The sequence below is a fragment of the Bos mutus genome, chromosome 7 (assembly GCF_027580195.1).
Source record: "Bos mutus isolate GX-2022 chromosome 7, NWIPB_WYAK_1.1, whole genome shotgun sequence".
In the NCBI taxonomy this organism is placed as follows: domain Eukaryota; kingdom Metazoa; phylum Chordata; class Mammalia; order Artiodactyla; family Bovidae; genus Bos; species Bos mutus.
Genome location: NC_091623.1, coordinates 105496665 through 105640843, shown reverse-complemented (window position 1 = coordinate 105640843; position 144179 = coordinate 105496665). Strand labels below are relative to the sequence as shown.

At 46.7% G+C, this 144179-nt stretch overlaps 1 pseudogene; it reads right to left on the bottom strand.

Annotated features, from left to right (window-relative positions):
• Positions 1–96571: 96571 nt before the first annotated feature.
• On the bottom strand, positions 96572–97477 carry LOC102270950 (ferritin light chain pseudogene; annotated as a pseudogene).
• Positions 97478–144179: the final 46702 nt, after the last annotated feature.

Below are 144179 nucleotides of genomic sequence, written 5' to 3'. Positions count from 1 at the left end.
CAGGGACTATAGCCCGCCAGGCTCCTCTGTCCATGGGGATTCTCCAGGCAAGAATACTGGAGTGGGTTGCCATACCCTCCTCCAGGGGATCTTCCCAACCCAGGGATCGAACCCAGGTCTCCCGCATTGTATAGCTCTTATTATTATCATCCGAGTCACAGGGCTTCCCTGGGGTCAGAGCCAGGAATAAGAGGGCCCCATGCCAGCTGACTGTCTCTGCCCCAAGCTGGGGACAATGCTGGTTCTGCGAGTTTGTTTTCCTGGTTCAGTGAAAAAGACATGGTGCTTCAGAGTTGGGCCAAAGCTGGCTCCATGTGATGCTATCATATTTATGCCATTTTGTCTTTGCAATAAAACAGCCTGACTTTTTCCACCAGTAGAACCTGATTTTCGGGAGCACACACTGCTTTGCGGCCATAGCAGGTAGTCAGAGGGATAAGGCGGAGCCATGAGTAGGACTATCCCATGTCCGGGCTGGGACTCCGGCTACAAACAAGACACAGGTGGTAACACCTGCAGAGGCCTTCCACTTCCAGAGTCATGCCTGACTCTGCCACTCAGGAAACTCTCTTCGCCTCTTAACTCTGTGTTCCTTTGCTGCATCATCTTTCCTGTTCTCCAATCCCTACAGTGTTTCTGATATTTACAGGGCCCTACACCCAATCCTCTTGGGAGGCTGCAGAGCCAGTGGTCAAGGGTGAGGGTTCTGATGCCTCATTGCCTGAACCTGCGTGATCTTGAGCAAGGCACTTCACTCTCTGTGCCTTAGCTTCCTCATTTTGAAAACTGGGATCCATGTGGACTCACTCCCCTGGTGGTCCAGTGATTACAACTCCACATTTCCAACACAGGGAGCTTGGGTTTGATCCTTGGTTGGGGAACTAAGATCCTACATGCTGCACAGTGCAGCCAATAAATAAAATGAGGATCCTAGAGAGGCCCCGTCTGGAAAGATGAAATGAGATAGAGCATATAAAGGATGCAATGGTGTGGGCGGTCACTGACCTAGAGCCAGACATCCTGGAATGTGAAGTCAAGTGGGCCTTAGAAAGCATCACTACGAACAAAGCTAGTGGAGGTGATGGAATTCCAGTTGAGCTCTTTCAAATCCTGAAACATGGTGTTGTGAAAGTGTTGCACTCAATATGCCAGCAAATTTGGAAAACTCAGCAGTGGCCACAGGACTGGAAAAGGTCAGTTTTCATTCCAATCCCAAGGAAAGGCAATGCCAAATAATGCTCAAACTACCGCACAATTGCACTCATCTCCCACGCTAGTAAAGTAATGCTCAAAATTCTCCAAGCCAGGCTTCAGCAGTACGTGAACCGTGAACTTCCTGATGTTCAAGCTGGTTTTAGAAAAGGCAGAGGAACCAGAGATCAAATTGCCAACATCCGCTGGATCATGGAAAAAGCAAGAGAGTTCCAGAAAAACATCTATTTCTGCTTTATTGACTATGCCAAAGCCTTTGACTGTGTGGATCACAATAAACTGTGGAAAATTCTGAAAGAGATGGGAATACCAGACCACCTGACCTGCCTCTTGAGAAACCTATATGCAGGTCAGGAAGCAACAGTTAGAACTGGACATGGAACAACAGACTGGTTCCAAATAGGAAAAGGAGTACGTCAAGGCTGTATATTGTCACCCTGCTTATTTAACTTACATGCAGAGTACATCATGAGAAACACTGGGCTTGAAGAAGCACAAGCTGGAATCAAGATTGCCGGGAGAAATATCAATAACCTGAGATATGCAGATGACACTGCCCTTATGGCAGAAAGTGAAGAGGAACTAAAAAGTCTCTTGATGAAAGTGAAAGTGGAGAGTGAAAAAGTTGGCTTAAAGCTCAACATTCAGAAAACGAAGATCATGGCATCAGGTCCCATCACTTCATGGGAAATAGATGGGGAAACTGTGGAAACAGTGTCAGACTTTATTTTGGGGGCTCCAAAATCACTGCAGATGGTGACTGCAGCCATGAAATTAAAAGACGCTTACTCCTTGGAAGAAAAGTTATGACCAACCTAGATAGCATATTCAAAAGCAGAGACATTACTTTGCCAACAAAGGTTTGTCTAGTCAAGGCTATGGTTTTTCCTGTGGTCATGTATGGATGTGAGAGTTGGACTGTGAAGAAGGCTGAGCACCGAAGAATTGATGCTTTTGAACTGTGGTGTTGGAGAAGACTCTTGAGAGTCCCTTGGACTGCAAGGAGATGCAACCAGTCCAATGTGAAGGAGATCAGCCCTGGGTGTTCTTTGGAAGGAATGATGCTAAAGCTGAAACTCCAGTACTTTGGCCATTTCATGGGAAGAGTTGACTTATTGGAAAAGACTCTGATGCTGGGAGGGATTGGGGGCAGGAGGAGAAGGGGACGACAGAGGATGAGATGGCTGGATGGCATCACTGACTTGATGGACGTGAGTCTGAGTGAATTCTGGGGGTTGGTGATGGACAGGGAGGCCTGGCGGGCTGTGATTCATGGGGTCTCGAAGAGTCGGACACGACTGAGCAACTGAACTGAACTGAACTGAGGCATGTAGTAAGCCCTTAAATAAATAACAGCTCCCATTACTGTTGTTATTCTTCATTAACCATGAAATACAAATGCACTCTTACTCATTACCAGGCACTTAATCTGCCCAGGATTCTCTTCTCATTTGATCCCTTCAGCAGCTCTACAGGAAGGTACTATTGTTAGTCTCAGCAGGGAAGAGGAAGTTCAGGTTCAATGATGTTAAGTGACTGACCCAAGGCGACTGAACTAATATGAACCAGAACCAAAGTGTTGTTACTGCAAAACCTGTCTACACTGAGCTTCTCCACCCAAAGCAGATTTCACCCTAGGAAGGAAGGGCTCCTTTCTAGCTAGGGGACCCCTGAAAAACTGAGAGGGCTGGAGAAGAAGGCAGTGAGGGGCTGGACAAAAGGAGGGGTTTGGCTCGAAATGGGTGAAGTTTCCCTTTTCAGCGTTTGATGAAGTCATCTAACAGAGTGGGGCTGTGGTCTCATGACCTCCAAGTGGTGTTGCCGAGTTTTTCCTTGGGTGTAAAGTTTATTTTTATTACAAGCCAGCGTGTATACTGTTCCAGTGCTTTTTGTTTGAATTGGATTGTAGGGAAGTACAGAAGGGTGTTAACTCACAGGAGGGAGGGGAGCACCATTTTAGAGCTGGTGCCAGAGAAAGGTGGTGTGTTTACCAGGAGCTATGAGATTGAGGCCAGGTGAGTATATAAGCGAGGACGGCCTTGTGGAAGGGTTAGTTCTTCCAACGCACGTGCCAAAGGGGACAGAGAAGGCCACGCGATAACCATTTTGTTTTCTTTTAAAGATATTCAAGGCATTGTTTTTCCTTATACTGTGATGGTGTATTTATTGCCATGTAGCAAATTACCCCAAAGCTTAGTGTCTTAAAACAAATATTATCTCACCATTCCTGCGGTTTAGGAACGCAGGAATGATTTAGCTGTGGAGGCTCTGGCTTTGGAGGCCTTCGTGAAGTTGCAGTCTAGATGTCAGCCAGGTCTTAAGTCATCTTGACTGGAACTGGGGGACCTGCTTCCAAGATGGCACACTCACATGGCAGTTGGCGGGCGGTTTCAGCTCTTCATCATGTGGACTTCTCCAGAGGGCTGCTTGAGTGTCCTCACACCATGAAGCAAGGGAGAGCAAGGTGGGAGCCACATTGTCCTTTATACCTAGCTCCAGAAGTTACTCGTCATTGTTTCCTGAATAACCTGTTGCTGACGCAAGTCAGCCCTGCTCGGTGTGGGAGGGCACCATACAAGGACATGAATACCAGGAGGTGAGGATCATGGGGCCATCTTGGAGGCAGCTATGATAGTGGTCATCACTGCCCATTTGTTTTTTAATTGCAGTATAATTGCTTTACAATGTTGTGTTAGTTTCTGCTGTACAATAAAATGAATCAGCCACATGTATGTATATAAATATATATCCCCTTCCTCTAGAACCTCCTTCCCACCCACCCCTACCGTACCCCTCTAGGTCATCACAGAGCACTGAGCTGAGCTCCCTGTGCTATATGGCAGCATCCCACTAGCTATCTGTTTTACACATAGTAGTGTATATAGCCTATTTGTTTACTACTGTATGGGAGACTCTGGATTTCAAATCAAATCCAGTATTCAAACTGGGCTGTGAATACCAAAAAGCTGACAGTGCTCATCCAATGGCTTCACTGTATCTGGACCTGCCTGTGAGGTCCTCTTGGGGCATGGCTCCTCCAGCGTCCCAGGATGACTCCTTCAGAAGTAAAGCAGTATGATCCCGTGACACTGAAAATGTGTTATTTGCTCCAGGTGCCAGCAGGGTGCAGTGGTTAAGAAGTATGAACCCTGTAACCAGGCAGAACTGGATTTAAATCCTGACTCCCTTATTGATGATCTGGAAACTGGGCAGCTGGCTTAACTTCTGAGCCTCAGTGCCTTTATGTATAAAGGGGATTAAGACCAACTTCATAGGATCATTAGGGAGATGAAATTCTGGATGGCAGAGAGATGATAATAGGAGTCAGGTACTCTGCCAATGTTGACCCATAGGTTTATTATTAATAGTGATAATAATAAAGTGATAATACAAGTAATAATAGCTCACATTTATTGAGCACCTATTATTGTCAGTCTCTGAAGCTCAGAGCAGTTAAGAACCTTGCCTAAGACACACAGCTAGGAGAGCTGAGACTCAAACCCAAGTCTGTCTGTTTCCAACCAAACCACTGGAGAGCTTACTCTTTTCACCTGATAGTCTATAACGACGGACTCTACATGGTTTTACCTCTTTCCCTTTTCCACTCTTTTTGGCTGCTTAGTAGTATATATGCTTGCATGTATGTGGTCGCTTCAGTTATGGCTGATTCCTTGTGACCCTATGGTCTACAGGCCACCGGGCTCACCTGTCCATGCGATTCTCCAGGCAAGAATACTGGAGTGGGTTGCCATGCCCTCCTCCAGGGGATCTTCCCAACCCAGGGATCAGACCCATGTCTCCCGCGCTTCCTTTTTGGCTGCTTGGTAATACCTGGAGAAGGTGATGGCACCGCACTCCAGTGTTCTTGCCTGGAGGGCCCCATGGGCGGAGGAGCCTGGTAGGCTGCGGTCCATGGGGTCGCTGGGAGTTGGACACAACTGAATGACTTCACTTTCACTTTTCACTTTGATGCATTGGAGAAGGTCATGGCAACCCACTCCAGTGTTCTTGCCTGGAGAATCCCAGGGACGGGGGAGCCTGGTGGCCTGCCGTCTATGGGGTCACACAGAGTCGGACACAACTGAAGCGACTTAGCAGCAGCAGCAGCAGTAATACCTGGACAGTGTGTAATCAGTTACACACTGTGTTTCCCCTGTTGTTGGATACTTAGTTTCTAATTCTTTGCTATGAGCAGCTTTGCTGTCCAGGCTTTTGCCGAGCTCACCATATGCCAGGGCCCGCACCAGGTACTTGACGCATGTACTGTGTTCAACCCTCCACCAGCCCAAGGACATCAGCTAGGAAATGAAACTTTAAGGCTATCGCCTAACACATAGTACTTTTTATAAGGATTGGGAATCCCTTGCTTTCTCAGTGCTGAAGTTCCTTATTCCAATAGGGCCCCCAGGGTGTACCTGTCTTTCCTCTGTAGCACATTCCTGGGAAACCAGAGGGCTGGAGTCTGCAAACCCAGGTTTATTCGAAGAACAGGCTCACAGCACCCTGTACTCCTCAGAGACAGCTCTGTAACAGCCAGGATAGGCCAGATTATGCTGCAGTGACAAACAAGCCCACAAGAGTGCCTTAAAACATCCATCGTGGGTTGTGGCCAGCTCTATTTTGTGTTGTCCCCACTCCAGGCCCCAAGTCTATAGAGAAACCACCAACCTGAATTCTGCCACTAGCCCTTCCAGGAAGCAAGAGAGAAGGTAGTCACTTGCATACTGGCTCTTGAAGCTTTCACCTGGAAGGGTCTGCTTATTTCCTCTCATTTTTTTTTTTTTTTAACAAAGCAAGCATATGTACTTGCATATGTAACTCTGCAAAGGTGTACATCCTACTGTGTGCCCTGAGAAGGCAAAACGAGACTATCTGGTGAACAGCACAGACGACCACCAGGGGCCTTTCTTCTCCTGACCATTTAGAGTCAGACCATCAGAACCACGTTTTGGAACAACTGAGTCCACATCAGAAGTGCGCAAGGATGTCTTAGCCTTCTGTCCTGGAAGAAAGACCCTTACCTCTCAACCCCTCCTACTCACACCCTGAAGCTGAGTTGGCCCTGAATCTCTGGGGCTCTAGGAGAGAAGGAGAGAAGAGAAGGGTGGGTCTAGGGAGATGGACTGGGGTGACCATGGGTGGAGCTCTGTATTCTGAACTCTGTATTCTGTATCTGCTGTGGTGTGACCGTGTCTGTGCTTTTGGGCAGTAGAAAGGGCATTTGACTCCTGTGTGACCTTGGAAAGTCATGTGGGAACAACCGAAACACACCTCAAAGCAGAAGGGCTATACCAGCCAGGATACTAAGTACCAAGGAGAAATGATAAAGAGAGTTTATATTTATACAGACATACCTTGAAAACATGATGTTGAGTGGGAAACACAGCAAGTGGCAGAAGGATATGTGCAGTGTGATACCATTTACGTGACTTAGAAACGTATGCACTGAACGACACTACACATATTGTTCTCTGATGCAGGTGCTACAGATGACGGTGGTTGTGGGGGTCTGGAGTTTGGGAGACTCAGGGGAGGGGCTGAGACAGAGAATGAAGCGGACCAGTGGGGCTTCAACTCTATTTGTAATTTAAAATAAACATACAGGATAAACTGCTATGATAAACTTTTAATAGCTGTCGATTCTGAGTAGGAAGACTTGGATGCTTGTGATATTATTGTTTATATTTTATGTTCTTTTATATTTTATGTTTATATTTATGTTCTTAGGATGGAAAGGGGGAAAGCTTGCTGGTCTCCTAGGTCTTAGTTTCCTCCTCTCTAAAATAAGGTCATTGGACTTCCCTAGTCGTCCAGTGGTTGGAAAACCACCAGCCAGTGCAGGAGACACAGGTTCAATCCTAAGCCCCTGCGCCACAGCTACTGAGCCCGTGCGCCTACAGCCACGCTCCACAATGAAGCCGCCACAATGAGAAGCCCGCTCACTGCAACCAGAGAGTAGCCCCTGCTCACCACAAGTAGAGAGTGCTGAAACAGACACCAGCATAGCTGGGGGAAAAGGTCGTTGATCTAGAACAGCGAGGGTGGTCATCACAGACTAGTGAAACCTCAGGAAAGAAAACTGGAGACAGGGATGTTCATTTTTTTAAAAAAGAATATATTTTATTTATTTTATTTGGTTACATTGGGTCTTAGTTTCAGCATGTGGGATCTAGTTTCCTGACCAGGGATAAAACCTGGGCCCCCTCCATTGGGAGCACAGAATCTTAGCCACTGGACCACCCGGGAAATCCCCCAGGGATGTTCATTTTTAATTTTGCCCACAACAGGTTTTAAGAAAACCAAAGTATCTATTATGATATGAGAGCTGAATATAATTTTATTCTTGTTTTCCAATAACTTATTAAGTAAAAGAAATACATACTCATTGTAAAACATTTGGAAAAGTTATTGTGAATAGATTAAGTTCCCCTATTCTTACCACCCAGAGGGATAATTGCTATTTTATATATATGTGTGTATGTGTGTGTGTTTATACTGTGTGTGGTGCTTCTAATTTATATACGACTTTTGTTCCTTTTTTCTTATTGTAAAATTAGTACATTAATGGAGATTTTTTAAAAAGATAAATAGAGGAAAATGGCCGCTGCTGCTGCTAAGTCACTTCAGTCATGTCCGACTCTGTGCAACCCCATAGATGGCAGCCCACCAGGCTCCCCCATCCCTAGGATTCTCCAGGCAAGAACACTGGAGTGGGTTGCCATTTCCTTCTCCAATGCATGAAAGTGAAAAGTTAAAGTGAAGTCGCTCAGTCGTGTCCAACTCTTAGCGACCCCATGGACTGAAGCCTACCAGGCTCCTCTGTCCATGGATTTTCCAGGCAAGAGTACTGGAGTGGGGTGCCATTGCCTTCTCCGGAAGAAAATGGAGATAATAACAAATTGAGCTTTTCACCCATAATTTATTTTTCTCATTTCACCTTGAATCAGTGAAAACTTCCCAGACGGCATTTGGGAATAAGTAGAAGGAATAAAAAAAGATGTCCTTTTCATTATAGGGGACTGGAATGCAAAAGTAGGAAGTCAAGAAACACCTGGAGTAACAGGCAAATTTGGCCTTGGAATATGGAATTAAGCAGGGCAAAGGCTAATAGAGTTTTGCCAAGAGAACGCACTGGTCATAGCAAACACCCTCTTCCAACAACACAAGAGAAGACTCTACACATGGACATCACCAGATGGTCAACACCAAAATCAGACTGATTATATTCTTTGCAGCCAAAGATGGAGAAGCTCTATACAGTCAGCAAAAACAAGACTGGAAGCTGACTGTGGCTCAGATCATGAGCTCCTTATTGCCAAATTCAGACTTAAATTGAAGAAAGTAGGGAAAACCACTAGACCATTCAGTTATGATCTAAATCAAATCCCTTATGATTATACAGTGGAAGTGAGACATAGATTTAAAGGACTAGATCTGATAGACTGCCTGATGAACTATGGACAGAGGTTCGTGACATTGTACAGGAGACAGGAATCAAGACCATCCCCATGGAAAAGAAATGTAAAAAAGCAAAATGGCTGTCTGGGGAGGACTTACAAATAGCTGTGAAAAGAAGAGAAGCGAAAAGCAAAAGAGAAAAGGAAAGATATAAGCATCTGAATGCAGAGTTCCAAAGAATAGCAAGGAGAGAAAAGAAAGCCTTCCTCAGTGATCAATGCAAAGAAATAGAGGAAAACAACAGAATGGGAAAGACTAGAGATCTCTTCAAGAAAATTAGAGAAACCAAGGGAACATTTCATGCAAAGATGGGCTTGATAAAGGACAGAAATGGTATGGACCTAACAGAAACAGAAGATATTAAGAAGAGGTGGCAAGAATACACAGAAGAACTGTACAAAAAAGATCTTCATGACCCAGATAATCACGATGGTATGATCTCTCACCCAGAGCCAGACATCCTGGAATGTGAAGTCAAGTGGGCCTTAGAAAGCATCACTACGAACAAAGCTAGTGGAGGTGATGGAATTCCAGATGAGCTATTCCAAATCCTGAAAGATGATGTTGTGAAAGTGCTGCACTCAATATGCCAGCAAATTTGGAAAACTCAGCAGTGGCCACAGGACTGGAAAAGGTCAGTTTTCATTCCGATCCCAAAGAAAGGCAATGCCAAAGAATGCTCAAACTACCGCACAATTGCACTCATCTCCCACGCTAGAAAAGTAATGCTCAAAATTCTCCAAGCCAGGCTTCAGCAATACATGAACCGTGAACTTCCTGATGTTCAAGCTGGTTTTAGAAAAGGCAGAGGAACCAGAGATCAAATTGCCAACATCCGCTGGATCATGGAAAAAGCAAGAGAGTTCCAGAAAAACATCTATTTCTGCTTTATTGACTATGCCAAAGCCTTTGACTGTGTGGATCACAATAAACTGTGGAAAATTCTGAAAGAGATGGGAATACCAGACCACCTGACCTGCCTCTTGAGAAACCTATATGCAGGTCAGGAAGCAACAGTTAGAACTGGACATGGAACAACAGACTGGTTCCAAATAGGAAAAGGAGTACGTCAAGGCTGTATATTGTCACCCTGCTTATTTAACTTACATGCAGAGTACATCATGAGAAACACTGGGCTTGAAGAAGCACAAGCTGGAATCAAGATTGCCGGGAGAAATATCAATAACCTGAGATATGCAGATGACACTGCCCTTATGGCAGAAAGTGAAGAAGAACTAAAAAGTCTCTTGATGAAAGTGAAAGTGGAGAGTGAAAAAGTTGGCTTAAAGCTCAACATTAAGAAAACGAAGATCATGGCCAGTGGTCATGTATGGATGCGAGAGTTTCACTGTGAAGAAAGCTGAGTGCCAAAGAATTGATGCTTTTGAACTGTGGTGTTGGAGAAGACTCTTGAGAGCCCCTTGGACTGCAAGGAGATCCAACCAGTCCAATTCTAAAGGAGATCAGTCCTGGGTGTTCTTTGGAAGGAATGATGCTAAAGCTGAAACTCCAGTACTTTGGCCATCTCATGCAAAGAGTTGACTTATTGGAAAAGACTCTGATGCTGGGAGGGATTGGGGGCAGGAGGGAAAGGGGACGACAGAGGATGAGATGGCTGGATGGCATCACTGACTTGATGGATGTGAGTCTGAGTGAACTCCGGGAGATGGTGATGGACAGGGAGGCCTGGCGTGCTATGATTCATGGGGTCACAAAGAGTCGTACACAACTCAGCGACTGAACTGAACTGAACTGAGAAGAAATAATAATAAATAATATTTATTGAGCCCTTACTATGTACCAAGCTTTGCACTAAACGCTTTACAGGGCTTATCCCACTTAATCCTTATCACAACCCTACGAGGTAGATACGTTTACTGCCCCCTTTCACAGATGTGGACGCTGAAGTTCAGAAAGACAAAGTAACTTGCTCAGAGTTACACATCGCCTAGAACCTGATGCCCAGAGAGATTAAGTAACCTGTCAGTTCCCTTGTCACTTCCCGAGTAATTTGCCCTGAGAACCAGAGGGTGGCCTGCTCAGGGTCTGAAGTTCAGCCTGAGGTCAGGGGACAGAGGAGCTATTGCTCAGGTCCCCATAGCATGTGGTCAGGAACGTCGTGGCCCTGGTCAGAGAGGTCTTCTCTGAGAGGAGCTTTTGTGGCTTGGTGATGGGGGTAGAATTTTTTCTTCTCATCAGCCAAGGGCAAGGCCAGAGCTGTCTCATCTCCTCACCCCTCTGAATCAGCCTCCGGGGCCTTGGTCCAGGGTCAGCCCTGCCCAGGAGCCTGGGAAAGCTGAGGTCTGCCTGCTCACACCCTGCTGCACCTTCGGGTTTGGACCCCAACTCCTGTCTCCCAGAAACCAGGCAGCAGCACCTTTCATCCGTCTGTCACACGTCACATGGTCACTCAGTCACCTCCTTTGGACCGAAGGCCTGCCACGTGCCCGGTGCTACGGTGAGTGTGGAGGGCGAGTCTGGTGAGGAATAAGAAGAGATCTCTGCTCTCATGGAACGCTTAAACAGAGAGTCTGAAGGTGGGAAGAGAAGGGTCCCTGCCAACTGTTCTTTGCTCACCTCCATGCTTCAGACCAGGCAGGTCTGCTAGCAACATGCCTACTCAGCCCACCAACAGGCAGATTAGGACAGCGAGTGCCATCCTGCCAACAGGCACAAGTGTAGTGAAACCCAATGCTCACACAATCTTAGGAGCCTTCTTAAGGAAGAGTTCAAAATCCAAAATTATAAATACAGAATTAGTGCAAACTCGAATGTTTACTTAGCACATGAAAAGAAAGCACAGCAAACAGCAAAGTTTTAAAAAACTGTCAGACGTTCCCTGGTGGTCCAGTGGTTAGGACTCAGGGCTTTCATTGCCATGGCCCAGGCTCAATCCCTGGTCGGGGAAAAAAGATCCTACAAGCCGCATGGCATGGCCAAATGAAACAAAACCCAACGACTACCAAGTCCATAAACCTCACAAAATCCAGAGTAATAAAGTAACGCTTTATTAATTGGCTGACACACCTCTATTATATTTTGTCGTACTTTTTTTGACCGCACACCCTTTGATCACTGTGTGGACGCATTTCCAGGGCCCTTCCTTGGGGAGGTGGCAGGGCAAGCGAGAGGCCCTGAAGTTTAGCTTCATTAGCTTCTTGGTAATTCTTTACCTTACCAAATCCTCAGACTAATCCTGTCTCGTAGGTGCCATTATTATTCCATTTCCTAGATGGGGCAACTGAGGCTCAGAAAGAGAATGGTTTGTCCAAGGTCACTGCTCTCCTCTATGACCTTCACACTATTCTGCCCTGAATACAGCTCCTGGGTTTGGTAAACAGACTCAAACACATCCCCCGTCCAAGTGCTCCCAAGTTGGAAGAAAAAGGCAAGACAAGAAACCTGGAAGAAATACGCTCCATCACAACGCCCCCTTGCCCCTTCCCTCCTTCTGTCAGATCTGATCAAACCTCCACCTCCTGCGGGAAGTCTCTCATGGCTCCAGGCGCCGTTCTGGCCCCTTCCTCTTTGTATCACTGAATGAATTTATGTCCCCACATTGCTCTTCTTTCCCTATGGCAGGAGGGAGTCAAGGTTCCTCTTTGGGATATAGTTTCCCAAACTGGAAAATGTCTCTAAGGTCTCCTTCAACTATAGAAATACAGGATTTTTTTTTTTTTTTGGAGAAAGCTTTAAATTCTTCTGGTCCAGTACCAAGGCTGCAGCACCATCCCACCCAGTCTATCACCAAACCCTTTGACCTCTCTGATCCAACCCTCTATGGCCCTGGCCAAGCTACCACCCTCTCTCCCGCCTGGACCGTGACAACAGCATCCGTCTCCATACCGGTGTTTGAAAGAAAGTGAAAGTCGCTCAGTTGTGTCCGACTCTTTGTGACCCCATGGACTGTAGCCCGCCAGGCACCTCCATCCATGGAATTCTCCAGACCAGAATACTGGAGTGGGTAGCTGTTCCCTTCTGCAGCAGGTGCTTGAGTGACCTTTTAAAACCGGGAATTCCCTAGCAGTCCAGTGGTTAGTACTCGACACTCGCACTGCCATGGCCTGGGTTCAGTCCCTCGTCAGGGAACTAAAGATCCCGCAAGCCATGGGGAGAGGCCAAAACAACAAAATCCAAACAAACAAAAACCAGTAAAGACAAAAATACCTGCCATGGCTGCTGGGCTTCTGGGCCCCTGCTCCTCTCCCTCTGGTGCCCTCCAGCCCCACCATCACACAGCAAGCTTTTTCTCGCCTCAGGCCTCTGCACGTGCCATTCCCTCTCTGGGACTCTTCCCCGTGCATCCACAGGCTAACTCCTACTCGTCCTTTCCACTCAGGTGCAATATCTTTTCTTCAGGGAGGCTTTCTCTGACCCCTCCATTTAAATGAAGTCCCTGGGAACAGGAACCGATGCCTCCTGCTATATAGCAGGTTGAGAAATGGCCACCAAAGATATCAGGGCCTACTCCTGGGAACTTATAAATGTTACCTTGTTTGCAAAAAGGCTAACATTTGCAGGTGTGATTAAATTAAGGACCTCAGGATGAGGAGATTATTCTGGATTATCAGGGAGGGCCCTAAATGCAATTATACATATCCTTGTAAGAGAGAAGTAAAGGGAGATTTGACACATATACAAAGAGGAGGCAATGCAAAGATGAAGCAGAGAGAGGTTTGCAGATGCTGGCCTTGAAGACTGGAGTGATGTGGGCACAAGCCAAGGAGTGCCAGCAGCCACCAGAAACTGGAAGAGGCAAGGAATGGATTCTCCTCTGGAATTCGGAGGAGTGCAGGCCTGCTAACATCTTAATTTCAGTCCAGTGACAGTGGTTTGGGATTTCTGGCCTCCAGAACTGAGAGAATAAATGTCAGCTGTTTTAAGCAACCAAGCCTGTGGTACTTTGTTACAGTGGCAATAAGAAACTAATACACCAACTCACTATCTTGTCTCTCTTTAATTCTTACAGAATTCTTACTTCATTCAGGATGCTCAGCTCAACTCTTCGTTTACCAGTCTTCTTTCCAGGTGAAGCTATGTGACTATGTTCTGGCCAATGAGATATAAGCAAAGGATGTGTGGATTTCTGAGAAGGTGCCTTCAAAAGGAATAGAGAACCAAGGTGTGCCCTTTTGCTCTTCCATCTTTCCTTCTTTCTGTCTGGAATACACATGTGAAGGCTGACATTCCAGCAGCCATCTTGGAAACGTGAGGTACAACAGAGGCTTCCACACCTGAACTGCTGAACCAATACCTCCAGACTTGTCACTATGAAATGAACAATTTTTTTTCATGTTGATGCCACTGTCTTCAAAGTCTGTGTTTATAATAGCTGTTCACAATCCCCCCTGAAAAATCTTTCCTACTTTTCCATACCATGCCATTTTTTTTCCCATTGATGTCATCAGAATGTATAGTAATATCTATATTTGTGTGTTTAGCTATTTAATGTCTGCTTCCTCTACTAAACTATAATTTCCATGAGGGCAAGACTTCTGTCTGCTGTCTTCATAGCATAGGACCTGGTGTAGAGTAGGTGCTCAATAAACATTTATTGAATGAATGCATGTATGAATGAATGAACTATGCCTTGAACTATGCCTCATCTAATAAGGCCCCAGACTCTTATAAGACATAAAGCACACTTCATTTCTCTTATCTCTAGCCCAGTCCTGAGCCCCAAGTGAATGTTCCTGGAATTCAGATAAAGTGGAATGGAATACAAAGAAGAGAAAACATCTGGACTCCAGTCAGCCCTGTGGCTTGGTGAGAATGGGTGCTGAGTAAAGGTTGGTTGACTGACGAGGGAACAGCCTGGCCCTCCGGAGAAGGACAAGGATGTGGGGGATGGCGTTTCAGCTGGGACACGAGGCCCCGAGAGTCCAGTGTCTGCCAGATCTCCTACCAGCCATCAGTTTTGCAGGGCAGGCAGAAGCCAACTCAGAGCTCCCCCAGGCTGTGGCCACTTTAAATTCCTGATAACCGAGACTCAGAGAGGGGCAGGGACTTGCCTGCGGTCACTCAGGATGTCGACAGAACCTAGATAAGGCCATGTAGCTCTGAATTCAGCTCTTCCTCCTGTTGGTTTTCTCACCTCTGCACTCTGGTGCCCTCAAGGCGAGGAGACCAAGGGAAAGCAGGCCTGCATGCTGAGGGCTTCCTACATTCTAGCTGAAACGTCAGCTGCCAGGGTTCGACCTTCCCATTTTACAGATGCCACCACTGAGGCGCTGTGAGGCTGTGGGTCCTGCGCCGGAGTTTGCAGGGGCTGGAAACTCAGGCCAGGTGACCCCAGTGTTGAGCTTTCCCCACATTCGCATCCTGTCTCTTGACCCTGCCAGAGTGATTCTCACTCCCCAAGCCAGGGGCAGAGTGTGGCTTCCCACTGGGGCTCTCAAGCTCCAGCCCCGAGGCTGGCAGGTTTAGGACTTAACTGCTCATACTTGATCCTTATGTCTAAGGTGCCTGAGAAACTTGCTTGGCTGACCATGCCTGTCCTTCAGGTGGAGAAAGGGAAAGCTGAGAGCATTTCAGGGTCTGGTCAGGGTCACAGGGCGACCAGTCATGGCGGAACCAGGGCCAAGGTCTGCCATGTCTCTCTTGGCCAGTGTTCAGCCATCTGCGGTTCAGTAATGACCTCTACACTCAACCCTGGAGAAAAAGAATGATGCATTTTAGCGAGTCCGAGGTCAAGGGCACCTCCTTCCACAAATGTAGCCAATGCCTTGCACTCACATAGCCATTCTCAAACTTTTTGGTCTCAAGACCCTCTTAAAAATCACTGAACCCCAAAGATTTGTGTTTATGGTATTTATGTCTATCAACATTTACTGTATCAGAAATAGAAATTGAGACACTTAATAAATATCAATGATGTAAAAATAACTAAGCACTCTAACATAAATACATGTTACAAAAAATAACCATATTTTAGGAAAAAAATTAGGGTGAAGAGTAGCACTGCTTTGCATTTTTCCAAATCTCTTTATTGTCTGCTTTAATAGAGAGCAGCTGGATTCTCACATCTGCGTCTGCGTTCAATCTGCTATGAAATAACATGACACGTTGCCTCTGGGAAACTCCATAGTACACTCGTGAGAGAATGAGAGTGCAAAAGGTCTTAGTCTTACAATGAAAACAGCTGTGACCTCAGGGATCCCCTTGAAAGTGTCCTGGAGATCTTCAGGGGTCCCTGGACCATACTTTGAGAACCGTTGGTCTACATTTGTGATTTATATGAAGTGGGTCTGGTTGTCATTTGTATTATAGAGGCCCAAAGTGAGGCTCAGGCTTCCCAGGGGGCGCTAGTGGGAAGAACCTGCCTGCCAATGCAGGAGACCAAGAGACACTGATTCGATCCCTGGGTCGGAAAGATCCCCTGGAGGAGGCAATGGCAACCCACTCCAGTATTCTTGCCTGGAAAATTCCATGGACAGAGGAACCTGGCAGGCTACAGTCTGTGGGGTCACCAAGAGTCGGACATGACAGCAGGCAGGCAATCATGGATTGATCAAGGTGAGGCTCAGCGAGGTTGTCAGGCTTGCCCCCAAAGACACATAACCAGTGAATGGTGCTGTCAGGATTTGAACCTAAGACCATCACCTCTAAGGAACTGTGTCCTTAACAGCAAAACTGTTCTCCAACCTCTGGCTGATGGACAGGGATGGTTCTAAGAGGGATGGTATCAGGAAGGAGCCAGAGGCTGTGGGATGCCGTTAAGTAGGGAGAACGAAGTAGTGAGGTGGTAGAGTGTGTGCTCAGGAACAGCCTGCCTGGACCCACATCCTGGCTCTGACCTGTGCATTCTGTTTGACCTGGGGCCAAGCACTCAACTTCTCTGAGTTTCAGACAGCCCCTCTATAAAATGTGATAATATGCCATCTGTACCATAGGGTCTTCAGGAAGATTAAATATTAATCCATGTAAATTAAAACAGTGCTCAATAAATGTGGACAGTGTATGCATCCTTTGTTGCTATAAATTTGAGGACAGGGCTCTGCGCATGGCTTCACTGAGGCTGGAGACAGAGGCAGGGGTGCCTAGACTACGGGTCCTGAGGGCCAGGGCCGGGGCAGTGAGCAGATAGGTGGCTTGGAGGGCGAGGGAGGGCTCAAAACCAGGACATGGTGCTCCCGAGTGCTGGGTATCTGCTGATGCTGACTCCATGAATTTCAGGCGCCCAAGTCAGCAGTGAAATATGCTCTCACCGGAGGGCCAGCCGTGCCTGCCCCAGTGCACAGAAGCCAAACCTTTCGCTCAGGTCACCATCCTGGCCACTGTGTCCTGAGATCAGGCCTCCAAGAGCCCAGCCTAGAAAAGCCCCCAGACCACCTGCCTCTCTTGACCTCATTCAGGGAGTGAAGCCACGAGCTCTAGCTCCCTCTTCTCCTGTATTCCCGGCTCTAGAAAATAGTCTAGAACCACAATGTCAAGCGATCCTGGAGCCGCCTTGCCCAACTGCCCCCTTTCCCTTTTTGCAGGTGGGGAATTTGAGTCCTGGAGAGAGAAAGGGGCTGCTCAGACCACACAGCAAAGCTGGGAACACAAAACCCAGATTGCCTGATGTTTGCTTCGGGTTGTACCACCATGACACATCCCACTTTCCCTGCTCAGCAGGGATTTAAGGCCAATGTGTCTTTGAGGACAGTGGCTCTGGAGCTCCCCTGCCTGGTACAAATCTCAACTCTGCCACTTCCTGGCTCTGTGACCTCAGGCAAGATGCTTAGCTCTTCTATGCCTCGTTTTCCTTAATTATAGAATGGGAACCATAATTTCACCTCCATCAGTTAGGTATTGTATGTATTAACGTGAGTAGATCCATGCAAAGCGCATGACACTGCTGAGCGCTGAGCACTGAGCACTGGTGGTCAACGCTGACACCACCACCGTCACCATCAGCGTTGTGAGGAGATACACTGGGGATGTTCCTTGTAGAGCATTCACCCTACTCTGTGCGAGGGACAGGTGGGTAAAGGCAGAGCTGGATTCTGACCTCTGCGTAGTAACTGATTCACAGGGTGATTTGGGGCAGATGGCCTGCCGTGTCTGGGCCTCTGGGTCTCCAGCTGGAGCAAAAGGGTCTGTTTAAAAAGTTCTTTTCTATTGTACCTCTAGCTTCCTCTGGCAACAATGACCATAGAATGACCATAGGGCTGCTCACTACAGTATAAGGTAACAGTAAACACCTGGAAAACAATCTTAATGTCCGTCCACTCTGCAGCTTCAAAAATAAGAGTATAGCTCCAAACGGAAATAATCCAATTGTTCATCAACAGGTGAAGGGAAACCCAAACTGACACATCTAAGCAGTAGAACACTCCTCTGCAATGAAAGGTAGTGAACTCAGGACACAGCAACGTGGGTGAACCTCAGAAACATGACGCTTGGTGAGGAAGCCTTGCCCCAAAGAGTGCCTGCCGTGTTATCCATTAAAGTGAAATTCTGGAGGACTCCCCTGGTGGTCCAGTGGTTAGGGATCTGCCTTGCAATGCAGGATTCCATCCCTGGTCGGGGAACTAAGATCCCACAAGCCATGGAGTTACTGAGCTTGGGGGGTTCAACTGCTGAGCCAGCATGCCGGCCGCAGTTACTGAGCCCTGCGCCACAACTAGAGAGTCTGAGCATCGCAATAAAAGAGCCCGTGTATTGCAACTAGGACCCGACACAGCCAAGAAGTAAATAAATAAATTTCTGGAAAAGGGAAATCTAAACTATAGGGACAGGAAATAGTTTATTGGTTGCCTGGGGCTGGGTATGAGGACAGGAGATTGGTTACAAAAGGGCATGAGGGAATTTTGGGGGTGACAGAAATGTTCCAGGTCTTGATGACGGTGGTGGTTACATGGATGTATATAAATTTGTGAAACTCACTGAATTGTTCTCTTAAAATGGGTACATTTTACTCTATGTAAATCATACCACAATCAAATTGGTTAAAAAATAAATGATACTTTACACATATAAGGAAAACTTTGAATTTGTCAGGAGTGGGCCACATCTTTGGCACCCACATGGCGAGATGTCCATGTTGTGTTGTTATAAGAAGAATAAAGGCAGTTACGCAACAAGGCAGGAGACACTGATGGTTATGGAGAGCTCTCTGGGGGCTGAGCCTGGGCTGCACGCCTCACGTGCATTACTTTGGTCATCTTGACAACATGCCTGCAAGGTTTTACAGGTGAGAAGACTGAGGCTCAGAGAGATGAAGTAACACTTACGAAGCCAAGAAGCTGCAGGGTTGGAACCTATCGCGACTCCAATCCAGTCAATAATTGCCAAGGTTAGTCTATATGCACAAAAAATCTGGAGAGATAACCCAAACTAGGCCTGGGGATTGTGCATAGGAAACAGATTCCCGGGCACTTTCGCTTTCAATACCATCTATTTCTGTTCTGTTACATTTGTTGTAACGTGCCTGAACCTTTCTAATCAGAGAAAGCAATGTAGGGTTTTGTTTTTTTTAATTACTAAAGGAAGTCCCCGTCCTGTATCTCATCTGCACAGGAGCTGGGCATCCACTCTCCACTTCTCCCTCCACCAGGCAGGCCCGTGTACCTGGCCAGACCCCCGGGCCCCACTGATAAAGGCCAGGGGCCACCATATCAGGCCCATGCAGCCCCTGCAGTGCCATCCATCTGGTGTCCCCAGGGAGGGCGGGCCTAGTCCCAGGAATCAGCAGCCTCAGGGCCCTGGAGATAAGAGGACCTGGAGGGCTGGGCGGTGAGAACCAGTGGGGTCAGGGTCTGCAGCAGGGAGGGGTCTGTGAGCCAGGGATGTTGGTGGACCTCTCCTCACTGAACAGACCAGTCTGCTAAGACCCAGAGAAGGTGTGACTAGCCTGCTCTGTTTGTGGATTTGACTTTGTCTGCTGTGTAGCCCTGGGTATATGTCCCTCTCAGATCCTCAAGGTCTCCCGGGATTCTTTGATTCCAGCCTGGTCCTCTTTTAGGAAGTAACCTGGCCCTGGAAAACATCCTTGAAAGCTCCCAGTGTATGAGCCAACATCGGGGTGGACACAATGTTCTTAGGACCCCAGAATCAACTCCAAGTGATAAGTAGAGGTCCAGTAGCCTGAGCACATGCGCACATGCCTGCCTGGTCATGCCCAAGTCTGCAGATCCCACGGACAAGCCTGGTCACCCTGGGCCAGGCCAAGGCTTGTTTACATGTCCAAAGATCAGATGCCACCTTCCAGGGAGGACCTCAGCTGGTAAGAGTCTGCGACTGTGTGCCCAGGACACAGATAACATGTGCCCTGGGGAGGGGCGGGTACTCCAGAAGGGGCTGGAGGGAGATGACATGCAACTTGCCCTCCCTGGGGGCTACCTCGGTGGTGCAGTGGTTAAGACTCCACTTCCAGTGCAGGGGCACAGGTCCGATCCCTGGTCAGGGAACCGAGATTCCACACGCCGTGCTTTGTTGTTGTTCAGTCGCTCAGTCATGTCCGACTCTTTGCGACCCCATGGACTGCAGCATGCCAGGCCTCCCTGTCCTTCACCATCTCCCGGAGCTTGCTCAAACTCATGTCCATCGAGTTGGTGATGCCATAGAAACATCTGGTCATCTGTCATCCCCTTCTCCTCCTGCCTTCAATCTTTCCCAGCATCATGGTCTTTTCTAATAAATTGGCTCTTCGCATCAGGTGGCCAAAGTACTGGAGTTTCAGCTTCAGCATCAGTTCTTCCAATGAATATTCAGGACTGATTTCCTTTAGGGTTGACTGGTTTGATCTCCTTGCAGTCCAAGGGACTCTCAAGAATCTTTTCCAACACTACTTTTTCCAGTTCAAAAGCATCAACTCTTTGGTGCTCAGCCTTCTTTATGACCCAACTTTCACATCCATACATGACTACTGCAAAAACCATAGCTTTGACTAGATGGACCTTTTTTGGCAAAGTAACACCTCTGCTTTTTAATATGCTGTCTAGATTGGTCATAGCCCTTCTTCCAAGGAGCAAGCGTCTTAATTTCTTGGCTGCAGTCACCATCTGCAGTGATTTTGGAGCCCAAGAAAATAAAGTCTGTCACTGTTTCCATTGTTTCCCCATCTATTTGCCATGAAGTGATGGGATGGGATGCCATGATCTTAGTTTTTTGAATATTGAGCAAAGAGGCCAAAAATGTTTTTTAAAAGATTGAAAAAAAAAAAAGCCTACCCTACCTCCCTGGGCGCGCTCCTGCCAGCTCTGCTGCTGGTCCAGACAGCCTCATGGCCACTGAGGCTGGGAGTGCCCTGAACTGCCTCCCACCTCATTCACGCCACTCGATGCAGCCACCTCCCCTAGTCTCAGTTTCCTCCTCTGCAAAATGGGAGAGATCATTGCTCCTAGCAATAGGGTATGGAGAACACGGAGGAAACTGAGGCATGGTCTGTCAGGGGAGAGGCAGGGACTTGACATGGGAGTCTCTCATTTTACTGACAGCTCCTGTCCCTGGGTCGAAAAGATCCCCTGGAGTAGGAAATGGCAGCCCACTCCAGTATTCTTGCCTGGAGAATCCCATGGATAGAGGAGCTGGCAGGCTACCATCCCTAGGATCACAGAGTCGGACATGACTGAAGCAACTTAGCAGGCAGTGTGCACCACATTCTGGAAGCCCCACTCCACTGTAAGGGGACTGTAGAGAGCTCCCCTCCCAGAGTCTTCAAACCATAGGGTGGGGTCATCAGGTCCTGCCTGTCCCCTTTCTCCTTTGAGGAATTTTCCAACTGTTTCAAATCCTACTTCCACCTCTCCTCCACTGCCCTATTGTGTTAACAAAAGCCTAGGGGTTTCCAGTCTGGTTGGGATCTGCACATTGAAACCTAAAAAGTGGCTCCTTTCAATGTGTCTGTGCCTCCTGGCACAGGGGGTGTGTGCATAGCTAGAGCCTTGGCCTGGGAGGGGACTGGGGCCATTTTCTTCTTTTATCTCTCCCCTCCCCCCCAGGACACTCTTGGTCACCCAACTTCTGACTGCTCTCCTGCAAGGAAAGGGGAAGCTGAAGGTAGCTGAGTCTATTAACAAAATATTTACCAAAGGTTTCTTATATTAACCTGGTAAAACCATAAACATTGATCGCCGCCAAGGTTGGCATTGCCATGGGAGACAGGCTGCCTCCCACACTCTGTAGGTGAGAATGAAACAGGCACGGCCCACCTGAGGGCAATTAACATCTCTCCACACACAGAGCCACACACACAGCTCACAAACCAGGATCACACTCCCCGGGATCTGCAGGACCCAAATGCGGCCACAGGGACGTCTGTTCACAGATGTTTGTAGCTTTTTTTCTTTTGTAAAAGCATAACAATCGGGTTCCATCCTGGGTCCAGAAGATCCCCTGGAGGAGGAAATGGCAACTCACTCCAGTATTCTTGTCTGGAGAGTCTCATGGACAGAGGAGCCTCTCAGGCTACAGTCCATGGGTCGCGAAGAGTCGGACACAACTGAGCGGCTGAGCACACGCATGTGCGCGCGCACACACACACACACACACACACACACACACACATCCGCAGCACACACACACACATCCGCACGCACACACACACACACAGGGGGTTGATTGCCTAGACGCCTTGTGATCCAAACTCACTATGGAATATAATACGAATGTCAGAAGGCTTGGGACCCCCTTGGAAATGTTTCTAAGGTTCACTGGAAGGTGAAAAAAGCAAGATAACAAGTATGAACAGAATTCTGAAAACACCCAGGTGAACAAAACTACTCTCTCCTTGATAAAGGTAAACAGCAACTCAGGTACACTGGCATGGAAAAGTTCTAGCAGGAGTCACACCAAATGATTAACTTAAACATGGCATTTTCTACTTGTGTGACCTTGAAAAGTGACTTAACTCAGTCTCCGTCTCCTCTTCTGTTAAGTTAGTAATAGCAGAACTCATAGGGTTGTGATGAGCATTAACACAACTAATTATTGTAAATCATTTGGCACATAACAAGCATTCCATAAACGTTTAGGGAAATAATAAGGTAGGAGTAAATTTTTAGCTCAACAAATTTGTTTTCAGCAATCTAATTTTCAGGTGGCGAATGCATGTCTGCCTGTCTTTGCTGCCACCTAGTGGTCACAAGTGAGAAAGCACCCATTCATTCAAGTCACCCCTTCATTCAGCTTATCCAGCATCTTCTACTAAGTCAGGGACACACACACGTCCTGCGCCTTGGAGGCTTCAGTGGTCCCAGGCCTCGATGAGTCTCAGTTTTCTCATCTCATGAAGGCAGGTAATAACAACTTAACCTATATGTTTGTGAGGATAAAAATGCAATCATGCATGCCGCACCCTGGTGGCTCAGACAGTAAAGAATCTGCCTGCAATGTAGGAAACCCAGGTTCAGTCTCTGGGTTGGGAAGATCCCCTGGAGAAGGAAATGACAACCCACTCCAGTATTCTGGCCTGGAGAATTCCATGGACAGAGGAGCCTGGCAGGCTACAGTCATCGGGTTACAAAGAGTCAGACATAACTGAGTGACTAATCCTTATCATGCATGTAAAATTTAACACTGGCTCTAACACCAAAGAAAATTCTACAAATGGTAATTATTGGTATTGACACACATTATCTTATTTAGGAAAGCAGTATTATACCCATGTCACTGAGGAACTCCAGTAGCTTGCCCAAACTGCTTAGCTAAGAGAGAGAGGACTGAGATTAGAATCCAGGTATGTCCTGGGGCTGCCTCCAACCCTTAAGACACCATCTGACATGCTTATCTGAAAAGGGGTTGTAAGGACCTGTTTTTACCACCACAAGCACCTGAAGTTTGAACCCTACAGATCAGGAACATTAAAAAATACCCAGCTGTACTGCTGAAATCAGTCCTGAATATTCATTGGAAGGACTGATGCTGAAGCTGAAACTCCAGTACTTTGGCCACCTGATGCTACTCCAATACTTTGGCCACCTGATGCTACTCCAAACTCCAATACTTTGGCCACCTCATTGGAAAAGACCCTGATTCTGAGAAAGACTGAAGGCAGGAGGAGAAGGGGACGACAGAGGATGAGATGCTTGGATGGCATCACCGACTCAACGGACATGTGTTTGGGTAAATTCCTGGAGTTGGTGATGGACGGGAAGGCCTTGCGTGCTGCGGTCCATGGAGTCGCAAGAGTCGGACATGACTGGGTGACTGAACTGAACTGAAAACCCATTTGCCCCTGCATGTCCCAGCTGCCACCCACTAGTCTGATCCCTGTAGCCCAGCTGCAGGAATCTTGAGGCTCCACTGAGGAGCTGTCTGCTTCTGCACTCATGTGGCTGCTGGTGGGCTTTGTCCTCACTAACTGATAGACTGACATCCTCCCTGCTGCTGGCCAGAGGCCACCCACAGTTCCTGGCCACCCTGTCAGTCTCTCTGATGTCAAGGTTTGCTTCATCAAAGCCTACATACATGGCGAGAAGGCAGGGGCAGGAGTCACCCAGCGAGATGGAAGTCACCGTCTTTTGCCACTGAATCACGGAAGTGACAGCTGCTGTATTCCAGCCTCAGAAGTGAGTCACCAGGCCCAGCCCAGCCCCCAAGGCAGGGGCTTCAACAAGGGCTTACATACTGGGAACAGGGATCCCAGGGAGCCACTCTAGAACCTCTCTGCCATGCCAGAGTCACCAGCTTTTCATTTCTCTGAAGAAGGACATTTAGAAAATCAACTACCCCATCTGATTAGCATCATTCCATTAAAAAAAAAAAAAAAAAAGGAACTGTTTACAATTTGCCTGGATACAAAGAGATAATTTCAGAATAAAGTGTATCTTGTGTGGATAGGTAAATGCAGCTCTATGAGAAACACGCCATGTGGTCCTGAGTTTTCTCTCTGGGGTGCTCTGGTGCCTGGCTCAGCACTGGGAACCTCCTACCTGGAGTGGGACTGCCCATCAGCTTGGAGGAAGCAGAGAGGAGGAGATGGGGTTTGCCTGAGCATGACTGGGACTGCCGCAGCACCCAGCATCCCAAAATTCACTGGCTGAATGAACACGGCGATGAAACACCTCATGCATAAGTGTCACATCTGCCTCCAACTTTCAGACAAGACACTGGGCCCTGGGACTTCCCTAGCGGTCCAGTGGTTCAGAATCCGCCTTCCAGTGCAGGGGACTCGGGTTCTGTTCCTGGTCAGGGAACTAAGACCCCACATGCTGCAGGGCAACTAAGCCCATGGACCACAACTGCTAAGTCCAGGTGCTCTGCAGCCTGTGAGGCACAACTACACAGCCCGAGCACCACACCAGAGAGAAGCCAGGTCCCCCAAGCCACAACTAGGACGAAAATAAATAATATTAAAAAGAAAGAAAGAAAGAAACTGGGCCCTGTTAGGCCTAGGAACAGATGGGTCTAAGCCTGCAGGGTGAGAAAGGAGATTAATATCTGCAGGTTTCTTTGATGCTAATTCCTACACATCTCTTAGCTAAACCCATAGTGTCCACAGTCCCCAGCAGGAGAAAAAGGTTCCGTTTCTCATTTTAACACTCAGCAAACAGGTCCAGAGAGGTTAAGCAGCCTACAAAGAGGGCTTCAGTGTGGCTGTAGGGAAATGGACCCAGAGGAGGCCCAGGGACGTTCAAAAGGAAAGCAGCAAGGGGTCACACCAAGCTGGACGGTCTGGCCTGGGGTCGTCTGCCAGGCTCCCAGACCCGCAGGGGTCCTTGGCTGTGAGGGCTGCTGCTTTCCTAGCTGGCCCTTTTAGCTGCACACACATCCCCTTGTTTATGCCTCCTCTTCCTGAGGAACCCCCTGGGGCTTCCCTCTGCAGCTCCCAGCCCCCAGCTGAGCACCTGACCAGCGACAGCACCGGGACAGCACAGCCACATTGTCCAGCATTTCCCGTACCCGGGAGCACCCACTCTCGATAAACCCACACACAAGATCCCCAGGTTGACACTGCTGTCAATCCCGCTTAACAAAAGAAGGAAACCCAGGAAGGAAAAGGTTGGCCAACGTCCAGATCACAGAATTGGTGGCGCCACCGCCGGAAGGAGAAAAGGCCACGCTTTACCATCCTTGTTCCTGAGCTCAATTCGGCGGCACATACCCCAAAACCGGAACAACACTGAGAAGGGTAGCATGATGCCTGTGCAAATGAGTGAAGCATTTCATATTTTTAGCCTATGGTACCCCACTTTAAAAACATGAATAAAAACAAACAAATATGGTTAAGATGGTGACAAAATTTTTTTAAGGAAAATCCTTCCTCCTGCATCCCAGGCATTGTGTTAATACTTTCATAGGCATAATCTCACTTTGTCTCCAGCGCAGGGTGGCCAGGATAAAGTAAACCCCACTTTATCCTCAAGAAACGAAAGGTTAGTAAGGTCAAGGGACCTGGCCAAGCTTGGCAGGATGGAAGCTGACAGAGCCCGCAACTGGCCCTTGTCACAGAACGTTCCACTGCAGAGCTGTGCATGGACACACGTGGCTACTTACCTATTAGGAGTTGGGGTCCGGGTTTTCCACTCTTGTTTTGTGGTGGCTGTTTCTGCATCACTTGCCTTGTGCTATGAACTCGAGAATGCCTGGTGTGGGACCCTGGTGGTCATTCCGGGTCCGGGACACTGGGCAGGTCACTCAGGCTCCTTTAGGTTGAGCTTCCTCATCTGTAAATAGGACCAGCACCAGTACAGGCCTTGTAGGGCTGCGATGTGGCCCGAGTGAGGTGATGCATTTGTACACTTAGCACCAAACCTGGTTTCCAACAAGAGCTGAAAATAAGCTGTTGTTACTACTAATTACCCTTACAGCTTAGAGAACACTTTTGCGTATGTTGTTTGACTGGGTTCTCACGCTAGCATTGAGAGGGTAGGAAAGGTCACTCAGTTCAGTCGCTCAGCAGTGTCTGGCTCTTTGTGACTCCATGGGCTGCAGCACACCAGGCCTCCCTGTCCACCATCAGCTACCGGCGCTGACTCAAACTCACGTCCATTGAGTTGGTGATGCCATCCAACCATCTCATCCTCTGTCGTCCCCTTCTCCTTCTGCCTTCAATCTTTCCCAGCATCAGGTTCTTTTCCAAGGAGTCAGTTCTTCACATCAGGTGGCCAAAGGATTAGACTTTCAGCTTCAGCATCAGTCCTTCCAATGAATATTCAGGACTGATTTCCTTTAGGATGGACTGGTTCAAACTCCTTGCAGTCCAAGGGACTCTCAAGAGTCTTTTCCAACACCACAGTTCAAAAGCACCAATTCTTCAGCACTCAGCTTTCTTTATAGTCTAACTCTCACATCCATACATGACTACTGGAAAAACCATAGCTTTCACTAGACAGACTTTTGTTGATAAAGTAATGTCTCTGCTTTTTAATATGCTGTCTAGGTTGGTCATAGCTTTTCTTCCAAGGAGCAAGTGTCTTTTAATTTCATGGCTGCAGTCACCATCTGCAGTGATTTTGGAGACCCCCCAAAATAAAGTGTCTCACTGTTTCCCTTTTCCCCCCATCTATTTGCCATAAAGTGATGGGACCAGATGCCATGATCTTTGTTTTCTGAATGTTGAGTTTTAAGCCAGCCTTCTCACTCTCTTCTCTCACTTTCATCAAGAGGCTCTTTAGTTCTTAGTTTTTCTGCCATAAGGGAGGTGTCATCTGCATATCTGAGGTTATTGATATTTCTCCTGGAAATCTTGACTTCAGCTTGTGCTTCATCCAGCCCGGCATTTCACGTTATGTACTCTGCATATAAGTCAAATGAGCAGGGTGACAATATGCAGCCTTGACGTACTCCTTTTCCTATTTGGAACCAGTCTGTTGTTCCATGTCCAGTCTAACTGTTGCTTCTTGACCTTCATACAGATTTCTCAGGAGGCTGGTAAGGTGGTCTGGTATTCCCATCTCTTAAAGAATTTTCCACAGTTTGTTGTGATCCACACAAAGTCTTTGGTGTAGTCAATAAAGCAGAAGTCGATGTTTCTCTGGAACTCTTCCAGTGGGCCTTAGGAAGTGGGAAGGGTAGGACTTACTATTCCTATTGTTTCACATGAGGCAGCCAAATACAGTTATTCCAGAGTCACCTGGAAGAGTAAACAATACGCAAGACGCGAATGAAACTAGAAGAGCTAGAAGGGACACTTCTATCAAAAGCAAGACTTAGTACAAAGACTCGCTGTATATAATCAAGAGAGTAACATCCCAGGAACGCATATTAAGAGATGGCAAAACATAAGGAAAACTTGTCTATTTCACCACTTAGGTCATGAAAGAAACACAGTTTAAAATGAGATAACCTTTTATAGCCATCAGACTGGAAAAATTCAGAATGGCAATTTTCAGTGTTGGAGTTTAAGTGGGAAAACACACATTCTCCATACTGCTAAGTGTGGGGTGGTTGTGGTGTAGGAACCGAGAATGAGTCAAATATTTTGAGGCAGCAGTTTGGTAAGACATATATCTAAAAGCCACATGCTGTGCTCTGACGCAGAGGTTGTCCTTCTAGAATTTAGCCTTATGTAATGAGAGATGTTTATCACATCATTTGTAACAGGAAAATAATGAAAGCTGTTTAAATGTCCATCAATAAGGAATTGTTGAAATAAATCACAGTATGTTCATGAACTACTAAAAATGCTATATAAGACTTCCCTGGTGGTCCGGAGGCTAAGACTCCATGCTTCCAATTCAGGGGGCCCTACTTCAACTAAAGATTCTTCATGTCACAACTAAAGATCCCGCATGCTGCAACTAAGACCTGGCCCAGCCAAAAAAACCCCACAATAGACCGATAATATTGCTATAGACTGTTGCTATAGATTGGGCTTCCCAGGTGGCGCAGCGGTAAAGAATCTGCCTGCTAATGCAGGAGACACAGGAGACACAGGATCAAACCAAGATCCCCTGGAGAAGGAAATGGCAACCCACTCGAGTATTCTTGACTGGAAAATTCCATGGACAGAGGAGCCTGGTGGGCTAGTCATGGTGTCACAGAGTCAGACACAACAGAGTGACTGAGCATGCGCACTGATACAGACTACTGAATAAACAAGAAAGACGGCCTTAACCCTCTCACTCAGAAGTAATTATTGGTAAATAATTCAGCCTTCTTTGTGTGTGCTTACATTATTCTAAGAAATGGAATTATTCCATATGTATTACTTCATAACTGGCATTTTACTTAACTATATAGTGACTACTATTATTTTTTTCAAGGAAAATTAGTTTTGGGCTAAGAAAAGCAACTCATTAATTTTTTATTTCACATAGTGCAATCTCATCTAATAATACAAACATTATAGGTAAAGCTAAAATCTCTTTGCCTCCCACTCCCCGGAAGTCATCATGTTGGGTGTACATCCTTTCAGATCTTTCCCCCAACTTTTCAGACCATTTATATTCATATATATGTATGTGTACACATATGGAGTTACGTGTTTATATTATTCAGCAGCTTGGTTTGATAAGTTAGTAGTATGACTTGGAACGCTGCCAGGAACCAGACAAATTCTAGTATTTATTTGTCGCCGCGTACTCCATTTCCTTCCTGATGGCCATTTAACAGTAAAGGAGGAACAGCAAATAAAACTAAAAGGTGAAACAATCATGAGGAAGGAAGAGGGGGAGGGAGGGAGGGACAGAAAAGTAAACGATTTTCTTGTTAAAAAGGTTGTAAAGCTCCCTTGATTTTCACTAGGGGGAGACAGAGGCACACAGACCAGAAGCGTCCCACTGCGCGGCCACTGACGGGAGGCTCTTCAGTGGGACAGGAGCCTACCCACGTGTTCCGTCACTCTCTGCCCTCCTCTTCCCACCAAACCAGTTTCCGAATGCGTCATCTCTTTCTCAAGTTTCAGGTCTGAGAACTTTCGTGGGGCGTTCACCTCGTTCACCAACATACACAAACTCTGGGGAGCCCACAGCCACATCCACACCCTCACCCACAAACTCTGGGGAGTGCGCCCGGAAGAGCTGTGGGACAGTCAGTCAGTAGATGCGCCATCCAAGGTCCTCTCGTGGCGGATTAGATGCCCGAAGGTGAGCGAGTCTCAGGTGTCCCGACCCTCTCATTAGGGCCTGGTGTTTGTCGCCCTCTCCTGGCGGAATTTATTAGCGCGCCTCTCACACCCACCAGTGCGCGCTCAGAGCTGGTGCGGTAGGTGCCCGCGGCCCCAAGAGCAACCGAGGTCACGGTCATCTCAGCGGGCTCAAACATACCGACTCGGAGAAATCCCCCCACTTTCCAAGGTTCCCAAAAGGAGATATGCAGGAACAGCGAAAATACCGAACTCCACCCACGAGGCGTGGTAGAGCGCCCTCTCTCTTAGCCAGAGAGAACAAATTTGTCAGAGGCACTTATTTGCCCCATTTCCCACGTGACCAGCTCCGTGCTGAGTCCACGGGTGTGTATCGGGGGGCCGGGGGTGGGGAGACGGAGAGCGGGGAATATAACATAAGATCAGACTCTACCTCTGTCCTCGAGTGGCTTCTGACCCTCAACAGTTTTTATGTTTTAACTGTTTGTCATACACACACACACACACACCCCCCGCCCCCATGCTAGACTATCTGCCTTTCTGAGAAGTGAAGCAGGTGGCTAGCTTCTCTGCCCTCTGATCCCAGACCTGGCTAGTCCTCACCCCAGCATCCCCCAGTGCAGAAGCAAGTCATCTGCAAGGTTTCCCTGGGGGAGTGGCACAAGGAGCCCACAGGTTGCTTCTCACCCTGTCTGGGCAGTTCCTTGCTGAGTGACCTTGCTTTGGTCTGGCCCCTCCCTGGACCTCTGTCTCCACCTCCCTTGGAGATTCCATCAAGCTTCCACACTCCTAAGTCACCTCTCACCCAGATGACCGTCTCTGTGGTCAGCAGCTGTGGTCTGTCCTTGGACTTGCTGTTGCAGGCTGAGCTAGGCCAGCATTTGCCCACTGTCCCAGTGGGCAGCTGTCCAGGGAGGGAAGCTGGGGAGGTGATTAGACACACTCTCCAGTTATTGTCATAAATCTCTCCCGCCCCTGGGATGCTGATCAGCAGTTCCAGGCAGGGCACTGACTCTGGTTTCCCTGCTGCCCCTGGAAAGCTGTGCTCACCTCTCTCCTCCCAGGGAGAAGCCCCTTGGCTAGGCAGGCTCAGGGTGCCAGCCTCAGCCAAGCCTCGGGGGAACCCAGGAGGCTCCCAAGCTCCTCTTGACATTGATGAGGTGCTGCTGAAGTGGGGGATGCCCCGAAGGAATGTTAACCGGCTAAAGCTGTTGACCATGCACCCACTGGGACCCCAGTTATTACCTTTTGGTTTCTGTTTTTTTCAGAGGTGCCTGGTTGTGTAGCTGGCTGGCTGCCTTTCTGCACTGGAGCCAGAGATGGGAAGGGGCTGGGGACAAGGACTGGGGGGTGTGACAGGGCACAGAGCACCCCTGACTTGTCCCCAGCTCCCACCCGGCTTCTTCTGCTTGTTAGGGTCTTAACTCAGGAAGGGGATAAAGAGAAAGGTCTGGAAGGGGAATGGAATGCAGAGGCGGGCAGTGCAGCTTTGGTCTCAGATCCACGAGGGTCCAAATGCTGCCTCTGCCCTCCTTGGCTGTGTGGCACTGGGATGGTGTCACCTGTGTCTCAGCTTCTGTTACTATGTCTGTTATAGTGACATTAAGCTTCCTGTGCTGTCCTGAGGAATAAAGGAATAGACATGCCTACCCAGTTATCCCAGGAAAGTCTCTGGGGCAAGTGACATCTTACTGGGTGAGTACAGCTGTGTAGACCCTCCAAAGTGTCTGCCTCAGAGTCCAGGTGGAAAAAGTAACTCAGACAGGGAAGGAGACCTGGGGTCTCTTTGTAGCAGACATTAACCCAGTGGCTGAGCCTTTCTGGTTTGAGTCGAGCTCCATGTTTATCTGAGTCTGAGGGAGTCAAGACCCCAGAAGCTGGGGAGTCCCATTGACAAAATGATATCCCTGGCTTCTCTCAAGAGGGTGTTCCGAGGGGGAGTCATGGAGAGGGTCTAGACTTGAATTTGCTACAAAGACCCCGCATTTTCAGCCCTTGGCCCACTCCTGGGTCAGACATGCTCTTGCTCATCGCAGACCACCCCTGTCTCCCCTCTGCCTTCTGTCCTCTCTTCCTGCTGCTCTCTTCCTCCCCTTCTTCTCCTTCCTTTCCCCCTGCCTTCCCCCTCCCTCCCGAGCTCACTCACTAATTGGTTATTTCATCCTTTTACTCAGTAAATATCGGATGCTCTGTTAGGCCCTTTCCTCCATCATTTCTCGGTCTGTAAACAATTGTGCTGACCTTCTGATTATAAAAATCTGACTGTATCTTAAGATTTCTTGTATAATGAGACATCCATAGACTGCCTGGTGTGGCTCTATTCTACAAAACCATCCAGAATTGAGGCTGCTGCTGCTCTGCCATCTTTAGTGTGTGGCTTCCATCCTCAAGGTTCCCCCAGGGTCTGAGATGGCTGTTGAAGCTCCAGCCATCACAGCTGAGTTCTAGGGTTCTATACTAGAAGGCGAAGGGTAAAATACACCAGTCTCTCCCTAGTCAGTTGTCTTTCAAGAGACTTCCTGAAAGTCCCACCCAGTGACTTTTGCTTAGACTTTAATGGTCTCTCTATCTGCAAAGTAGGCTGGGGAATTCAGTTTTTCAACTGGGCACATAGAAAATTGGAATTCTGTTATTAAGGAAAAAGGAAGAGCAGATAATGGAGGTAGGACACTAACGGCTTGCTCTGCCACTCCAGATGGCTTTCGCCTCGTATGGCCTTGGGAATGCCTTTTCTCCTCTGCTCTCCCCAGGAGTGGACAGGGTTCTCCTTAGGTATAGCTAAGCCTTCCCTTTGTGTCCACCTTCTTTCCTGAGTGCCTCCACTTCGTGACCTAAAAACCACAACTGTCAGACTCCAGGTGGGACAGGTAAAGACACTTTAAAATGATGAAATAGAAGTACTTTTATCTGCTTGGCAACAGTATAAAAGTTGTAACATACGCATTGAGAATGAAGAGCAGCAACAAAAGCAAAAATAAACAAGTCAGGCTATATCAAACTAAAAAGCTTCTTCTGCAGCAAAGGGAACCGTCGACAAAGTGAGAGACAGCCAAGGGAAAACATTTGCAAGTCACATATCCAATAAGGGGTTAATATCTAAAATGTATAGGGAACCCAAGCAACGAAATGTCAACAAACAAAAAGCCCAAATAATCCTATTCAAAAATGAGCAGAGGACCTAATAATAAATGGACATTTCCCAAAGAAGATATACAAATGGCCAACGACCGTGTGAGAAGACGCTCAATATCACAATCATCAGGGAAATGCAAATCAAAACCACAATGAAATAGAACCTCATGCGTGATAGGACGGATATCATCAAGGAGAAAACAAATAACGAGTATTGGCGTGGATGCGGGAGAAATGGAAGGCTTGTACACTGTTAGTGGGAATGTCGATTGGCGCAGCCACTGGAAAACAGTACAGAGGCTCCTCAAAAAATTAAAAATAGAACTACCATACCATCCAGCAATTCCACTTCTGGTATTTTTCTGAAGAAAAGAAAATACTCATTTGAAAAGATACATGCATCTCTATGTCCACTGCAGCATTATTAACAATAGTCAAGATATGGAAGCAACCTAAAGGTCTGTCAATAGATGAATCGATGGAGATGAGGTGTGTATATACAATGGAATATTACTCAGCCACTAAAAAAAGAATGAAATCTTGCCATTTGTGATATAACATGGATGAACCTAGAGGGTATGCTAAGTGAAATAAGTCAGACAAAGACAAATACCACTGATCTCACTTACATGTGGAATCCAAAAAACAAAATGAATGAGCAATCATAATAAATCAAAACGCCTAGATAGTGAGAATAGACTGATGGTTATCAGAGGGGAAGAAGGTTGGTGGCGGTTGGTGAAATAAGTGAAGGAGGCTGACTATACAGTGATGGATGGTAACTAGGTTTATAGTGGTGATCACTTTGTAGTGCATACAAAGATGAAACTGTTGTTCCGCTGAAACTAATATAATGTTATATACCAATTTTATGTCATTTTTGAAAAGAGAAAAGGCAAAAAGTGATATATGTGAGAAAGATTACGAGATACACACTTCTAGTTACAAAACAAATGAGTCACTGGGATGTAATGTACAGCGTGGGGAATGTAGTCCATTCTATTAAAATATGTTTGCATGGTGGCAGTTGGTTACTAAACACAGTTTTTGAAAAAAGAAAATATATATCACAATTGCTCTCCCACCCTTTGTTATGACACTGACTTGAATTTAACTCATTTTAACAAGTATTAATTGAGTGCTTGAGTACCCTATGCCAGGCACTGTGCTAAATGCTTTGCTTTTATTAACAATAATAACAGCTATCCTTTCCTTGTTCCTTACTATGTGCCAGGCTCTGTGTTAGTATGTATATTTTTTGTGTCAAAATTCCCTGAGATAGCTACCGTTCCTCTCCCTCCCCTCTCCTCCCCTCCCTCCCCACCCACTATTCTTTCACTGAATCACAGACACCAGAGAGACAAGTGACTCCCCCTGAGTCACACAGGCAGCAAGCAGCAGAGCTGGGTTTTAAACCAAGCACTGTTGGCTCCAGAGTTATCCTATTCCCTGCTTCCTGTGAAGCCTCTAGGGGGAGAGAAAGATCACTTCCTCAGTTAGAAAGAATGTGTGAGGACGATTTATGGAGAAGGGCTCCCCCAAGGCCAGGGTGAAAGAGACTGGAAAGGTGAAACACTGACCTTGTTTTATTCTAAAGTGACCACCTATTTATGCGTATGTCTCTTAATTTTACTCAGGTTACATTTGAGCTGGGAGATGAATAGTGGATCAGAACATGGGGCTTTACAACAGAACTTCCTCTGTGGATTAGCCTTATTATTTGAGATGTAAAGGACAGAAACTCAACTCTGAGGGACTTAGGCAAAAATTATTTACTAGCTCAGTTAACAGAAAAGTTGATGGCTATAGTTGCAGGCACAGCTGCCTCGAGGCCAAGCGAATTTAGCATCATCAATACAACCAGCACCAAGGCAAGCTCTTTATACATGATCCTCATGACATCCTTCCAAGTAGGGCTCATAGTTCCCATTCTACAGCTGAAGAAGCTGAGGCTCAGGAAGGTTGAGTGACTTTCCCAAGGTCGATGCAACCACCCAGCGGCAGAACCAAGACTTGAACCCATTTCTGCCTGGATTTTGCCTCATTCCGAGGCTGGACCTCTTGCCACCAGGCAAATACTGGCTCCCTGGGGGATGTAGGTCCCCCTGACTCTACTAGAGGCAGTACAAAAACCCATGGCAAGGCTCATTTAACAGATATATACATTGACCCTGAGGGGCTTCCTCCTAATGCAGCTTCCTTGCCCCCTGGCTTGGGGAAAATATGAGGCCTTCTCACTCCATCTGTCTCCTAACTTCCACTGACCTTGGCGCTTTTCATTGTTCTTTAGGTGCATTATGTTTTCAGGCAAGCAGAGGAGCCTGCAGCTTGCCACCTTCATCTGGGTATTCATCTAACAAACACTAATTGAGCACCTACTGTGTACCAGGCACCTGGGCTAAGTGCTTTCTGTGCTGTAACTCAGACCAGTCCCATGAGGCCCCAGTTATCACTGTCCCCATCTTGCAGATGCGGTGGAGAAGCTGGGAGCTTGCCCAAGGTTGCATGGCTGATAAATGGTAGAACTGCAATTTGAACCCATGTGATCTGACTCCAGAGACTGTGTATTCCTTTCAAAGAGCTGACAATCTAGTGTGAAAGATGGAGACATGAAAAACAAGCGTAAAAGGGAAACCTCATCAACAGAGGGATGGTGAGGCCAGCTGGGGTCTGGGCATGCTCTGCTATGCTCCGCAGTAGGTGAACGGAATGTGGTGGGTATTGTCACAGATGGGTTTTCTAGGCATGCTATCAGTGAAAAATCAAGTTGTAAAACAATATGCACAGTATGAAACCACTTATGTAAAATAAAATACTCTAGGTGCATATGTCTGTAAATGCACGGAAACAAATCTGGGAAAAACACATTGAATAGTTGGGTTGGTTGTTGAGAGGATTTAGGGCTCATCTGTAATATTTTCAGGTTTTACAATAAAAATGCATTCACAGGCTTTTTGTTTGTGTGTGTGTCTGTGTGTGCTCATAATTTAAAAGGACAAAGACTACCTTAAGAATGGGAGAAAACATTGCAAATGATGCAATCGACAAAGGATTAGTCTCCAAAATACACAAACAGTTCATACGGCTATATATGTGTATATATATATATATGTATATATATATCTATAAAACAATCCAAAAAAAAAAAATGGGCAGAAGGACTCCCCTGTTGGTCCAAGGGTTAAGAACCCACCTGCCAGTGCAGGGAACCTGGGTTCGATTCCTGGTCTGGGAAGATTCTACATGCCTCGAGACAACTAGGCCTGTGCGCCAACTGAGCCCACACTCTAGAGCCTGTGCTCTGCAACTACTGACCCTGTGCACCCTAGAGCCTGTGCTGCAACAGGAGAAGCCACCTCAATGAGAAGCTTGGGGACTGCAACGAGAGTGGCAACTAGAGACAGGCTGTGTGCAGCAATGAAGGCCCAGTGCAGTCAAAAATAAATAAATGCATTAAAAAATATATATATAAATAAAATTTTAAATTAAAGAATGTATATAGGTATAGAAATATCTACATATATTTTCTATATATAGATATATAAATCTATATATATAGATATTCTACCTAGAATATTTTATATAGAGTACATTATATCTAGAATATATATCTCTACATATAGATATAGATACCTATAGATATCTACAGATATAGAAAATATCTATATAGAAATATACATAGAAATATCTTTATATAGATATAGAAATAGATATATATGAATCACTTTGTATACCTGAAACTATCACATTTTACATCAACTATACTTTAATAAAAATTAATTAAAAAATTTAAGAAACAATCAAAATCATTTGTTATATACCATGAGAGAGCAGGAACCCCGAATCCTGTGGGTGCCCAATCCAGTTAGGAGGAGGCGGTAATCAGGGAAGGCTTGATTGCTCAAGGGCTTTTCTCTAATTGCAGCAAGTGGGGGCTACGCTTTGTTGCGGTGAGCAGGCTTCTGCTGCGGTGGCTTCTCTTGTTGCAACAGAGCGGAGGCTCTAGGGCGCGTGGGCTTCAGCAGTTGCGGCACAATGGGTTCAATAGTTGCGGTTCCCGGGCTCTAGAGCACAAGCTCAGAGGTTGTGGTGCACAGGCTTAGTTGCCTGGTGGCGTGTGGGAGCTTCCCAGACCAGGGATCAAACCTGTGTCTCCTGGATTGGCAGGTAGATTCTTTACCACTGGACCACCAGGGAAGCCCTTTGTTCTGGGTTTTGAAAAATGAGTATCTACTCACTAACCAGATAGAAGCTTCGATGAAAAGTGTTCCAAGCAGTGGGAACACCATGTGCAGAGGCCCAGCTGGAGGGACTTCCTTGGCAGTCCAGTGATTAAGACTCTGCACTTCCACTGAAGAGGTGAGAGGTTCAATCCCTGGTCAGGGAGCTAAGATTCCCCATGCTGCGAGGTGTAGCCAAAATAAGGAAAAAGCCCAGAGAGGAGAGTAGTGACAATGTCAGACAGGACCAGGCTAGCCCTTCCTAAAGCGTGCTGCTGGGGGTGAGGGTTAAAATGCAGATTTCCAACCCTCACTACAGACTATGGAGGCAGGTCTGCACTGCTAAGTCACTTCAGTTGTGTCCGACTCTGTGCAAACCCATAGATGGCAGCTCACCAGGCTCCCCCATCCCTGGGATTCTCCAGGCAAAAACACTAGAGTGGGTTGCCATTTCCTTCTCCAATGCATGAAAGTGAAAAGTGAAAGTGAAGTCGCTCAGTCATGTCCGACTCTTAGTGACCCCATGGACTACAGCCTACCAGGCTCCTCCATCCATGGGATTTTCCAGGCAAGAGTACTGGAGTGGGGTGCCATTGCCTTCTCTGGAGAGACCATTTCACACACAGTAGGATTATTTTAATCAAAAACAAGAATTGAGGAGAATGTGGAGAAACTGGAACCCTCTTACACTGCTGGTGGGAATGGAGGCAGGTCTAGGAATCAGTACTTTGACAGACTCTTCAGATACAGCTTTTTTCTTTTCAATAGTCAAAAATGAATTGTGTTTCTATATATTGGCAATGAGAAAGATATTAACAATTCTACTTACAATGACACCATAAAAAACAAAATAGGAGTAAATTCAATAGTGCAAGATATTGCCAAAAGAAATTGAAGACTCAAGAGGAAAGACATCCTATGTTCATGGATAATACTCCACCGAGTTGATCCACAAGTTCAGTGCAATCCCTACTAAATCGAAGCTGGTTTCTTTTCAGACCAGCTGATTCTAAAATTCATATGGAAGCTCAAGGGACTCAGAATAGACAAAACAAGCCTGAAAACTATTAAGTTGGAAGACTCACATCTGCTGATTTAAAAATTTACTACAAAGCTATAGAGAAAGCAGGGTGATACTGGCACTTTGCTTTCTCTATAGCTTTGTAGCCAAGAAGAGATACGGAAATGACCAATAAGCACATGAAAAAATGCTCAACATCATTTAATAAATGCAAATCAAAACCGCTGTGAGAGACCATTTCACACACAATAGAATTATTTTAATCAAAACCAAGAATTGGGGAGAATGTGGAGAAACTAGAACCCTCTTACATTGCTGGTGGGAACGTAAGATGGAGCAGCCCCTGTGAAAAACAGATAGGCAGCTCCTCAAAAAGTCAAACATAGATTTACCATATGATAATTGGTAATTATCATATTTTTTTGGTAAATACAGTAAAAAATGGAAAACGTGATTCAGGCAGATATTTGAACACCCATGTTCATAGTTGCACTATTCACAATAGCCAAAAGGTGGAAGCAACTCCAAAAGTCCATCAAGGGATGAATGGATAAATGTTGCGTGGTGTAGCCATATAATGGGAAGATCTCTGGGCAACCCACTCCAGTATTCCTGCCTGGGAATACTGTCCCAGGGAATTCCTGTCCATGGGAATCCCATGGACAGAGGAGCCTGGCGGGCTACAGTCCATGGGGGTCACAAGAGTCGGACACGACTTAGTGACTAAACTGCTGTCACCACCATAGCCATATAATAGAATAGTATTCAGCAAAAAAGAAGGAAGAAATTTAGTACTGACCCAAACTACAACAAGGATGAGCTTTGAAAACATGATAAATGAAAGAAGCCTGGCATAAAAGATCGTTCAGTGTATAGTTCCATTTATATGAAATGCCTGAAACAGGCAAATCCATTAAGACAGGACATAGATTAGTAGCAGCCCAGGGCTGGGAGGTGTTGAGGAAAATGAGTATGACATTGCTGAGGTGATAAAAATGTTCTAGAAAAAGATAGTGGTGATTGTACAACTTTCTGAATATACTAAAATCCACCAAATTGTACACTTTAAAAGGGTATGTGAATTATATCATCTCAATAAAGTTGTAATTTCCTTCCTTTCTTCCACCCTCCCTCTCTCTCTCTCCTTCCTTCTTTCTTTTTAAAAAACTTGTAAGCCATCAGGAGAAAAGGGTCTGGAATTCAAGACTAGAACAGAGATTTGGGGGTTCCTAACATAGGTCCTCGGAGAAGGCAATGGCACCCCACTCCAGTACTCTTGCCTGGAAAATCCCATGGACGGAGGAGCCTGGTAGGCTGCAGTCCATGGGGTCGCTAGGAGTCCAACACACGACTGAGCGACTTCACTTTCACTTTTCACTTTCATGCATTGGAGAAGGAAATGGCAACCCACTCCAGTGTTCTTGCCTGGAGAATCCCAGGGACGGGGGAGCCTGGTGGGCTGCCGTCTCTGGGGTCACACAGAGTTGGACACAACTGAAGTGACTCAGCAGCAGTAGCAGCAACATAGGTCCTGGAAGTCCTGTCCAGCTCTGCTATTTTTGTCTCAATAGCATCCTAATAATAATCATATCAAAGACTCTTTAATATTAAAGAATAATAGTAACTCTCATTTTGTGAGCATTTTTAAAGTGCCAGGCATGGTGTTACTAGGTTTAATGTATTCCGTCTCTTCATCCTCATTTATTCCAGTGGGAAGGAAGTACTGTTATTAGTCACATTTCTCAGAGGAAGTCACTGAGGCCGAGAAAGTTCAAGTCACTGTCCAAGTGTTCAAGTATACTTCACACCCACCCAGTGGGGCTTCCCTGGTGTCTCAGCAGTAAAGAAACTCCCATTGGCAGGAAACGTGGGTTAGACTCATGGGTGGAAAAGATCCGCTGGAGAAGGAAAAGGCAACCCACTCCAATATTCTTGCCTGGGAAATCTCAGACAGAGGAGCCTGGCAGGCTACAGTTGCAAAAGAGTCGCACACGACTTAGTAACTGAATGCCAGCAACAAACTAAGGAACAGGGGAGAGCAGAGGGTGGGGAAGCCTCCAGTGAGAAGGAAGGAGGCGCTGGTGTGAGGAACTGGGATTCTTCGGGGAAACTTACCACCTACCTGTAGGTAAAATCCTGACACTGGTGGGTCAGACACTGGGGCCGCTCCCCACTCCTTCCGTACACGCCTTAGAAGAGGGGGGTGAGCTCTCAGTATTGGAGGTGGAGGGAAGCGAGGAGACTGGGATGGGAACCAGATGCACTCACCGCGTGCAAGGGGTGTGCACATTTCATGCGCTGGAGTGGGTGTGTGTGTACACCAAACAGTTCGCGGGTTCGCCTACTTTTGTGATCACAGGTTTGGTTTGAGCAGGAGTTGGGAGGGGTGTGTGTGTGAGTGGAGTGTGATTGGGGTCCGGCGTGCCTGTGTGTCGTGAGTGTAGTTCTGTTTACTAACTCTACAAGTGGTCGTGAAGAGCTTGCTGTGTGCTTGTACCTTGTGGGGTGCCCGACATACAAGGTGATGAAACAGTTACCTTGTGCTCCCTGCAGGAGCTGACCCTGTGGGGAGGAGTGTTGAGCGGAGAAAAAGAAAACAAATCAAGGCAGGAAAGGATATTAATTTCCAGGGCGCGGGTATCTGAGTCTGGGGGAGAGAGAGAGCGAGCGCGTGATAGGTGAAACGGTGGTTCTGGAGCATCCATTGTCCTAGATTCTGTCGGTGCCACGGAGTCAGGACAAGCAGTTGTGGATTTTGCCTTGGAGAGGAGAGAGATCAAGCCTTCAACCCGTCTTCAACCCCAGAGGACTCGGTCCTACGTCCAACAGCCACTTGCCCTGCAAATCTTCCTCTGGAGGGGATGGGGGTGTGACCGTCTCTACGCAGGACCCCGCCGCCCCCCACGTCCGCTCTGAGGACCTGCCTTCTGAACTCAGGCTGAGCCAGTTCCCCAAGGAAAGCATTTCCACCCGCCCCTAAAGACTCTCTAAGGCCCAAACAAAGCTGATGTGGGGGCCAAGGGACGCTACCGTCCCCATTTAACTGATGAGGACGTTGAGGCTCACAAAGGGTCAGGGCCTGTCTGCGACGCCTGGGGAGTCTGGCTTCTGGGACTTGCACTCCGCTCCGGGGCTGCAGTGTGCGGCATTCTGCTTTGTGGCCAGTAGGTGGTGCTAGAGGCCAGGGCTAGGCAGGTGGCCCGCAGGCGTGGGGGCTTTGGGCGCGGGGGCGCTGGGTGGGGGGAAAGAGCAGACAAAACATTCGGGGACAGTCACGGGGCGCTTACTGTGTGCCAGACACTGTGCTGGGGCCCTTCCCCGCATTAGCTGTTTAACCCTCCTGTTATCTTGTTTTCCATCTCTTTACAGCTGAGAAAACTGAGACTCAGAGATTCACTTTTGAATTAACTTTCCTCTGGTCGCTCAGTTTTGTAGTGGCGGATCCATAGCCCAAGCCCAGTTCAGAGGGTCAAGTACAAGTAGGGGAAGCAGGGACTGAGAGTTGCCCCAGGTCTTGCTGGGGGTGGGCTGGAGGCAAGCTATGAGCTGGTTTCTGATGCCAGTGGATGAGCTGAGGCACAGAACTGCCTGTGAGGAGAGGATGGGATCCCTGGAGGAGGTGTTACCAAGTCCAAGCTTGTTCTGCTCACCGCACCACAGGCCAATGAATCCAAGAGATGAGGTATTGAGATAAGGGAGAGACTTTAATTAGGGAGCTGGCAGACCAAGAAGATGGCAGGCCAGCACCTTCAAAATAACCATCTTATTGAGGTCTAGATGCCAGGTTCTTTTATAGATCAGAGAGAAGGAAGCAATAAGGAACTAAAGTCAAAAGGCAGAATAGAGAGGGAGATGCAGTGGGTAAGCAAAGTGAAAGGGTCTTCAGTCTTGCAAAACATCTCCAAGGGAATGGCCAACCTTTGGCAGGGGTGTGTTAATCTTCTATTCACAGGTGGGCAGGGACAAACTTTCTTTCCCTGAGCTGAAGAAAGGCACTTTAGTTTACAGTCAGAGTCCTCCTGGCAAGCCATTGAGTATGATTATAATAATAAAAGCAACAAAAAGCAAGTCAAAGAGACAGTTTCCAACATGCAGTCAGAACTGGCTTTCTCCCTGCAATTAAGCAGGTGGCTGGAGGAAGTACCAGGGGGTCTGAAGCAGGCCCACCCTCCTCTGTCCAGGGCCTCCCTGGGTCTTAGCACATCCCACCTTGGGGTCTTGGATTTGAGGGCAAGGGGCAGTGCTCAGCCTTCCCTGGGATTCCCACCCCTGCCTCACCTGCCTGTCCAGGTGTACCTGTGTACCCTTTCACAACTCAGCTCCCCTGGGAAGGCTTTCCTGACCACTGAGGCCCAAGAGTGCCTCCGCTCCTACCTGCCCATGGAAAGGCGGTCCAGGTGCCATCTGGTAACAAGCACCCAACCCCTCAGCCCCCTGCCACATCCTAACACACGGCCAGTGTGGCGCCTCTGCCCCCTTGCTGGTCCCTAGAGTTTGCAGTGAAACCAATAGCTGTTGCTTGCCTTTCCAAATACACCCACCCAGTCTGCTCTGCCTCATGGGCTCCTTAGAGCAGGGACCCCTGGCTTAGTTGCCCTCCATCTCCCTGGCCATCTCCTGACCAGAGTCCAGGACTGTGGTCTACAGGTTCCTAGCCTCAACCCTTCAGCCTGCAAATTGCTCCTGAGCCCCTCCAACTGCCAGGCACTGTCCTAGGCACTGCAGACTGACACTCGGCTCCCTTTCTCACGGCAGAGGCAGCAGATAATTAAGCATATGATGTGGATTTCCACCTCTGATTAAAAATAAAACAGAGATGAGCTGGGTGACAGTGGGGCATGACTTTGGAGAAGAAACCTGGAAGAAGTGTCTTTTGAAGATCTTGGAAGGGGGTTCCAGGCACAGCAAGAGCCAGTGCCTCAGTCCCAAGGTGAGAGCCTGGCGGGTGGGGGTAAGGATGGGGATGGATGCCGTCTGGTAGGAAAATAAGGCAGGCATGGCCCAGCAGCTGAGTTCAGAGAGGTGGGCAGGGCCATATGGACGGGGTGCAGTTTGGGGTTTATTCTACAGTTGAGGATGCCCCCGGAGGGTCTCCAGCAGGGAAGTGAGGTGCTCTATTTAGCGGTACTCTCTCTGGCTGCTGCTGGTTCCATTGAAATCAATAGCAACCCCCGACCCCGCCCTCTCGCTACAAGCAATCTGAAGCTGAGAACCCTGGGGCAGAGCTGGTAGCCAGGGCGTCTGACCCGGCCAGCCTGGGGTCTGCAGAGTTAATCCTCTGGGCCCGGAGCAGCCTCTGATTAGTAGGCTCTGCCACTCCTGGCTGATAAACCCCCAGGCTGGCCTCTGGCTGGGAGCACAGTGGAGAAACCCAAGCAAGTAGAGGAGGGGCGCTCCTGGAGCACCTTAGGAGGCCTCGCCTTGCCCCTATCTCAGGAAGCGTTTCCTGGGTGGAAGCCCATGCATGCAGTGGGCACTTTCACAGCCCTGTCTGGGTTAGGGCCCCTTGTGGATTTCATGGGGTCCTACTAAGAGAAGAGAAGGCAAAATTAGGTGCGTGGCTTCAGAAGGGGTCCTGGGTGGTGGTGGGGGTGTCCTGGGTAAGTCCTATTAGCCGCATGGTGAGTGCCCCACTGATCTTGCATCAGGGGAGGAGCCTCACATACAGATGGGAAACTGAGAGCCTGAAAGTCAGAGGGAACAGAAGCGTCTCTGTGGTAGGTTTTCTGACTCCTAGTCAGTTCTCTCTCCAGCGCCTCCCCCTATCACCCACCCAAAATCCGGCTGCCCTTTCTCCTTTCCTCAGGCCACAAAGTGGGGAGGTAGCCCAGGACGTGGTGGAGACGGCTGGGCAGGAAAGGGCTCATCTTGGGGCAGTGTCACTGTTGGGGACAGGTCCTGTGTGGCCAGGACCCCCATCGCCTATCAGACATTTCAAACCTGCACATCCAACCACCTGGGTTCAGGGGTCCAAGGACCTCACTGAGGACTGAAATCTCCAGGAACAGTTTAAAATGCAGTTCCTGGCCATTCAGACCTGCAGCGTCAGAACCACTGGAAGAGGCCAGGGACTCTGTGTATTGAACATACTTGTCAGGTTCTTCCCAGAGCTACTTTGCCTGGGCTTGCATCCTGCCTCTAGCACTCAGCGTGGAACCCTGTCTGGTTTTCCCTCTGCTTACCTCTGGAAGGTTCAGGAGACCCAACACAAGTATTAAAATAGTCATTATCCTCTGGCCACCCTTTAGAAAATGTGTGCTGGGTGCCAACACGGTCCTGTGGGCCAGGTGAGGGAGACTGTCGTTCCCAAGGACACATGAGGAGGCTGGGGTCCTGAGAGCATTCGAGATCACCCAGCTAGTAACCATCAAGACTAGGATGTGAATCTAAGGCCATCTGATTCCAGAGTGTGTGTATTTAGGCCATTCTGTCCTTTTCCCAGTGACACGCACTGAACAACTCCTATGTGCCGGGGGAAGGGGAACCTGGCCCCTTCCACTCCACCCTGTCTCTGTGAGGACTGAATCATGTTGGGTAAGTGACTCTGGAAACTGTAAAGCGCCCTCCACCACAGAGTTTGTGTGTGTGTTCAGTGGCTCAGTCATGTCCCACTCTTTGCGACTCCATGGACTGTAGCCAACCAGGCTCCTCTGTCCATGGGATTCTCCAGCAAGAGTACTGGGGTGGGTTGCCATTTCCTCCTCCAGGGGATCTTTCTGATCCAGGGATTGAACCCTTGTCTCCGGCGTCTTCTGCATTGCAGGCAGATTCTTTACCGCTGAGTTACTGGAGAAGCCCCTCTACTACAGAGAGATCTTGTTAACCATGCAGCTCTCATCATGCCTCATTCACAGCCTGACTGGGCTGGGGAGAGCTGTCTCTGGCAGGGGGCCTCAGGGTAACCTGAAGAACTTGTTAAAATGCAGATTGCCAGGCCTCACCCCCAGGGCTTCTGATTCAGTTGGTCAAGGCAGGGTGCATTTTTGACAACCACTCAGGTTCTCTGTGGCAGGTGGTTTGAAGGTCACACTTTAAGACTCACACACTGACAAAGACTAATGTCAGGAGAAGGGCATAGAATCTGGTGAGCTAAGTCTCAGATGATGCAAATTAAGACTTTCTTCTCAGAAAAATGGACAAACCCACCTACAGCCAAGATTTGGTAGTTTCAGGGGCTCCTGGATCCTTGAAAGTCAGCCATGGGTCCTAGCCCCCAGCGCATCAGTAAGAACCATCCACTGCTCTAAACGCCTGGCCTAGGCTCTCAGGTCACCTCTGCTGTGCAGCCTCCACAGACCTCTCGGCAAAGTCGCTTCTCCCCTGCACTGTGCTCCCACAACACTTGGTGAGAACATAACTCCAGCAGGAGAGCTGTTCACGTATCTGTCTCTGCTCCTGGGCTGTGCGCTTGTGGGCAGTCACTTTTCTTCTCCCTCCGGGCACTTCTGAGTTTGGGCAGAACCATGTGATTTACTGTAGCCAGAAATGCTGGTGGGACTTCCCTGGTGGTCCAGTGGTTAAGAATCTGCATGCCAATGAAGGGGACATGATTCGATCCCTGTTCTGGGCAGATTCCACATTCCCTGGAGCAACGAAGTCTGTGCACCACAGCTACTGAAGCCCACACACGCTACAGCCTGTGCTCTGTAAAAGAGAAGCCGCCACAATGAGAAGCCTGCGCATCGCAACTAGAAAGCAGCATCCGCTCACCACAACTAGAGAAAGTCTGAGGGCAGCAATGAAGATTCAGTGCAGCCCAAAGTACATAAATAAATAAATATTAATTAAAAAAAATGCTGGCGACACAAACTTTCCAAGTGAGTGTCTGCTTTGCTGCTGACCCTGCAAATGCACGTCGAGGTGGAGGGCCCGCCAGTTGCTGTCCCTGGCTGACTGGGTGAACAGAAACTCCTGCCCACCCGCACTGGACATGCAGCGTGAGTGCGAACTAAATCTTTATTGGCCTAAGTACAGGGACGTTGATTATTGCTGCCTAACCTAACCTGGCTTGTCCCAGTGGCACTTTAAAGGCAGAGCCCCTCTCCGCCAAGTTTCGGGTCTCCTGTTCCTGGCACGGGCTGGCGCAGAGTAGGTGCTCAAAACTCACAGCAGCTACCGTTTATTAAGAACTTTCTAAGTGCCAGGCAGTGTTCTTCGTTATCTCATTGAATGCTTTTCTCCTAGGCCAGCTGCGGCATGCAAAGTGCTCTACACAGTGCCTGGCATGTAGCAAGTGCTCTGGTAGCTATTATTTCTAATTAGGATGCTTCTCTACCTCAGATGAAAGTCATCTGAAGGAACGAGCCAGTGGTGAAGGGTGGTTTGAACTGGTAACTGGGACAAAGTTTCTGGGGACACAGTAGGGGCTGAAAAGGAAACTTGTCTCTTTATTTTGGTGTCCCCAACCAACATTGGTGGTCAGCTTCTGTCTGCTGAGACTCTACTGGGTGCTCGGTTCTGTGCAAGATGCATTACACACATTGGCTTATTTAATCCATGCTGGACCCCTCGAGAGAGCTGCTGTTATTCACCCCCATTTTACAGATGAGGAAACTGAGGCCCAGGCCCAAGGAAGTCAAAGCTCACTGTAAGAAGAGGCAGAGCCAGGGTACTGGCTGATTCTAAAGCCTGGGATGTGAACCTCTCACTACACGTGCTTCCCTTCCTTAGGGAAAAAAGAGGAAGCAAGACAGCGGCCGAGCCCAGCCCTGGGCTTCTCGTCCAGCACTCTTTCTCCTCTCCAACGTCTCCGCTCTTACTGGAGAGGTGTGAAAAGGGCACACGCATCCACCCGCACCAAAAGAAAGCCAGTCAAAGAAAGCCTCAGTGGCCGCAGGCGGCCCCTCCCCGCCCAGTGCCTGCAGCAGCCCTCCCCACGCCAGCACAGACTCCATGTCACCACCGTGATTGGTAGACTAAACAGCTGGAGCGGAGCCGGCCTCCTCGCTCCCTCTCGCCAGGGCGGCCAGGGGGCTTTCAAAGACCAGCCTCGGCTGCTATCTCCCACATCAGCCCCAGCAGCATTTAGCCACTTTCTTCAAACACCCAGCCAGGGCATGATGGTTAATGTCAAATCTGGCAGCAAGTCATAACCTATAGGGCTGGGACATTTATCACGGCCCCAGGGCCCCTGGGGACTTCAAAGGGGCCTGAGGGTGGGGGTGGGGAGGGGGCTTCAAGCGAGGCTTTTCTTCCACCCAGAGCCTCAGATTCCTCAGTGCTGGAGGGACCAAGGAGCTACCCTGGTTGGTCAGCCCAAATAATAATAATAATATATATATATTTTTTAATAATATTTTTAAAAACCAATAAATATCAATGACTAAAGTAGCTGTTTTGTATTAAGGAATTATTACCTCCATGGCCACCTTGTAGAGCATTTATTGTTATTTTAATCCTGGTTTTTAGAGGTCAGGAAATGGGGCACAGAGAGGCTAAGCCACTTGCCTAAAGTCACACAGATAGTGAAAAAAAAAGCATCAACAATAGTGTCTGTCATTTATGGAGTGATTACTAGGTGCCAGGTTCTCTGTGTGTTACCTCATCTGGTCCTGGGAGTACTTTCTGAGATAAGCATTATTTTCTCGTTTCAGAGGTGGGAAAACAGTCTGAGATGTGAGGTGGCTTTCTCCAGGTGACACAGCTGGTAAGTGGCGGAGCTGGGATTCAAGAGCAGACCTTCTGCTCCAAACCCGGCTCCCAGTCAAGGCTCGGTCCAGTCTCCGGGGGCCAGGAGGCTGTGTCCCCAGCGGCAGCCCTTCCTCCTCCTTGTCAAGGCCTCTGTCAGGCCTCAAAAAGCAGGAGGGGAGCCCTGCTGTCAGATCCCAGGCCTGTTGGGGATCCTTGGGGTATCCTGGCACCTTCCACCTGGAGAACTCAAGGTTCTCTGGGGGCAAGGTGGAGAAATGGAAGGGCAGGTGCTGTGCCTCCATCTAGCTGTTGGCCCACGTCTGGGATGGCAAGGGCTTCTTGCATGCAGGGGCTCCCCAAGGCTTTTTCTGGCGCTTGCCTGAGAGCAGGGTAGTCCCAGCAGGTGTGGGGAGAATGGTGTGGGGCTTCACTCCCTAGCTGGAGTTCTGCCTCAAGTCAAATTCTAGTGTTCAGAGAGAGTTCTGCCTAAGATGGGGGTGAGTTTCATTACAAGGCTTCCTGGGGCCATTGAACAAATTGACCGAATTTCACAAACGCTATGTTACACTCACAAAACCCAGCCATCCCAGTGCCGCTGAGAGAGGGCAGAATTGAATGAGTGTTTGAATCAAGGTGCAGAAAGGGTCCCTGCTCACAAGGATTAAGCTCCCTCTATGAGGCTATATGTGGCAAGCATCCCATAGGACAATGCTCCAAACGGCTTCCTGGAGGAGGTGATGTCTGGGCTGAAAGGAGATGGGGATAAGGCCAATATATATATATATATATATATATATATATATATATATATATCCTTAGATGAGACCCACCTACATTATGGAGAGTAATCTGCTTTACTCAAAGTCTCTGATTTAAATATCATTCATAACATCTAGGCTGGTGTTTCACCAAACAACTGGGCACCATAGACTAGCCATGTTGACATATAAAATTAACCATCAGAAAGGATGACTATATTAACAAAAATTATATGATTCCCCTTCTATGAGGTACCCGGAGTAGTCAAATTCACAGAGACAGAAGGCTGAATGTGTGGTTACCAGGGGCTGAGGAGAGGGAGAAATGGGGAGTTCTTATTTATTAGGTGTACAGTTTCAGTTTGGGTTAGTGAAAAAGTCCTGGAGATGGATGGTGGTGATAGCTGCACAAAAATGTGAAAGTACTTAGTGGTACGGTATGGTTAAAATGGTAAATTTTTTTTATGGTAAAATTTTATGTTATGTATATTTTTCCCCAATTAAAAAAAAATTAACCATCACAGGTGGGCTTCCCTGGTAGCTCAGTGGTAAAGAATCTGCCTGCAATGCAGAAGACCCCAGTTTGATCCCTGGGTTGGGAAGATCCCCTGGAGAAGGGATAGGCTACCCACTCCAGTATTCTTGGGCTTCCCTGATATCTTAGATGGTAAAGAATCCGCCTGCAATGCAGGAGACCTAGGTTCGATCCCTGGGTTGGGAAGATCCCCTGGAGGAGGGCATGGCAACCCACTCCAGTATTCTTGCCTGGAGAATCCCCATGGACAGAGGAACCTGGCAGGCTACAGTCCATGGGGTCGCAAAGAGTCGGACACGACTGAGAGACTAAGCACCGTACAGCACAACCATCACAGGAAGTAAGGACCTGAGCGGCAAAGGGTAATGTGGAGGCAAGGCTCCTTGTGAATGAAGTGGATTCCTTAATTGCTCACCCACCAGACGGTTTATGTGAAGCCCACAGGTGCCAGCATTGTCCTAGGGTTGGGGAGACAGCAGTCAATGACTACGAAGAGAAGTTATGTGATTTGCTCAAGGTCACACCATAACCCAATGGCAGAGTAGGGGCTGAAATCCAGGTCCGTCCAATGACCAGGTCATTCGTGGGGGCACTGGCTAGAAAGGACACATAGAATCCTTTTGCCCCAAGAAACCTGATGGTGAAACAAAGGAGAAAGAGGAAGTGGTAGCTTGATGGAGAAAAAGAACTGGGGAGGGTTTTCTTCAGAGAATGAGGAAAACTGGAGAATGTTTGTGGACCTCAGAGTTTGCAGAGAGGGAGGGAGAAAGGGCAGTGTGGGTGGCTGAGGGAGTCATGGTTGAAAAGCAGCACATGAAGAAGCAGGGAAATCTTGAAGAGAGGTGCAGGGCAGCGGCAGCCCTTTGGGGCCAAGCCTTCCCCTCAGTCAGGTAGAAACGCTGGGGGCAAGCCAGGGCTGGGCCTGACGAGAAGGGACCTAGCGAAGGGATGTGAGAAGTACAGGGTGGGAGCACGGGCTCCAGAGTCAGAGGGATGCAGCCTCAGAGTTCAAGTCTTGGCTCTTTTTTTTTCGCTGCACCATGTGGCATGTTGTTCTTAGTTCCCTGACCAGCAATCAAACTCGTGCCCCCTGCACGGGGAACAGTCTTAGCCACTGGACCACCAGGGAAGTCCTTCAAGTCACCACTCTTACTGCCCCAAACTCTCAGCAGTGAATGTCTCAGAGCAGGGAGGAGAATGAGAGGCTCATGGGAAGAGTTTCACTTTATTTTTCCTACCCTTTGATTGGAAAACTGACACCACTTTGTGATCTGCAAAGATCTTTCCGTTGTGAAAAAAAAAAACAAAACCCACCAATCTGTATTTTCTGCTTACTTCAAAGGCGGGCAAATGAGGTATGTGTGAGAAAGTCCTTTCTGACATGTAAATTGTGAGAAAACAAATGAGAGAAAATAGCAGCATTATCATTGGTGGAGGACTTTTTCAACGATGCAAAGAGGTTTCAGAAATTTCCAGGATTGAACCCCACACTTGCTCCTAGCTGCTTATTACACTTGTCAACTCATTCAACAATGTATACAGAGGGCCTACTGTGTGCCAGGCCTTGTACTAGGTGCTGACAATAGAGAAGTGAGTAAAACAGAGAAAGCAGCTGCTCCCACTAAACTTACATTTGATGGGAGAGAACAAACAAGCAAGTAAATATCTACTAAGCTAGGGAGTGATAAATACTGTTAAAAAATATAGGAGGGCATGTAGTCAGAGAAGGTTCTATTTTAGATTGGGTAGTCAGGGAAGGCTTCCCTGAGGAAGTGACATTTGCCAGATCCTTAAATGAATTGAGAGGGCTAAACCAAGAGAATGTCATGGAGAATAATCCAGGCAGAGAGAACACCAAAGGAAAGGCCCAGAGGTGGGAACTTACTAGGCAGACATCATTCATGTCCCCGACCTTCAACCATACTCTCATCCATCCATCCATCCACTCACCCACCTATTCACCTGTCTAGTCATTCTGTTTATCTCTGCTTCCATCCACCTATCTATCTATCCATCCATTCACCTCTCCTATTCATCCATCAATGTATCCATCATCTATCCACCCATCCGTCAATACAGTATGTACTGGGGATCTGTTATCTATATACCAAGTCAGTCATGGAGAGGCATGGGGGAGACTTCATGAAGAATTAGAGGCTATCTCTACTGATATGGAGAGACAAGTGCAAACCATTCGTGTATGGGATGGTAGTTGAGAGTGTGTCCTCTGTCACTCACCACACACTTTTGCTAAGGAAGCTCTCTCAGTGATTTCTCATTCTCATAGTTTTAGGAAATCTTGGTTAGTTTCACAGCTCAAGTCTCAACCTCCTTCTCTATGAAGTTTCTGGTCCTTCCTATTAGAATTTACCACCCTTTCTAGTTTGGATCTTTATTCTGCACTCTAATGCTCCATCCTCTTTGGAGTTCCTTGTATAAATCCAAGTCTCTACCATTGGTTCAGGGTAAAAATTGATTCATCCATAGGCTAACACTTACTGAATGCTTAACTACATGTTTGGCATTGTGCAAAGCATATTTTTAATATATTCATTACTCAAAACACACAGAAGGGGGTCTGCTCTCCCAGGAGGGACTTGCTATTATCAGCCCATTTACAGTTGAGGGAAAACTGAGGCAAAGAGAATTAAAATGACTCATCCATGTCACAAGCTAGTAAGTGGCAGAGCTGGAACCTAAACCGGGCCTTTCCAACTGCTAAGTCCGTCTCTTAAATTCTGCACCGCTTACTGCCTTAGTCAACGCCCCCACCCCTCAACACACATCCTGTGCACTGAGTGAGCAGAAGGAAGAACTAAACACCCAGCCCCAGGGTCAGACTGCTGGTTTGAATCACACCTTTATGTTTTGTGACCTTGTCCCTGGTTAAGTCAATTCACCTCTCTGTGTTTCATTGGTTTTGTCTGTGGGGATAGGGGGATAATCACAGTACCTATCTTACAGGTCTATTGTGATGCAGCATGATGATTCATGTTGAATGAAGGTGTAGAGGTGCCTGGCACACGGTCTAAATTAGCACTGCATTTTATCTAATATAGCTTGCAATCTCAGTTTTCTCACAGTTTGGCTTCTTTGTTGTTTCGCAGCTTGCCTATCATATTTCATCATCCTTACTTTGCACTATTTGATGGAGATGGGCCCTAAAAGCATCTGAAGCTTTGTCTCTGGAACTTCTAAACTGGGCCAGAAGCCTGCAAGAAGAGGAGCAGATTTGAAGAGGAACGTGGAGTGACTCACTGGGTGGGGGTGGTAGAGCAAGAGGCCCCCGTTACCAGCCCTCTCTGGGAAGGTTGGGGGGGGGGTCGGGCTGAGCAGGCAGGCGGCACTTATCTGCCCCTCCCCAGGGACCCGCGTCAGCCGGGCCTTCAGACCTTCCAGGGCCTCCCCGTAAATCACCCTGGATGATTTATAGGGAGACGCCCAGTCCGCTAATCCAGTAAACAGGATAAGCAGGGTCCAGCTGGATTTATGGGCTGCCAGAAGGGCCTTTCACTGAAGGAGATGTGTGCACTGTGACCCCTCTCCCGACCGCTGGCCTACAGCACCCCGATGAGCAGGGCTCACACTGCCTGCGTTCCGGGCCTCACTCTGCTCCTTCAGCTGCTGTTGGTGAGCTTGGGCTGGTGCCTTCCCCTCTCTGGGTCCCAGGTCCCTGAGGGCCAGGTGTTCACTGGGCAGTTGGCACGCAGTCAGCATGGAAGGGAGCTGGAGGGACTGTCCCCCAAGGGGCCCAGCTTTGGAGCACAGGGATGCAGCTCACAGGTGCCAGAGCCAGATTGGCGTGTGTTCAGATTCTGGCCCTGATGTTTCCTAAATAAGCCTTCTCTGAGCCTTCATTCCCGCATTCGTAAAATGGCAATAATACTGATACATTTTCCATAGAGTTGTTACTATACTAATAGAATGAGGGAATCCTACAAAGCGCTCACACAGCACCTGGCCTTTAGGAAAGGGTCTATAACTGTTAGCAAATCACGATTATATCACACGGATAAGTGCACAACTATATCTCATGGAGATATCATGGAGATTCTTATGAATTAGCTTTGTTGTGCTCCTGGGAAACCAGGAGGAACCATAGGTCCCCTCAAGGCAGAGGATGGGTAACCATGAGTGAGCAGCAGAAGTTAAGATATGACAGAGGCAGACCCAGTGTTCACATAGCAACATGGATGGATCTTAAAAGTAGAGTGGAAAAAAGATACAGCCGTGACACAGCACCCGTACAGATTCGATGCAATTCCTATAAAAATCTCAGCAGTATTTTTTGATACAGAAATAGAAAAGCCCATCCTCAAATTCATATGGAACTTCAAAGGATCCCAAATAGCCAAAAACAATCATAAAAAAGAAGAACAAAGCTGGAAGTCTCACACTTCTTGATTTCAGAACATACTACAAAGCCATGATAATCAAAAACAGTTGTGAGACTGGCATAAAAGATAGAAGCCAAAGGAACAGAAAAGAGATCCCAGAAATAAACCCTTGTACCTATGGTTAACTGATTTTCCAAGGTGCCAAGACCAATCAGTAGGAAAAGGACAGTCTTCTCTACAAATGGTACTGGAAAAACTGGATAGCCACATGCAACAGAATGAAGTTGGCCCCATACCTCATACTGTGTACAAAAATTAACTCAAAATGGATCAAAACCTAAATTTAGGAGCTAAAACTATGAAACTCTTAGAAGAATACGCTGAGGGAAAATCTTCATGGCAATTAATTTTTTAATGTAACATCAAAAGCATAGGATTTGCACATATGAAAGAAGATAAATTGGACTTCATTAAAAACTTTTGTATATCAAAATACACCATCAAGAGAGTGAAAAGGAAGCCCACAGAGTGGAGAGAATATTTGCAAATCATGTATCTGATAAGGGATTAATATTCAGAATACATGAAGAACTCCTAAAACTCATCAGTAAAAACATAACCAAACTGAAAACCCGGCAAACGGCCTAAACAGACATTTCTCCGAGATGATATACAAATGGCTGATAAGCACTTGAAAGCATACTCAGCATCATTAGTCATCAGATAAATGTAAATTGAAACCACAGTGAGGTACCACTTCACACTCACTAGGATGGCTACTTTTTAAAAACCAAAACCAAACCAAACCAGGAAAATAACAAGTGTTGACAAAGACGTGGAGAAATCTGAACCCTTCTGCATTGCTGGTGGGAATGTAAAATGGCCCAGCTACTGTGGAAAACTGTTGGCAGTTCCTAAAATCTTAAACATTGAATTCCAACATGAACAGCAATTCAACTCCTAGATACATACCCAAAACAATTGAAAACAGAAACTGCAAGAGATACTTGTACACCAATGTTCATAGCAGCAATATTTACAACAGCCAAAAGGTGGAAAAAAGGCAAGTATCTGTCAAATAAATGGATAAACAAAAGATGATTTATACATACAATGGAATATTATTCAGTCATAAAAAAGGAATGATACATGCTATAATACAGGTGAAACTTGAAAGCGCTACACTAAAGGAAGTAAACCGGATGCAGAAGGGCAAATATTGTATGATTCCACTCGCGTGAGCTATCTAGAATAGGCAAATTCATAGGGACAGAGGGTAGGTTAGTGGTTACCAGGAGTGGGGGGAGGGGAGAATGGGGGTTTTGCTCATGAGGACAGAGTTTCCTTAGGGTGATGGAAAAGTTTTAGAGACTGATAGTAGGGATGGTTACACAACATCATGAATGCACTTAATGTACATTTTTAATTGTGCTTAAAAAATTGTATATTTCAATTGTATTTAATGTACATTTTTAAACTGTACATTTAAAAATGGTTAAAACAGTAAACTTTATATTATCTACTTATTACAATAAACATGCCCAAAACAACCAGGCATATTTAATTTTTAAAAAATGGGTACATTAAACCAATGGGATGCTTCCTCTGTATGTGCTGTGTGTGTTTGTGTGGGTGGGTCAGTGGGTGGGGGACAGGAATGGGCAAAGAGGATGAAAAGGAATAGAGAAAGTAAATATGTAAAATCCAGGGAGCTGGGATCAATGGAAAGAAGGGTATTAACTTGGTGCTTTGAATTTGAGGTCTAAGAAATAAGCATGCAAATTCACCCTAGAGACAGAACAATGGATAATAAGGCCCAAAATACCGGGCCATAGGGTGGGCATATAGATATCCATTGTATTATTCTTCTCGGTTTATGTTTGAAATTTTCATAAAAAAAGTCAAAATAGTGAACCTTCAGGGCTGGAATTCATAGAGCACAGGGAAGCCAGGGGATTTAAACTCAGAGACTGACCCACACCCACTCACTTTCTCACTTGTGTATTAGTATTTGGACAGAGTAACAGAGATTTGATGAAGAGTTACCTTGTCAGGAAAATGGGTATAGTAACACTTTATGTCTGGAAAATCCCATGGAGGGAGGAGCCTGGTGGGCCGCAGTCCATGGGGTCGGTAAGAGTCAGACAAGACTCAGCGACTTCACTTTCACTTTTCACTTTCATGCATTGGAGAGGGAAATGGCAACCCACTCCAGTGTTCTTGCCTGGAGAATCCCAGGAACGAGGGGCCTCGTGGGCTGCTGTCTATGGGGTCTCACAGAGTCAGACACGACTGAAGTGACTTAGCAGCAGCAGCAGCAACACTTTATGCTAGGTGGAGGGTGTTTTGTGATTTGTTTTTATGCGTGGCTACTCTGCTTCCCCCAGGGGCTGTGGCCAGGAGCCATTCAGGGAAGTCCATGGTGAATGGCAGGGCACCAGGTCCATACAACGTTTAGATGTTTGAAAGAGGGCCCTGCATGTATCCTAGTGGGCTTCATGGAGGTGGTGGTGGCAGTGCATGCCCTGGTCTTGAGGATACATGTGAAGTGGACAGGTGGAGAGGAGAAGGAAGGATAGGACCAAAACACTTGGCAGCTGGAATTAAAGTGACAGATGAGGGCAAAGAAAAGCCTGGACTGGGAGGAAGGAGGGAAGGGGAGAAAGGAGGCAGAGGAAGAGGGAACAAAAGGGAGTGGCTCACAGGAGGGGCCTGGTCCATAGGGCACTGCCAACCAGGCCCAGGCACTTATTTGTTGATTCATTCACTTGTTCATTCATTCAACGTGTATTGAGCCCATGTATGTACCAGATACTCTGCTAGGGAATAGGGATACAGCAGTAAACAAGCCAGGGTTCCTGCCCTCGAAGGGCTGACATTTACTAGGAGACAGATGTTACAAACAAATAACCATGAAATAAAATAACCTCTGATGGTGACTAAAACCTCAATGCTGAAGGAAAGAAACAGCGTGTAGAGGACCCGTTTGTTTGGGGGTGGCCAGGATAGGCCTTCAAAAGATGATGTTTAAGACGAGGCCTGAAGGTTATGAGGGACCAGCCTTGTGAAAAGCAGGGAACAAACCCTCTAGGCAGAAGGCACAGCTGCAAGTCCCTTCTGGTGAAGGAGAACTTCAGAGATGGAGACACTGGTTGCCATGGTGACTTTGGGCCTGGCAGCATCAGGTGCCTCTGCTCAGATAGCACATCCCTTTTGTCTTAACTTTACTTCCAGAAAGTTCCCCTGCAGGATCTCTCGATCCATTACACAAATGGGGAAACAACCCCAGAGAGGGGCTTCCCTAAGTTTACAGCTTGCCCGTGGGGGAATCTGGTTGTCCGGAAGCCATTTAGATTCTTTCCTTCTCCTTTTATGAAATGGAAAATATTCTCATCTGGACATGGCCTTGAGAGGCCTGGACAAGAGGGAGATGGCACAAACCTGGTGACCTGGCTTCCCATGTGCTGTGGGAGGTGTGACCCTGGAGCCCATGGACTCAGGATTTGGGGACAACTCGGCTGCTTCTGCGAGATAGAAACACCAGAAGCACAGACATCCTGGGAGTTAATCTGAACGACAACTACATGGGAGGATTTTCTTTTCTTTTCCAGAAAAGACCTGGGGTTTGGGAGGGGGATGGGGACAGCCAGCAGAGCTGTTTTCACAGAACTTAGAGGCCCCCTGGGGAAGGGGAGCAGCAGAACTGAGAAGCACTGAAGGACAGAAGTGGGTCAGTGGTGGGTGGACACTTCAGGAAGGCAGATTTCAGCCCAGTACCAGACTGTGCTTTCTGACTCCTCGCTGCATCAGTGGTGGAGGCCCATTGCTAGAGTATTCAAGATGCCAACTCACCGTCCATTAGGATGACTAGGGAAAGTGGATTTCTCAGATATTTTCTAACCTGGAGTCTAGGACTATACAGGTTTAGAAAGATTGAGGGCAAGAAGATAAGAGGGCAGCAGAGGATGAGATGGTTAGATAGCATCACATGAGTCTGAGCAAACTCCAGGAGATACTGAAGACAGGGAAGCCTCGCACGTTGCAGTTAATGGGGTCACAAAGAGTTGGACACAACTTAGAGACTAAACAACATAAAATTAGTAACATAACCACTGAATAGGAGTTGAATTAGTCACTGAATAAATGATCCCTTCAACCCATTCCTACGGTTCTGAGTTGCTTGTTTGACCCACAAAAGGTATGTCATAACAGCTTCAAATACCTTCAAGTCTCAGATTTGTTTTGGGGAAGATGCGTTGGCTGGAAGTAACAGCCTCAGGCATTTCTTTTCCTTCCATCATGGGTTTCAAAAAAAATTTCCTGAGCGCTCACTATGTTCTGGGTTAAGCAACAGGCCCCGAATTCTCACCACGGCCTGTGAGAGGTTCTGTAGTGTCTCTGGCTCTAATCCACTTAGTTCTGTCATTCTCTGCGGTCAGTGTAAGGGGGCCTGTGAATTTTCTCTTAAAGACCCGAGGAGATTTTTATTTGCATGAGTAATTCTGATGTGGAGCTGAGCTTAGAAGTTCTGGAAGAGAAGAGCTTGCCAAGTTCTCTGCAAGCTCTGAGGAAACTGAAGGCCCATCTGGGGAGCCTGGGGAGGAGGTTGGGTAAGGAGGGTGTCCATGTGTGTGTATGTGTCTGCATGTGTGTGTAGGCAGGTGCACAGGCAGCTGGCCATGCTCGATGCACCATGAAATTCAACGACACAGGCTCCATTTCTGAAAATGAACTCCAGGCCACTCCAAACACATTTAGAAACCATCCCTGGGCTTCTCCCAGATGAAGCTAAGCTGGCAAATAGCAACAAGGAGGTTGGATAAAGATGGGGGTGGGAATCATGTTTTTATCTTTCCAAACTCTGGCAACAACTGGTAACACTGCGAATGGATGGCAGCATCCCATTCTCCATGCATCCCTGTGCTTGCTTCCCTTCCATCTGCTCAGCATTGAGACCAAACCCACAGTCCCCAGAGTCACATAGTGCTCGTCTGCCGTATTTTCTGGTCCCCAGATTTGGACAGAGCTTCAGTGCATTTCTCCTTGACTTTTTTGATCAAATTTGTGGAGTTTTTTTTTTTAATCTGGAAACAAATTGTAGCTGAAGGGGAGAAAAGGTGCTGCTTAAATTCAAGCTCTGTCTCCCTGGTGGCACAGGTGGGAAAGAATCTGCCTGCAAGGCAGAAGACCCGGTTCAGTCCCTGAGTCCGGAAGATTCCTTGGAGAGGGCATGGCAACCCACTCCAGTATTCTTGCCTGGAAAATCCCCATGGACAGAGGAGCCTGGTGGGCTACAGTCCCTGGGGTCACAAAGAGTCTGAGACGACCGAGTAACACTTTTACTTTTTTCTGTTTTTCTAAGATTTAGTTCTCTAAAAAGGATAAAACAAATATCTATTTAGCACAACTAGGCTCTCTAATTCGGAGAAGGCAATGGCACCCCATTCCAGTACTCCTGCCTGGAAAATCCCATGGATGGAGGAGCCTGGAAAGCTGCAGTCCATGGGGTCGCTGAAGGTCGGACACGACTGAGCGACTTCACTTTCACTTTTCACTTTCATGCATTGGAGAAGGAAATGGTATCCCACTCCAGTGTTCTTGCCTGGAGAATCCCAGGGATGGGGGAGCCTGGTGGGCTGCCATCTATGGGGTCACACAGAGTCGAACACAACTGAAGTGACTTAGCAGCAGCAGCAGCAGCAGCAGCAGCAGCAGGCTGTCTAATTAGCTCCCCTGTGCCCTCCCCTCAAACTCAAACCACTTGTCTCCACATAAAACCTCCCATAGGTTCCTCCATTAATGCCCTTCTGAAGGACGGGCCAGCCCACAGCTGGCAGCCCCTGGCTTGCGGGCTGCAAGCCACGGAAGGCATGGGGCTGGGACAAAGGCACGTGCAGAGGGCATGCGGGAGCCTGGCCGCTTTGAGAAGCCAGCTTTGTTGAGCTTGCGGAAGTCACCATCAGTGAGAAAGCATCTCGGGGACACACATGGAGACTCAAAGAGCCTCAGGCGCAGATCTGAGACGTCACAGAATCTTTGAGGCCGTCTTGGCAGAGATGTCCGCTACTCCGAGGGAAAAGAATCCATTTCCACATTCTTCCGCCCTGGACGCCACTAGATGTTTATACATCCCTGGGAGAGGTTATCTGCTTTTGACTTGAGGCTCCAAACCAGGCCTCCGATGGGTGGACCTGGAGGATGCTGGGGGTGAGGAGTGTGTGTGGGGTATGGGTGGGGGGTTAGCAGGGGCTGCTCCTTGGAATCCAGAGACCCACAGAATCAGCTCGACTGCTGGCCCTTCTCCATCTACCTCTACCAACGAATGAAGGGGTCTTCTCATGAAGAGGTCAACTCTGCCCTTGACTAGCTGTGTGACTTTGAACAAGTCATTTTCTTGTCCTAGGCCTCAATTTCCCCAACTTTGAAAAAAGCCCGTTGGGGGATGATTTGAACTACAGGTTCTTAGCATTTTGGAGACACTGGCCTTTTGGCAGTCTGCTGTCAGAGTGTCTCTCTAGGAAGGACATTTTACAGATGCAGATTCCAAGTTTTATGTACACGTTCAGGGATTCTTAGGGCCCTGAAGTCCCTCTGAAGACTGGCCATGAGAGCCCCTGGTGGTGGTCTCCAGGGTCTCGAACACCAACTGCACATGATCAATGCTTTGGAAATGTCTGTGGGATGAATAAATGATCCCTTCAACTCTCACTTAAGAATCTATGATTCTAAGTGCCTGGCCTTGACTTTGCTTAGTCATAGCCTGCAGATAGAAACAAAGGTATGCAGGGAAGACTCTTGTCTGACTGTTGGAGGCATGCACACACACACATACACACACACACACACACACACACCCTCCCAATGCCACCCCTTTCCCCCACATACTTTATGCTGCTACTATGTGCTGGGCACTGGGGATATGGTGATGATGAGCAGGACAACCCCATTCCTGCCCTCACGGAGTCTCGCCTTTCTGGGCAGAGATCTGTGCCTGACCCAGAAGCACAGTGAGACCCAGACACAGCCCTGCAGTTGGGGCCACATTAGGACTTTCACGGGCCTTGGGCACTTCTGCCTTCAATGTGCCCCTGCCTCCATCAAAAAAATTTAAGTACCACTGTGTTGGTATAAAGATGAATATAATCCAGACTAAATTCATTGTTATATATTCATTCTTATTATTTTCATGTTTTCCTTATTTAAAAAGATATTAAAACATTTCTATGAACCTTGAAACATATTGTGGGCTTTCAGTACCATGTCTAGTGGATTAGCTGGCTCTTTCCGCAGCTCAGCCTTAGCCACCAGACAATGCAAAATCTAAGACTGCCAAGTGTGGGTTTCAACAAGAGAATCCAGGGACTTCCCCGGTGGTCCAGTGGCTAAGGCTTCGTGCTCCCAATGAGGGGGCCTGAGTTTGATCCCTGGTTGAGGAAATAGATCCCACACGCTGCAACTAAAGATCCCGCATGTCAATGAAGACTGAAGATCCTGTATGCCGCAGCTAAGACCCAGCACAGCCAAATACATAAACATTAAACAACAACAACAACAAAATCAAAAAAGAGAATCTGTAAGGTACCAGAGGAGGAGAAGGAGGTCTGGGAAGTCTTCCGGAGGGAGGGAGATGGCTCCTAAGCAGAGCCCTGGAGAGTGAGCATGACTGAACTGAAGACGCCTCTGGGCTGATAGGGGTGAGACCCCTGAGAGGGCAAAGGCCTGGTGGGAGGGTCGAGCAAGACACGTGCAGGCAGCAGAGGTGGCCAGAGTTCCAGAGCCCCTCAAAGCTGGGCCTGGGGGTCACTCAGCATCTTGTCAACAGCCTCGCCCCGACGTGCACCCATGTCTCCCACTCCCACTTGTGGAATCTCAGAACGCTGAGGAGGATGAGCCCTCAGATAACCCCCACCACAACCCCTGTTTGCTGAGTGGGACCAGGCACATGGAGCGCTTCATCATTATCTCATTTTATAGATGAAAAAACCAAGGCTCTAGGGGTTAAGTAACTTGCTTGCAGTCAAACAGCCAGGATGAGGCAGAGCCAGATTGACTCAGGAGCCCAGAGCTCTGAGCTCCCCACCCCTACATCGTACTGTCTCTCGGAGAGGCTGAGGGAGCCCAATCTGGCCATCCCACAGATGAGTCAGCTGGGGTCCAGAGAGGAGATCAGATCAGCCCACCGTCACAAGAGTTTTTCAGCAGAATTGGGCATAAAACCCAGAGAGCCTGGCTCTAGCCCAGGGGGCCCTCCCCAGTGATCAGGAAGATCAACATAGTTGAGTGGAAAGAAATACCTCAACCTCTGAAGTCAGACAGTCCCTGTTTAAATACCTGGTTTCCATCACTAAGAGACCCTTCACCTCCCTGTGACTCAGGTTCCTCTCTGTAAAAGGGAGACAGTAACAAGTTAACACCTTCTGGATGGTAACATTAGCATTATCAGCCTTCTTCATCCTCTCAGCTTCAGAAAGCACACCCTGGTTTCTACAACAGCCTTGCCCCTCCCTGGCAAGTCCTTCCTACCTGACCTGTCTATGCCGTTTCCTAAAGACGCCCTTTCCTAAAGACCCCGTTTCTGTAAGAGTCAGACCAAGATCCTCCTTTCTCAAAAGTTTGTTCTCAGAAAGGGGAGCCTTTTTTCCTTCATGTTCCTCCACTCCTCACCCCTGGACAGAACAGGCTCCTCTGTGTCCCAAACCCATCCCTTTGGCGGGAGAAGCACCTGCCTCCCAGGCTGGCTGAGTAGATGTTATCATGGGCACGTGCTGACTCACCTTCGTGACAGCTCAGCCCGATGGGCAGAAAAGCAGTTCTGGGTGCCACAGTCTTCCAGGCGTAGAGACTCACTGGAGCTACCCTAGGCTGGGGCGGCAGGAAGACCAGGGGCCTCCTTGCCACCTCCCCTGGGAGGAGGCGAAATTGTAGGAACTGGTCTCTGGAGTCAGGAGGTGCAAAACTGTCATTGAGTCATGGGAAAGCATCCTGTAGAAGGGTGACAAAGTCGGGGGTTCTCAGAGAGAACTTAGACTCTTAGCGGAACTGACGGGATAGGGGTCCATTCAGTTCAAGGTCTTATCACAGGCAGTGCTGACTAGGGAGTAAAAGGGTTGTCTAGGGCAGTACTGAGCCCCCATGTGCTGGTACTGTGGAAGCAGAGGCCAGACAAGGATGTTGGGAGGAGCTTTAGGTACCAGATTGTTGATGCAGGAGTCCATGGCTGTCCAGATTGAGAGCTTTATGAAGCCCATGCCTCTTCTCCTCCCATTTTCTAGTGAGGCAACACAGTTGAATGGAAAGAAATGCCTCAACCTTTGAAATCAGACAGTCCCTGTTTAAATATCTAGTTTCTACCACTAAGAGACCCCTCACCTCTCTGTGACTCAGTTTCCTCTCTGTAAAATGGAGACAGTAACAAACACAAGTGCTGTTGTGAGGGTTAAGTGAGAACATATCTAAAAGTCCTGGTAATAAATATGTTTCTCTTCCCACGTTACAGAAGGAGGGAACGGAGTCTGGAGCTGTTAAGGGTCATAGCTGGCCAAGGTTAAATGGCTGATGGGGCGGTTTATTTAGAATGGGAACCAGGGTTCTTCCAGCACAGCGGGCTGTGTCCTGCCTGTTTAAGTTTCACATACTGAGCACCGACAAATGCCTGAGCCGAATGGTGTTCCACTGAGTGACCAGGTACAATTTTCCTCATTCTACACATGAAGCTCAAATACTTATATTTCAATTGCTCAAGGTCTCAATGAAGAAGCAGCAAAATTGAGATTCCAATTTAAGCCTGACTCTCAAGCCAAACTCTTGTTCAAGAGTTGGCAAACGACAGTCCACAGGCCTAATCCTCCTCACTTCCTGTTTTTTATAAATAAAGTTTTATTAGAACATGGTAATATTCATTCATTTACAGGTTGTCTGTGACTGCTTTCATGGTATAGCAGTAGGGGAATCATCGACTCGCAAGGTCTAAAAGCATTAACTATCTAAAAACACATATAGCCAAAAAAATTTGCCTAGCTCTACTTTTCACCACCATTTCATAGTCTCTTCTTAAGAATTTAAAAGGAGAATCTGCTTAACACCAAGGCACACTTTTAGGCAGGTCGGTAACTACTTGACATGAATTCTGTGATAAATAGAGACTGAATTACTACCTTGTGTTCCTTCTACCTTTCCTTCATCTCTCCCTAGGCAGATCTTGGTCAAATGGGTGGGCTGAGTAAAACAAAGACAAAGGCTTGTGTCAAGCACATTAACAATGCCCTATAGGGAATTTCCTGGCGGTTTGGTGATTAGGACTCTGCTGTTTCACTGTGCTTGGAGGCATAGCCAAAAATAAAAAATTAAAATGTTTTAAAAAAATGTCCTGTGTTTGCATCTGTATAATGCAATATAATCAGGGGTTTTAATTGTTTTATTTAACATTTTTTATTATTTAAAATGACTTAATTGTATTACTCCTTGATGAGTGTTTACAGTTTATTATTATATTTCAAGTAGTTATTCATTTGACCGCACCAGGTCTTCGTAGCATCCTGTGGGATCTTCATTCTTCTTGAGGCACGCGGGATCTTTAGATGTAGCATTTGAACTCTTAGCTATGGCATGTGGGATCTGGTTCCCTAGGGACCGAATTTGGGTCCCCTGTATTGGAGCACAGAGTCCTACTCACAAGAGGACTACCAGGAAAGTCCTCACGGTTTATTACTAATGCTATTTATTATAACTGTCAGAGCTGTATCTTTTCTCCTTTTAAATACATGATCTCCGCTGTGAACGTAAAATATTTCAGAACAACTTCCTTCCCCAAGCAAACAAGTGGGATTTTTAGCCATAGCTGGGGAGATAATAGATTTTGATACACTGGAATGAAAGAACAGATTCAATCCATGAATAAAAGATAACGAATCTAAGCAGAAAGCGTACGGAACCAGGAGTCAAGAGACCTAGGTTCTAGACATGTGTGTTAGTCACTTAGTTGTGTCCTGGACGGTAGCCCACCACGCTCCTCTGTCCATGGGATTCTCCAGCCAAGAACACTGGAGTGGGCTGCCATTTCCTTCTCCGTGGTTCTAGACATAGCTCCATCCAATCAATTCGGTGATTTGGGTTTCTCATGAGCCCTCCTAAGCCTCAGTTTCCCTTTATAAAATGGGGCTATTGGACCAGATGACTGCTAATGGCTCTCCCTAGTATGGCAGTGTGTCCCCAGTTTAAAAACGCATCAAAATAAAGTCTTTGAGGGCAGTTCTGCCTAAACTCAGAGGCTTCACACAGATGACCATGGATCCCTCGATGGGTACTCTCTGTCCTGAACCTAACAATTCGTTTGGGGGTAGGGGGCAGTCTCCTCATCCGAGGCACCTTCCCCGTCGTTTCTGGTTTTGTCACAGGATCCAGAACTCTTTCATCAGGAGAAAGGGGATTTAGATCTGATGCGGGAGGAGTGTCCCTGGCTAGGGGCAGTGAGTCAGAAGACGCCAACAGCTGGAGGAGGGGGAAGCTGAAGGAAGTGGTGACTCTGTCCTGTCATCTCCCTCTGTCCTCGGGATGGCTCTATCAGAACACTGGGGAGCAGGACAGGACGGACATGTCATCGCTGTGAGGGGTGTGGGTGTCCCCACCTTCCTGCTAATCCCCTTTATGATTATCCTCTCCCTAGACAGGAATAAAACCTTGTCGGTTGTTTCTGTCACATCACTCTTCACAATTTGATAGACAAAAAAAAAAAAGACATTTCACTGTTACTTTAATTTGTATCTATTTGATCAAGAAAAAGATCTGGGCTTTTTCTTATTTAACTACTTGTAGTTTTACTTTTGTAAATGGATTATTTGCAGCTTTTGCTTTACTTTTTTTTCCTATTAGGAATATTTATCTTTTCTCTTTTGATTTTCTGAGGTTACATACTTAATATGTGGGCTTCCCTGGTTACTCAGTCAGTAAAGAATCTGCCTGCAGTACAGGAGACCCAGGTTCAATCCCTTGGTCAGAAAGATCCCCTGGAGAAGGAAATGGCAACCTACTCCAGTGTTCTTCCCTGGAAAATCCCATGGACAGAGGAATCTAGTGGGCTACAGTCCGTGGGGTTGCAAGCGTTGGACACAACTTAGCGACTAAACCACCACCGCTTAATATATGGGCTTCCCAGATGGCTCAGTGGTAAAGAGTCTGCCTGCCAATGCAGGATACAAAGGTTCGACCCCTGAGTCAGGAAGATCCCCTGCAGAAGGGAATGCCAACCCACTCTAGTGTTCTTGCCTGGAAAATTCCACAGACAGAGGAGCCTAGTGGGCTACAGTCCACAGGGTTGCAAAGGGTCAGACATGACTGAGAATGCATGAATACATGCCCTTAATGTGTAAATATATCTTTTGTTTTGTCAAGCTTTTACAGAATCAAACAAAACTCAGTGTAGCAAGACAATGTTAATAGCCATTTTACTTCCTCTGTAATTATGAACTCCAGAGGAAGCCACTGATAAATAACATTTTCTGGGTAACTGCTGTTAGTTTTCTGGATTTAAACAAATTTATTCAAATATATATATGTATATCTATAATTTCTTTTTATAAAAGTGGAAACCTGTTACATCCTTTAATCTGAAAATTGTTTTTAAAAATTCTATATTGTAAAACTAAACTAGCCCTCTCTTAGATTCCTATGTCTCTTCTCTATTTCATAAACTCTTTTGTTATCCCCACTTCAAGAGTTAGGCAAGAATTGTTAGCCAGCGTTACAGATTAGAGAAACTGAGACCCAGGGAGGAAGTATAACTTACGCAGATCCTTCAACAAGTCAATATTGGGACTGAGAACCCCAGGATGAAATCCCCTGATTCTGGAGGCAGATGCCTTCTCTGTGTCTTCAGTGAATCAGAACTTCTGTCCCTAAAGTCACCCTCCTGAGGGAGATAGGCTGGAGTTGGGGGGTGAGAGACAGTGTAGATACTAAGAGAGTCCAAGATGGCAGAGAAGTTCAAATTACCCTCGAGACTCTACTCAATTCTTAAAGTACTAGGTGACCTTGGGGCCGGTGGTCAGTCCTCTCTGGGCTCCCTATGCTCAGAATGAAAGCTTTGGCCCAATCAAAGGATTTCAAACTGTGCTCTTTGGGGCACAGGGAGAGCCCCCCACAATTTACTGTTTCTCAAAAGTGAACACAGGGGTGGGAGGACATGTTCAGGGATGCTCATCACACACCACTTGTGTTGGTGAGAAGTTGGAAGCAATTGCCAGCAGAGGATGGGCTACATGCGTGAGATCAGGCTTGCATTCATCTCTTCTTTCATTCATAGCTATTGAGTAATACCTGCCAGGCCCTGTTGTAGACACTGGGAATCACCAGAGAAAAGGATAGACCAAGTCTCTGCCCTCTTAGAGCTTATCTGAAAGACTGGACCACCCAGCCGTGAGCTGAACCCCAGTTAGGTGTAATGAGATGAGTCTTTATGTCCCAGCATAGATGGGTCCCCTGGCCACAGGGCTGAATGGTAGAAATGGTACTCAAATCTGGGTAGGCTGATTCCTTTGATATAAATCCCTACCTCCTGCAGAATAAATCTGGATATCTGGCTACAGGTGGATAGATACATGAAAAGGTGCTGAGGAAGGTTTGGGAGGTGAATCTCCAAATGATAGTGCTGCTTCCAGAAAGAAAGGGGAAGTAGTCCAGGACTGAGGGCTATAAAATAAGTTCATAAAATAAACTTGAGTCCAGAGAGAAGGGAAGGACAAAAAGAAACTTACAAGTTTCAGTCTCAAAGAGTCCTTCACAATCTAACGTGTTCAGGCTCTATGATCTACCCAAAGCCAGGAAGCATCTTGGTTTGGGGATCAGAGATTTTGAATTAAACGAACCGATGACTATTATTACCTGAATCCAAGACCAAGCCAGCTTCATCACTGAGGCAGCACCCACTGTGTTCAGTGTGTGCAGCCCCAGCTGATTTCCCCTTAGGTATTATATTTAAAATCCCATCTTGGCATTGCTGGATGGGAACACCTCCCCCATGACTTATTTTATAAATGAGGAAACTGAGGCCAGACATTTCTTTTTCTTTTCCTTTTTAAAAAATGTATTGAGGTAAATTAATATTTTAAAAAAAGAAAAAATGTATTGAGGACTTCCCTGGTTGGCTCAGTGGTCAAGAATCTGCCTGCCAATGCAGGAGACATGGGTTTGATCCCTGATCAGGGAAGATCCTACATGCCACAGAGCACCTAAGCTCGTGTGCCACAACTACTGAGCCTGTGCCCTAGAGTCCAGAAACCGCATCTACTGAAGCCCGTGCACCCTAGAGTCTGTGCGCCACAAGAAGAGAAGCCACCACGATGAGAAGCCTGCATAGCACAACTAGAGAGCAGCCCCACTGGCTGCAACTAGAGCGAGGCCCGAGCGGCAGCGAAGACCCAGGACAGCCAAAAATAAATAAATACATTTTTTAAAATGTGTTGAATACCTTTGACCTATTACATTATGTGAGTTTAAGGTGTACATGTTAAATGATTTCTTTTTTTTGCCAAAGACTCCATTAATGGTAAAGCCCAGATCACAAAGCAGGAAGCTGGCCTGCCCTGCCTCCAGATCATAGGCCCAACTTAGGGGGAGGGAGAGGGTGGGATGGAGGGGGACGCCATCCTCTGGACTCCTACTGGAAGCTCCAATGATGAGTTCTAGTGTCCAGCATATGCTGAAAGGAAGCCTTGTCAACATGGAAAGAGATCAAGGTGGCCGGGGGGTGATGAAACCTCCTGTCGGGTCCAGCATCTCTGAGGAGATAGGGACACTTGGGACGCTGCCCCTGCCCCCTCCTTGAGCTCTCTCCACTCGAATTCCGAGGGGCTTTGGAATCACTAGACTGTCTCCCGCTCCCAGGAAACCCCAGGCTTCAGTGGAGCCAGGCGACTGGCCATCCATCATCCTTATCTCCCAGCTCTGGCGGCCCCAGGTCCCTGGCCTGGATGGGCCCAGGGGGCCAGGGGGGCGAGGGGGTAGGATGGGGGCAGGGAGGGCCTTGATAACAAGAAAAGCAGCTGTTCCCTGGGGGAACTTCAAAGTGCCCACAGCTGAAATTTATGGGCAGAGCTGTTCACATTAGGGGCCAGACGGCCATTCATCCCACAAATATTTATTGAGCACCTACTGTGTGCCAGGCACTGGGCTGGGGGAATCTTATGGGCCCAAAGAGATTTTGCTGTTTGTTAACATGTCTACCTCAGTGGACTAAGTCTGATGAATGGATTTGTTAGTTCATTCATTAAGTATTTATTAAGCACCCACTGTGTGCTGGGGCTTGATGGAAATGTTAAATGAATATACTCCTACTGTCGCCAGAGTCTGAGATCCACTAATTCAGTGGTCCAGAGCTTCAGAGTCAGGCAGATGGGCAGGTTACTAAACCCTCCTGGGTCTGAATTTTCTTAGCTGTAAAACTGGGATAATAACTGCACTGATCCTGTAGGGTTTGGGAAAGGAGGAACTGAAACAAACAAAAAAAACCTGTGGGTCAAAATCTTCACCCAAGCCTGGTAGATGATCGTCTTGCAGCAAAGGTGGCTATTTTTGTGACTACTGCACGTGACAGGCCCCTCATTTGTTTATCATGTGTGTGTTGAGTGCCTGTTGTGCGTGCTTAGCAGTTGCTAGTTGGGCAACTGGCATGTGGGTTTGGGAGGGTTTGCCGGAGTCCCTACTTCCCTCCTCAGGACTCTCCTTGGCTGAGCCTTTGAAATGTTAAAGAAGAGCTTCTGCACAGGGCCCTGAAGAGGCATTTGGACCCCTCAAATTGCTTTCACTCCCAGACTCTAAGGGCCCATGATCTTCCCTCCTGGCAGGGTCATGGATGGGACCTCCCCACCCTCCAGGCAGCCCACGAGGAAGACCTTCCTTCTGCGGAGCTGAGATCTGCCCTCTGGAGATTTCCCCATTAGTGTCCCAGCTCTGTCCTCTGGGGCCTATGCCAAGTCTTTGAGCTTCAGTTTATTCATCTATAAAATGGGACTACCAATTATCCCTATTCTATAGGATTAATGGGGGGTTATAAAATGAAATGAAGATGGTAAAGCACTTGGCACAACGTCTGCACAATGAACTCTGTGACAAGGCTTCCCCTTGTCAACAATCAATAAAATAACAAACATCAACAATCAATAAAATAACAGTAGCTTCTGAGAATCAACAAAAGGAGGGGGTGGGGGAAGAGGAGGAAGAAGGAGAAGAAAGGGCACCAGAGTTGTACTTTCTGGGGTAGATAGTGGCTCTTGCTTCTCAGAAAACTTGAGTTTGGCAAAGGAGAGCACATGCGATCTCCAAAGATGTTTCCCAGCTCAGAAAGTCTGGTGAACACAGAAAAGAAAGCACTTGGAGTCAGTGTCCTTCTCCACCCAGCGGGGGCAGTGTTTCCACTTCAACTCGCAGAAGAGCAAGTGAGGCCTCTGGAGGGGACTTGGTTTCCCAAGGCCAGGGGGCAGGGCGCCCTGAGCATTCCCAGAGCCCCGTCTCTTCCCTCACTTCCTGCAAGGCAGCTGCAGAGGAAGGTCCCATGGACAGTGCTGTGGGGTGAACTGTATCTGCTCCCTAAAATTCATATGCTGAAATCCTAACTCCCAGCACCTCAGAATATGACTTTAGTGGGACACAAGGTCTCTACAGAGGTAGTAGAGTTAAAATGAGGTCATTAGGGTGGGTCCTTATCCAATACAACTGGCACCCGTATGAGGAGGGGACGTTTGGACACAGAGTGGTGCAGAGACAGAAGATAGGGAGAAGACTGCCATCCATGACATGGGAGAGAGGCCTGGGACACATTCCCCCACAGCCCATAGAAGGAACCAGCCCTGCCGACACCTCAGGTTTGGACTTCCCAGCCTCCAGGGCTGGGAGGACACATTTCTGCTGTTTAAGGCCCTCAGTCTGTGGCACCTTGTTACAGAAGCCCATGGAGGCATGTGGCATGCCCCCCGGAATGCACTGAGGGCTTCCCTACCTGTCCTGGGGGCAGCATCTCTCCAGAATCCTGGGGTGTTGGTCAGAAGCTACAAGGCAGGCTTGGTGCTACCTGATCACCAGGCCAAGGTTTTTGCATTGATCTCCCTTCCTCTTGTGGCTCCCTGAGAAGTGAAAACCCATTTTTCTGGTGCCTTGCTGGATTAATTTCTCCCACTGCTGTCCTCTGTGAAGACCCATCAGGCTTTCTCTGGTTTCCTTGGGACTGGGGATTAGTCAGGTATCCTGGGAATTACCGAGCCAGGCGCATCCATTTCCTCCCCTCTCTGTCATCTTTGCCCTCTTCCCACCTTCCTTCTTTGGCTCCCCTCCTCCTGGACGGTGCTCACTTCACTCCCACCCACATCCCACTGCAAGTCTGCTTCCTCCTGATTCCCCATCTTCTAGGACACCTTCACTTGTGACCCTCATCAGAGCAAGGGAGCCCAAGGTTGCTCTGGAGACAGAGACAGGAAAAGTCTAAACTCACTTCTTTGGAGCCGAGAAGAAATTATCCAGAGCTGGTTTCTCCTCCCACCTTCCAGGGAGCCTTGGTCTTGTCCCCGGCCTGGATACATTATTATATTTTGCCTTAATTGCATTAAAGCAAATGACTATGTCACCCTGTGGTTTCGATCAGGTCAGGGATCTGATAATCGATCCTGGCACAGTCTAGACGGGAGTCACTTTGAAGCTGTTTTTAGCAGGATAAGAACAAACAATTTTTCCAACGTGGTCCCATTAGGCAAATGGGTTGGTGGGTCATCTCTTTGGGAGGGAGCATGCCCAGGCTCCAGGCGGCCTGCTGACTGATTCCTAGGCCCACCCTGGGAGCTTGAAGTAGAGATGCCACAGGCTTAGGCCTCCCAAGATGTGAAACCTGGTCCAGTGCCTCTTCCAGGAAGCCAGTCCTGACTGATACCACCCGGCTCAGGGTGGAAAGGTAGTGTAGTGAGGTGTGAGATGGTTGGGTGAAGATGGAAGAAAATGGAATTCATACAGGGCACTGCTAGAGGTGGAATCATGTCCTGCCAAATTATTCTCTCTTCTACTTTCTTTCAATCCTTTGGATTTCATCAAGAGGAAAGTCTCAGTGTGGTCTAGTGTTAATGTTAATCGCTCAGTGGTGTCCAACTCTTTGTGAATCCGTGGACTGCAGCCCACCAGGCACTTCTGTCCTTGGGATTCTCCAGGAAAGAACACTGGAGTGGGTAGCCAATCCCTTCCCCAGGGGATCTTCCCAACCCAGGGATTGAACCCAGGTTTCCTGCATTGCAGGTGGATTCTTTACCATCTGAGCCACCAGGGAAGCCCTCAGTGTGATCTAGTCTGTCTCTAATGTGTCTCTAATGATTTCCCCTTTTCACAAGGAGAGCAGGCCTTGGGTTCTGTAGGTGTGCTAAGATCTGGCTAGATTTCAATAACACTGTTTTGTTTCAGTTTTATTTCCTATAGTCTCTTTCCCTGGTGGCTTTCAGACAGTAAAGAATCTGTCTACAATGCAGGAGACCTGGGTTGGATCCCTGGGTCAGGAAGATCCCCAGAGAAGGGAATAGCACCCCACTCCAGTATTCTTGCCTGGAGAATCCCATGGACAGAGGAGCCTTCACTTCACAGTCTCTTTTAAGCAATACTGGTTTTCCCTTGACAGAAAGTGAGCCATTGTTCAGACACAATAAGGTGAAGATCCTGAAAGTGGGTGCTAAAGGACTTTGGGAGACAGTGCTGGGGGATCTCACACATGGCACCCATGCTAGCTCCACACTCATTTGCTGTGACTTCAGGCAGGTGACTTGGCCCTCTGAACCCCGGTTTCTCAGGGTAAAATGGAGTTGATGATATACTGCTGTGGGGCCATAGTGAGGATTTTCTGAGATTGTATGCATGTAAAGCATCAGATGGTGCTTGGCATGCAGTCTGCCTGGTGGCCTTGTTCCTTACACAAAGCCAGTTTCAGAGCCTTTGCTGGTCCTACAGCCAAAACTGACTTGGTTGAGTAGAAACCTGGAGCCCCTAATCATGCTCTGGCTGAGCTCCCTGGCCCTGGGCTTGGCCCATCCCCGTACTGGGCCACAGTTTCCCCCCATCAACAGAGGCTCTGACCAAATGATTTTAGGATCCCTTGCTCTGACATGGGAATATTTTGGAGTTACAAGTCCACAACAGAAGAATCTCTGTTTTAACGAATATATCTTGTGTTCCTCCCTGCTTGCAGACTTGGCCATGGATCAGTGACATTGGCCTCACCTGGGAGCAGGTTGGAAATGCAGACTCTCAGGCCTCATTCAGACCTCCTGAATCAGTATCTGCATTCTAAGAAGATGCCCAGTGCTGGAAAAGCACTGACTTACATCACCCAGCCTGAGATGAGAGTTTTAAATATTTTTACATCTTCAAATAGATTTCTCAGGGATTTTAAAAAACAATGAATATGTCAACTTCTCCTCCCCCCCACAAAAAATTACCCCCAGCTTTCAAAGCTGTTATGAAAATGTTAAATGAAATCAGGCCAGTTTGGATTTATGCAAATACGGTGAACAGTTTTTCCCAGAAAATTTTGCTTCTGAGTAAGGTACGATCCCCTTCTTCCCAGAGATTGGCCTCTTCCCTGCAAAGTGTCTTCCTCACGCCCAATTCCTGGAGGAATGTTTGAGAGAGAGATAGTGGGTGCGCGTGTGCACGTGTGTGTGTGTGTGTGTGTGTGTGTGACGTGACTGTGTCTTGTAGCTGATCCACTGAGCAGGGACTTCGGCCAAGTCAGCAAAACCAGGATGGAAAAAAACTAGATTCCTAAGGGCTTCAGGGTAAGCCTGGGGAGCTTGGGCAACCGTCCCTCAGATAAATCGAAGCAGCGTGCACTGTGGATTAGTCAGGCATCCTGGCTTTCCAGTTGGGCCCACCTCCTAGAGGGCTTCCCGCCTCACCCTCCTGTCCAGCTGGGTGCCTCTGTTTCTCCTCATCTCCAAAACAAAAGCCCAAACCCCATCCCATCCACTTTGGAGATCTATCCCAAAGAAGGAATCTCGATGTGGGCAAAGATCTTGCTACAAGAATGCTCATCACGTGCTGTTGATAAGAGTAAGAAGCCAAAAAAAAAAAACCCAACCCAAGTGTCTAAGAATAGGGGCCAGGGGTCACATCGTGATATATTTCAATCCTGCAGGCTGTGCCTGCGAGTGGATGAGCAGTAATGGGCAGGAGTCAGCAGGTCTGGACTTGAGGGATATTTTAAGAAGGTTATGCAGTCTCTTTAAGCCTCATTTTCCTCAGCTGTAAAATGGGGGTGATAATAAACCAGATTTGTTCTCTTATTTTGAGGATTAAATGAGGACACACATAGAAAACATTTAACACGCTGCCTGGAGTACAGTAAGCGCTCCATTTACCACTGGTAAACGGTGGTTTGCTGTGTGCTGGTTCAGATATAGACAAATGTTGGAGATGAATATTAATGACAAGGAAATACATATATGGGACAGTGGAGGTGGGAAAAAAAGCAGATTATAACTCAGCATGGTCCATTTTATAAGCACGTGTTTTTTTTGTTGTTGTTGTTTAGTAGCTGATTCATGTCTGACTCTTTTTGTGACCCCATGGACTGTAGCCCCCCCAGGCTCCTCTGTAGGTGAGATTTCCCAGCAAGGATACTGGAGTGGGTTGCCATTTTCTTCTCAGGGGATCTTCCCGACGCATGGGTCGAACCCACACTTCTTGCTTGCCAGGCAGATTCTTTATCACTTAGCCACCTGGGAGCCAAAGCGTATGTGTATATATTCATATTTAACCTGGTATGGAATTGATAAACATGAAATAGAGATGTGGTTGCTACAAGAACAGAAAATATCCGGCCCCCAGGTAACCCTTTCTCATTTCTCAGGCTCTCCTCCATCATATCTGCCTGAGAGTGCCAGGGGAAATCAGACTTGGATGGATCTTTGATAAGGACCATAATGAAAAGGCAAAAATGGTACCAGTTGAGTGCTTTCTAAGAGCCAGGCACCTGCTAGGTGTACTACTAGCTCATTTATTCTTCACACCTACCTATGAAGCAGATACTGTTAATATTTTCATTTTACAGACAAGGAAACTGAGTCACAGAGAGGCTGAGTAGCAATTTGTCCAAGGTTTCACAGCCAAAAAGAGATTAGAAGATAGTTTCAAACCCAGGCTCTTAATTACTATGCTATCCCACCTCCAGTCCTTTCACTGGCAAAGAAAGAATCTAAGGCCCAGAGAAGCAGAACATCTGGCCCAAAGCTACACAGCAAAGCAGCGTCAAAGGAGGAACCAGGACTAAACATCTTGAGGCTTTGAGGCTCTACAGTGCCCCCTTCGGGTAGCCTGGGGCTGCACTGGCTACTTGATTCTTGGGGCTGTGGAAAGGGCACCTGGGCAGCTAGCGTTTGCTCTTCTCTGCACACAACTGGGAGATAGGGAAGTATAGGTCTTTGGCGAGCAAAGGAGACAACCCACAGACTGCCTGCACCTTCGCCCTGAAGCACTGCTTTCACCCTCTAAATCCTGTGCCCTTCAGGGCAAATGTAATCCATATGGCTCTGATTCATTTACACTTAAATCTTCAAAATCTAAGAGCTGTTACTTACAAAGCCTCAGTTCAGTTCAGTTCAGTCGCTCAGTCATGTCCGACTCTTTGAGACCCCATGAATTGCATCACGCCAGGCCTCCCTGTACATCACCAGCTCCCAGAGTTCACCCAAACTTGTGTGCATCGAGTCGGTGATGCTATCCAGCCATCTCATCCTCTGTCGTCCCCTTCTCCTCCTGCCCCTAATCCCTCCCAGCATCAGGGTCTTTTCCAATGAGTAAACTCTTCGCATGAGGTGGCCAAAGTATTGGAGTTTCAGCCTCAGCATCAGCCTTACAAAGCCTCAGAACCTGTTAAATAAGATTCAGCTCCCTGACTCCTCCCACTCCCAACTGTAGTACAGTCTCCCTTTACTTCCCCCATCTGAAATGGAACTCATACCAGCATCTGAGTCACAAACTCAGACTTGGAAAGGTGTATGTGAACACAGGACCAGTTATCTTGATGTTCAGAGCAGCATTGTTTGTAATCTCCAAAGTTGGAAACAATGTATATGTCCATCCATGGGAGAATGGATGAATAAACTGTGGCAAATTCATACAATGTGACATCACACAGTAGTGAAATGGACAACCTCAGAGACATTGTTGGGGGGAAACAAAAAACCAAGTTACAGGTGAATTCATAATATGACACCAATTATTCAAAATGTTAAAACACTGAAAATCATTATATGAAATATACAAACTACCTTGGTAAAGCTGATTTTTCAACCTGGTAGTGGGGAGATGGATGTTTGTTCTAGCATGTACACATTTTTGTATAATTTTGAAAAGCTGCATAATAAAATTTTTAACTCCTACCCCTAGATTTAGCATCAGCAAAGAAAGTTATTGTATGTGTTTTATGTTGAGTTCAATTCTCTCATTTCCAGAAGGGGAGAAGGAAACAATCTAATATTTGTTGACTACTTAACACTGAATACTCACTTGCTAAGCACGCTCTCATTTCATGTAAGTTCTATACCCCTGCACAGGAGGATGTGCTATTAACATTTTCATTTTACAGATGAAGCAACTGAGGCTCAGCAACTTCCTCAATGTCGTGCGGCTTAATAACCACAAGGCTGTAACACAAGTCACGGCCTCTAGCTCCCAAGCCCACACAGCAGATCACAGGGTGTTGAGTCCAGCACTGTTATCTGATCTTCCCCCACAAGTCTCTGAGTTAGGTTTCATTGTTACCGGTTTTTCAGATGAGGAAACTGAGGATTGGCTCACTCAAGGGATTTGCTAATGGTTGTTCAGGTAGTTATTCTGAAGAGACCAGACCAGGGAGCTTCCTAATGTCCACTCCAGTGTTTTTTTTCTGTACCAGGTTTCATCTGGAAGGCCTGAGGGTGGGAGAAAATGGCTGTGTTTACTCTTACCTTCCACTGTTTAGAAGTTCTGCACAGTTCAGGTACTTCCAAGGGGAATCAGGTTTGAGGCACAGAGTTGTTCAGAAGAGGTCCTGATTAACCTTGGGTCTTGCAGCCAAAGGAACCATTCTTTTCATTCATGACTGGCATCCAATCTGTCAATCAGGTACCTGAAGGAAACAGGGGGCACACACAGAGTGGTTGTTTTGAGGGGAATTTAATAAAGGAACTATCCACAGATTTATAGGCAGAGTTAAGAAAAATGCTACCAGTTATAGCATAGTACCCTGGGGCTGGCAAGAGCAGGGGGTGGTCACCACTCAGGTCTGATGGGCAAGGGGAGGAGCCATTATCCACCCCTAAGGAGTAGCTTTTCTGAGTGCGCTGCCTGATTAGAGCTGTGCCCTTGGTAGAGGGCTCAGCCAAGCCTGAAAGGAGGAAGTCGAGGAAATGTACCCCAACCTCACTCTCCTCCTTCCCTCAGATCCCTTGCCAGTACTGTTTTTGGCTAAACTTAATGGGAAACTCCTCTGGCCAAACCCAGTGGAAAGCAGAGCAAAGAAAACTCTTGATGGAGTTCATAGATCTCAGCCTCCCAGGGCATAGAGCAGTTGGGGAGAGTCAGAAACTGAATCTAAAGGCCTGGAAGAAGATACTCTCCCCACTCCCATGAAAGCATTGACTGCCCTTCAGATAGTCTCTGACTGTTTAGTGCCACCTCCATGGCTAGCCCCTGCTGTGAACCACTGTCACTCTTCTGTATTTCTACTATAGACTTCTGGGTGATCTCCTATCTTCTAGAGTCTGTGATCACAGTCAGCGACTCTTATAAATTACACCTCAAACCCTGATACTCCTTTGCTCAAAATCTTCCAAAGAAGAATAAAAGCCAAATTCCTTACAAAACCTCACCAGTTCCTGCACAATCTTTCATCCGCCCCTTGACCTCATCTCATTTTTCTCCAGTACTCACTCTGCTCCAGCCACACCGACCTTTCCCTTCTTTGATAGAAAGTGAAAGTGAAGTCACTCAGTCGGGTCCTGCTCTTTGCGACCCCATGGACTGTAGCCTACCAGGTTCCTCCGTCCATCGGATTTTCCAGGCAAGAATACTGGAATGGGTTGCTATAATACACCAAGATAATTCCTGCTTTAGGGCCTTTGCTGGTCCCCCTGCCTGGAATGCTTTTCCCCCTCCATCCTTCACTTCCATCAAGTCTACTCAAGTGTGCTCAGTAAGACCTATTTTGACCTAAACTGCCAACTGTCTCCCCCATCTTTCACTCCCTACTCCTAATCCCCATCAACCCATTCTAGTTTTTCTTTTTAATTTAAATTTATTTATTTTAATTGGAGGCTAATTACTTTACAATATTGTATTGGTTTTGCCATACATCAACATGAATCCGCCACGGGTGTACACGTGTTCCTGATCCTGATCCCCCTCCCACCTCCCTCCCCGTACCATCCCTCTGGGTCACCCCAGTGCACCAGCCCCAAGAATCCTGTATCCTGCATCGAACCTGGACTGGTGATTCATTATACAGAGTGAAGTAAGCCAGAAAGAAAAACACCATTCTAGTTTTATACTTGTCATCTTTTAACATGCTGTATAATTTACTTGTTACATTTATTATCTGTATCTCTCCACTAGAATACAAGCTCTGCAAGCACAAAGCTCTGTTTTGTTCATCAGTGTGTCTCCAGAACTTGGAGTTTAGTATGTGTTCAACACATATTTGTTGAATGTTGTGGAATGACTGACATGGGAGTGAGGGAAGCTTGGAACTGTCCAGTTAGAAAAGGGTGGAGGACGGGTAGAGCCACTGAGAAGGTTAACAGGGCCTATATGAGGAGAAGGAAGAGCCCGTGTGCTGCAGTCAAGACCCAGTGCAGCCATAAATACAAATAGTTTAAAATTTTTAAGTAAAAATAATATTTATAATAGTTCTAAAACATATAAATTTTTAGGAATAAATGTATCAAAAGATGTGGAATACCGCCATACTAAAAGCTACAAAAAAGAAATAAAAAAAACCTGAACAAAGGGAGAGTTATACCATGTTTATAAATTGCAGAGCTCAATATTGTTGAGATATTAATTATTTCCAAATGTATGTATAGATCCAACACAATCTCAAAGTTACAGGAGGGTTTCTCTAAAGTACAAATTAAGTCTAAATTTTATATGGAAATGTAAACCTCAAATACTCAAATCAATTTTGAACAAGGTTGAAGGACTTATCCTACTTGATTTCAAGACTTACAGTAAAACCACAATAATCAAGAATAGAAAAAAAAAAAAAAGAATAGATATACAGATGAATGAAACAGAACAGTCTACAGAAACATCTACACCTATATAGGGCCAACTGATTTTCAACAAAAGTTCCAAGGTAATTCAATGGGGAAAGAAAAGACTTTTCAACATATTGTGCTGGAACAATGAGACATCTGGGAGGGAAAAAATGAATCTCAATCCCTACCTCATATTATACCCCAAATCAATTCCAGATGAATCAAAGAGCTACTTGTAGAAGCTAAAATTATAAAGCCTCTAGGAACAGACAGGAGAATATTTTCAACCTTGGGGTAGACAAATATCTCTTGGAGAGATCTCACTACCTAGGATTTACAAAGAGAATGAGAAGACAAGCCATGGACTAGAAGAAAATAATTGCAAGAGAGATATCTGATAAAGAACTATTATCCACTCATTTCTCCAGCCCGAAGAAGATGGCTAGGATCTAACAAAAGGTTTTCTGTGGCTCAGAGCATAATCTCTCAATGATTGATGTGGAAACAAAATCACAAAGAAATTGAGAATGTAAAGATCACACAGCCAATGTATATTGGAGCCAAATTTTGAATCCTGTGTGAGACCTCAGAGCTGATAACCTAGTGATCAGTCCATCAGACCATGCTGGAGGTGGTTTTTAAATTACTACTCTACTTTTGCCCAACTTTGCTTTATACTTCAGAGAAAATAATACAGAGATAGTTTTCTCCAGCTGGCCTTATCTGAAGCAGACAATCTACTCCTTCTAGGACTGGAAAGGGTACCCAGGACACAGACCTCTTCCCTAGAGACAAGAAAGGACAGTTTTAAGTTCTGCTGACCTATCATAGAGGCCAGTTCAGTTCAGTTCAGTAGCTCAGTCGTGTTCTACTCTTTGCAACCCCATGAATCGCAGCATGCCAGGCCTCCCTGTTCATCACCAACTCCTGGAGTTCACCCAGACTCAACGTCCATCGAGTCAGTGATGCCATCCAGCCATCTCATCCTCTGGCGTCCCTTTCTCCTCCTGCCCCCAATCCCTCCCAGCATCAGAGTCTTTTCCAAGGAGTCAACTCTTCGAATGAGGTGGCCAAAGTACTGGAGTTTCAGCTTTAGCATCACTCCTTCCAAAGAACACCCAGGGCTGATCTCCTTCAGAATGGACTGGTTGGATCTCCTTGCAGTCTAAGGGACACTCAAGAGTCTTCTCCAACACCACAGTTCAAAAGCATCAATTCTTCGGTGCTCAGCCTTCTTCACAGTCCAACTCTCACATCCATACATGACCACAGGAAAAACCATAGCCTTGACTAGACGAACCTTTGTTGGCAAAGTAATGTCTCTGCTTTTGAATATGCCATCTAGGTTGGTCATAACTTTCCTTCCAAGGACTAAGCATCTTTTAATTTCATGGCTGCAGTCACCATCTGCAGTGATCTGGGAGCCCACAAAAATAAAGTCTGACACTGTTTCCACTGTTTCCCCATATATTTCCCATGAAGTGATGGGACCAGATGCCATGATCTTCGTTTTCTGAATATTGAGCTTTAAGTCAACTTTTTCACTCTCCACTTTCACTTTCATCAAGAGGCTTTTTAGTTCCTCTTCACTTTCTGCCATAAGGGTGGTGTCATCTGCATATCTCAGGTTATTGATATTTCTCCTGGCAATCTCGATTCTAGCTTGTGTTTCTTCCAGTCAAGCGTTTCTCATGATGTACTCTGCATATAAGTTAAATAAGCAGGGTGACAGTATACAGCCTTGATGTACTCCTTTTCCTATTTGGAACCAGTCTGTTGTTCCATGTCCAGTTCTAACTGTTGCTTCCTGACCTGCATACAGATTTCTCAAGAGGCAGGTCAGGTGGTCTGGTCCCATCTCTTTCAGAATTTTCCACAGTTTCTTGTGATCCACACAGTCAAAGGCTTTGGCATAGTCAATAAAGCAGAAATAGATGTTTTTCTGGAACTCTCTTGCTTTTTCCATGATCCAGCAGATGTTGGCAATTTGATCTCTGGTTCCTCTGCCTTTTCTAAAACCAGCTTGAACATCAGGAAGTTCACAGTTCACATATTGCTGAAGTCTGGCTTGGAGAATTTTGAGCATTACTTTACCAGCGTGTGAGATGAGTGCAATTGTGCAGTAGTTTGAGCATTCTTTGGCATTGCCTTTCTTTGGGATTGGAATGAAAACTGACCTTTTCCAGTCCTGTGGTGACTGCTGAGTTTTCCAAATTTGTTGGCATGTTGAGGGCAGCACTTTCACAGCATCCAGTAGTTGCCAAAAACAAACCAACTAGCTGATTTTCCTGGGCATGGAATATTTCAAAATCCTCTGTCCCAGAGGAATGGATAAAGAAGATGCAGTATACACACACACACATATACACACAATGGAATATTACTCAGTCATCAACAAGAATTTGCAGCAACATGGGTAGACCTAGAGATTTTCATCCTGAGTGAAGTAAGTTAGACAGAGAAAGAGAAATATTGTATGATATCCCTTATATGTGTAATCTAAAAATAAATGATACTAATGAACTTATTTATAAAACAGGCTTAGAGAACACACTTATGGCTGCCAGGGGGAAGAATGGGGGAAGGGATAGTTAGGGTGTTTGGGATAGACATGTACACACTGCTGTATTTAAAATGGATAACAAACAAGGACCTACTGTATAGCACAGAGAACTCTGCTCAGTGCTATATGGCAGCCTGGATGGGAGGGGAGTTTGGGGGAGAATGGATCCATGTACATGTATGGCTGAGTCCCTTTGCTGTCCACCTGAAACTATCACAACACTGTTAATGGCTATGAAAGTGAAAGTGAAAATACTAGTCGCTCAGTTGTGTCTAACTCTTTGCAACCCAGTGGACTGTAGCCCGCCGGGCTCCTCTGTCCATGGTATTCTCCAGGCAAGAATACTGAAGTGGGTAGCCATTCCCTTCTCCAGGGGATCTTCCCTATCCAGGCATTGAACCCTGGTCCCCTGTGTTGCAGGTGGTTTCTTTACCATCTGAGCCACCTGGGAACCAGTATCTTAAAGCACTGTCCTTGATTAATCAACAGTCTTCTGTCCCACAATAATCCCCTAGGATGGAGGTCAGAGTTAGGAAAGAGTAAGGATACTCTTCCTGATTATGAAAACCTATACTAATTTTGTGTATCCATGTAAAACTTTAGTCTCATAAATTGATCTGTTAATTTTCACACTGTATTTTTGTAGAAAGTAATTTTCCAGGAGGTATATAACATGTTTTCAAAGAGCTATCTAATCCGCATACATAAAATATGTCATATGTGCATTTATAAGTATACATATTAATATAATGCTTAAAAATAAATCATTCTGAATTTTTGAATAAAAAAAGAACTATTATCCAAAATGTACAAAGAACATTTGAAACTCAACAATGAGAAAATGAATAACATGATTTTAAAAAGATGAGCCAAAGACCTGAAAATATACTTCACAAAAAAAGATATACAGATAAGCATATGAAAAAATGCTCACCATCATATGTCAGTAGGGGATTGGAAACTAAAGCAATAATGAGATACCAACACATCTATTTGAGTGGTCAAAATCCAAAACACTAACACCACCAAATGCCAGCAAGGATTCACTGTTGGTGGGAAAGCAAAATGCTACAACCACTTTGGCTTTTTCCTATAAAACTAAACAGGCTCTTACCATGTGTGTATGTTAGTCGCTCATCATGCCTGACTCTTTGCATTCCCAGGGATCGTAGCTTCTGTCCATGGAATTTTTCAGGAAAGAATACTAGAGTGGGTTGCTATTCCCTTCTCCAGGGGATCTTCCTAACCCAGGGATCGAACCTGGGTCTCCCACATTGCAGGCAGATTCTTTACCATCTGAGCCATGATCCAATAATTGTGCTCACAGGTATTTACTCAAATGAATTAAAAAGCTATGTCGTCACAAAAAACATGCACACAGATGTTTATAGCAACTTCATCCATAATTGTCAAAACTTGGGATCAACTAAGATGTCCTTCAGTAGATAATGGATAAACAAACTGTGGTACATCCAGACAATGCAATTAGCACTGAAAAGGATATGAGCTATCAAGCCATAAAAAGACATGGAACAAACACAAATACATATTACTAAGTGAAAGAAGCAAATCTGAAAAGGCTACATACCACATGATTCCAACTACATGACATTGTGGAAAGCACAAAACTATGGAAATAGTAAAATTACAGATCAGTGGTTGTCAGGACTTGAGGGAAGGACGGATGAATAGACACAGCACAGAAGATTTTTTAGGGCCATGAAACTATTCTGAGAAACCATTATATGTCATTATACATTTGTCTAAATCAACAGAATGTACAATATTCAGAGTAAACCCTAATGTAAACTATCAGGTGATAATCATTAATACGTAGATTGTAACAAATGCACCATTCTGGTAGGAGATGTTCATGGTAGAAGACAATGCCTGGGTGGGGCAGTACTGTCTGTACTTTCCACTCATACTTTCAGCTCAGCTTTGCTGTGAGCCTAAAATGGCTCTTAAAAAATTGTCTATTAAAAACTGATAAATTAGACTTCATCAAAAATGTAAACTTTTGTTCATCAAAAGATATCATTAGTAAATGAAGAGATTAGCCACAGGTGGGAAAAAATATTTTCAATATGTATACATCTGACAAAAGACTTGCACCCAAAGTATATAAAGAACTCTTGTAACTCAACAATGAAAAGATAATCAATCTAATTTAAAACGAAAAGGACAAAAGACTTGAGTAGACACTACAAAGTGTCATGTTCTCATGTTCATCATAACTTCTCATATTACAGAACTTCATACAGATGGAATCACACATTTTATGGCTGGCCTCTTTCACTTAATGTGTTTTTCAGATTTATTTATGTCATTGCATGTTAATTGCAATGACATTGCAAAACAAATTGCATCAGTAATTTGTTCTTTTTTATGAACAAAGAGATATAGAAATGGCCAAGAAGCACATGAAAAGGCATTCAAAATTATTAGACACAACGGAAAAGCAGACTAAAGCCAACATGAGATACTATATACCAGAATGGTTAAAATTAAAAACACGGACAATATTAAGTATTGATGAAGACATAGAACAACTGGAACTCTCTTACATTTCTGGCTGGAGTGTAAAATGGTAAAACCACTTTAGGAAACCCTTTTGCAGTTTCTTTTGAAGGTAAAATACACCTACCCTTTGAGCCAGCAATATAATTTCTAAGAATGAAATGAATATATATGTTAGAATATTGTATTTTATATAACAAAGATTTTATATTTATATAAAGATAAACATACACACACACATACAAAAGGCTTGAATGCAAATGCTAATAGTGGCTTTATACATAAGAGCCAAAAGCTAGAAACAGTTCTGACATCTGTAATTTGGTGGACAAACAATTTCTTATAATGTTGTATGATTCAGTAATAAAAAAGCACACATTACTGGTACATGCAATGACATAAATAAATCTGAAAAACACACTGAGTGAAAGCAGCCAGCCATGAAATGTGTGATTCCATTTATATGAAGTTCTGAAATGGAAGAAGCTAAGCTACAGTGATGAACATGAGAATGGTATTTGCCTTTGTGGGGGTTGAGTGGCCAGAAGGAACTTCCTGGGGTGATGGAAATGTTTTATATCTTTAATGCGGTAGTCTTACATGTGTGTACACACTTGTCCAAACTCACCCAACTATACATTTAAAGTCTGCACATTTTTTGTGTATATAACTCAGTAAAAGTCATATAAAGCTAAAAAGTACGCAACATATGGAAAAAGAATATAAATATATAAAAATAAAGAATTTTAAAATGGAGAACAATATAGATGTAAAGAGATTGTAAAGAGAGATTTACATCTCATGTAAAGAGATGACAGAATGAAGGAAGATAAATCGCATGGTCAAAATCTAGCAAGAATAAAAGGAGTTCTTGATAATTGACAAGAAAAACAACCCTTAATAGAAAATTGGCCAAAGGTATGAGTTGGCAGTTTATGGTTCTTAGTCAAATCAAGTGCTTAGTCGTGTCCAATTCTTTGTGACCACATGGACTGTAGCCTGCCAGGCTCCTCTGTCCATGGAATTCTCCAGGCAAGAATTCTGGAGTGGGTAGCCATTCCCTTCTCCAGGGCATCTTTCCAGCCCAGGGATCAAACTTGGGTCTCCTGTATTATAGGCGGGTTTTTTACCGTCTGAGTCAACAGGGAAGCCCATCAAATCAGGAATGCATTCATATTATCTGATCATTTCATTCCTAGCTGTAGAGTCTAGTGAAATTTTCACACAGGTCCATAAAGGACATGTTCTACTATGTTGGGGTGGTATTTTTTTTGGGGCAAAGGCAATCTGGAGTCCAATTCGATGGTGAGGAATTATATTAACTCTATCCTCTGTACCTAAAGTAACACACATAAGCACACACGCATACATTTATTCAGGACATACTATATTCCAGATATTGTTGCGCATTACAGAAACTAACTCACTTAGAGTTTGTATTAAGGAAGTCAGGCTTCTCTGGTGGCTCAGACGGTAAAGCATCTGTCTGCAATGCAAGAGACCCAGGTTCGATCCCTGGGTTGGGAAGATCCCCTGGAGAAGGAAATGGCAACCCACTCCAGTATTCTTGCCTGGAAAATCCCATGGACGGAGGAGCCTGGTAGGCTACAGTCTATGGGGTCGCAAAGAATCAGAATCAGACACGACTGAGCAACTTCACTTTCACTTTCATTGTCACCACTTCCCATCTGACAGATAGAGAAACCAAGGCACAGAGAGGTTAGGTAAGGTTCTGAAGGTCACACAGCTTGTTACTCATAGAACCAAGATTCCAACCAACAAAGCTGAAGCCCACATTGCCAAGTGCTCACTCCGCCTCTTCGTGTTTCCTTTGTGTGAATGCAGACAATGACACTCAGAACTTCAGACCAAAGGCCCAGGGCTGTCCACCAAGTAACATGAAAGTCCCTGGAAAAAAGGTTAACCCAGAGCCAGCAGGATCTGTGCCTTCAGCCCAAATAAACATCCCACCAGCATTTCCTCGGATTTGGTTGTTGTTGCAGGGAGAGAGCCAGGTGGGAGCCCATGTGGTTTTGATAGAACACCCATTCAAGCGGAGCTTTAAATATGAGAGTGGCACTGTTGGTGCAGTTAAATTTAAGGATCTGTCAGTTTATGATGAATTTTTATTTTTAAGGGTTTCAAGTAAGCTGTAAACATTCACTCCAGACTGAAATTTCCCCCATTTGACACCTGGAAGGGGCAGAGCGGAGGAGCAGTGGGTTGGGTGGCTGGGAGGTAAGGCGGGAAGGGGTGAGAAGAGACTGGGCACTGGAGTGGGGGTGACTCTTCTCACCGGAGTGGGGTGACCAATATCTCCAAGAAGGGCTTGGGAGGGGCTGCGTGCCCTGTAATGAGGGAGGCCGACAACTACCCCAAAGGGCACCACAGGGGCCGCTGTTTTTGCAATGCAGTTCAGTTTTCCTTTCCCCCTTTCCAGCAAAGCAGGACTGTAATGGGCATTTAAGAAACAATCCTTTGGGAACTCTGTGCGATCCACTACTGGAGAAAGGAAGGAAGTCGGCATGGTATGCATGGTATGGACATAATTTTTTTTAATACATCTGTATATGTATGTAGAAAGAAGGCCAACATATTATAGGAATTTTTCTTTTTTTTTTTTGCATTTTGGGTTTTGTAAAAAAGATTTGTTGAATAGTAAACACATTTTTTGTGATCACCAAAAATTTGTTGCTAAACAAAAAACAAGCTACAGTGAAAAACGTGCTACCAGCCATGGCTGACCTTTTCTGTGGTTTCACTCTGTGCCAGGTCCCAGGTACCCCCTCTTCACCTGCTCTCCCATTTAATCTTCATCCTACTCTCAGAGGTGATTATTATTTTTCATCCCCATTTTGTAAACAAGGAAACTGAAGTTTAGGGAAGCAAAGTATTTTGCTCAGGCATATACAGGTAGGAAGTGGAGTTGCTGAATCATAGGTATAGTTGACTGAAGTATAATTGATTTACAATATCATGTAAATAGAGAAGTCTTGTTAAGACTCCCCCAGACTCCCCATGTCCCTGACCACACCGCATGGTTTGCAGGATCTTAGTTACTGACCAGGGGTTGAACCTGGGCCCTTGGCACGCAGAGCATGGAGTCTTAACCACTGGACTACCAGGGAAATCCCTACTGAAGACTTTTAAACAGCCATTCAGCTCGACTGTGAGGCAGCATGTCATTTGCATCTTCAGAGGCATGTAGGGGATCACCTCCAAGAGACAGGGAGACAAAGCTGGGTCCCTTGGTCTCCTCCTGAGGCTACCTGCCAGGGAGAAACCTTCTCTACCACTTGCATGTGCCCTGCTCGCCTCTCCCACAGCTCCATTTGCCGGGCAAGGATTTGGCCTCTTCATCCTCTCAGAGACAGAAGGGTGTAGAATAAGTGACACAGGAAAGAGTCCCTTAGTGAATCTTCTGAATATGGGGGCCAAAATTTCACACCAAAGTGTGTATGTCTGTGGGGGAGAGACTGGGACTGGGACTTTACCTTGGAAAATGAAAGAAAACATTGCATAAATATGTTTGATTGATATTTTGAAATGTTTTGGTATTTTGGCCACAAGGCATGTGCGATTTTAGTTCCTGAACCATGGATCGAACCCTCAGTCCCTGCATTTGAAGGCAAAATCTTAGCTACTGGATCACCAGGGAAGTCCCTAATTGAACTTTTATTAATTATGACTATGTGCTAATTCTTAGCATGAACAAAGAAATCATGTGCTGCTTGTTTTAGCTCTGGTGGCACAGTTTTTTCCTAATCAAGTCTTATGACAATGTCTTTCACTTTACTTTAGTCTCAGCATGATTTTTGAAGAAAATAATTATTGCAAAGATATTCAAGGGTTTATCAATCTCCCAAAGGGTTTCCAGTAATCCTCTAGCAGTCAGCCTGTTCTCTTATGAAACCCCAATGTCATTTCCTCTTTTACAGTGTTAACTGACCTAACTCTGATGTGTCCCACATTGTCCACAGCACTGCAAGGGTTTGGGTAGTTCAACACCATCATTTTCACAGATTTTGTAAAATCTATATATATTTTTTACAATATTTACAATTTCACTCAATGACCAAATTGTACTATTATTTTGTGTCTTTGTAAAGACCAGGGAGAAAGAGTTGATGTAATGGGTGGAGATAGAAATCTGTATTAAAGAGGCATATGGAGAAAGGTGCCTAATTTTTTAAAGTATCAGCTCCATTAGTGAATTGTTTCATGTTTCAAAGCACTGTTGTTTCCTTCTGCAAACTTGTAATTCTAGGGATCCTGGATAATGAATATTCAGATAACAGGGGACTCCCTAAATACTTATTAAATATATAGTATACTTTTAAGTATTAAGCATGTACTTACTAAGTATATACAGAAGAAACAGAACACCCACGTATCTCAAAGATGCACCCACAATGGCAGGCATGGTGGGTAATGGTTTCTCTTTGTAGGCAACAGCACTAGTTCTGAGGGCTGAGTTCCGTGCTTGCTGCCAGTGAGATGAATCACTTTGACAAGTGCCAGGAGATAGAGCCCGAACTCATACTCTGCCAATATCATTTCTAATCTTCGCAGCCGTGCTGTGAGATAGGTATTATAGTTGTATCATTTGGAATTCTCTGGTTAAAAATGACAGAAAAACCAACTGGGATTAATTTAAGCAAATAAAATAAACCTATTTAGCTATTGCTCCATAATAAAATGCCTCCAAATGCAATGCTTAAAATAATTACTAACTACTCATAAGTTATTGGAGAAGGAAATGGCAACCCACTCCAGTATTCTTGCCTGGAGAATCCCAGGGACAGGGGAGCCTGTTGGGCTGCCATCTATGGGGTTGCACAGAGTTGGACACGACTGACGCGACTTAGCCCCAGCAGCAGCAGCTCATAAGTTAACTGAGCGGGTCTTCTGGTCCCTCCAGGCTCAACTTTGGTGGTCAGCTCTGCTGATCTTGGCTGGACTTTCTCATGCATTTCCAGCCAGCAGGACGTAGGCTGGTCCAGGATGCTCTTGGCTGGGACAGTGGGCTCTTCTCCACTTGTTTCTTTTCCTTCTGCAGGCTAGCCCAAGGGGATTTATAGATCCAAGACAGTGAGTATAAACGCGTAAGACCCCTTAGGCTTGGGCTTGGAACTGACCCACTGTCACTTCTGCCATGTTCTGTTGGCCAACACAAATCACCAGACTAACCTAGATCCAAAGAATGGGGAGAAAGATTCTACCTCTTGAAGGGAATTGTCACAAAGCCATGTTACAAGAACATGGATAAGAGACGGGTTAGGAAACGTGGCCATTTTTGTAAATAATCTACAAAGTATGTATTGGCTTGTGTATCTGAAAAGTCAAAAGAGGTTGGCTTCAGGCGCAGCTTAATGTAGGCACTCAATATCTCCATTTCCTGGCTTGGCTCTGCTCTGGGTTTGCTCTACTTTTAGATAAGCTTTTCCTTCATGATAGTGTAACAACAAAAGTGATTTGGTAGCCCACATTCTCACAGCTTTACACCTACCAAAAAGAGACAGCAGCTGTCCCTCAAAGCTGACTCTCACTGGCTGGAACTGGGTCACGTGCACACCCCTGAACCAATCACTAAAGAGAAGGGTGAGGGGAAGTGTGGGTAGCTGAGTCCCTGAGCAGAGAGTGCAGTTGCTTCTAAACCATATGGGCTGAGGGTGGAAGAGAAATGGTGCCCTATAGGAAACTGAGGCACCAGGTGGAAGGCTGCTGGACAGCAGAAAGCCCTGCTGTGCATTGTCTTCACTCCTTCTGCTTTACAGAGGAGAACAGGGAGGCTCCGGAGGTTAAGTGCCTTGAAGCAGATGACCCAATGTCAGAACAGGGCTGTAATCCATGTACCCCAGAGCCTGTATGCTTTCCCCAAGACCCAGATGCCTTTCAGTCTAGAGGGAGAAGATTCCTTAACCTGGCTGCTGCTAGGTCCACTCTCCAACTTTGGGTCATCTCTCTGCCCTGACCTCAGAAAGCAGCAGTCAGGTTGAGGAGGGAGCTACAGCCCATGTGGGTTGGAGAATTGCTGAAGGCGTTGAGTGGCTTGGAGAAGATGTGACTGAGGACCATCCCCAACATCACAGCACCATCCTAGGAGAAGCCCAGGCAGCTACAAAGGGCAGAGCTGGGACCAAGGGATGCAAACCACAAGGAGAGAGATACAAGAAGAACCAAGGCATAGGGAGGACCCTCTTAGAGTGAGGGGATAGAAGGGAAAGGGGGCCAGGATGAGGAAGAGAAAGCAGGGAATGAGGACAGGGAAGGGAGGGATGGGGATAAAAGGAGCAAACAAGGGTCCATTGGGTACCCTGAGCTTCACCACTTCATTCCGGGCATCTTGTGCACTGGATCCTTATAGTCAACGCTGTGACGTGGGATTCTCAGACCATGACTGAGCTAAGTCAGGGGCAAAACCCAGACAGAAAGAGTCATCACCTAATCCTCCGCTTCCAAGCCACTGCCTAAATTCCAGCCCAAGTGACTTCTAGGGAGCCCCAGTGACAAGAAGGAGTAGTGGTGAGACATCAGCCTTTGCCTCTGTCAAAGTGGATTGCATCCCTCCATGATACTTGCCAGCCATGTGAGAGGGAACAAGCTGCTTCAGTTCTCTGAGCCTCGGGTTCCTTATCTGGAAATAAGAGTAATTCCAACCTCCCGGGGCTGCTGCGGGAGCCCCATGAATTAATGTGTGCCCATGTAGAGTGGAGCCTGATGAACCTGGAGCCACGGTGCGCCTGCAACCCTCAGGATCCTCCCCATGTCAGGCCCTGCACAGCGCCCTCCACTGATCCAGAAATGGGATCCAGGTGCCACTGGCAGGAAACCCAGGGGCCCCGAGGGGTGCCCCTCCTCTAGCCCGCCTTTGTCTTCCCCTTTGCCTCCTGGTGCCCACCGACACACAGATCTCTCTCACCTCCAACTGCAAGAACCCGGCAGCTGATTTAGGAGTGTGCTTGGGGCCCAGAATGTAAACCGTTTCTCACCAGGAATGTGTAAACAACCCATAAAGCAAAGGATTTGGGGCCTGGTCACGTGGCCCAGCTGCTCATAAAATCAAAGCATTGATCTCCACTCTCCAGCAAGCCTCTAAGCCATGGGGATGATGGAGGGGCTGCATCTTAGGAACCTGTAATCTCCCACCATACATCTGAGGTGGCGTGTTTGAAGTCCCAGGATGAGTTATTTATATCATTTTTGCAATGTGTACTGAAAGGGCATTACCCCAAACTCCTGGCAGTGGGGCTTTACAGGAACCTGGCCGCTTAGAAATATAATGGGGAACAAGGGATCCCTCTGGCAAGTCACTCAACAGCCACCGTTTCTCTGGGCAGCCATGTAATCAGAGCCAGATCATCTGGCCCAATTTCCCCTACGGCCGGCTATTCAAGGACCACCTTCTCAATTTCTGCCACTTCCTAGCACCATTTATTATTTATTTAATGGCATTTACTTTAAATCATTACCTTTTCACTTAGCTACGTTCCAAACAACATCCATGAAGTCATGCGTCTGGTATCTGAGTTTTATTTTTTCCTCTTATACATTAAAATTTACTCATAACCTAAAATGATGCATGTTCACTTTATACCATGTAAATTGTCCAGCTTACTACCGGTGTACCACGGTTGGGGAAACACTGACCTAGTCAAACATGCTCACTGTACAAACTGGGAAGCTGAGGCCCATAGAAAAGGGTCCCCAATTTTGCAGATGAGGGAGCTGAAGCCCAGAGAGGTTAAATGGCTTGTCCGAGGCCACACAGCTAGTCAGTTGCTCAACCAGCATTTTAAGTTAGGTCTGCCTGACTTCAAAGTCTGGCTCTTAATCATCAAAGGGAAAGAGGGAAAAGAGAGAGAAAAGAGGGAACAGTGTATTTATTAAGTGCTAGCAACCTTTACATCTATTGCTGTGTCCTTCTCTGCTCACCCATTCAAAGTGTCCTTGTCCCATAAAATCATCACCACAGCCTAGAGTTGCCACAAAGAAGAGTGTCTTGCCCCCAAAGCCTTTGGGCAAAGGAACAGATGTTTAAATTCCAAGGCCCCATTGGTGGATGGCCTTCAATTCTCATCCCCTCCATAGCCCCCTGCAGAGCTGTGGCCTTGGGTGCTGTGTGCATGCTTGGAGAAGTTGGGCTTTGGGTCAGGCAGATAATGGCAACCTACTCCAGTACTCTTGCCTGGAAAATCCCATGGATGGAGAAGCCTGGTAGGCTGCAGTCCATGGGGTCGCTAAGAGTCGGACACGACTGAGCGACTTCACTTTCACTTTTCACTTGCATGCATTGGAGAAGGAAATGGTATCCCACTCCAGTGTTCTTGTCTGGAGAATCCCAGGGGTGGGGAAAACTGGTGGGCTGCCATCTGTGGGGTCGCACAGAGTCGGACACGACTGAAGCGACCTAGCAGCAGTAGCAGCAGCAGACCTGAGATCAAATCCTAGCACCTCTGCTCCCTAGTTAAGGAAATCGGGCCTCAGTGCCTCATACATTCAATGAGAATGTTAACACCTACCTCACGGGATTTTACTGAAAGTGAAAGCACTGTTGGGTGTAAACTGCTTAGCGCAGTGTCTGAGTCATGGCGCTTGCTTGCTCAGTCGCTTCAGTTGTGTCTGACTCTTTGTGATCCTATAGACTGTAGCCTTCCAGGCTCTGTCCATGGGATTCTCCAGGCAAGAAAACTGGAGTGGGTTACCATGTCCTCCTCCAAGGGATCATACCCACTCAGGGATTGAACCCTTGTCTCCTGCATTGCAGGCAGATTCTTTACCCACAAAGCCATCTGGGAAGCCTGAGACATGGCACTTAATAGTCTTTAAAAAGAAAAAAGGGATCAAATGGGGAAAACAATGAAGAATGACCTCCATCTCCTCTGGGACCTGAAAGGCGATGTACAGCAGGCCATGAAGCTGTTGCCATCATGTGGACCACAATCAGGGCGCTGGACCAGAAGATGCTGAGGCATGGAGAACAAGAGCACAGACTGGTGAGTAGAGAAGATGGGCCAGGCACCCAGCTCCACCACCAAGGAGCCCCTGTTTTGCACCAGTCACAGATTCTTGCCAAGCCTGTTTTCTCAAGTGCCAGGTGAGCATCATCCGGGTTTCAAGGTTTTTTCTTTTTTTTTTTTTCCATTTTGAATTAAATTTTTTTTTTGCCGCTTAGCATGTGGAATCTTAGTTCCCTGACCAGGGATTGAATTCATGCCCCCTGTACTAGAAACATGGAGTCTTAACCTCTGGAACACCAGGAAACTCCCTGGGTCTCAAGTTTAAATGACCATCTTTATGTTTATGGAATTGATTGAGTCCATGGCTTGTCAGGGCCCAAGGTGCTGTCTAAGGCCATCAGGACCAGGGGCTTCCCTGGTGGCTCAGTGGCAAAGAATCCACCTGCCAATGCAGGAGACATGAGTTGAAACCCTAGGTCATGAAGATCCCCTGGAAAAGGAAATGGCAACCCACTTTGGTATTCTAGCCTGGGAAATCTGATGGACAGAGGAGCTTGGTGGGCTACAGTCCATGGGGTCACAAAAGAGTTGGACACTACTTAGCGACTAAGACCATCAGGACCAAATGCTGATTTTACAAATTTTTTTTTTTTTTTGATTTTACAAATTTGAGAACTCTTCATGTGTGAGCATACATACAGAGTGCCATGTGTATGTGAGGGATGGCACTCGAGGGTTTGGGGTTCTGACCTTTCCTGTGCTGTATTGTAGAAATTGCTGGCCTTGCTAAATCTTGGAGTTTCCCCAGGTATGAAATGGGCACAAATTAAAAAAAAAAAAAGCCTCTTCTTAAACTGTTTTGATGGTTACATGGATGAAGATTATGGAGCACTTTGTAAAGTGCCTGACATACGGTAAAGGCTTAATACACAGGCTACTACTGTTTCTTGCTTCTGAGAAACACATTTTCATAGCCTGATTTGGGAAATAAAATAACTGGGAAATGTTTGCTGGGTTCTTGAACAGAGGAAAATAAAAACGTGGATTTTACCCGAAACATGATTGGTTACACTTCCTTTCATTCAACACATAGCTCTTTGAATACTAAGTGGAGGTGCAAGCTGCCTGGCACTAGGGTAAGAGCCCTGAAGATGCCACCCTTGTCCCCAAGCTGTTCAACCCTCTCAGCTAGACAGGAAGACATTGGGCACTGTTAATAACCTTCTGTCAATGAGGGTGCTGGGAAAACATGAATAATTCCAGGCAGCAGGATCTAGTAAGCAGGAAGCAGTCTTTGAGTTGATCCTCTAAGAATGGGAAGAATGTCCTTTTTGAAAAAAAAAAAAAAGAAAGAAAGAAAAGTTAAAAAAAAAAAAGAATTTGCCCATGGCTACATGTCTGAATTCCACTCATCCTTCAAGTCACCTCCTCCCAAAAGCCTTCCAGGAGCACTCTTTAATGGAAATGTCCCCTCCCTCCTCTTTTGAAATTCCATTATCTGCCCAGCTCACTTGGCCCAGGCTCCTCCCAGAGTGATCTGGGCTCTGTAGTAACAAAGAAAAAGTGGGACCCTATCTCCAATCATGCTCTGGGCCTTCTCCAAACCCCTCCTTGCCTCGATGATCAGAGCATCCCAGGCCCTCGGCCTCCCCAGGGTGAACTCCTAGAGCATATGGTCTTCAAGATGACAATGAGACCCTTCCAAACAGGCTCTGGTCTTTAGATGGCTGCTTCCTAGCTGAGTTACTTGGGAATGAAAGAGGGTGATGTGCATTTTATATGGTCTTTCATTTCATCCCCACAGTTCTGTGAAACAGGTGGTATCATCACCTAGTGTCCAGATTGGGGAATGGAGGAATTCAAGATCACCCAGTTAGTAGCAACCTGAGGATCTTCTTTATATATAATTTATTTTTTCTTAATTTATTGGTGGTGGTAGGTCTTGCTGAGCACAGGTTTTCTCCAGTTGGGGTGGCTACTCTTTAGTTATGGTACACAGGCTTTCCACTGTGGTGGCTTCTCTTGCAGTGGAACATAGGCTCTAGGGTGAGCTGTCTCAGTACTTCTGGTTCCCAGGCTCACAGGCTCAATAATTGTGACGCATGGGCTTAGTTGCTCCGTGGCATGTGGGAGTTTCCCAGATCAAGCATCGAACCCATGTTTCCTGCATTGGCAGGCGGATTCTACACCACTGAGCCACTAGGGAAGCCCAAGATTTTCTTTCTATTGCCAAATCACAAACCAACCCATTCCCTGTCTAGGCCATTTATCTGCTGGGTGTGTTTCAAAGTCCATCCTTTTGTCTCTATGCTTACTGTCAGGTTCTGGTCCAAGCCATCCTCTCCCTTTGCTTATCAAAAAGCACAGCGTCTGGTGGTCCAGTGGTTAACACTCCACACTTCTAATGCAAGGGATGTGGCTTTGGTCCTTGGTCAGGAAACTAAAATCCTACCTGCTGTGCGGTGTGGCCAAGGAAAAAAAAAAAAAAAGGCCTAGCCTCCTAACTGGTCACCCTGTCACCAGGCTGTCCCAATTGTATAACCAGTGACTTTTTGCTTTAAAAATCTTTTAAATTTGATTTCGTTTTGCACATGCCCACAATACATACACACATACATACAAATGTGGTGGTGGTGGTGGTGGTTTAGTCGCTAAGTTGTGTCTGATTCATGCAACACCATGGACTGTAGCCCCTCAGGCTCCTCTGTCCATGGGATTTCCCAGGCAAGAATATTGCAGTGGGTTGCCATTTCCTTCTTTAACATACAAATATACACATGTATAATTTTATGTGAATACCTTAAAATGATCAGAAATACACTTCATTTAGTCAATACAGTTTTCTTTCTTTCCTTTTTCATTTCACTCCTCTTTTTCCATCTCCTCCCCTCACCATAGCACCCCACACTCCATGCCAACAACCTAGTATGTGTCTTGTGTTTTTGTTCACCCATTCAATCCTAAACAGACTCATTCAATTCTAAGCATGTACCTGTATGCACATTTACATATACAGAGTTTATTTGTCACTGTTTCTTTTTTAAAAAATGGGATCATATTATAGTTTTTTGCTCCTTGCCTTCTTCACCCAACATTATTCATAGATATCTTTCCAAGTCAGCTAGTGTAGCCCTAATTCATTCTTTTTAACGGCTGTCTAATATTCTGTTATGTGGATGGATGAGTTTATCTGGTTGTTGCCTTGCTGATGTTCATTTCTCACTTCCAGTTTCTCACCACTGGGAGCAATGTTGCAGAAAATGTTAGGTACTGTTCTAAGATGTGATGGCAGCTCATCTTATTTGTCCTGGAGGCTCAGTTTCTAGGATTGAAGCCCTAAACTATACCACAGAATAGTCTGATGAATTCACCAGCTGTGGTCTCACCAAGCCTTCCCCTCACACCACCCTATGTCAGTCTTCACCTAGAGTTCCACTTTTCAGCCCCTCAGAGACAGCCCCTGGTGCTGTGGCCACCAGAGCTGGGCTCCCTTTTTGCCTCCTGCACTTGCACAGAATAAGACAAATCTCACTAGGAGTATCTGATTGGTGGAGCCTGCTGGGATGGCCACATTCCAGCAGCAACTTTGAGATTCCTAAATTGAGAAGGTGGAGCTCCAACACGGGCATTTCCCCAAACGTCAGAGAAAGGCTGTTCGAAAGATAATGGGGACTTCCCTGGTGGTCCAGTGGTTAGGAATCCGCTTTCCAGTGCACGGGATGTGGGTTCCGATCCCTGGTTGCATAAGATCCCACATGCCGCAGGGCAACTAAGCTCACTAAGCACAACTCCTGGGCCTGTGCACTCTAGATCTCATGCTCCACAACAAGAGAACCCCCAAACTTCAACAAGAGAAGCCGTGCACTAAAGAGAAGCCCCTGCACACCACAACTAAGACCCAGCACAGTCAAAAGATAACTTAAAAAAAAGACGCTGAGCAATTGCAAGTATGACAGCATTTATATAACACTCTTTTTTTTTTTTTATGCTTCAAAAAGCTTTATTGTTTCCATTTGATCCAAGGCTTGAGAGAGGGCTCCAGGGTGTTAAAAAGCTGCCTAGTGGCTGCAGAGAGGGCCTTCAGGCAGCCCTGATGTTAGGTGGGTTCTTCAATGGCCACTGGTCTCCAGAAGCTCCTAGTCATGCTTGAGGGTGAGCCTTTCGAGGAGATACTCGCCCAACCCAGCCTGGGGACCAGCCAGCCTGCGGAGGTTGGTCAGGTGGTCACCCATCTTCTTGATGAGTTTCATTTCCTCATCTAGGAAGTGGTTCTCCAGGAAGTCACAGATGTGGGGGTCTCTGCGGGCAGAAGCCAGGCCATGCAGATCCAACAGGGCTTGATTCAGGTTCTTCTCTACAAGAAGGGCGGCTTCCATAGTGTCCTGGGTTTTACCCTACTCATCTTGAGATGGCTTCTGCACGTCCAGGAAGAGGGCGCGGCCGCCACGCTGGTTTTGCAGTTTCAAGAGACGCCCCGCGCCCTCGCGCTTCTCCTTGGCCAATTTGCGAAAAAACTGACCCACACCCTCCAGGGCCACATCGTCGCGGTCGAAATAGAAGCCTATAGAGAGGTAGGTGTAGGAGGCCCGCAGTTGCATGTAAACCAGGCGGTTTACGGGGGGTTCCACCTCGGTAGAATAATTCTGACGAATCTGGGAGCTCATGATTGGTTGGTAATAATAAGGAGTTAAAAAATGGTGGCTGGTCCCGGGGATCGCGGACAGCTGAGTAGCTGACTCCGGAGGTTGCGACTGGAAAAAAGGTTGGAGGGTGGTCGGAGGCTGGAGCAAGGGGCGTCCCTGGGTCTGTTGCATCCAAGCACTGTTGAAGCAAGAGACAGATCCGCGGGGCCGCCGAGCGCACTTCCTATATAACACTCTTGGCACATAAGTCTTTCCTTATGAAGGTCTGTATTTCTATGGGGTAGAGATTCCCAAGAGTTTAATTGCTGCTTTCCAAACAGCAGTCACGCTTCCTGTTTTTACCAGCACTAGGTGAGTACGACTTTCCCTACTTTCCCATCAGCAGTAGGTATTACAGCTCTGATAGACACAAAAACATTGTATTACTAGATAGACTTTAGGTTTTCCTGACTACTAGCGTCATAATCTTTTTTTTGGGGGTGGGGGGCACCTAATTTGTTCAGTCATTAGCTACCTCATCATCCCCTTTACCCAATTTTCTATTGGGATGTTCTCTCCTTTCAATCTGCATGGTGGCTATCTTCCATCTGCCCCTCCAGATCCATGCTGTCTGCCTTTCTCCATCTGCTCTGTGGCTCTCACACCATAGGGATTCTAAAGAGCTTGCAGTCCTCAGCTTCTGGTTGGGTTTGGCCAAATGGAGGCACAGCTGGAGGTCACTGGGCAGGAGGAAAGAGAGACTGGAGTATTTATTCCCAAGCTTTCCCTACCCCTCCCACTAGGCGCAGGTCCTAGGTAGAGATGATTCCTTTCTGATACCAGCTCTCATGCACCTCCCTGGGTATGCTTCCTCAACCCTGCTCACACCTTTGAAAACAGTCTCTCCATACTGTCCCTTGAAGACCTCTCCTTATACTACTCAGTTTGGGTGTGCTTCCCACCTCCTACTGACACAACTACTCCTACTGGACTCTGACTGATACAAGATAGGAATCCTTTCTCTGTTATCAGTGTTACAGTTGTTTCTTCAAGGTCTATTTTTTTGCCCAATGACTTTATTTTTAGTATCTTTGCCATACTAAAGATTACACATATATATATAATTTAATATATATTATTTATAATGTTACATTATATATAAAAATATCCTATGGTATATCACATTTTATTTATCCATTTATCATCGAGGAACATTTGGGTTGTATAGATTTTATATGTACTACATAATCATATATGTCTTATATACATATCTCTCACATATCAAATATATATGACATATGTGATCATATATATAGTCAAATTTAATTTTTAAATAATACCTCTTTTCTTTTATAACTTCTTCATTTTCAGCCTTAAAAGGAGAGGTCTTCCCATTTTTCCTCTAAAAGGCCAAGTAGTATGTATATGTTTCAGATTTTGTCCGATTCTGTTGCAATTACTCGGTTGCAACTACTCAACACTGCCATTGTAGCAAGAATGCAACCATAGACAATATAGCAACAAACGTGTTCCAATGAAATATTATTTACAAAAACAAGCAGTGGTAATTCTGCTCCTAGGTATCTGCCCAAGAGAAACAAAAGCATAGGTCCCACCAAAAATATGTACCTGAATTTTATAGCAGCATTAATCATAATAGCCAGCATGTAGAAATAACTCAATTGTCTATCAGCTGATAAATGGATAAATAGTCACGCCATGGAATAGTATTCTGCTATAAAAGTCCTGATCCGTGCTGCAACATGAGTGAACCTTGGGAGCAGTGCGCTAAGTGAAATCAGTTAGACACCAAAGGCCACATACTGTATAATTCCATTTCTATGAAATATCCAGAATAGGCTAATCTATCAACAGAAAGTAAACTGGTGGTTGCTAAGGGCTGGGAGAGGATAGGTGATAGGAGGTTGATAACTAATGGTTATAGAGTTTCTTTTTTAGGTTATGAAAATTTTCTTAAATTGTCTTTGGCAACGGTTGTTCATATCTAAAAAAATACTAAAAACCATTCAATTGTACACTTCATTTTTGGGGGGAATCAACTGAGAATATGTTTATTTAAAAGCAATTTTAAATATTAAAAAGGTAGAAATTAACACATACCATACTAAAAAACTGTCACATTAAATGAAATGATGAGTGTACTGATGTTTGAGTGTAACATGCAAAATTCAAAATTTAATTCATGATGCTATGGGGTTCCTATACAATATGTTTAATTTCTAGGAAATAAAAAATAAATAGCAAGTGCTTTTCAACAGTAAAATAAAACTCACACTATTTGCGGAACATAACGTTCCCCTCTGGGGGAAAAATAACTAGTTAGCTATTTTTTCCAAAATAAGTGAATTCTATGGTATGTGAATTACATTTCAATAAACCTGTTATTAAAACAAAAGGGAAAGGCAGCATGGATTCGATCCATGGGCAGCAGTTAGCTGACCCCTGCTCTACTTTGCACATGCAGTCTCCTGGAATCTCTTACAATATTTTGTATTATTTTCATTCTTACGTTAAATTTTTTGACACACTTGAAATGCAGGTGGTGTAAGATGGGCGGTTGTTTTTATTTATCTCAGTGGGCTACATAATTTGTGAAATAAGCCATCCCTTTTTCCAGTGAAACGAGATACCTCTTTTGTCCAGTATTGACACCTGTATCCTGGAGTCTAAATCTGGATTATTTACCATGTCCCATGGATCTATCTGTCTATGCCTTTCCTGATATCAGACTGATCTGATTTTAGTGACTTTATTGCATGTTCTGGTTTCTGTAAAGGAAGTCCCCCCTCATGTTCTTTTCTTTAACACTTGACTTGTAGCCAGTGAGCTTATCAAAATGGATATCACGCCCCTGCTTAAAAGCCTTTAATGGATTTCCACTGCTCTTACGATTATAGCCCAAATCCTAACTATGTCTTGAGTGCTGCACACTTGGCACTGCCTAGCTCTGCAGCTTCACTTGGCTAAGGACACTTCACTTGGGACTCTATACCTCAACCACACTAGAGTTACCAAGGGTGCCTGCTCACTCCTACTCCAGGGCCTTTGCACTGGCTGTTTCCTCTGCCTGGAATACTTTTCCATTCCCTCTGTAAAGTTAACTCTTCCTCTTCCTTAACCTCAGTTTGATCATCACTCCTGGTCAACCTGTGCTGACCTCCCTGACTGGAACAAATCTCCCTCTCCACATCATGAACCTATGCCATGCTGCACTTGTAATATCACATTTTTTTATCAATATATGTATTTTAGACTAATTTCTGCCTCTTCCAGCTCCCCTTTACCTTCTCAACATTTTATACTATATCCCACACATAGTACTAAAAGAAAAAAACAGTGTTGAAGTGATGACCTGGAGGGGTGGAGTGGGGGTGGAATTTTGAGAATAAACAGGTAGACAACCTCCCACCTTCTCTGAAGCCCACCCTTTCCCCTTCCTCATGCTGTGCTCTGCCCTGAAGCAAGCTCAGGTGGGAGGACAGGAGCCCTGGGCTCTGGACTCAGCTCTGCCTCTGCTGGAGTGAAAAGTGAAAGTGTTAGTCACTCAGTTATGTCTGACTCTTTGTGACCCCATGGACTATAGCCCACCAAGCTCCTCTGTCCATGGGATTCTCCAGGCAAGAATGCTGGAATGGGTAGCCATGACCTTCTCCAGGGGATATTTCCAACCCAGGAATCAGACTCACGTCTCCTGCATTGCAGGCAGATGAGCCACCAAGAAAGCAATGCTCTAAATCTGTTTGCAAGGTGCTCTCCCCTTCCTGCCTCTGTCTTGCAATCCTCACAGCCACCTTGGGAGGCAAGCAATATGGGGATAAATTTCTCCCTGATTTTATTTAATTAAAAAAAATTGGGGGGGGCATGCCATATAGCTTATGGGATCTTAGTTCCCTGACTAGGGATCATACTAGGGCCCTCAGTAGTGAAAGCACAGAGTCTTAACTAATTCCCATCCTTGATTTTACAGTGGAGAAATGTGAAGTTGGGGATGAGAAGACTAGCCCAAGATCACACAATCAGAGGCAAAGCCAAGAGCTCTGCTCTCTGGGTCCCCAAGCAAGTGTTTACCTCAGGAAAGACCCTTCCCTTTCCTGAGCTGGGCCTCAGTTTCCCTAATTGTAAGATGGTGACAAGGGGTTGGGACTGAATGGTGTCAAGAGTGTCACCAACAGCAAGCAACCAAGGTGTTGTCATACCTGAGTTTCACCCATATTATTATTAACTTAAATTTTTTATTTAAGGAGCTAAAAAAAAAAAAAAGACTTAATTACCTTTGTTTTTAAATTTAGTTTTTGGAAAAGAAACTTGTAAATATAAGGAAAAATTTTTTTATTATGTCTGTTATTCCATTGTAACCACTGGTCACATTTTATCTGAGACACATTTTGTGCACCTTAGATAAATGTGTACGGACCCCAGTCAGCCTGGCTCATCTGGGAGCTATCAACAGTCCTCTCGTTTCTGTGGCAGGGGAGGGTCTGTGCCGTGGGAAGCTATGGTCAAGGGCTGGTGGGGGTGGCACCCCCACCCCGAACATGAGGCTTTCCTGTGTTCAGTCAAGCAACGAATGTCTGCTTAGGGCCACGACGTGCAGAGCACTGGGGTGGGTCCTGCCACTAAAGTAGGGTGAGGGGCCTGGCCTGGGGCGCTCTCAGGGAGGCGGCGGGGGCCCAGCTGCGTGCTGTGTGGCTGCCGCCCATGTCGGAACATGCGCGCCTGCCGTGTCTGTCCATGTGAGCACTCACGTGTTTCTGTGCACATGCCGGCCCCCACGCCCTCTTCCCTGGTCTCCCACCACAGCCTTCTGTCCAGGCCCAGCTGGGGTCAGCCCACGTGACCGCCCCGGGCAGGGTCTGCTTTCTCTCAGGGCCAGAGCTGTGGAGTAAGTGAGACAAGGGGGGCCACCAAGGCAGGCTTTGCTCCAAGAGATCTTAGAGCAAAGTGGGCCCCTCAGGAGTTCTCGATGGGGACCAAGCCACTCTGAGACCTAGGATTCTGGAAAACTCCTGGTCTCACCCCCTCATCCTACCAATGGGGAAATAGGTCCTGACTGGGGAGAAGACTTGCCCGAGACACTGAGCATGCAAGTGGTAGGGCCAGGCCTCTGGGATCTCTCTGACCCTCTGTGGCTTCTCCACACACTCCCAAGGAGTCAGCCCGGCCCTGTCCACTGCAAAGATGACTTGAAAACAAGTCATCTTCAAGAAAACAAGTATTAATATTTCAAAATAATTCAAAGGAAAGCTCGTCTTTATTTACCACTCTATTCACTTGATGGCAGGCACTGCTATAAGCACTTTAAATACATTAATGCATTTAGTCTTCAAACAACTGTAAGAGGTGGATATGACAGACATTGCTATCCCACTTTCCAGATGAGGAAGCAAGGCAGAGAGAGGTTCATTAACTTCACCAGGGTTGCACACTGATGAGTTGGCTTCATGGCAAACATCCTTTGTTTCTACAGTAGGCAGAGAAGGGGTAGAGGCTTATGGATAGAAAGACATCTTTCTTCATCAACACAGCACTGAGAATCACTGGAGCCCTAAACCCTTTCCTTCCTGCCTGGCATCACTTAGGTGAGGAGACCAAATTCAAGGAGGCAGAGTTGCATATGCGCTCAAAACCACGCAGCCGTCCTGGGTCCCCTCCCCACTTGCCATCATTGTGCTGAACACTTTCCCTGCTTCATTTAATTTAATCCTCACAACAACTCTGTACATATGAACTACTGTTCTCCCCATTTTATGAATGGGAAAGTAGAGGCTCACAGTGGTTAAGTTACTTGCCCAAAGTCACACAGCTAGCAAGTGGTTGGGGCAGCACTTGAGTCCAGGCCCTTCTGATCTGAAGCCTGTGACCTTAACCACCAGGGGCTCCTGTCTTACGTGTCCCTGTATCTCATAACCTCCATGCCTGTGCAAGGAGGGCCAGGCAAAGACAGTGCCCCATCTTACAGAGGAGGCAACAGGCAACCGGCCTGCCAGCGTACAGCCAGTGAGCATGGGACTGGGACTCAGAACTCCAGGTCCACCGACTCCCTGGCCAGGGCCCTTTCCTTTGATCCTTTAGGAACACTCCAGAAAAGGCCCCAGCTCTACGTATGTCTGTGGTCAGTAGTGCACGCCACGCTTTCCACAGTGACTTCTCACGTATTAGCCCCCAAGTCCATGAAGTCCAGAGTATGCTCCATTTCACAGGTGGGCAATTAGAGGCCCAAGAGGGAGAGAGCCTTGCCCAAGACCTTGAACTAGAGTCCTTGACTCTCAGTCCAGCGAGGGAGGACCCAAGGAAGGGGTCAGGCAGGCTCTAGCTAGCTGGTCTCTTTACTTTGGCCAGAGGCAGAATGATGAGGTTATAGCCTCATCAGGCTAAATGCTGCCCTGAAGTCAAATCCTGCCCCTTGGCTGAAACCTGCTGGAATGATCTCGAAGATGCAGTAACAGGAGCTGTTGTTGTATAGATGGGGGGTGGGGGTGGGGGGAGGGAAGGAGACAAGCTGACCCTCAAAATTCCCCTTGAAGCAGTTTGCTTCCTCAAGGAAGGAAAGACATTCCTCCTTCCTGGAGGAAGACATTTCTTGAGCTTTCTCTCAGGCAGGACTGGGTTTTGCCGCTTCTGTGCACAGGTGGTTGAGATGCGGGCCATTGTAACAGAAACAGCACTAAGATCATGTTTCCTATAAACAGACAAAACAGGGCTGCAATACATGCAGGTGGTGTCATTTCTCTCTGACGCACAGGAGTTGGTCACTGATAAGAGTTGAGCAAGAGAGCTTGAAAAATGTTCCCCATGGAGCTGGGAAAAGCCCTTAGGGGCTGGTGTTGGTGGGTCATGGGTTGGGGTAACATAACCCTGGATGTTAAAGAGGGACTGCGAATCAGAAGGCGATGATGACGCTCATGTAACAGCCAGCATGGATTTAACGTGGCCAATGTTCCTGGCACGGTGGGCTTTATAAATGGCAACATTTTTGCACCTTGGGTGCTCCTCTTGCCTCACCCTAGAGCTGGCCCTGTTGGTGACTCTCTTTCCCTGTCTGAACTCCAGTTCTGTCCTCAGGATGAGGATGAGAGTAACAGCTCCTGCCTCGGAGGGCTGTGAGCAGTGAAAAGAGGCAGAGACAGTGCTTAGCATGAACTGCTGCAGCAACGTGTTGAATGCCAGCCATGTACAGTTTTTACCCAGGGTAAGGGGCCATGCTGTGTGCTCAACAGTGAACAAGGCTGTGATGGACTGTTTGTGTCTCCTTACCCCAAATTCATATACTGAAATGATGGTACTAGAAGGCAGGGCCTTTCGGAGGTGATGAGGTCATAAGGGTGGTGCCCTCATGAATGGGATAAGTGCCCTTATAGAGAGACCCCAGGGAGCTGCATTGTGTGAGGCTGTAGTGAGAAGTCAGGAGTCTGCAACCTGCAGCCAGAAGAAAATTTCTCACCAGAACCTGACCCTGCTGGCACCCTGATCTTGGACTTTTGGCCTCCAGAACTGTGAGAGATAAATTTCTGTTGCTTATAAGTACTTTGGTACTTGGTTTTAGCAGCCTGAACAGACTAAGAGAGAAGCACACCAAGTCCTTGACCTCATGCTGCTTACAGTGCAGCCAGGAAGACATCAGGGCTAGACTGTGATGAGAGATGATGAGGGGGGAGGCGGGAGCCAGGGGAAACATGTCAGTGAGATGAGAAGTGGGATCAGAAAAAGAAACACTCCCTATCCCAAAGATGGTTCAGAACCACAAAAAGTGTTTTCTCACTCTGAACATGACCAAAACTAGGATGGCACCCTACATCTCACTCGACTTGTCCTATTTAACACTCAAAACAATTTGAACTATCCCCAGTGGATGTCGGGGAAGGCAATGGCACCCCACTCCAGTACTCTTGCCTGGAAAATCCCAGGGACAGAGGAGCCTGGTAGGCTGCAGTCCATGGGGTCGCTAAGAGTCGGACACAACTGAGCGACTTCACTTTCACTTTTCACTTTCCTGCATTGAAGAAGGAAATGGCACCCCACTCCAGTGTTCTTGCCTGGAGAATCCCAGGGACGGGGGAGCCTGGTGGGCTGCCATCTATGGGGTAGCACAGAGTCGAACATGACTGAAGCAACTTAGCAGCAGCAGCAGCAGCCACTGGATGAATAAACAAACTGCGGCTCAGAGAGGTAAACTGATTTGCCTCAGGTCACAGTTTGGGAGTCAAACTCAGGCCTTCCTGACTCCTCTACAGCTTGGCTCTGCTGCTAGCTGGATGTACGATCTCAGGCAAGTTACACCTCTCTTCCCAAGACTCAGCCCTGTCCCCTGGTGAGGCTCACAAGAGGCCACTGACATGGAAGTGCTTTGGACACTGCAAGCTGCTCTCTGTGACTGAGAATAATTAGTGTAGGTGACGTGGCAAGCAGCAAAAGGCCCCCTTATCTGTGATGGACAGCCTGGGGCCCCCTTTCTTCCTTTCTACATGGTCTTTCTGTGAGTCAGGGTGCCCTCCCTTACACCTGCCCTGCTCTTAGGAACAAAAACATGTGGGAACATTTTAATCAGCAGTGTGATTACCACCTCCCTGCGGGAAAAGTGTTGTTGGCTCCCATTTAACAGATGAGGCACAGAGAGGTTGCCTCATTTCCCCAGGGGACACAGTTTATGGCCCAAGAGGATCCTGGGAGCACAAGCCAGTCCCTAGATACCCTTTGGTGTGGTTTCCAAGTGAGCAAGCTGGAGGGCAGCACTTGGACAGGGAGCCAAGGTACTGTTCTGCCCTGGGGTGGGGGGTGGCGGGGAAAATAAGCTTCAATAAGCCTTCCAGCTCCTTCCTTCCTTCCACCACCCCCTCCGTGGGGCTGGAGATTTCTTGGCCAGCCCAGCCCCTCCCCCACCACGTAAATACGTAACTACCTCCGGTTTCAAGCTTCCTTCTCATCTGACTGTGAACACTTGAACCCCACATCTTGGTTCCTTTCCTATGGGAGAGAGGAGGAGTGTGGAGTAGAGGGACAGACAGATTTAGGGATGGGTGCAAGATGGACATGGCTGGGCATGGGGAGTGATGAAAGAGGACCCCAATCTAGCCAAGAGGATATCCTCGTAAAAAAAAACAACAACAAACTCCTGAAACTCAGAAACGGGCTCAAAGTCTCACAGTAAGTCGGGGCCTGAGCCTACTATCCTAAGCTCCAAGTTCAACAATCCTGCCCTCCCTTGCTATGGGCTGTGACCTTCAGACGGAGGAAAGAGGCACTGAAAAATGCTTGTTGTACATGAATGAATGAATACTGGTCCCACCTCAAGGGAGAGTATGGGGGTGCAATGTTGACTCCTCTGTGGGACTCTGCTTGGATAGGCAGGGCTTAACCTCTGTAGTTATGACCAACCTAGATAGCATATTGAAAAGCAGAGACATTACTTTGGCAACAAAGTTCCATCTAGTCAAGGCTATGGTTTTTCCTGTGGTCATGTATGGATGTGAGAGTTGGACTGTGAAGAAAGCTGAGTACCGAAGAATTGATGCTTTTGAACTGTGGTGTTGGAGAAAACTCTTGAGAGTCCTTTGGACTGCAAGGAGATCCAACCAGTCCATTCTGAAGGAGATCAGCCCTGGGATTTCTTTGGAAGGAATGATGCTAAAGCTGAAACTCCAGTACTTTGGCCACCTCATGCGAAGAGTTGACTCATTGGAAAAGACTCTGATGCAGGGAGGGATTGGGGGCAGGAGGAAAAGGGGACGACAGAGGATGAGATGGCTGGATGGCATCACCGACTCGACGGACATGAGTCTGAGTGAACTCCGGGAGTTGGTGATGGACAGGGAGCCCTGGCGTGCTGCGATTCATGGGGTCGCAAAGAGTCGGACACGACTGAGCGACTGAATTGAACTGAACTGAACCTCTGTAAAATCATCTCTCCCTTTGGATTTTCACCAGGGTTCCTTCCTTTCCCCAGAGAGTTGTGCGCCACCTAGAGGAAGCCGGGAGCCCAGCAACCTCATCCCATGGGGAGACTGACAAGCACTTTTAAAGTGGTCCCTGCTGCCGCTACTGCTGCAGCTAAGTTGCTTCAGTCATGTCCGACTCTGTGCGACCCCATAGATGGCAGCCCGCTAGGCTCCTCTGTCCCTGGGAGTCTCCAGGCAAGAATACTGGAGTGGGTTGCCATTTCTTTCTCCAATGCAGGAAAGTGAAAAGTGAAAGTGAAGTCGCTCAGTCATGCCTGACTCTTAGCAACCCCATGGACTGCAGCCTACCAGGCTTCTCTGTCCATGGGATTTTCCAGGCAAGAGTACTGGAGTGGGGTGCCATTGCCTTCTCCAAAAGTGGTCCCTATCAGCTTCCAGTCTCGTACCTGATGCCAGGAGGCATCATTCTGGTCTGTCTCAGCTTCAATAACCCTCTAGTAAATGAGGGCATTCTTGCAGCAGAAAGGACTTACAGTAGACTAAGCCACACACATTCCCAGCTCTGTGTTTCCTACTCAGAGGCCACTGTTAACAACTTTCTTGTCTCTCTTTCTCATCTCCTTGGTTTCCTTACCTTAAAAAAATATGCAGGACTTCCCTGGTGATCCAGTAGTTAAGAATCTGCCTGAGAATGCAGGGGGCACAGGTTTGATCCCTGGGCCAGGAAGATCCCACATGCCCCAGGGTAACTGAGCCCTTGTGCCACAGCTATGCAGCACATGTGCCTAGAGCCCGTGCTCCACAACAAGAGAAGGCAGTATAATGAGAAGCCCGTGCACGGATGCACTACAACTAAAAAGCAGCCCCCGCCTGCTGAAACTAGAGAAAGCCCACACACAGCAATGAAGACCCAGCACAGCCAAAAAGAAAGATACTTAAAAAAAATGCAGACAGAAGAAACAGCATCACATCTGTGGTGTTCCTTCTGTATAACCTGAATCTAATCATGAGATGAAACCCAATTAAGGGATGTTCTACAAAACAGTTGGCCTGTAATCTATGAAAGTGGCAAGGTCGTGACAGTCAGAGAAAGGCTGAGGGTTTGTTCCAGGCTGAAGGAGACCTAGGAGACACAACAACGGTTGCCACATGGCATTCTAGCTTGGGACACAATCTCAGATGGGATCTCAGGAGTCTATGGTCAGAGTGTCAGTGGTACTCGCCCAGCAGTGATGCTGTATTATGGTTGGCAGGAGATGGTCTATATTTGTTGGAAATAATAAACATAAAAGTGTTCAGGGGAGGTGGGGCATCATATTAGCAACTTATTCTCAAGTGGTTCAGGGGTAAAAACATCTATGTACTTTACTCCCAACTTTTCTATACATTGAAATTTTTTCAATTTTAAATATATATAGCATTATAAGTAAATCAAATTAATGTAACACAGAAAAAATGCAGACAGTAATACCTTCTTCAGGTTGGAATGGTGGTAAAATGAAAATCTGTAATTGTGATATCATTTATTGAGCTCTGATTAAGGGCTTTCCATACAGCACCCTGTTTACTTCTCATTGCTCTGTGAGGTAGGTATCATCACCTCCTTTTCTAGGAAGAGAAAATGAGATTCAGAGGGTTGAGGTGACCTGGCCCATGTGGATGAATTTGCAGCCCTGAGGGACAGAACCACACTGAGCTGCTCTCACTGGAGCTCCGTCAGCCCAGTTCTCGCCCCACACCAAGCAGGATCCCTCTCCTTTTGTCATCTCCCCCAGTCAAAATCGTCCTACTCATCAAGACTGGGCTTTAGTGCCGTTTCTCCAGGAAGCCTCCAATCCCCCTACACACCTGTCCTTTTCTGAGATCAATTCTTCTCATAGTCAACTATTCATTCACTAGAGAAACATTAGTTCAGAGTCTTCCATGCAGCAAGCACTGTGCCAAGGGCTGGGGATGTGCTATATATAAAGTAGATGCTGTCTCTTCCCCTAGAGATATGGAGACTGAAATGATCAACAATCAAATACACATATAATCCCAAATGGATGGAGGCCATCATGGAAAGAGAGGCGCTATGACCGCAGGGTGACTGGGGACCTCTGGGGAGGGGACCACCACGGGCACGAAGGAGGCGGGGGACGTGCTGCGTCAGGCACGTGGCCGGCTTGCTGGAAGGGCCTGGAAAGCAGTAGCTGGAGGATGGAGGTGCCTGAGCAGAGAGAGGTCTGGGAGAACGGAGAGCAGGGGTGAAACCCCACGGGGCTGAGGCCATTTTTAAGGAACCTGATTTTTACCAAACTGTCAAGGAAGCCACTGGCGGGTTGTGAGGGACCGAGGGATGGAGATTTACGTGTTTAAAAGACCACTCTGGCGCAGCTGTGGAAGATCAGAGGGGACAAGAGTGGAAGCAGATGGGTTCTTATCTCTCCCTCCCTGTTTTCTGGTCGAGTTCGGGTCTTATCTTGCTTTCTAGAGAGCCGCTTGAGGCCAGGGACGGCGTCTGTCTCCGAGGTCGCCGAGCCCAGGCTGTTCTGCTGAGGCCCGGCTGGAAGGCTCGGTCTCTGGGCTTCAGCTCTGTCCCTGAGGACGATTTGGGACATGCTTGGCTCTCGGCTCCCCGGGGCTCTGCGGCCCCAGCATGGGTGGAATGTTTGACAGAGGAGTCCACGTGTTCTCCAAACAGACCTTGATTCATGTTTCCAGGAGAAAGTAGCAAACAGATTTCTGTCGGCTGCATCCATCAGAGGGGAGATGGGCTCTGTAAACAATGGCCCGCAGCCTGTCTCCAGCGGACACTGACACACAGACGCCCCTCCCTGCGGGTCCCTGGCGGCAGAGCCTTGCCCTGCCCTGCCTGCTGGGGCCACACTCTCTGCCAAGCCCTGCTCTAGAGCCACAGAGACGTACTGCCCCTCACTGCCCCCTTCTGCAGGTAAGAAAACAGAGGCTCAGAGATGTGACATCAGTGGCCCAAGGTCATGCAGTCAACCCTGCTACTACCAGCACTCTCTCGTGTTCTGCTATGCTACACTAGTAATGAAAATAATAGCAATTTAAAAAAGAAGACTCCGTCTCCCAAAAGTAACAGCAACTCACATTTACTTATATATAATCATGTGCGAGCACTGCTCCAAGTGCTTTATCAGATTATCATCCTCAAGACAACTCTATGAGGTAAGGGGTCTTGCTTTCCCATTTTTCATACGGAGGAAACCAAGGCAAAGTGAAGGAGGCTGGCTGATGGTCCAAAATCATGCTGAGAGTCAGTGGGGAAGGCAGGTTTGAACCCAGGCACCGTGAGTCCAGAACCCACAAGATTCACTGCACCCACTACTCCCCTGGCCTCTGGGAGCTGAGGGCAGGCCCATTCCTCTCCTCACTTCTGTCTCCATTTGAGAAGTGAAGAAGCTAAGGCCCAGACAGGAAGTTTCTCTGTTCCAGCCACCCAGCTTCCACTGCAGTGGGGCTGGGAGCTGGGGGCTGTGGGTCCTCCTTCTCACAGGCCAAGATGGGAGTGGAGGGCCTGGTTCTATGCCCAGCAATGCCACCGCGTTGCTGTGTGCCCTGTGCCAAGTCACATGCCCTCTCTGAGCCTCGGTTTCCCTATCTGCTCAATGGGAATCGCAATTCTGGCCCTTACTCATATTATAAAACAAGTCAGTGAAGGGGTGGTGGGACGGGATGAGTTTTCTGGCCTGGATTCCTAGTCTGTGAGCCGAATGTCTGAGCAGCTGTTCATTCTGGGGTTGAAAGCCCCAGGGGTGGGACTGGGCTGGGCCGCCTCCATTGTGAGACCCCCCACCTTGGGCTCCAGCCCAAATTGCCAGACACAGGCCTGAGAGAAGGGCCCCCCTCCTGCAGGGGTGACCAGGAGCCAGCCGGCTGGCCATTTGTCCACAGATGGGTGTGCAGATAACGGGTGTCTGGAGATAAGGGAGGGCCTGCTGCAGCCTAGAGGAGAGCCAGGCTGAGCCCCTGATGGCTGGGGCCGAGAGGGCTGGACCCCGGTCCAAGGCCTGGGACAGACTCTGCCTCCCATCCTGGAGCACAGTGCTAGGGCCCTCCACTCCTCTGGACCTGACCCCACTGCTCACCAAGACAAAACAGAATAGAGCAAACTTAAAACAACAACAACAAAACATACTTTTATTAGAAGTGTGGCTTAAACTAGAGAGAGAGCCCTGGATTCCAGTCTAACCCTGCCACTGACTTCCTGGGCAGCCTGCCTGCATTGAGTCGCCGGGCAATTCCAAGTCTTAGTCTGCTCATCTGGGCAGTGGGCACAAGGATGCTGCTAACTCTTCCTCACAAACACAGGAAAACACCGGTAACAATAAGCAGCTAACACTGTGCCTATGCTGTGAAGCAAGTACTGTTATTATCCCCACTCTACAGATGAAGAAACAGGGGCACCAGTCACGCAGTTGGTAACTGGTGAGGTCAGGATTCCAGGGTAGGCAATCTTGGACTCTAAATGCCTAAAACATTCACTGCCAATTTTATTAAAGGAACAAGGTAAGTTGCAATTTGTGCCCATTTGGGTTTAAAAAATACACATTTTTATTTGTATATTCATAGACATTTTAGGGAAAATAAACCTGCAAATATCTATAGCATCCATCTCTAGAACAGGGCTTTCAACTTCGGTTCTATTGATGTTATAGGCTGGGTAATTCATTGCTGTGAGGGCTGTCCTGGGCACTGTAGGGTGTCAGGCAGCATCCCTGGCCTCTCTTCATTAGATTCCAGCAGTGGCAACGCCTCCCCTCCCACCCCCTAGAAGACACAACAGCCAGAAACGTCTCCAGACATTCTTAAGTGTCCCCTGGGGAACACTCTCATCCCACCCCACTGGAAACCACAGATCTAGAGGATGTAACCTAAGAGTGGTGCTCACTTTCTAAGCCCTACACTGGAAATGCGGCCATGTGCAAGCAAAACACACTGGAATGAGAAGAAACAACAGTAAAGGTGAAAAAAATAAGGAAAACTCATTGGAGGGTGCATGGATGGGTAGAAGGATAAATGAATGCTGCTCGAAGGAACCAGATGAAAATCAGAGCCTGGGTGTTCTCAGGAGCATTTTGAATCTAGTCAACCCCTGCATTTTACAGAGAGGAATGGAGGCCCACCAAGGGATAAGGCTTGTCTGAATTTAAGAATGAGCTGCTGCAGGGGGCTGACCAGAGGCTGGAGTGTTGACTCCTGGTCCAGTGCCCTCAACCACAGGATGGAGTGTTGACTCCTGGTCCAGTGCCCTCAACCACAGGATGTTAAGGAGCAAATGAGAGAACAGGCAAGCCAAGAAACTGCCCAGATTTTGCAGCCAGAGGCTCCCGAGACTTGAGGGCAGAGCTGCCACCTAGCTGGTGATGCCATCACCAGCTCTCAGGTGGTGGCTGGGACATTCCAGAGGCAAGTGACCTGGTCCCTCCACCTGTAACCTGGCCTCCATGGGGCCCTTATGTGTATGGTAGACACATGCACACACCCAGCAGCTTGTGCCAAGGATCAAAAGATGGGAGGGAGTCTGTTCCATGGCCCAGGGTGACCACAGAGTGAACAGGAGACTGAGAAAGCCTGTGGTCACCAGAAGCCCTGGGAAACACTGGGGCTGGGGGCCCTTGGGCTGCTGAGAATGGGATGACCCAAGGGGTAAGCTGAGGCTACAGTTTTTTTTTTAATTAATTAGTTTTTTGGCCATGCTGGGTCTTCATTGGTGTGCACAGGCTTCCTCTAGTTGTGGCATGTGGGCTCAGTAGTTGTGGCACATAGGGTCTAGGTGGCGGGCTCAGTAGTTGTGGTATACGGGCTTAGTTGACTCTTGGCATGTGGAATCTTCCCAGACCAGGGATCACACCCATGTCCCCTGCACTGACAGGTGGATTCTTAACCACTAGACCACCAGGGAAGTCTGTGGCTACAGTTTTGAAAGGAGAACCTCTCCTAGAGATGGCCTCAGTAAGGGTGCCAGCTCTGAGAGTTCACTAAACACTTCCTGTATAACCACTGTGTCCCCAGGATGGGAGGCAGGATTTAAAGCTGGGTCCCTCTGGCTCCAGAGCCTGTGCTCCCATCCTCGCCGCTCTCCTCCAGCACAGCCATCAAGAAGGAGGTGGCAACAGTACTCGTGACAACAGCCAAGAGATACAAGCCCCTCGAGTGTCCATGCACGGATGGATGGAGAGGGAAATGTGGTCCGTACATAGAGTGGACTAGGATTCAGCCTCATTAGGAAGGAAATTCTGATACATACCACAACATGAGTATCCTGGGAGGGCATCATGCTCAGTGAAAAGTCATAGAATGACAGATTCTGTGTGATTCCACTCGGAGGAGGGACCTAGACAAGTCAGGTTCATAGAGACAGAAAGGGGAGTGGCGGTCGCCAGGAGGTGGGGAAGGGGGGTAGTCCTTTAATGGGTGCAGAGTTTCAGTTTTGCACAATGAAGAGAGTGCTGGAGATGGACTGCACAACGATGACCGTACCTAACACAACTGAACTGTACACTCAGGAATGCTTAAGGGAGCAGGTTTTATATGTGTATTTACCACAGTCAAAGATAAAAAGCGGCTTCCCTGATAGCTCAGCTGGTAAAGAATCCGCCTGCAATGCGGGACACCTGGGTTTGATCCCTGGGTTGGGAAGATCCCCTGAAGAAGAGAAAGGCTACCCACTCCAGTATTCTGGCCTGGAGAATTCCATGGACTTTATAGTCCATGGGGTCAGAAAGTCGGACACAACAAAGCGACTTTCATTTTCACTTTCAAAGATAAAAAGGATGAGGCAGAACATGGTGAAAGAGTCATGGTTTCCTCAGGGAAACAAAACCACTGTGATTTCTGGAATAAGGCTTTGTTATGGGGGAATGATGAGGGGCATGGAGATTCAGGAGGGACGCTAGTAGATAAGAGGAGCCCCGTGATCTGAGGGACCAGCAAATGGGCCACCCTGGGAGAGCTGGAGGAAGATGTGTCTGGATGGCTGTGTCTCTCTGGCCCACCCTCATCATCTTGGTGGTGGTCCTGGTTGGTAAGAGGAGCTGGTTGTGAAGGGAGTGAGGAGAAGCTGCCACCACTGGGGCATTTGATTGCCATAATCTTGAGAGGGATGGCCTCTTGGCCTTCACCTTCCAGATCTCCAAAAACCCCACTTCTGGCCGACTCTAACCAGACACCTACAAGGAAGGGCATTTGGGGAAACAAAGTTGCTAGCTTAACCAAAATGATTGAGAACAGATCACCACATGGGACGATGGTGGAATAATCTACAAGACACACCGGTAACTGAAAAACACAGAGGAAAATATGGATGGCAGACACGTTTTTTTTTTAACTCTAGTAAAAGACATATAAATTTTACAATTTTAACCATTTAAGTGTATAATTCAGTGGCATGAAAGACATTCCACTTTGTTGTGTAACCATCACAGCTAACCTGCTCTAGAACTTAGTCATCCTAAATTGAAACTCCGAGCATGTCAGCTTTTCAGTACACACACACACACACACATGCGTGTGTGTGTGCGTGCAGTCACAGGCATCCCTCTATGGCTGTGTGCACAGAATCTCTTGGAAAATATACTGAAGAAAATTCCATGGTTATCTCTGGAGAGGGAGAATGGCAGGCAGGGGTGAGAAGGAGATTTACTGTTGGAGACCTAGTTTTCATGTTTTATTCTTCTGTGCTGTTTGAACATGTATTTTTATTTATTTTTTCCCCTGGAAGCTGCTCTCATCCCTTCATTCTGATTGTGTTTAGAAGGAAGGTGTCCTCCCCTTTATCTAAACGAAATCAGAGCGCAGTGGCTGCTGCCCCAGTACTCTACCCCCAGGAGCACAACCACCTCCGGCACAGTTAGGTGTGGGATAAAGATGGCTGGCTTGTGTGATTCACCGTGTGGCCTTAGGCCAGCCCTTTCCCTCTTGGGGCCTCAGTGTCCCTGTCTGTATGAGGAAAGGAATCGATGGCGCCTAAGAGTCTGTGACACTCGGGGATGTCTTGATTCTAATCAAAGTTGCAGAATTCGCCTGGAGGCTGGGTCTTTGCAGTAGGCAAAGCAGCAGAGATGCAGGGAGATAGAGGGACTCGCTCAGAACTACATGGAAAGGTAGCAGTGGGGCTGGGATGAGAAACAAGAGATCCCAGTTACCTGCTGCTCAGAGACAGCCAGGGTCTGCCCGGCGCCAAACAGACTCAGCTGCAGTAATGGAAGCAGTGAGTCCCATCAAACAGTCGTGGGCACTGCAGGCTCCCTCGTCACCCTTGTTTTATCTCTTCTTTTACGTAGGAAAATACATTCATAACTATTAAAACAACAGATGCTCACTTTGTATGATGTAGAGTCATCGGGTTTTCCATACTTGGGGAAACACTGATCTGGCCAAATGTGATCACTGAACAGTGAGTATGTCTGGTACCCTGGAGATGGAAGTACTGGGCGTGGGTAATACCTTTGGATTTAGGCCGACTACCATTTCAGCTTGCCCAGCACATGGTAAATGCTGCCTTAGTGTTAGTCATTACTATTATTACGTGCTATAAAATGAAAACATCACACACTGTAATATTAAAACAATGAATTTATAATCTTGTGTTTAAAAACTAAGATGGATATCATCTCTACTAAATTAGGCAGCGAGAACCTTCAGAAAGATTCTTGGGACACTGAAATCCGTGGGCTGCCTCTAGAGACAGGGTTGGGGGCTTGGGAGTGTGCTGTACACTCTGTACTTTCAAGAATGGCTGGACTTGTAAACCTTAAAACTGTACAGCTTTTTAAAACAAATTAATAGGCTGATTCCAGGCCAGGGGCAGAAATGTACAAGATGATCATGCAACATCTTATAATACTACAGAGCAAGGAAGCTCTCAGAGACCACTGGGGTCATGCTAACCTGAAGAGGCTCCCACTGCATGCAGACAGGAGTGGGGTGGAAGAAGTATTAAAAAGGATAAACAACTGTAATACATTTAGAGTTCATTAAGAATCATAAACCAACAAACAAATACCTCATGGGTCTCCTGTGGAAATGCTGGGTCTGGCTAATGGCAAAAATGGACCCAGTTCCTCATCCTTTCCTGAACCTATGGGGAATTCTGCAGCTTCTCCCACTGGGAGGTGTAACCCCTCTCTCTGCCAGTTGAAGTTGGGTTATTCGATTTGCTTTAGTCAATAGATGCTAGTGAATATGACCTAGCAGAGTGGAGATGTGCTTACATGGTTGGGCTTGCCCTTTATCTCCTGTCCTCAACACGCTGATATGTCCTAGGGTAGCCAACTGGCCCCAAGAGAATACAAAACTAAACACAGAACAGCCCGGAACAGATCTGAGCAGAACAACAGCCTATGGCCAAGCCCGTCCTACTTTGACCAGCTGCTCCACCCACGTGGCAGAGAACCATATGCCTGTCTTCTATGCAACTGAACTTGGTTTGCTTTGTTACTCAGCATTACTGTGGTGTTAGCTGACTGATACAGATGTGATAATGGTATTGTAGTTTACTTTAACAGAAGACCCTACAATTTAGATTTACAAAATATTTTCAAATTAAAAAAATGAGTTCATTTTCAGGGAAAAACCGTACCCTGTCATCATATTATATGTTTAGCCATGTGCCCCATCTTGAGTTTACTCGAGTCTCAGTGCCCCTGAGGCGTGTGTCTTCTCTCCCGTAGTGATTCCAGGGGTCTGGAATCCTGGAGGGTCACAGTTAGGAGGGACTGTGGATCAATCTGTCTGTGTCCTCATTGAGGGAGTCTATAGACTGTGGAAGTGAAGGGACTTGCCAAAGATCCCTGTGAGCTGGGACTCCCACCCTGGACTCCTGACACCTCAGAGTCGGACACGACCTACTGACTAAACAACAACACAATGCTGCTAAGAGCAGGAGGCCACACCTGACTCTGGGCATCTCCTCCCCTTCACAGGTTCCATCTCTGACTTGACCCAGAAAAATCAGAAGTGCCAATGAGCACAAGGAGATAACTTCCAGTCTTCACCCTCTGACTGAGCAGAAGTCCCATGAAAAGGCCTGTCTGGATCCCTGAGGGCCTGGTGCAGACTCAGGACACAGGAAAGGAATGGAAAGGGAAAGCTGGTTCTTAAGCCTAAGCCCAGCTGTGTCTCCCCTATTCCTCTATCCCCCCAAACCCTGAGGGGCCCAAACCATCACTGTAACACCAGCCCCTCCACATGTTCTAGGCTTTTGATACACACAGACACATGTCCATTGGGACATTATTCCGGCCCCATGTGACTGGAGGAGCCAAATGACAACTCCCCCCTGCCCCCGCCCCAATTTGTAGATGAGGATACAGAGGCCCCAGGGAGCCTTTCCAAATCTCTTGGGTGTCAGAGGCTGTCCAACCAACTTCCATGCGCCTAGGGCAGCTTGACAGGAGCAAGTGTTCACTGTCTATGGCTGGGCAGTTTGGGGTCCACTGACTGGTCTGCTCTGCTCTGAGTATCCTCTTCCGACGTCTGCATGGGTGACTTGCTCACATCCTACAGGTCTGTGTCCCAAAGCTGCCCTACTGTGAACCTTGTAAATATGATGCTAAGGGAAAGAAGCCAGACACAAAAGGCCACGTATCATATGATCCCATTTATATGAAATATCCAGAACAGGCAGATCCATAGGAACAGAAAGTAGACCAGGGCTCCCTTTTGTCTACTGAACTCCAGCCTCATGGATGCCTTTTAGGTCTTTGAACTTGAAGCCCTCTCTCTTGCTGCTGGTCTGTGCACACTCTGTGCCCTCTGCCTGGAACACTGGTCCTGCACCCCACTTTCCTTCAGGGCTCAACTTAAATGTGGCTTCCTCCAGGAAACCTTTCTTGATCTTCCAGACTCAGTGACACCCCAGGAAGTGCTGTGCACCCCTGCTTCACTTTCTGTGCCGTGTCATCTGCTTATTTTTCTGCCTCACTCCTTGTAACTAGGGGGGTCTTGTCCAGCACAGGGGCCTGCCAAGGCCTGCTGTATAGCAGGTGCTCATGAAACATTCCCATCAACAAATGAAAGAATGAATGCATGCACCCTTTCGTCTAGGCCTTCCTTCGTGCCTTTCTTCCTGTCTCCAGTCCCTCCTTCCTCCTTCCTCTCTTTCCCAAACCTGCCCATTTGACCAGGTATAGTGAGAGTCCTACCTCCTCTGGAAGCCTTCCCTGATGACACTAGCAGAAATGCAGCTCTGCCTCTCTCACTGCAGAAATGCAGTGCCTGCCCAGGCACTGAGGGAGCACACCCTGAGCACCTGTTCTGTCCACCCCTTCACACTGCCAGCTATGCGGCCAGCCCCAGCCCCAGAGGCTTGGGGCTCAGGAAGGACACAGATAAAGCACTAAGTGCAGACGGTGCTTGGGAGACAGAGAGGAGAATAGTGCACAAGAGTGTGTGCCACCCGAGTTCACAGTCAGAGGGGCTGATAGTCAGTGCAGATCTCAGAGCTGTGCATTACACCTGGCCTCCCAGTGAAGGGATTTTACTAATGATCATGGAGCACTCACTATCTGCCAGGCCCCCACTGAATTCTTTATCACAGCATCTCATACAATCATCACAGCTGCCAATGAATCAGGTACTACTAACACCCTCCTTATACATATGGAGACAGTGAGATTCAGAGAAGTATAGTAACCTCCCCTGGGTCACACAGTGAGCAAATACCAAAGGAGAAATTCTTAATTTCTCTTAATGACTAAGGTATATGCCACCTAGACAGCATCGGCCACAAATGAATATCCAGACTCCACTTGCATCCCACTTGTCAGAGAGCTCACTAGACATGAGGCCATTCATTTATTCTTTCCATTAATAAACATTTATTACACACCACTGCATTTGTCACTGGGGATGAGGGATGCATGAGACATCCGCTGTCATGGAGCTTACAGTCTAAAAATGAGAAACTTAGAGAACAATGGAAAGTAAAAATGACAGTGATAATTCTAGGCAGAATTAAAATAGGCTGAGGTAACAGGTTTTCTTGTGCAGTGATTGCTTGTTAGGGACTTGGAGGACAGAGTTAGAGTCTGTGTGACCCTGGATGGGTACCTCCATCCTCCCTGGGTCTCATTTTCCCTATCTCAACCTGAAGGAGCTGGAACTTGTTCTCTAAATGTTTCCCTGGCCTGAAATGTGAGTCTCAGGCTCCCCATCAGGAGTCTTGGCCCCACACAGGACTCAGGGAGGTGGGCAGAAGCACTGGGGAGATCACAGCTGCCCCTCTCCCCAGGGCCTCTGCTCCTGGTACTGGAAGCAGAGATACAGGAAGGACCACCCTGATGTTATCAATGCACCCCACTCTTGCTGGCCCTGTTCTGGAGGGGGTCTTCCCCCAGAGTTGCTAATTCACTCTTCTTAACCAAAACTGAAAAGAAGCTGGTGAGAGATTCTGCTCCTACCTGATGGATAATCTCAGGCAGGCCCAGATTCTCTGGGACTGTTTCCCCAGCTCAGAGCTTCCTGGCACCCAGGAAAGGAGCTCTCAGCAGACCTCTGGGTGGCAGCTGGGTCACCGTGGTGGCAGGCTGACCGGCATCCAGTGGCTCCAACGTGCAGGGTGATGGTGCCTGAGTGGGGCCCTTTGTCAGGGGGCAGTCAGCAAGGGAGGCCCACATAGGGAATGTGCTTTACCCACAGGAGCAGGCCCAGGTCGGGTTGCAAGTCTGGTTAATGCCTCCCTGCATTAGGCCTGTCGCCTGTTGACAGGATTTTTTGTTTAATTGGCGGCATAAGAAAACAATAACATCTGTCGGCATGAGGAAAGTGGCAGGAGCCCAGCAGAGAGAGCTCTCAAGGAGGAGGGTATGGGGGAGTCTGGGCTCTGCTATCCTGGCTGGGTGACCCTGGGCAAGCACATTTTCTGTGGGCCTCCATCATGCTCACCAGCAATGAGCAGGCTGGACCACAGCTAGCTGACTCCAAGCATTGTCCAAAGAGCACCTGCCTCAGGATTTTCCCAGGAGCATGCTAAATTTGGATTCCCAGGCCTGGTCCCCCTCCACTGACCCAGAGTCTCCTGGGGATGAAGCCGGTGAAACACCATGTCCCGAGTGTGACTTGGGAAGCCCTGCATCGTGGGGCAAGAATTAGCACTGTGGTTCCCAGATGTCAGCACAGGGTCTGGCACACAGGAAAGGTTAGCTGTCTCAATGAGCTAAAAGTCAAAAGGATACACGACAGAATGTTAATGGATGGGAATTCTAGTAATTTCAATTATTTCCTTTTTTTAACTTTTGAGTACTTGCTGATTTTCCTATACTGAGCATATACAGCAGTGTAACTGACAAAAATAATTATGGACCAAGGAAGTCAAAGACTTACATTCTGAGAACTATAAAACATTGATAAAGGAAATTGAAGATGATTCAAAGAAATGAAAAGATATCCCAGGATCTTAGATTTGGAGAATTAATATTGCTAAAATGGCCATGCTGGAAAGCTCCCCTGATGGTCCAGTGGTTAAGAATCCACCTGCCAATGCAGGAGATACTGGTTTGATCCCTGGTCTGGGAAGATCCCACATGCCTGGAGCAACTAAGCCTGTGTACCACAACTACTGAGCTTGCGCTCTGGAGCCCATGAGCGGCAACTACTGAAGCCCATACTCCACAGGGCCCGTACTCCCCAACAAGAGAAGCCAATGAAGTGAGAAGCCTGCACACCACAGCTAGAGAGCAGGCCCCACTCTCCACAACTAGAGAAAACCTGTGTGCAGTAATGAAGACCTAGTGCAGCCAAAAATAAATAAATAAATATACATATTTTTTAATGGCCATGCTGGGACTTCCCTGGTGGTCCAGCGGTTAAGACTCTGTGCTGCCAATGTAGGGAACATGAGTTCAATCCTTGTTTGGGGAACTAAGATCCCACATGCCCCATGGCATGGCCAAGATTTTTTAAAACAAATAAATCTATTCTCTAAAAACAATTTAAAAAATAAAATGGTCATACTACCCAAAATAATAGACAGATATAATGTCAGTTCAGTTCAGTTGCTCAGTCGTGTCCGACTCTTTGTGACCCCATGAATCGCAGCACGCCAGCCTCCCTGCCCATCACCAACTCCAGGAGTTAACACAAACCCACGTCCATCGAGTCGGTGATGCCATCCAGGCATCTCATCCTCTGTCGTCCCCTTCTCCCCCTGCCACCAATCCCTCCCAGCATCAGAGTCTTTTCCAATGAGTCAACTCTTCGTATGAGGTGGCCAAAGTATTGGGGTTTCAGCTTATGATCAGTCCTTCCAATGAACACCCAGGACTGATCTCCTTTAGGATGGACTGGTTGGATCTCCTTGCAGTCCAAGGGGCTCTCAAGAGTCTTCTCCAACACCATAGTTCAAAAGCATCAATTCTTCGGCACTCAGCCTTCTTCACAGTCCAGCTCTCACATCCATACTTGACCACTGGAAAAACCATAGCCTTGACTAGACAGACCTTTGTTGGCAAAGTAATGTCTCTGCTTTTGAATATGCTATCTAATGTGATCCCTATCAAATTACTTGTTTTTCACAGAACTAGAATAAATAATCCTAAAATTATATGAAACCACAAAAGACCCAGAATTGCCAAAGCAAACCTAAGGGAAAAGAACACAGCTGGAGGCACAACCCTCCCAGACTTCAGATAATACTACAAAGCGACAGTAATCAAAACAGTGTGGTACTGGCACAAAAACAGACATATAGATCAATGGAATAGAACAGGCAGCACGGGGACTTCCCTGGTGGTCCAGTGGATAAGACTGTGTGTTCCCAATGCAGGGGGCCTGGGTTTGATCCCTGGTCAGGGAACTAGATTCCATATGCCGCAACTAAGAGTTCGCATGCTACCAAAGACCTGACTCAGCCAAATAAATAAATATTAAAAAAAAAAAAGAATACAGAGCACAGAAATAAACCCACACACCTATGGTCAATTAATCTTTGACAAAGGAGGCAAGACTATACAACGGAGAAAAGACAGTCTCTTCAGCAAGTGGTGCTGGGAAAGTTGGACAACTGCATGCAAATCAATGAAGTTGGAACACACCCTCACATCATACACAAAAATAAGCTCGAAATGATTTAAATACTTAAATATAAGACATGATGCCACAAAAATCCTAGAAGAGAATATAGGCAAATCATTCTCTGACATAAATCATAGCAGTGTTTTTTAGATTAGTCTGCCAAGGCAATAGAAATAAAAGCAAAAATAAATAAATGGGACCTAATCAAACTTACAAGTTTTGCATAGCAAAAGAAACTATAAACAAAATGAAAAGACAACCTACGGAATGGGAGAAAATATTTGCAATGATGTGACCAAAAAGAACTCAATTTCCAAAATATACAAATGATTCATGCAATGAAATATAAAAAACCAACCAATCAAAAAGTGGTCAGTAGACCTAAATAGGGGGCTTCCCTGGTGGTTTAGACAGGAAAGAATCTGCCTACAATGTGGGAGACCTGGCTTCCATCCCTGGGTTGGGAAGATCCTCTGGAAAAGGAAATGGCAACCTATTCAGTATTCTGGCCTGGAAAATCCCATGGACAGAGAAGCCTGGAGGGCTACAGTCCGTGGGGTTGCAAAGAGTCGGACATGACTGAGCAACTAACACCTACGCTTACTTACTTACTTAAACCTAACTAGACATTTCTCCAAAGAAGACAGACAGATGACCAACAGGCCATGAAAAGATGCTCCACATCATTAATTATTGCTGTTGTTATTCAGTCGCCAAGCTGTGTCTGACTCTTTGTGACCCCATGAACTGCAGCACACCAGGCTTCCCTGTCCTTCACTATCTCCTGGAGTTTTAGAGACATGCAAATCAAAACTACAGTGAGGTATCACCTCACACTGGTCAGAATGGCCATAATCAAAAAGGTCTACAAACAATAAATGCTGGAGAAGGCGTAGAGAAAAGGGAACCCTCCTACACTCTTGGTAGGAATGTAAATTGGTGCAGCCACTATGGAAAACAGTATGGAATGTCCTTTAAAAAAAAACAAAACTAAAAATAGAAATGCCATACAATCTAGCAGTTTCTCTGGTGGCTCAGCAGTAAAGAATCTGCCTGCAGTGCAGAAGACACAGGAGACTTGGGTTCAATCCCTCGATTGGGAAGGTTGCCCAGTTCAGTATTCTTGCCTAGAGAATCCCATAGACAGAGGAGACTGGTGGGCTATAGTCCATAGGGTTGCAAAGAGTCAGACACAACTGAAGCAACTTAACATGTATGCACACACACATGCACAATCCCAATCCTAGGCATATATCCAGAGAAAACCATAATCCAAAAAGATACATGCATCCCAGGGTTCACTGCAGCACTATTCACAGTAGGCAAGACATGGAAGCAACCTAAATGTCCATCAACAGAGGAATAGATAAAGAAGAGGTGGTACATATATATAATGGAATATTAGCTATAAAAAAAATGAAATAATGCCATTTGAAGCAACATGGGTAGACCTAGAGAATATCATACTAAACGAACTCAGAGAAAGACAAATACATATTACTTATATATGTAATATAAAAATAATGACACAAATGAACTTATTTACAAAATAGAAACAGACCAACAGACTTTGAAAACAAGCTTATGGTTATCAAAGGGAAAGTAGGGGAGGGATAAATTAGGAATATGGGATTAACAGGCACACACTACTTTATATAAAACAGATAAGCAATGAAGACCTGCTGAATAGCACAGGGAACTATATTCAATGTCTTGTAAAAACCTCTAATGGAAAAGAATCAGGAAAAAAAGAATATGGATATGTACTATATATGTGCATAACTGAATCGCTTTGCTGTACAGTTAAAACTAATACAATATTGTAAAACAACTATACTTCAGTAAAAAAAAATAATAATTATAGGTACAAATGAGATGGTTTTACAGGATTATAGTAAGTCTTGGTAGGCAGTCCTGCAAGTGTATTTAATTTTTTTTTCTTAATCGTATGACTTTCAGATTACAACAGCAGTGCAGGCTTCCTAAAAAGTAAAACGGCAGAACACAAATGTATGCACATGAAGGAGTTCCATGGTGGCCCAGTGGTTAGGACTTGGCTCTTTTACTGCCGTGGCACAGGTTCAGCTCCTGGTTGGAGAACTAAGATCCCGCAAGCTAGGCGCGTGGCAACACATACACACATGTGTAGGCACATGAGAAGTTGTTATCTAGCCCTTCCCCATCCCTACCCCTGAGGTAACCAATGCTAACAGCCAGTGGGGATCACTCCACACTGTTCCTCTGGTTCACACACAGACATGTACACCCTGGCACATGGTCTTTCAGGGATTTGTATTGTTACTGTTGCTTTCACAGAAATCAAATCCTCTTATACAGTAACCTACAACTTATTTTTTTCTCTTGACAATATTTCCTGGACATTCTTAGAAGGAAAGAAACAGCTTTATATTTTCAGAGTTGCTCAATAGGTATTTAATTTTCTTAACTTCCCTGGTGGCTCAGATGGTAAAGCGTCTGCCTACAACGTGGGAGACACAGGTTCAATCCCTGGAGAAGGAAATGGCAACCCACTCCAGTATTCTTGCCTGGAAAATCCCATGGACGGAGAAGCCTGGTAGGCTACAGTCCAAGGGGTCGCAAAGAGTTGGACATGACTGAGTGACTTCACTTTCACTTTCTTGTCTCTAAAAACGGAAATAAACAAAAATAAAAGCTACTCTGAAACTTCTAGTTTTGAGCTTTGAGCTGGACCGATTCCATACTCTTCCCCTTCAACACACACACACATGCCCACCTGCCTTCTTTCCTCTCCATGCATTTTTGATGAACATGAAATCTCACCCCACGAATCCCTACCTCCTTCTAGAGCAGAAAGTGGGTCTTAACAACCTGGGTTCGACTCCCAATATGAAGTCAGACCTTCTCTCTAAAGGAGTGTTGAAAACCAGCCAAAGGCAGAGGCAGTTCCCAGAACCAGTTCCACCTTCAGACTCTGGAGATGAATTCTGCTGATTTGGGAAGAAGGCAGCCTTCGCTTTCACACAAACATTGACCAAAGCCTTCGACCCAGAGTTGCAAACAAAGGCTACATTCAGCCACAGGTGGACTGCTGCTACTGCTGCTAAGTCGCTTCAGTCGTGTCCAACTCTGTGCGACCCCATTGACGGAAGCCCACCAGGCTCCCCTGTCCCTGGGATTCTCCAGGCAAGAACACTGGAGTGGGTTGCCATTTCCTTCTCCAATGCGTGAAAGTGAAAAGTGAAAGTGAAGTCGCTCAGTCATGTCCGGCTCTTTGCGACCCCATGGACTACAGCCTACCAGGCTCCTCCATCCATGGGATTTTCCAGGCAAGAGTACTGGAGTGGGGTGCCATTGCCTTCTCTGACAGGTGGACTGAGTTTGGCCTAATCAGCATTAAAAAAATGCGCCTAAAGTTAAAACCTTTAGAAACTAGGAAATTTCACATAATAACTTAGACTCTCTGCTTTTCTTGAAAACCCCAAGATTTGGCTGCTTTGGGCCTAAATTCCCAAATGGCTATAAGCAGCGGATTCTGATCATTGCTACCTTCTTAAGATGGAACACGGCCTCTGACTCCACGCAGCCCCACTAGATCCAATCCAGTCACCTGTGCCACCTGCCTGGTCTCTCAGGCCTATAACACTCTGCAGGCCCTTGGTGGGGGGGTGGGGATCCCTCATGGTCTACCTGGGATAAGGACAGAAGGCCCAAGAGAACACCGGGAGCCCAAAACAAAGTCCTCACCATGGGGCTCCTCTGGCCCTTCACTGGCTGAAATACATTCCAAATCACTTCTGTATGACAGTAAGTGGCAACACAACAGCAATTACTAACAGCTACCATTTCCTGAGTGCCTACTACATACTGCATACCAGGCTAACCACTTCACTTTTAGGACCTCCTTTAATCCCCCAAAGATCCTATCTGGACATTATGGCCACCATCGAACAAATGAAGAAACTGGGACTCAGAAAGCTTAGGTAACTGACCCAATTGACACCATTACCAAGAGGCTGAGCTTGAATTCCAACCTAAGATCCAAACCCAGGTACATAGTCTGCACCAACCCACTACCTGGAGGATCAATGGTGACTCGTTCATTGCATGTTAATCTAACCAAGAGGAGGTGTGGAGGACTGTGGCTCACACCAGCTTGCTCTTCCCCATGGAAATAGCACATCAGAATGGTTAAAAGCAGGGCTTTGCTGTTAGATCTGAGCTCCTAGTAATACCATTTACTAGCTGTGCGACCTAAGGCAGGTGACTATACCTCTCTGAGCCTCAGCTTCTTATGCGCCTAGGATGATTGGAGGATTGAGATGGTTCATTTATGTGCCCTATCTGTATACTTCTTTGGTGGCGGGCATAAGAAAGGGAGTCCGGCTAAAAAGTGAGTAAAAGGGAAAAGAAGGATGTGGAATACTCAGAATACTCAGAAGAACCAGAGGAGCTCCAGAAATCAAAACAGCAGGAATAACAGACAACCTGGTCAGAGAGCCAGGTTGCAAGGTGCAACAGTAAAGTGCTAACTCTTTCCCTCCCATCCTTTATTCAGTGTCTTGAGAGACTGGCCCACCTTGGGTCACATTCCTACCTGTGTTATGCAGGGCTCCCTTGAAGCAGAGCTTGAGAAGTGGATTCTTGTGCAATGGAGTGTATTTGTTGAGAGAGGGCTGAAGCGGGTAGGGGGAGAAGGTGGTCAAAGATGTGGTTTCAGGAGACGTCTAGTCTCAACTGATCCCAAGGGCCGTGCTGGAGCATGGATTACACCTCAGAGTTTGTTCCCTCTTGAGGCTGAGGAGGCTGCATTTATCCTATATTAATCAGCCATGGACCACGAGCAGCTCCAGGTAATTTACCTGGAGCAATCCCCTCTCACGACAAGGAGGCAGCTGTGAGCTATTAGCATCCAACACTCTGGGAAAGGGGTACCATGCACATCTGCTGTATACCCCAACAGCCCACACACAATGAGGGAGAGGCAACGACCTGAAAAGAAATCAGGACGCTGGTTGCAGAAGAAGGAGAAATGAATACAGAAAACTGAAAAAACGAAAAAGAAAAAAATTCACTACAAATGGTCAGCCCTGAGCCTGCCCTATGTACAGTAAGCATCAAATCAAGGTGGCCATTCAATCCCTGGGTCTGGAAGATATCCTGAAGAAGGCAATGGCAACCCACTCCAGTATTCTTGCCTGGGAGATCCCATGGACAGAGACTAGTGGTCTATAGTCTTTGGGGTCACAAAGAGTTGGACATGGCTGAGCGACTAAACAATGATTATTATGAGTGTAATGAGATATTAAAATGGAAATGGAAGCTGAGAAGCCGAGATATAACAGATGGCACTTCCAGAGCAAGGTGCAAGCCTGTGGTACACAATTTACAGAGGGGACAAAAACTGGCTGTTCTCAATCCCTCTGTGGGTGGGTTTTAAAGGACTGAGAGTAGTTGAGGTTAAGGGGGCAATTTTTTAAGAGAGCGGTTGGTGTGCTGTAAATCTTCCCTTCAAAAAGGAGTAACGGGGACACTTCCTCTTTCATTTCAAAATAGGAGGGGTGGTACTGTGAGTAACATATCTTCAAGCTCAAAATGTATCTCCTACATCTCAGTGTACACAATAGGCTGCTTCTTGACCTCTGCCCATCCCATTTAAAGGGCAACCTTTGTGCTGGCCGACTGCTTTGACCCTGGAAAACGGGAGCCGAGCCTGAGCCGGGTAGCTCACTCTCAGAATTGATAGGAGCAAAGGCTCTGCTGTCTGCGGGGAGGGGGCACTCATGTGGGACAGCTAGAGAGGGGGCCAGCAGAGGGACAGGGGATGCCTCGGGCTGATGAGGGAGAGCCGCCAGGTGGTATGGAGTTGCATTCACCTTGCCAAGGACCTGCAGGTGAGCAGCTTCATAAATGGGGAGGGCAGAGCGAGTCTCCAAAAGACGCACAGGAGAGGCCCCTGAGGGAGTCTGCTGTAGACGCCTGCCCAGTCCACAGTGCCCAAACTCAGCTACCTCGATAGGACTCATCAAGTAAGTCCTCTGGCCCCTGCTCCAACCCTGGAAGAAAGGGAAATCAAGCTTGTCAAGTTCTGAGCAGAGGGGGAGGGGGTTATGCGTGAGGCGGAAGATAAAGAGAGAAGAGACCAAATATGCTCCCTCCCCAAATGCAGCTTCCTATTGACTTGTGACAAACCCTAGCTGCGGTAGGGGCTGCAGGGAGATGAGTCCAGTGTGAAGACGTGACAATTTGGGGCGGGGGCTGAATGAGGCTATATTCAGTAACTGGAAGTAGTTGTAGGACTTTTTAGGACCTAATATGAGCAGAAAACTCATCACTAGCCCCACAGAACAAACAAAAAGGGACAGAGGGGGCAAAATTCAAGTTCCTTCCATGTTAATGCCTATATTAAATGTTCTGTAATTTCCAGTAGTGGCTACTTGAGGAAAGGACTTGGAAACATTTCAGATATGTGGCCTTGGCAGATTGGGGCTTGAATATCAGGTCTGAAAGTCTCTTGTGAAAACCAAGTCCAGTCATTTTGGGGTGTGATGAACCTGAGCCCAGGGTCACCCAGTGCTGTGAGACTTAGGTTCCAACCTAGGCTGAACAGCCCTAAATCTGCAGAATGCCATCTCCAAAGGGTCATGGCCTTTTGACACATGCCACACCCCTCCAGTGAGAGAAGCAAGTATCCTAGTAGGCAAAGTCCCCACTCCAGTCTGGGGACTGGAGTGGAAGAGGCCTGTTGGCTCTGTAGGCTCCTGATCCTAGATTCTCAAATTCTGGCCATGACAGGCCAGCCCCCATGGTGCCACTCTGACATCATAGGCTGTCAGCGAGGTCTGTGGGTTACAGCAGCTGGGCTGGGGTGACACACAGGGCTTTCCAGGGAGGGACACTAAGTGAGCGTAAGTGAAGCCAGAAGCCAAGGGAAAGATCTTCCAGGTCTCATTCTGGAACCAGTAACCTGTCCAGAACTGGAGGACCTTAGAGACCATCAGATCTGTAAGGAGAGTGTCCAAAGTAGAAAATTGAGGCCACTGTATGGTGAGGGATGTAAAGGGCTCAATCTGGCCCAGATATGAATAGACCTAATCCCTGACCATCCTCTGGAAGGCACCAGGAGTAGATACCCTGGGGGTGGAGAGGAAAATTCTGGCCAAGGCACCAAGAAAGAGAAGTCGGGGCATGAGGGTGGGAAGGGGTGGATGTAGGACTTGTTTCATTTGGGGTAATCACAGGGTGTGTGATGTAAGGGGGAGGCAGGCTGTCGGGCAGGTATGGACAGGTGCTGCCGAAGGCTGCCTTCCACTCTGAGGAATCTGTACATCACCCTTCAGGCAAAGAAAAGTCCTGGGCAGGGGCGGGGAGTGCTGGCTGAGAGAGATGTAATAATATTAATACTAGCAAGTACTTGGTGAGTGTGTTCTATGTTCTGGGCACTGTTCAAAGCACTTTAACATGTATTACCTCAATTAATCCTCCCTTGACCTTGTGAGGTAGGTACAGATATTAAACAAGCATCTAACAAATGGCTGAGGCACAGAGAGGTTAAGTCACTTCCCCACAGTTACGCTTGGTTGGAGTCAGGATTCCAACCCTCAGTCTGATCTGGAAACTTGCCAAGCTGGCCCCATCAACCATATGGGAGCAGGGTTAGAAGCATGTGGAATCTTCTCTACGTGCAAAGGCGGATGACGGGGCCTTTGCAGAATTAGCCATGCAGAATTAGGAGGACCATGCAGAATTAGCCAGACTTTCTGGGTTGGAAGAATCACAGAATATAATGGGAGATTCTGGAGGTCAGCTGGCTTAACCTCCTCATGTTTGCAGGTGAGGACACTGAGCCTCAGGAAGGCAGGACGGATTCTTCCAAGGATATGCTGCTGCTGCTGCTGCTACTGCGTCGCTTCAGTCGTGTCCGACTCTGTGCAACCCCATAGACGGCAGCCCACCAGGCTCCCCTGTCCCTGGGATTCTCCAGGCAAGAACACTGGAGTGGGTTGCCATTTCCTTCTCCAGTGCATGAAAGTGAAAAGTGAAAGTGAAGTCCGACTCAGTTGTGTCCGACTCTTAGCGACCCCATGGACTGCAACCTTCCAGGCTCCTCTGTCCATGGGATTTTCCAGGCGAGAGTAATTGAGTGGGGGGCCATTGCCTTCTCCGAAGGACATGCTGCTGGCTGCCTAAACCAGGCTACATCCAGATGGAGGGACTCCAATGCTGGGAACTGACGTTCAGACATTAACTATACAAAAATTTCTGGGGCCAACATGATATGCTGTAAGAAAAGCCTTTAAAACCGGCATATCCTTTGATACTTTTAGGAATTTGTCATAATATGTATGCAAAGACATATGTAATAGAATGCTTTATTAATAATACTTATAATTACTATGAAAATTCCCAAGAATAGGGGGACTGGTTAAGTAAAGTTATGATATATCTGCTTGAATACTCTGAAGTCTTTAAAAAAAAAAATCATGCTGTGTGTCAGGAGTTCTTAACCTGGGGCTGTGAAGCTCCTAAAATGGTGGGTGTGGTAAGGGAATGTGGCTATTTCTGGGGAGTGGATTCATAGCTTGCTTAAGATTTTCAAAGGAATCTGTGACCAAAATTGGTGAACTAGTGTTACAGAACCAAAATTGGTGTAACTAGTGCACCCCACTCCAGTGCTTTTGCCCGGAGAGTCCCATGGACGGAGGAGCCTGGTAGGCTGCAGTCCATGGGGTCGCTAAGAGTCGGAGACAACTGAGCCACTTCACTTTCACTTTTCACTTTCATGCACTGGAGAGGGAAATGGCACCCCACTCCAGTGTTCTTGCCTGGAGAATCCCAGGGACGGGAAGCCTGGTGGGCTGCCGTCTATGGGGTCGCACAGAGTCGGACACGACTGAAGCGACGCAGTAGCAGCAGCAGCAGCAGCAGCAGCAGTGTTACAGAACAATACTGCAAAAACCCTCTATTTTAAAAGGTATACAGCAGAGTATCAATGATTTCCAACTTATGGCCAACCTTATTTTCACTCTGCTCCCACTGAATTACCCCTCCTGTATTATTTTGAAGGGAACCCCAGACATTTGGCCCAGAAAATGTCAGAATGTATCTCTAAAAGGACTTTTTTAAAAAGAATAGGCACAAAGTTATTGTTGTATCTAAAATAAACAGCTAATGATAATTCTTTCATATCAAATATCCAGTAATGTAAATAATATTCATTGACCAAAAGAAAGAAAAGAAAAGAAAAAAAAAATGCTTACAACTCATCACCAAGTGAGAAAAGTGAACAGGACAGGTTCTATGGCCCACTTTGAAAATCAGTCACAAAATTATGGCAACATAGTTAATTTGGGGGGTGGTAGAATTATGTGTTTTCCTCTGTTTCCTATGTTTTCTGTATTGCTTCCCCCCCACCCTGCCCCATATTGTTTATTGAATTAAAAAATAAAAGGAAGTTAAAGAAGGTAGACTTCTTTCTAAAAGTCTAAGTCCCCTGACCCAGCACTCAAGTTTTAAGAGTTTATCCTGTTCCACCTGAGATGAGAAGTCTGGAGTCTTGGCCACAGTCTCCAGGGGAGGGGAGGCTGTGGTGGGAGAGAGCGGGGTTGGGGGGCCCTCTGACTTTCCCAGCCTTTTGAGAGGAAATGTGGAAGAGGAGGTTCTGGAACGTCTCTCAAACTCTGGTCCCTGACGTCCTGCCACCTCCCTCCTCTTACCTTCCCACTTTTATCAAACCTCACACGTTTGGGCCACTTTGCTGCTGGACTTGACAGACCAAACGAAACAGAGGCGGACAGCAGATAACCAGAGCCCTTTCTGGCCACACGTAGGCCTGTTGGCTTGTTGGGCCTGCAAGAGAAGGCGTCTTGTTTCCCCAACACATTCCACAGTCATGTCCCCCAGACTGCTTGGCCTCCTGGCCAGATCCCCCCAGCCTCCCAGGTCTTTCATGGTTGGGGACAAAAAAGGAATGGAAGCCTGACAGTAGGCTCCCCTTTCCAAAGCCGAAAGTCTCCATTTTACTGTGTGACCGTGGGCTGGTCTCTCTTCTCTCTAAGCCTGGGTTCCTGCATCTGGACAGGGAGATAGGTGATTTCTGAGGCGTCCGTACTTCCTCCCATTCACCTCGCTCTTTCATTCGGAATTCTTATATTTATCAGAAACAGGAAGTAGACCCACCACATCTCTAAACGGCAGCTTGGAATTTCATGGCTGCCTCCAGCCATGGTGTGAATACCAATTGCTAAAACTTTTCTTGACAGAGAGTGAATAAGACAGACCTCATACCTCAAGACCCAGTACACACACCCACACCCTTGAAATAAAAGTTTCATGTAATAACATTTACCCTTCCTGCATGAGATGCAACCTGGTATTTTTACTATTCTGTTTTTTTTTTTTTCTTTCAAATTTCTGATAGCAATCCATTAAGGCATTTTCCCAACCCATGAAACAGACTTTGAAAAAACTGATTCCTGCAGCTCTGACCCCATTTCTGACAAGGTCGTATCAGTCCACATAAACACAAATGAATTCTATTTTTTTTCCAAATGGATTCTATATTTACTATCTTCAGTTACTGGGCTTCCCAAACTTGGAATGCCAACAATTCCCAAACAATCTCTTGGAATGTTTTTAAAAATGCAGATTCTGATTCAGTAGATCTGAGGCAAAGCTGAGACTTTGCATTTCTGACTAGCCCCCCAGGTGATTCCTATGCTCAGACAACAAATACCTCAGACATCTACTTCATTGGTCCAAGTGTTCTTACCAAAGGGACAACTCTTCCTTCCACCCCAGTATCTTTTCTTCCTCTCTCCCTCCCTCTTTTTTCCATCCTTTCATAAATGTGTTTGGAGAATTGACAGGTTCAAAAAAATCATAACTCTGACTCTTACCAGCTGGAGAACCTTGGACAAGTTACTTAAATTCTCTGTGCCTCAGTTTGTTTATCTGCAAAATGTGAATACAAACTGTACTTTTTTTTACAAAATACTTTGAGATAATTGAAATAACCTATATAAAGTACTTAATTCATTGCCTACCACATTATGAATGCCAAGTAAATGTTATTGTTGTTATTATTTTTGTTGCCAAAGTTGAATTGGAACTTTTTCTTATTGACTATCTCTTGTCATAGGAGTTATATTTTAAGTCTTATATTTAGTTTGGAATATGGATTATTTTTTAATTATAAAATACAATAAACAATACATTTGTGAAATTGAGGAAAAGCAAAGATATCATCCATAATTCCCAATGATTCTACCAACAATAATAATTTTAGGGTGTCTTCTTTCATGTGCCTAATCTATGGTTCTGATATTTAGTTGACACCTGAGTACATCTTTCTCTTTTATAAAACCCAGTGAAATCACTTACTTTCATTTAGATATCAGTTCATGCTATTCGTTTTTTCTTTAAAATAAAGCCTTTCTTATTTTGAAAAAAATCCTAGTATGTTTAATCTTTAAATTTATTTTATTATTTTTTGGCCATGCTGTGTGGCATGTGGGATCTCAGTTCCCCAACCAGGGATTGAACCTGAGCCTCCAGGAGTGGAAGTGCAGAGTCTTACCCCTGGAACACCAGGGAAGTCCCCCAGTGTGTTTAATTTTATATTCTCCTTTTTACTCACCATTAAACCATATTCACCTTTTCCCTAAAAATGCATTCTAAAAGTATAAATGGGAGTAGGTACAAAGTATGACTTCTGGAACCCAGGATTGGATGCAAACCTCAAATCACTCTGAAGAACGTGGCTGAGGTCTGACTCTGTGCAATGCTAGATCTGGTGATGGACACACAACTTAGGACCGTGCAAACGCTCAGACCTGCAGGCCTGGGTGATCCTTGGGGGCGACCTAGGGCTTGGGACCACATAATGAGGGCCACAGAGCTGAGACCAGAAAACGTGGCGTTCCTTATGAAGGAGGCAGCAAGGGACTTAACTAAGGTGGAAAATCTATTTTAGTTCCATTTTGCTAACTTGGGTGAGACTTTCTTTTAGTAATTCCACGTGCCAGCTCTCTTCCTATAAGATTGTTCCTTCAACCACACCTTCCTAAACACCTACCGTGTGATGGAGCTGTATTGTAAGATTAACTTCTGGGTAATCATATAGGTAGAGACATCTCCTCAGAATTGTCTGTATTAAGTAAGTTACCATTCATTCATCCAACAAATATTTCCTGAGTAAATTCTATGTGTAGGTACTGTACTAAGTACTGGGGATACAGTGCTGAGTGGAACAGATGTGACATCTTTCCTCACAGGTGTTAACCTCATTATGATGAATCATCTCTTTAGAGGCAACCTGTGGCCCACCTGATGCTACCATTAAAACTGATGAACATGGACTCTGTGTAGCAGGAAGGTTTCTTAGTATGCAGTGTTTGGGGGTGAGAGAGTGACAGAGTTGCATTATTTGGGTGGCAGGTTATATTCTTTTTTTTCATTAGAGTACATTACTGTTAAGATACTGTTGGAGAACATTTTTCCAAAGAGAAAATGCAGGTGACCAACAGGCATATGAAAAGATGCTCAAAATCACTAATAATCAGGAAAGTGAAAATCAAGCCACAATGAGCTATATCACCTCACACCAGTCAAAATGCCTCTTATCAAAAAGAACACAAATAACAAATGTTGCAGAGGATGTGAAGAAAAGGGAACCCTTGTACACTGTTGGTGGGAATATAAATTGGTGCCGTCACTGTTGAAAACATGGTAGAGCTTTCTCAAAAAACTAAAAATAGAGCTACTATATGACCCAGCAATTCCATTCCTGGGTATATTGAGGGTAAAAACACTAACTCAAAAGATACATGCACCCCAATGTTCACAGCAGCACTGAATATCATTGTCAAGACACAGAAGCAACCTAAGTGCCCACCAGATGAACAGATAAGATGTGGTTATATCTATTCAATCATAAAAATGAATGAATTTTTGCCATTTTGCCATGGATGGACTTGGAGGGCATTATACTAAGTGAAGTAAGTCAGAAAAGATAGATACTAGGGGTAGGGGTATGAGAGAGGTTCAACAGAGAGGAGACATATGTATGCATATGGCTGATTCATGTTGTTGTGTGGCAGAAACCAACACAACATTGTAAAGTAATTAGCCTCCAATTAATAAATTTTTTAAAAAGATAAATACTGTATGATATAATTTATATGTGGAATCTAAAAAATACAACAAAGTAGTGAATACAACAAAAAAAAAGAAGCAGACTCACAGATATAGAGAAAAAAACTAGTGGTTATGGAGGGAATGGGCAGTCTGAGGGGTGGGGGAGTAGGAAGTACAAATTATTGGGTTTACAATGGCCTTAAGGATAGATTGTACCACATGGAGAATATAGCCAATATTTTGTAATAACTATAAATGGAAAGTAAATTTTTAAAATTATATAAAATTTTTTTAAAGTTTAAAATACTGTTGGAGAAATAAAAGTATTTTTAGCATTTTAACTCTACCCTTGTGCGTGTGTGCTAAGTCGCTTCAGTCATGTACAATTCTTTGCCACCCTATGGACTGTAGCCTGCCAGGCTCCTCTGGCCATGGGGATTCTCCAGGCAAGGATACTGGAGTGGGTTGCCATCCCCTCCTCTTCCTGACTCAGGGATTGAACCTGTATCTCTTGTGGCTCCTGCATTGCAAGCAGATTCTTTACTGCTGAGCCACCGGGGAAGTCCCCAACTACACTCATACCCTTACCTACCCTCTAACACACACATCATTGTAGTGGTTAAAAGCAAGAACTTTGGAATCAAGGAGACCCGGGTTTGAATTCTACTTCTCCAGTGTCCTATCTGAGCGGCCTTTGGGCATTAACTCCACGTCTATAAAATGGAGATAAGAGTGTTGCTCAGAGGATTCAGTGAGAGTCTGTGTAGAGTGCATGGCATACAACAAAAGGTTAATGCCATTGCCGTTACCATTAGTTCAGTGTGACAGAAGGAGAGGGGCCTGCCTCATGGTTTCAGGAAAGAATCACACATTTGTTTTCGTTTTTGGCCACGTTGTGCTGCACGCGAGATCTTAGTTCTCCAATCAGGGGTTGAGCCCATACCCCCTGCATTGGAGGCATGGAGTCTCAGCCACCTTGGACTGCCAGGTAAGTCCCCAAAATTCACATTTGTGAACAGCAGACACCCCACTATCTTCTTTCTTAGGTTGTGCCATTTTGCTGGAGTCTTCAAAAATCTACTCCGACTGTTCTGTTGGTACAAGGTGGGGACCGCCCCACTCAGTTCCAGTCCTCGGTGATAGCTGGGCTGCCTGAGGCAAGGACAACCCTAAACTAACATCAGATAGAGCGAGCAGAAAGCTGTCAGATCAAGTGACAAGACATGGAGAAGAAACACACACCTGTTTAAATGTCAAGAGTCCCGGTGACAAATATATCTGAGTTTATGCAATTACATTTTTTTCCTAGAGCAGAGAATGAAAAATAGAATGTCAGGGTTGGAAGTAACTTTAGAGATCATCGAATCCTACAGTTTTGTTTAACCAATTATTTCTTTTGGTGAATAATTTTTGGAGGTCCTACTGTCTGCCAGGTGTGTGCTGGGTGCTAAGGGTTAGAACAGGTGAACACAAGGACCCTGTCTCCTTTGGGGATCTATAGGATTCTGTGGAGAAAGCTTAGAGCCCAGGGAGCTTAAATAACCTGTTAGGATCAAGGAAATTTTGATTTTTCTTCCTATATTTTTCTATATCTTCTAAATTTTCCACAAAGACATTGTCATATTTAACTGTGTGTGTATATTAACTTTGCTAGTCACACAGTTTCCAAGACAAAGAATTGTTGTCATTAAATAGGTTATTCCTGAGTCTCTACCTGAGGGATGTAAGTCTAAAATATCCCTGGCTCCTGAATCAGAGTTAACTAAAGGACTTTCTAGAAATGCAGATCCCATCCCATGTCCACTCCTCCTCTTCTCTGCGTTAGAAATCTGCTCAACAAGGAGACTGTGATACCTACTAAACTTCGAGAATGAACGCATGAGTTTCAAGAAGAAAACAGCAATGATTTTTCTAAAAAAAAAAATCTGCTCCAGAAGTTGAAATTAATGAACTAAGTTCATGAAAACAGACACATTTATCTTTTATTGGAATAAAGTCAACTCCTCCTGTTAAGTTTTTCCTCTAGTGCCACAGCTAATTGCATCCATTATGTGTTCTTAACAGGTGCTATAAATCAGTGTGCCTATGAGGGAGGGGAGTGCGACAGGGGGAAGGTACGATGGAGGGGGCAGTCTCCATCTCACAAAAGGGAACACAAAACAAGCGGTGTGTGTCCTCGGAGAAGCAGCCCACAGCTCTCCTGTCTGTGTGTTTCTCCCCTCTGCAACGCTATTCCCCTCCCCCGGCTGACATGCTTGCCCCCAGCGGCCTGACAAGTTTTGGGGGTCCTACAAATCACAGCTCTGTCCCAGCTCTTGAGCAGGCGTCCTTTACACTGCCCAGCCTTACAGTCCTCAGCATTTACAACCTCTCTCTTTTCCAGGTTATCATCATCTGTCAGATCTGAACTTAAACAACAAGAAACATGTCAGGTGAGTGCCTGGGAGAGACACTCGGCTGTTTACAAGAAATATTCCATTACAATCTGACGCAAAATGTTAGGATGCCTCTGCGCCCAGGTTCCCTTCTCTGAGGGCAAACTGATTAGCCTGTGGTTCCAACCGATGTTTATCCTCTCTGGCTCCGTGGAGAATGCCATTGGAAAATCCCGGCTCAGTTGATGCCTGGTCGCCTGGTACATTCACATTCATCCAATTAGGATACCCAGTTTAAGACATAATGGGTTTCGGCAAGCTCCATAGACTGATCGGGTTTTGCACACATGCACAGAAAGATTTTATTTCCTCTGTGGAATTTATGGCAGGGGAAAAGAGGTAATTGAATTAATTTCTGCTCTGGTTTCTAGGCTTTCCTCTCTGTTCTCTCTTTCTCCTGTCACCTTTGTTGTTGTTTTAAAAAATAGACTTTGGCAGGGTTGGGGGCTTGCTTACATAGATGAAAATGAGTTTAAAATCCGGCAGCAGTTGGTTTGAGTTTGGGAGCTGGGTTTCACTGTGACTTTTTTGTTATTCTTTGCTCCATGCTCTGGATGGTTTGGGTAAGCTGATGAGGGCAATCTTGTGTCCTGCGGGGTGTGTGTGTGGGTGTGTGTGTGTATGTGTGTGGGGGGGTGAGTAGTTGTGTGTGTGTGAGGGGACAGGAGTGTCCATGTGGCTAGAGAGAGATGTTCATACCAAGAAAAGGCAGTCAAAGCCAGACTTTCTGGAAGGAAACCTGCTCTGATATTTGATAATGAGATAAAACCAAAGCATCCCTCCCCTTTCGCCAGTCACCACACATACCTCTTGCCTTTCTTTTCTGATTTTTGTTTTTTTCTATCATTCACTTATCTCTCATCTCCCTGCTCCACACCAAGGCTCTGCTGCAGCAAGGGGGAACACTAGGGCAGAAAGAGGCTGAAACTGAGGACCAGGCTGGTAAGAAGATTGACAGTGACAGTGAAAACGATCAAGACTCTGTCTGCCAAGTTTGCAGGTTCCTATTCCACTCTCTCCTGATTTCCAAGGCAAGGCCCACTGATTCGTCCCTGACTTTTAAAGGAAGGACTTTCTCTATAAACTAGAGACAAAGAAAGACCCCTGAGAGATTTAGAAACTCAATGGATGGTATGGGGAGGGAGGAGGGAGGAGGGTTCAGGATGGGGAACACATGAGAAATAAAGGAATAAAAATAAAAAAAAAAAAAAAAGAAACTCAATGGAAAAAGAAAGAAAGAGAAAAAAAAAACTACTAAGCACTTAAATTCTCTCCCAAAGGACTGGAGAGCCTGCCAATTCCCCAGCAACGCCAGTGCTAAGCATTTTCCCAGCGTCAGCATTAAATCCCTTTTTTTGTTTTTCTCTTGTAAAGTGTGTTTACAATTGACCATTATGGGAAAGATGACAGATGTAGTCTGGCCCGGTTTAAAATAATAAGATTAATAATGATACCGTTTATTGCCCACAGGCTCGGTTTCTGAGCGCCTATAGGCAGAAAGAAGAGTTGAGGAGCCCGGAATGTTCACCAGTAAGTGTAGCCAGCCGCTGATCTCTTCCTCCCAACCCAGTGCGGAAAGGCTTAGCATAGATTTTTCCAAGATTAATACCTCGTACTCCAAGCAGCTCTGAAAGTCCATCTCTGGCTCTAGTGCTGTCCGGGGCGGAGGAGAATGTGCAGATCCCAACACCCGTTAGAGCAAGGCCATTTTAGATTGGAAGGAAGCAGGCCTGAGGAAGGAGGGCTGTCCCCCTTCTCCCACCCCAGACCCCGTGTTAAGGGAACCTGGTGGAAGAGGAGCCCTCTGTCCCCTCACCACTTCGGACCCATGCTACCTCACACCAGTTCTTAATCTCCCAAAACAGACTAGGTTAATCCAGCTGGGCTTTCTCTGCCTAATAAAGGTATTGCATTTCTTCCAACCAACGTTTCTGCGTATACATCAGTGCCAGCGGACTGGCTTGCTGCGAGGCAGGTGGCCGCGGCAGAACCGGTAGGGATGAGTTACGGCACCACCTCGGATTCTGGGATTCCCGCACTACTTTGCGGCTCTTCCTGCGCTCCAGAGCGCTCCTTTGAAACGAGCGCAAAAGGCACAAATTTTGAGTAGCTAAACTCGTTTGCCCGAGACAGCAGCGCTTAGACAGACAAGCCGGGAGCGGAGAGCTTGCCTTGCTCCCCGTGGGTACGCTGCCAAAGTGGCGCTTGATCGTTAGTGAAAAAAAAAGACGGAGCGATATGGCTCAGTCCGGCGTTTGCAGGGGGAAGCAGACGATTGCGAGTGAAGGCCCCATTAGTCCAGCTCCGCCTGGACTACGCGGCTCCCCATCTCTGGCGGCCGCGGCTCCTGTTCCCCAGGACGTGCTCGCAGTTCCAACCTCTAATCCTAGTCCTCAGCTGGCGCAGGCTGGCTAAAGGATCGCGCAACTAGGCGGAATGTGTTGACTCCATCCTCCAGGGGAATTCAGATTGGACTGAAAGGAAAAAATTTCCCAGACCTGGGCAGCAGCAGTCGGTCGATGAAACTGACCTTCATGACACTGACCAGAGATAAACCTCTTGGCATGAGACAGCCTGGCACACCACTGATCACTCGGTTGGGGACTAGGGACAAGCAGCCCACCACCACGAAATTTACCAGCGTGTACTTAAAGAGAAAACCCGAGATGCCTAAAACAGATGGGTGCACAACAGAACACTGTTCACTGTTAACCGACCACCTGAAACCGTTCTCAGTGAGGCTACCCTGAAATTAACTTGACTGGGTGAAAGGAACCAGAATGAAATCCACCTGCCTGTTAACACAGCCACTTAGCCACAGCAAGAGATTGGAGCAGAGGCTGAAGAGTGCGGCGGGGTGGAGCCGGGAGGGGCTAGTCTCTGGGTGCTCCTGAGAAGCTGACTGGTGCCGCTGCGGGGATTGGGGGAGGGGGTTGTCCAGTGCTTTTTAATTTACGACCGCCGCGCCCCAAGCCATCCCATAAATTTGGGGGCCGTTTTCACCAAAGCTGTGAGTTACGATTTTTCAAATAAATACATTTTCCAATCAGACGGGGTTCTGTTTAGGTTGAACGCGTCCTGAAGCAGACATCTCTCTGCGCGGAACATACACAGAGGAGGAAGCGGGGCCGGGGCGAAGCTCAGACGACATAAAAACTTGTGTAAACACGTTGTCATTTACGGACTTCGGAAGAGAAAGGGAATGGGAGAGGAAAATGTTTAATTCTCCCTTGAATCCTGGGGTTCCAGACCCGAGGGAAAACGTGGAAATTTTAATATTCTTTTTCCATAAGCTTGATTTGTGTTAGGCATTGGACAATGGGCAGCATCAGGTTTACCTTAAATAGATTCCGTAATTTTGAGGCTGTTACAAACCTAAGAATGGACAGAGTTTCATTCCCCCACCCCCCACGCACACACACACCGCACACTCTTAGTTTTTCTTTAGGAAAGAGTGTGGGGGAGATAAACCAGAAGGGGTTATTTTAGCAGCAAGGTCTCCGATTTCTAGCTGTGCCTCCCCGTCCTCTAGGTCTGTTTTGCCACCTGTAAAACAAGGGGGATAGGACTAGGAATTAGAGCTGTCATCCAACCCCGCCACAGAATAGCATTCGCACAGAATTTTGTGCACAGTTGCAGGAAGCTCAGGGGTTCTCGAAGCTAAACGATAGACAGTGGAATGTCAGCTGCTGGCTTGGACCCTCTCTGGCCAGTCCACACCTCATCCCAGGAAAAGGGGACATAAGAGGAGACAGAGGCTGCCGTGGAACCCAGGTCTCCCCTAGGTGTCTAGGCTTCAGCTGCAAGTTTCTGCCACCCATCGGCTGTGTCTCCTTAGGGAAGACCCTTCCCTTCTCTTGGCAGGTTTCTCAGCAGGTTTTAACGCGAAATCTCAGTAGTCTTGCTACGCTTACACACTGGCGAAGGCAAGAAGCTCACCCCAGGATCATCTCGGGGATATAGACCCACCTTTCTGTCTCTTCCCTGCCCCGGTTGTTCCCCAACCCCCCACACCCAACCCACCCCAGGGTTAGCCCTGGGGAGCAGGTTGGGCCAGAGTGGAAAGTCCTAGACTTTCTAGATGCGGCGGAGAAATGTTTAAGGGATTTGCGCACTCAAGCTGCGGGGTAAATGGCCTGCGGACTGATTTATGGCGCGTTACTGCGCGACGCGATTCCCCAAGACAGCGAGAATATTTTACACCGCGCTAATATAAACAGGCGGCCGGCCGGGTCCTTTTTATGGAGTTCCTGTAATTACCCGGGCCCTGACAGGTCCTTGATTTACGGCCCTATTTAGATAAGGGGTCCGGTGCGGGGATTGCTGGTGGCGTCAAGGTCACGGAACGCAGCGGGAGACGGTTTTGCGGTAGGCGCCGCCGCGCGGGCTCTTCCAGGCCTGCCAGTCCCGGGGGTGGGAGTGAGGGGAGGAGCAGGGCGGGCCGGAGAAGGACACCCAGGCTTCTGAGGCTTGAGTACAGCCGGTCCACTGCACGGATGAGAGAACTGAGTCCTGGAGGAGGCGGAAACTACACCGCCAAACACTTCAGCAAATGAAATGCGGGTGGGTGAGATCCGGAATTGGAATTCAGGACTCTGGCAACATTATCCCCCACCTGGCGATGTTCGGTGTCCCCCATCTCTAGCCTCCCTCCTGACAGTGGAGTTCTGGAGGGTCGGTGGGGAAAGACGGGGACTCGATGCGGTCAGAAAAGGGAGCCGTCAGCTCAGAACAGAGCCCTGCGAGGGGATGGTGGATGACCTCCCTCACCCGGGCTATGTAGTGACGCGGTAACTTACTTTCCCTGTGGAATTAATATTGTATTCCTAAAAACAGAGCCATTTATCCAGGTTTACTATCAGGTGCTAGGAGCTTCACCTATATAATTTCGCTTAATCTTACACCAGCCCTCTGAGGTGGGTATAACCGCACCCCAGTTTACAGAGGATGCGAAGTTTCACACCGGGACGGGATGAATGCCCATGCGGAGTTTCAGTCCGGGTGGGCGGGCACGATTCTCCAGCAAGACTCGCTTAAACGCTCCTTTAATACACATTTTTAACCTCTGTGTGCTTAAGATCCCGTATGGATCTTAAGAAATGAGGATTCTCGCACGACCTCACTAGCATAATTGGAGAAAGAAGCGAGCATTTAAAAATGCTGGAAGTGCTAGACCTCCTGAAGACGCTATCGGAGCGAGCACTGCAGGATGCGGAAGGGAGGTGAGGTGGGGGGAATATGAGACTGGCGGATAGACGTCCCACCCCACCCCTGAGTCCCTGACTCCCGCTCCTTTGGTCTGTGGTTGTGGGGGGTGGGGTGGGATAGAGTCCTTTCGTTAGCGGAGCCCCAAAGCCAAGAGCTAGGTCCGAGAGCCCCCAGAGAGGAATTAGAGCCGGGGTCCGGGAAACAGCCCAGAGCTGGAAATTTCCCTCTTCCAGACTATCAGTCCTATCCCCCTTTTCTGAAAATGAGGAAACAGGCTCAGAGAAGGAAAGGAACACAGTAAGGTTCCTCAGGCTCATCTCTTGCCTCTCAGTTTAGAAAAATGTCAGCTAAACTCCTGGGTCCCAGACCTCGCGAACCATAGAGCCTGGGAAAGGGAGACAGAATACCTTTACCCCGTCCCCACTGTTGATCCACACGCACCTAAGCCAGGTTGGCCTTCAAAGCCCATTGGGGTCTCCCAGAAGGTGGGTCTGAAGCCTAGGGGCCACCGGCCATCTCCCTGACACCCATTCCGCTGGGTGCTGCAGAGTCTGAGCCCCAGTGGTCCCCAAGGGCTGTGGTCCTGGATCCGGAGCCACTCTGCTTGGACCTCTTGACTCTAGGCGGAGAGCAGCACTTTCTAGGCCCAGGTGATTACACATACCCTGCTCTTTAACAACCCAGAGGGGACTGCCAGGAGATCTGGGGACCCTTCAAGACATCTCATGAGACTGGCCATCATTCAGTACTGATAATGCATTCCCTACCACACTAACCAGGCTGGATATTTGGAGAGTATTCAAATCACCCTGAGTGACCTATGTAACCTTGGAAAATGCTCAGGACACATGAGGGTGGGTGCTGGAGCTGGGAGTGTGTGGGTCACTGTGTGTACCTACCTATCACGGGGCGGGGGGGTGGGGGGCTGTGATAATGTGCATGCTGTTGTTCAACTTCACCTCCACGGCTTGTGACTGTGACTGTGCGGGTATGACAGAAAGGATGTCAACTGATCTCAGTGTTTGGAATTTGTGTGCCTGTGTGTAATGGACGAACATGTGAAAACTTCTTTTTCTGAGTGCTTGTGCATATATAGTAGTAATTGTGACTGTGTACCTGTGTGTGTGAGAACTGAGAATGCATGAAATGTGTGATGGGGTTTTCAGAAGTTTGTGTTATAAATACTGTATACAGTAAGAAATACAGAAAGAAACGGATACAAACTGGTTGGGCCTGTACACAAGTGTGACAGTAAGAGTATATGTCAAGCCCTTCAGCTGTGCTATTTGTGTGGAGTTTATGTGTCTCTGCTGT